General features: G+C 51.4%; 8 protein-coding genes and 5 non-coding genes across 24 annotated transcripts; 1 reads left to right on the forward strand and 12 right to left on the reverse strand.

The window, feature by feature from the left end:
• Positions 1-4,181: 4,181 nt before the first annotated feature.
• Positions 4,182-31,374, reverse strand: PRR12 (proline rich 12). The gene is made up of 14 exons (XM_077845068.1): positions 30,819-31,374; positions 29,165-29,277; positions 27,991-28,152; positions 24,590-27,906; positions 23,409-24,075; positions 20,928-21,343; positions 13,507-13,623; positions 13,117-13,250; positions 12,360-12,832; positions 7,348-7,473; positions 7,153-7,250; positions 5,638-5,784; positions 5,422-5,517; positions 4,182-5,149 (listed from the first exon to the last, which is right to left on the reverse strand). The coding sequence occupies exons 1-14, from the start codon at positions 30,902-30,904 to the stop codon at positions 5,003-5,005; spliced, it is 6,099 nt and encodes a 2,032-aa protein (XP_077701194.1). The 5' UTR covers positions 30,905-31,374; the 3' UTR covers positions 4,182-5,002.
• A 199-nt stretch (positions 31,375-31,573) lies between these two features.
• PRRG2 (proline rich and Gla domain 2) lies at positions 31,574-39,519 on the reverse strand. Of its 2 annotated transcripts, XM_077845227.1 has the most exons (8): positions 39,432-39,519; positions 38,053-38,275; positions 36,205-36,302; positions 35,841-36,016; positions 35,656-35,695; positions 33,463-33,598; positions 32,473-32,625; positions 31,574-32,167 (listed from the first exon to the last, which is right to left on the reverse strand). In XM_077845227.1, exons 3-8 carry the CDS (start codon positions 36,287-36,289, stop codon positions 32,149-32,151), a joined length of 609 nt encoding a protein of 202 aa, XP_077701353.1. In that variant the 5' UTR covers positions 36,290-36,302; positions 38,053-38,275; positions 39,432-39,519; the 3' UTR covers positions 31,574-32,148. The 2 variants fall into 2 exon arrangements, with proteins under 2 accessions (XP_077701353.1, XP_077701345.1); XM_077845219.1 differs by lacking the exons at positions 38,053-38,275; positions 39,432-39,519 and adding an exon at positions 37,234-37,384.
• Positions 38,053-58,460, forward strand: NOSIP (nitric oxide synthase interacting protein). Its single transcript, XM_077845207.1, has 9 exons — positions 38,053-38,208; positions 52,085-52,155; positions 52,728-52,833; positions 53,882-53,963; positions 55,505-55,664; positions 55,755-55,873; positions 56,029-56,216; positions 56,338-56,446; positions 56,607-58,460. The coding sequence occupies exons 2-9, from the start codon at positions 52,086-52,088 to the stop codon at positions 56,676-56,678; spliced, it is 906 nt and encodes a 301-aa protein (XP_077701333.1). The 5' UTR covers positions 38,053-38,208; position 52,085; the 3' UTR covers positions 56,679-58,460.
• An 8,038-nt stretch (positions 58,461-66,498) lies between these two features.
• On the reverse strand, positions 66,499-82,129 carry RCN3 (reticulocalbin 3). Its single transcript, XM_077845268.1, has 7 exons — positions 81,959-82,129; positions 81,290-81,537; positions 78,913-79,115; positions 77,052-77,224; positions 72,451-72,511; positions 67,322-67,521; positions 66,499-67,074 (listed from the first exon to the last, which is right to left on the reverse strand). The coding sequence occupies exons 2-7, from the start codon at positions 81,529-81,531 to the stop codon at positions 66,967-66,969; spliced, it is 987 nt and encodes a 328-aa protein (XP_077701394.1). The 5' UTR covers positions 81,532-81,537; positions 81,959-82,129; the 3' UTR covers positions 66,499-66,966.
• A 735-nt stretch (positions 82,130-82,864) lies between these two features.
• FCGRT (Fc gamma receptor and transporter) lies at positions 82,865-91,509 on the reverse strand. 3 transcript variants are annotated; one of them, XM_077845247.1, is made up of 7 exons: positions 91,471-91,509; positions 90,374-90,457; positions 89,463-89,714; positions 89,100-89,375; positions 84,180-84,449; positions 83,463-83,579; positions 82,865-83,186 (listed from the first exon to the last, which is right to left on the reverse strand). In XM_077845247.1, the coding sequence occupies exons 2-7, from the start codon at positions 90,441-90,443 to the stop codon at positions 83,107-83,109; spliced, it is 1,065 nt and encodes a 354-aa protein (XP_077701373.1). In that variant the 5' UTR covers positions 90,444-90,457; positions 91,471-91,509; the 3' UTR covers positions 82,865-83,106. The 3 variants fall into 3 exon arrangements, with proteins under 3 accessions (XP_077701373.1, XP_077701363.1, XP_077701383.1); XM_077845237.1 differs by having other exon boundaries at positions 89,463-89,717; XM_077845257.1 differs by lacking the exon at positions 89,100-89,375 and having other exon boundaries at positions 89,463-89,717.
• An 8,852-nt stretch (positions 91,510-100,361) lies between these two features.
• RPS11 (ribosomal protein S11) lies at positions 100,362-103,171 on the reverse strand. 2 transcript variants are annotated; one of them, XM_077845421.1, is made up of 5 exons: positions 102,937-103,171; positions 102,110-102,241; positions 101,829-101,904; positions 101,390-101,519; positions 100,362-100,576 (listed from the first exon to the last, which is right to left on the reverse strand). In XM_077845421.1, the coding sequence occupies exons 1-5, from the start codon at positions 102,949-102,951 to the stop codon at positions 100,453-100,455; spliced, it is 477 nt and encodes a 158-aa protein (XP_077701547.1). In that variant the 5' UTR covers positions 102,952-103,171; the 3' UTR covers positions 100,362-100,452. The 2 variants fall into 2 exon arrangements, with proteins under 2 accessions (XP_077701547.1, XP_077701555.1); XM_077845429.1 differs by lacking the exon at positions 102,937-103,171 and adding an exon at positions 102,373-102,393.
• On the reverse strand, positions 101,625-101,710 carry LOC144289487 (small nucleolar RNA SNORD35). The gene has a single exon (XR_013357359.1). It is a non-coding gene; the product is annotated as a small nucleolar RNA SNORD35 (small nucleolar RNA).
• Positions 103,172-110,349: 7,178 nt separating the features above from the next.
• RPL13A (ribosomal protein L13a) lies at positions 110,350-113,906 on the reverse strand. Of its 3 annotated transcripts, none has more exons than XM_077845404.1 (9): positions 113,852-113,906; positions 112,668-112,975; positions 112,332-112,404; positions 111,888-111,953; positions 111,590-111,691; positions 111,296-111,381; positions 111,058-111,117; positions 110,662-110,784; positions 110,350-110,462 (listed from the first exon to the last, which is right to left on the reverse strand). In XM_077845404.1, the coding sequence occupies exons 5-9, from the start codon at positions 111,660-111,662 to the stop codon at positions 110,376-110,378; spliced, it is 429 nt and encodes a 142-aa protein (XP_077701530.1). In that variant the 5' UTR covers positions 111,663-111,691; positions 111,888-111,953; positions 112,332-112,404; positions 112,668-112,975; positions 113,852-113,906; the 3' UTR covers positions 110,350-110,375. The 3 variants fall into 3 exon arrangements, with proteins under 3 accessions (XP_077701530.1, XP_077701540.1, XP_077701523.1); XM_077845414.1 differs by having other exon boundaries at positions 112,869-112,975; positions 113,852-113,872; XM_077845397.1 differs by lacking the exon at positions 112,668-112,975.
• Positions 110,911-110,997, reverse strand: LOC144289481 (small nucleolar RNA SNORD35). The gene has a single exon (XR_013357356.1). It is a non-coding gene; the product is annotated as a small nucleolar RNA SNORD35 (small nucleolar RNA).
• LOC144289464 (small nucleolar RNA SNORD34) lies at positions 111,186-111,258 on the reverse strand. The gene has a single exon (XR_013357349.1). It is a non-coding gene; the product is annotated as a small nucleolar RNA SNORD34 (small nucleolar RNA).
• LOC144289447 (small nucleolar RNA Z195/SNORD33/SNORD32 family) lies at positions 111,466-111,550 on the reverse strand. Its single transcript, XR_013357335.1, has one exon. It is a non-coding gene; the product is annotated as a small nucleolar RNA Z195/SNORD33/SNORD32 family (small nucleolar RNA).
• LOC144289451 (small nucleolar RNA Z195/SNORD33/SNORD32 family) lies at positions 112,202-112,285 on the reverse strand. The gene has a single exon (XR_013357338.1). It is a non-coding gene; the product is annotated as a small nucleolar RNA Z195/SNORD33/SNORD32 family (small nucleolar RNA).
• A 1,012-nt stretch (positions 113,907-114,918) lies between the features above and the next one.
• Positions 114,919-125,278, reverse strand: FLT3LG (fms related receptor tyrosine kinase 3 ligand). 6 transcript variants are annotated; one of them, XM_077845346.1, is made up of 8 exons: positions 125,019-125,278; positions 124,639-124,705; positions 123,772-123,882; positions 123,431-123,508; positions 123,070-123,213; positions 122,558-122,696; positions 118,662-118,846; positions 114,919-115,154 (listed from the first exon to the last, which is right to left on the reverse strand). In XM_077845346.1, the coding sequence occupies exons 2-8, from the start codon at positions 124,669-124,671 to the stop codon at positions 114,936-114,938; spliced, it is 909 nt and encodes a 302-aa protein (XP_077701472.1). In that variant the 5' UTR covers positions 124,672-124,705; positions 125,019-125,278; the 3' UTR covers positions 114,919-114,935. The 6 variants fall into 6 exon arrangements, with proteins under 6 accessions (XP_077701472.1, XP_077701482.1, XP_077701500.1 ...); XM_077845356.1 differs by having other exon boundaries at positions 124,939-125,019; XM_077845374.1 differs by lacking the exon at positions 125,019-125,278 and adding an exon at positions 124,934-125,008 and having other exon boundaries at positions 122,558-122,642.
• Between the last annotated feature and the right edge of the window lie 4,107 nt (positions 125,279-129,385).

Genomic DNA, 129,385 nt, shown 5'->3' on the forward strand with positions numbered 1-129,385 from the left:
GTTCTAGAAGTCTCCAGGATCTTGGAAACGGGCCCATGCTATAGCCCCTGCCTGCCCCTTCTCACTTCCAATATGTATTGAAGACAGACCTTTTGGCTACAGGAGGGAGAAGGGACAGGTGGGCGGAATGGTGTTAAGCAGGTGGCTGGCAAGTTCCCATTTCCAGAAAATTCTCAATTGGGCTGACATCTGAGTCCAAACCCTTAATCCAACTCGTGGCCAGTGTAGACACATTCCGTCTGAACCTCTCCCCTGGCAGAGGGTGGAGTCATCCTATGGCCACCCCAAATAGTTGCTAACTCGCTTGTCTGGAAACCCTTGGAGTCCCCCATGTTCAACCCAGGAACCCCAATTCTGCAATCTGCTAACCTGGAAGGCTGGTGCCAGACTGGGAGACCACCGCTCGCCCATCTCCCAAGCCTGACAGGCATCCCTGAACCCCAACACCTAGTCAACACAGCAGGTCAAAAAGTTCAGCCTCAGTCCCCATGCCCTGGCATTTTGATCTGCACCCATTACTGTCACCAATTGATCTATCTTCCTACTCCCACATCTGCTACATTTGGGCAAAAATCTGTGGGCCCCTGGACCCAAACTGACCCATCCCCTCACCCACCACAGAACCCACTTCCTGATTCAAGGGTAAGTGATGGCCCTGGCAGCAGTTCTGCCAACTTCAGTCAAGTGCCTCTGTTTTCTCAGCTGTAAAACGGGGGTGATCACAGAGCTACTTCCGAGAGGCCTTTAGCAAGAGATCTGCACCCAGAAGACAAACAGCATTTGCAATATACTAAGCACTCTCTATCAGTGACCGAGGCCCCACTGTTCTCCTCCTGCCCCAGAACCATGAATGTCCCTCTGTATTCCAGATTAGAACAATGATTAGCTAAATATCCCTTTCCGGGTTTCATTATCACAGAATCCTTGGCCTGTATTCAATCTTCCGTCCTGGGAATAAGCGTGGCTCCAACGTTTTGTGCTCCCCATTCACTCCCTCTGCTCACTTGGGGCCCAACCCCTGCAGGAGAGGGAGTGGGAGGAGGTTGGGTTCTACCACTTTCCAGACAAAGTCTGACATCTCCACCTAACCCCAGCCGGAGGTGAGGCACTCTCAGGGGTCAGTGGAGTCCCAAGCCAAGGTCTCTCTCCCTGGGTCCCCCTGGCAACGCTGCTCTGGCAGAAGGCCTGTCTTTTTTGCACTGTCTCTCCGGGCCAAGTTCTTGGCTGGGACACCCCACTTAAGGACAAATATGCACTTTGCAGAGGTGATGAAAGCTACTGCTTACCCTCAGGAAAAGGCACACGTACAAACCCACACAACTTGGCAGGCCATTTTTGGATGGTTTGCGATCACCACCTACCCAGAGCTCATCAGAGAGCGGTGTAGGGGGCTGGCGTGGCCTACTTGGCATCTCCCTAGGTCCATGGGCACCTCTCTCTGGTTCCTGCTCTCCTCGAGGCTCTGGTGGGCCCTGTCAACGATTCAAAGTCCCTCAGGGTTTTGAGGGTTCTCTTTATCCATCTTTGCCACTCTCTCCTCCTTCTGCCACCTCTTGGACCTCCAATAAGCCTCTTGGGGTATCTTGCTATGGCTAACAGGCACTAAAAGCCAGACAGTGCTAAGTGCTTCAAACATTTGGTGTTCCTGCATGTCGACAAAAGCCCATCTTACAAATGACAAAGCTGAGGATATGGGCTGGTATCCAACCCACCTGCTTAGTGCTAGAGTGGAGATTCAAGTTTGGGCAGTTGGATTCCAAAATCCACCACCAGGTTACCTGGTCCCCAAAGGGAGGATACTGCCCTGCCGCCCACCTTCTGAACAAGCCACCCACATGCTATAGAAGAGCTCCTATCTGAGGCAACACTGATGGTGAAAACTTTGGCTACAATTTGACATACCAGAACTTTGAACGTGCCAGAACTTTGAACATGTCACTGCCTCTGAGGCTGCATCCCAATGTGCTACAGGCCATGGTTCAAGGATACCAATGGTTCATCCTTGCCCCTCTGAACTCCCATTAATTTTAAAAGCCTATCATCCATCATTGACTCTCCCATGAAGATCCTTAAATGTTACTATAAAGCCAGAGCTCTAGAGTCATTAACACTGGTGTTGGTCCAGACAACATCCAAGGTTATAGGACAATGGGGGCTCTTCCTCAATTTCACCAGGAAGAGAATCTACCTAGAATTCTGATGGTCTACCCTTAAATCTCACACTGGGTCAGTACGTACTGACCAACCATCATCAGTGCCGAAGCCAGGGTTCTAGAATACCAATAGTCCATTTTTTATAACACTCCGGTCTCTAGAATGACAACAGCTTAATCACTGCCTACACGTTGGGTTGCAGTTGACCTCCAGATTGTCACTTCTTACTTTACAACACTGCTCCGCAAATGTGAGTGTGCATTAGAATCTTCCTGGATTTTGCTCAAAAGTGGGTTCTGACTCAGCACATTGGAGACTCAGCCCAGAGTCTACATTTCTACAAGCTCTTGCAGAGGGGTGGGGGTAAGCAATGGACAGAACTCCCAAGGGCAGCAACCCTGGGGCACATTCTGAGCAGCACCAAGTTTGAGAACACAGGAATTCACCCACAGCCCCATGTGCTGGCCTCTCAACTGCTAGTCTGCACATGACCTCGTAGTTTCAGGGTTCAAAACCACAAGTGATCCACACTTGAGTCTACATTAGGCAGCCAAGAAAAAGCTGGTCAACTCCCTGACACCTGCCACAGCCTGTACCAGTTTAAAAACATCCACAAACGGTCTGCCTTTGGCTCAGGGAGTGATCCTGGAGCCCCAGGATCGAGTCCCACGTCGGGCTCCCTGCATGGGACCTGCTTCTCCCTCTGCCTGTGTCTCTGTCTCTGTCTCTCTCTCTGGGTCTCTCATGAATAAATAAATGAAATCTTAAAAATAAATAAATAGATCCACAAATTCCTTTGCTTTTCCCTCCTAGAAGCACAGCTAAATCCCCCTTTGAATGGGTACTGGGTTTAATGACTCCCTTACAATGAAAAGTATGTAGGAGGCAATTGTATGTTAGGACATAAAATTCTTGTGACTTCTTGCTCTCTCCCTGGGACCACTTGCTCTGGGGGAAGCCAGATGTCATGTCCTGGGGACACACAAGCTGCCCCATGGTTAGACCCACATAGCAAGGAACTGAGGACTCCAGCCCACAGCCAATCAGCACCCTTTAAAAAAGCCACTTTAGGGTGCCTGGGTAGTTCAGTCTGATAAGTGCATTTGGCTCAGGTCATGATCCCAGGGTCCTGGAATCGAGCCCCCAATCTAGATCCCTGCTTAGCGGGGAGTCTGCTTCTCCCTCTCCCTCTGCCCTGCTCATGCTTGCTCTTTCAAAAAAAAAAAAAAAAATATATATATATATATAGGACGCCTGGTGGCTCAGGGGTTGAGCATCTGCCTTTGGCTCAGGGTATGATCCCGGATCCTGGGATAGAGACCTGCATCAGGTCTCTGTAGGGAGCCTGCTTCTCCCTCTGCCTGTGTCTCTGATCCTCTCTCTGTGCCTCTCATGAATAAATATTTAAAAAATAATAATAAATAAATAAATACATATATACATACATACAATCTTGGGGCACCTGGGTGGCTCGGTGGTTAAGCACCTGCCTTTGGCTCAAGCCATGATCCTGGGGTCCTGGGATTGAGTCCTACATCAGGCTCCCTGCATGGAGCCTGCTTCTCCCTCTACCTATGTCTCTGCCTCTCTCTGTCTCTCTCATGAATCACTAAATAAAATATTTAAAAAATAATAATAAAATAAATAAATATAATCTTTTAAAAAACCACAAAAAACAAACCTAAGCCACCTTGAAAGTAGATCCTATAACCCCAGTCAGTCCCTGGAGGACTGCTGCTCTGGCAGACTTGAGTGTACCCTCACAACAGACCCTGGATGGTACCACCCAGCTGACCTGCTCCCCAATTCTTGATCCTCAGAAACCATAGGATAAACAATTCTTGTTGTAAGTCACTACATTCGAGGGTGGACTCATTTTACACGGCAAGACGTAACGGAAACAACCACCCTTGCCCAGCCACTTCTAGGGCCCCAGAGAGGCCATGTCCCGGTTCCAGACATGCTGTGCCTGTGCCACCCCTCTACCCACCCAGACGCCGCAGGACAGAGGCACTCCAGCCGGCCGATAAAGTGTTTGCTGTTGGGTTTTCGTTTGGCTGGTTGTGTGTACACAGTGTATACAAGTTGAGTTGTACAGAAGCCCAAGAAAGAGCAAGAGACAGAGGGTGGTCGGGAGGTAGGAGCAGAGGGGTTAGAGAGAGAGGGGCAGGGGAGAGGAGACGGATAAAAAATAGAACCACATCCAGACGACAAGGGGATAGGACGGTGGGGGGCAGACACAGACGATCGCAGTAGAAAAGGAGCGGGAGGGCCAAAGGGAGGGGACCCCCTCCACCTCCCCAGCCCCCCGCCCCAGGTATGTACAATAAATAAGATTAAAAATAATTAACAAGATGCGTCTTCCCCCCTCCCACCCGATGCCGAATGCCCTGGGGAGGGAATGGCCTTTAGCAAAGATCTTGGCCTGTGAGGGGGGGGTTGGGGGAGAGGGGGTCCCCCAGCTCTCTGAAGCCACCCCACCCCCCTCAACCATACATAGACTTTTCCTATACATTATGTACAAGGTGGAGGGGGCGGGGCTGTGGCCGTGGAGGGGGGATCAGGGCGAGATGGGGAGGGAAACCGTTACTAAATAGACATTTATACATATATATAAATAATTTCTCTGTACACCGGACAGGGGGAGGCTGGGGAGGGAGTGGAAGGAGCGTGGGAGAGGGAAGGAGTCGAACTTTGAACCCTGCCCTGTGGGGGCAGCATGGACACACCCTGACCAATGACCCCCCCCCTTCCCTGGCGACAGGGGCCTAGGGGTTAGCTCCTGAGGACACAGTTCTGTCCCAATTCTCCATTCATGGAAGCGGTGGCTCCCCCAGGCTGGGAAGGGTCACCCGCAGCGGCTGTGGGCCTGTGCTTGGGCCAGCAGGTCGCTGAAGGAGTCGAAGAGCTGTTCCAGCCATGGCTGGTTCCGCATGCACTGCTGGACCACCTCCTCCTGACCCAGGTCCTCAGCACCGCCCTCGATGGCCAGGGTCTGCAGGGCAGTAAACAGAGCTGGGGCAAGTGGCTACCAGGGCCTGGGGAGTCTAGGGATCAATATTCCAGGGAAAGGGGGCTGGGAGCTAAACTCTTGGGTCTGGGGGAGGAGGAGGCTGTGGGCCTGGGCTCCTGAGTGTGAGAGAGGAAAGGCTGCGGGGACTGGACCCTTGCTTTGAGGGAGGAGGTGCTACGGGCTCGGGCCCCTGGGTCCAGGGCAGAGCTTGTGGGGCGGAGTCCCAGGGTGACGCGTGCTACAGATGGGCTTACCTGGTCCCGGCAGCGCAGGAAAGTGTGGTACTTATAGTGGTGGAGTGAGTGGTAGAGCGTGTAGTATCCTGACTTGTCCAGCTCAACTTTGAACTCCTGGACAGATGGAGCAGAAAAGCCTCACCCCACTGACCAGCATAGGGCAGCCCTCCCCTACCCCTATCGCTCCCCACCCCACCCCCGTTGCCCACACAGTTCGCCCATTCCCGGCCCCACCTGGGCTCGGACCACACTCCTCTTGAGCTTGCTGAGCGTCTTGCGGTTGTAGGGTTCCCCAGCTGGCCGCAGCCGCACAGCCCCCTCCTCAGGGGAGCCCTCCCCACTCTGCTCCACTTGTAGCTGGGGGAACGTGTGCAGGGCGTCCTGTGGGAAGACGACCGGTCAGTGGGACGTCCCCCTGGACCCACACACTCCAAATCCACCACTCAGTTCTCAGATTACCAAATGATCAGATACCTCAGTTTCCCTCAGGCTACAAATCAGGAGATACTTGGGAATCTCAGACTCAGGCAGAGGAGCCTCGGACTGTCTCATGACCCCTATAATATGCTTTGTGACTCAGCCCAAGATTCTCAGAGAGCCCTAATATTCCACCCAGGATTCTCAGCCCCAGCTTAATATCCTATTCAAAACTTTGAAAGATAGCCTAAAATCCAGAATCCCCAGTGCCAGGCTGACAATCTCAGAATTCTAAACCATCCCATAATTTCTCAGATTCATTTTGATATTCTTTTTTTCTCTCTCTCTTTTTTTTTAGATTTTATTTATTTATGAGAGACATGGAGAGAGAGACAGAGACAGAGAGAGAGAGGCAGAGGCAGAGAGAGAAGCAGTCTCTCTCTGAGAGAGAAGCAGGCTCCATGCAGGGAGCCGGACACAGGACTCAATACCAAGCCTCCAGGATCAGGCCCCGGGCCAAAGGCAGTGCTAAACCGCTGAGCCACTGGGGCTGCCCTCATCCTGATAGTCTACTACAGAAATGTGAACCCTAGGATGACATCCCACCCAGACCTCTCAGAAACAGACTCAACTCTCAATCCCTGAATTCTCAGTTATCCCAACATCTCACCCAGAGTTCTAGAACCAGATGGATATTTTATCCCACGTTGTCTGAGAGACTAACATCCCACCAAGAATTTTCTGAGTCAGCCTAAAATCCATCCCGGAATTCCCAGAGCCAGACCAAAATCCATCTGGAAACTTTAAGCCTAGACTCACATTCCATCCCAGAATTCTGTTGCCCTCACACTCTATCTTCTAATTCTCAGCACCACACAACGGTCCCCATCAGAATTTTCAAAGCTGCCCAAATATTCCATTCCAGAATCCTGGGCCATTCCAGAAAGGAAATTTTACGGATGACTTAATACTGAAGCCTGAGATGTTAAAAAGCCCATTCTACGACAGGGAAGCCATCAGAATCCGCTTGCCCCTGCCCCCCAGCAAGGCCTCATCCAGCTATTTTCTGTAAACTTGTGCTCCGTAAACTCTGCTGGACCTTCCTAGCTGCCCCCCCACCCCCGAGACCTCTCCACATCCACCAAATCCCTTCCATGTAGGTGTGCAAGGGTGCTAGGAATCAACTTTGCTCCTGGCCAAGCCCAATCCTTCCAATGGTTGCCCCCTCCAGGGCCTGATGCTCTGAGAGGACCTCCCTGGCTGACTTATACCCATCTCTCCCATCTCTGACCACTGGGCCCCAGACCCCTCCAACCCAGACCCCACAAGCACCTGCAGGGCTGGGCTCAGCGACAGCCGCTTCAGGACTTTCTTCTTGTGCTCATTCAGGAGGCCGTCAATCTTCCGCATGGGTGGCAGGTACAGCTCGTCTGAAAGACCAGGAGGGGCATCAGAAGAGCTGAAGCCCTGCAATGCATGGGGGCCAAGGAGGAGTAGGGGACCTTCCTCCCCCAGGCCTCAGCTCACCATGTGTGTCCTCCAGGGCCTGGATCATGTCTGGGTCGAGAGCTGTGCTCACCAACATCTCCACATAGCTCCGGTACATCTCCCGCATCGCCCGGGTCTTCAGCAGACGCCCGGGTACCGCCCGCTCTGGGGGGAGAGATGGGACATGAGCTCATTATTCCAAGTCCATCTGAGTGAACGGGTGGCAGATGGTGTTCTAAGTACCAGGGCTGGAGAGAAATCGCTGCTCAGGGAGCTCTGAGTCCACAGGAGAAGACCAACAAGTACCAACGCGATATGCTGTAATGGTGGAGTCACAGGCATTGATTGTAATGAGTTTGGCCTGGCAATCCAGGGGAGGCTGGTTCAAGGTCACACAAGAGCTAAGTCTTAACTGATAGGAAAGAGCATTCCGGGCCAGTGAACCTCACGTTTGACTAGTTCAGTGTAGCTTCAGTAAAGTCTAAAGAAGCAGCATAATTGGTTTCCAAACCAGTGAATCCACTCAGAGAGAGCAGATCACAAAGAGCAAGACTGAGGGAGGAGGTGGAAGGTGAGAGGTGAGACTGCACAGGTCCATGTAGGTCAGACCACACAAAGCCTCCAACATGAGGTGGAGAGGACGGGGGCTTTTGCGGTGGGTACCAGGGAGCCATGGGAGAGCTATGAGGAGGAAAGGAGCAAGGGTTAAGTGTAAAAAGATGCCTCTGAGACTATGTAGGGGACGGATCAGGAGGAGGATACCAGAGGCCAGTGTAATGGACCACAATAGGAAAGGATAAGGATGGGGGTGCCTGGGCCTCTCAGTTGGTTAAGCATCTGGCTCCAGTTTAGGTTCATTTAGGTCCTGGGATCTAGCCTTGAGTCAGGCTCCCTGCTAACTTCCTCTCCCTCTGCCTGCCGCCCCCCCGGTTGTGCGCAATCTCTGTCAAAGAAATAAATAAATCTTGGGGATGCCTGGGTGGCTCAGTCGGTTCAGTGTCAGCCTTCGGTTCAGCGTCAGCCTTCGGTCCAGGTCATGACCTCAGGCTCCTGCAATACAGCCCCACATCAGGCTCCCTGCTCAGCAGGGAGTCTGCCTCTCCTCCTCCCTCTACCTCTCCCCTCTGCTTGCTCTCTCTCTCTCTCTCTCTCTCAAATAAATAAAAAATATCTTTAAAAATAAAAAATAAAAAAAATAAAAAATAAATAAAAATAAATAAAAAATAAAAATAAATAAAAATAAATAAAAAATAGGGCAGCCCCAGTGGCCCAGCAGTTTAGCGCCTGCCTTTGGCCCAGGGCGTGATCCTGAGGCCCTGGGATCGGGTCCCAGGTCGGGCTCCCTGCATGGAGCCTGCTTCTCCCTCTGCCTGTGTCTCTGCCTCTCTCTCTCTCTGTCATGAATGAATAAATAAGATCTTTAAAAAAATAATTAATTAATTAAAAATAAATAAATCTTAAAAAAAAAAAAAAGGATAAGGAAGTAGCAGGACCATAAGGGACAGGATCCAGAGATCGACGAGCAGGAAGATAGGAAGGCCAGTGTCTGACAGGGACTGCGGGAAAGAGCAGAGAGTTGGGGACAGTCAGGGCATGGGGAGGGCGCAGAGCCGGGGACTTCTCAGCTGTGGAGATGAGGGAGCAAAGAGACCTAGAGATCTGGTCTGCTAACTGAGTAGTCAGTGGGGCTGGCCCTGAGGTAGGGAAAGTAGGACAAGGAACTCAGTGGGATCTAGAGCGAGGGCTAGGGGAAAGAAACTAGTGAGGCTCACTGGGAAGCTGAGACTGCCAAGTGAGAGGTGAAGCCACAAGGCCAAGGTCAGGACATGAGGGACACTCACACAAAACCCAAGAAGGAGCATCAGGGAGAAAAGAGAAGCAGAACAGCCATGAACGGCCCTAAAACATCCCCTAGGAAGAGGCCTGAGAAATATCCATTTGACTTATCCTCACAGAGGGTCCTTGGTGACAGCCATTTGCAGGGGCCAGAGTGACCACTTGTCAGTGGCAATCACACCCCACCAGGCCTTGGCCCAAACCCTCCTATGGCTCATGTCTGGCTCAGGGTAAAATTCTTCCAGTGGGACCACAAAGCCCCAGGCCTCTTGTCCCTCCAAGATCTGGTCCTGTTCTTCCTCTGCCCTCACTTCTCACCCTCTCCTCTTACTCACTTGCTCCAGCCACTGGCCTCCTTCCTGATCCCCAGACACACCCAGCCTGGAATGTTCTCTCTCCCAGTCACCCAACCCCAACCCTGTTGCACTCAGATCTCTGCTCCAGTGTCATTTCCAGAAGCCTTCCCCAAATCCCCCACCCCCTGAAAACATCACCCTCTATACCACCTGGACCCTCTTCACCAGAAATGCTTTTTCTTAACTGCATTTAAGACTGGCCAGCCTTACGCTGATAATTTTTCACATTGTTTTGTGTTCTTGTTACATAACATGTTTATCTGATAGACTCCCCCAGCTAGACTGTAAGCTCCCATGAGGATACATATTTTTGCTTATTCTGTTCACTGCTGGAACCTCGTTCATGGCATGAAGTAGGTACTCAATAAATATGTACTGAAAGGGCTCACAGAGCCAAATGGGAGCAGACAAGAGGAAGAGAGAGGAAGGTCACTACAACGTCTCTCTAGAACTTCTATCATGAATAAAAGAAAGGAGAAAGCATCAGCTTCTGGCACATGGAGGGTCACTGCTCTCAGACAACCAAAAGGGTTAGTTCTGAGGGCTCCTGGGCTGAATGAAGGCTTTAGGACATCCAGGCATGAGTCATGCTCATCCTGCCCTAGAAGAGCTCCTGGTTGAATGGGCTGAGGGCAGACAGTCTCAGACCCATATTGACCCTTGGTAGGGTAACTGCTCCCATAAGAAGATGGGGTTCAGGGACACCTAGGTGGCTCAGTAGTTGAGCATCTGCCTTTGGCTCAGGGGGTGATCCCCACCCAGAGATTGAGTTCCATATCCGGCTTCTCGCAGGGAGCCTGCTTATCCCTCTGCCTATGTCTCTGCCTCTCTGTCTCTCATGAATAAAAATATTTATTTATTCATGAGAGACAGAGAGAGAGAGAGAGAGAGAGAGGCAGAGACACAGGCAGAGGGAGAAGCAGGCTCCACACAGGGAGCCCGATGTGGGACTCGATTCTGGGTCTCAAGGATCAGGCCCTGGGCTGAAGGCGGCGCCAAACCGCTAAGCCACCCGGGCTGCCCAATAAATAAAATCTTAAAAAAAAAAAAAAAAAAACAATGTGGTCTATCCACAAAGTGGGATATTATTCAGCCAAAACAAAGGAAGGAGGCCCTGATACATCTCACATGGATGAACCTAAAATATGTTATGCTAAGTGAAAGAAGCCAATCACAAAAGACTATATGTTGTATGATTCACTTACTCATAGTGTCCAAAACAGGTAAATCCAGAGATTGTAAATGACAGGTCACTTAGGGCTGGGGGGAGGGGAGTATGGGGAGTGATACCCAATGGATGATACATGTTTTTTTCTTTTTTGATACATGGTTTCTTTTTGGGGTATTGAAGTGTTCTAAAATTGACTGCCAAAGTGGACAGATAAGTCTAGGACTCTACTAAAAGCCACTGATGGGATGCCTGGGTGGCCCAGCGGTTTAGCGCCGCCTTCGGCCCAAGGCATGATCCTGGAAACCCCGGATCGAGTCCCACATCGGGCTCCCTGTGTGGAGCCTGCCTCTCCCTCTGCCTGCGTCTCTGTCTCTCTCTCTCTCTGTGTCTCTCATGAATAAATAAAAGTATTTTTTAAAAATTAATTAATTAAAAAGCCACTGAATTTTATGTTGTAAGCAGGTGAACTACACAGCATGTTAATTAAACTTAACTTTGTAAATCACTTAAGAAATAGAAAAAGAGGGATCCCTGGGTGGCGCAGCGGTTTGGCGCCTGCCTTTGGCCCAGGGCGAGATCCTGGAGACCCGGGATCGAATCTCACGTCAGGCTCCCGGTGCATGGAGCCTGCTTCTTTCTCCCTCTGCCTGTGTCTCTGCCTCTCTCTCTCTCTCACTGTGTGCCTATCATAAAAAAAAAAAAAAAAAGAAAGAAATAGAAAAAGAAAATTGAGGGCCAGAGAAGGAAAGACCTGCAAATCTGGGCCTTTCTAGACCTGCCTTTAACGGTTTCCATCTGGCCTGATTTAGCATCTGCCTGCCCAGTTAAAAGACTACATTTCCCAGGCTCCCTTGCAGCCAGGTGTGGTCAAGTGACCAAGTTATGTTCAATGGGACAGGAGAGACAGGATATGGGCTACTCCCAGACCTGGCGACTTAAAAGAAAGGTCCAGCCATTCCCTGGTCCCTGAGTCCCTTCCCACTGGACTCAGGGACTGCGGCTTTGGGCCTGCTGGGCTGCTTCGGACCAGGTGCTTGAGGACAGCACGCTGGGGGAAGACAGAGCAACAAGAAGAAAGAAACCTGGGACCCTGGACAACCTGGAGAAGATGCTCTTATTTCTAGGAAACCACTACTTACACTTACATTAGGGCTTTGATGGAAAGAGAACTCTCTTGCTCTCATTTGACTGCCTTCATGCTTAGTCCCCATTAAAAGAGCTACCCCTGGGGCACCTGGGTGGCTCAGTCAGTTGGGAGCCCGGCTCTCCACTTCAGCTGGAGTCATGATCCCAGGGTCTCAGCGTTGTGAGATGGTGCCCATGCTCAGGGGGGAGTCTACTTTTCCCCTCCCTCTGCCCCTCCCCACTGTTCATGTTCCCTTTCTCTCTCTCAATTAAGTAAAATCTTTTTAAAAAGAATTAAAAAAATAAGAAATAACAGCATCTACTCTGTAGCCCTGCTATAAACATTACACAAGTTAATTTGGGTAAAGAACTTAGAGAAGATGCCCACCCCAGCTAGGGCCATATGATTGACAGTATTATTATTTTAATTTACCAATTTTGGTTGCTATCTCACCAACACTGCCTGGAAGCCTGTGGACTGCACTTACCCACACCTCCTCCTGATGCCCCGGGTTCCCTTCCCCATGCTTCCCCACCTGCCCTGTGGTTGCCCAGAGCCTCACCATCCTCGCTGGGTGCTCCTGGGGATGACTCTGAGTCCGAGGAGCTACCAGGTGGGCCCCCGCCTGCCGAGGCATTGCCTGCAGCCTCCTTCAGCCACTTCTTCCTCTTCTTGGGGGGCGGCTCAGCCTTCACCTTGGTGGGCCGGGCCTTGGGCAGCCGGGAGGTGGCAGGCTGTCCCGCAGTGAGGCTCCGCTCAGGCCGAGTCTGCCGCCCACCTGCGCTCCGCTCACCCCGCAGTGGCCGCTCCCCACGGGTCACCCGCTCCTTCTCCTTCTCCTTGTCGACAGGCCGCGGTGGAGATGGCTTCTCAGGAGCAGGGGGCTCGGGCACAGCTGTCTCGGGTGTCTGCTCTGGGGGCTTCTCACTTATTGTCTTATCGGGAGTCTCTGGCTTAGGAGGTGGTGCCGGGGCCTTGGGAGGAGGTGCAGAGCTGCCCCCAGCAGACGCGGGGCCCTTGGCCTGCCCGGAGCGTCTGGAAGGGGACACAGGAGGGACAGCAAGCAGTCAGCAGCCCTAAGAAGCCCACCTTCTCCTCCTGAGATCCCCATCTAGCCCACAGCTCTGAGCACAGAACCAGCCTGACTTCCTGCCCTTTGTTTCTGCTGAGTGTCTGTCTCCCCCAGCCCCAGACCTGGGTCTTTCTGTTCCCCACACCCTGTGTCCGCTCTGCGGGCTTCTACTTTGTCTCTGGAAGGTTCCAGCCCCCTCTGTGCCTGTTCACCCTGCACACCACCTGCCCCACAGCCCCCACAGTACCTGACAGGCACTGGGGGCCGGTGCCAGGGTTTCCGAGCACAGACCCTCACATAATCCTTCTTGTTGACGTTTTCCAGGAACTTTACATAAAGGCGCTGATACCGGTTTTTCGCATCCCCAAAGTACCCCAAATACTATGGAGAGAAAGAGGTACGTGAGGAATACCTTCATCCATTGCAGCCAGGCAGGCTGATAGATACCTAAGATTCCCCTCCAACCCCACCCCGACCCCGGACAGCAGCTGCCAGAGCCTGCTGGATGTGGAAACCCCCTTCTGGATGCCCCCTAGACTAGGGGTGAATCACAGCCATGCATGATGGGGGACCCTGGGCTTTTGGCCACCACTCCCTCTAGGCTTCCCCCAGTCCTCATGACTCCCTGCAGGCTTACGTTACTGGTAGCACAAAACTGCCGCTGCCCGTCCTTGATCTCTGGAGTGAATTTCTGCAGCAGGGCTTTCTGCACTCGCCAGATGGGTGGGGGCTCCCGCCCCGTCTGCAATGCCAGCTGAAGAGGGGTGCAGTGAGGCCAGCAAGGTCAGCCCTCATTCCTGCCCTTCCCGCCCCCAATTCCAGATCCGAGGTCCCCCTTTCTCTATCCTCTTAGAGAAAAGGGCATTCTCACGAACAAATATCAATGAATACTGGCAGGCACATATCTTCTGGCCCTATGGTGTTCTCAGTCCCAGGGAGGCCGCTGGCATCTGGCCATGTCCTCCCGTGGCTTACCCAATGCTCTCAAACAAGCCGTGTGTTCTTGTGCTACCAAGTTTTAGTTATCACAACTTTACGGCACCAGGCCTCTGTGGTGATTTAAAGTAATGACAGCTCCTGAGCACCCAGCCACCATTTTCCAGATACTGCGCTGGACCCCAGGGACAGTGGGGACAGTGGTGAATGAGATTGACATCGCCTTGGCCAAGGTCTCTGTTACAGAGACAAGACAGACAAGCAAATAAAACAGGGTGAGGTTGTGGCTTGTGCCAAGAATAGGCAGGTGACAATTTATCCGAGACCACTTATTTCATCTACCTCTCTACAACTAGGCTTGCACAGTAATATGAGGCTCCCCCATCTCCATTCCAACACTCAGATAACCTCCCCACCCTGAGAGACTTGTGTGACCCCCAGCTGGACACTGGAAACTGAAGGATATGGGACAGACCCCACGTCTAATCTGGGGAGCAAGGGGAGTAGCAGGAGAGCCAGACACGGCACAATGACATCCCAGGTAATGGGCACACTAACAGCAGACCCCCAGACACTACCGAAGCCTCAAAGAAGGACCTCAGATGCAATCTGAATCCAAGAATGCTTCCTAGAAGACGTGACATCTGAGTAAGTCCTGGAAGGACAATGTCTTCTGTGAGGGGGCTAAGGAATGACAAAGGACAACACAGTAAATCGTGTGATGGGCATCTGGGTGGCTCAGTCAGATGAGCATCCTGGTTTTGGCTCAGATCATGATCTCTGAGTCATGAAATCACGCCCCACATCGGGCTCAACACTCAGTGCAGGGCAGCCCCAGTGGTGCAGCGGTTTAGCGCCGCCTGCAGCCCAGGGCGTGATCTGGAGACCCTGGATTGAGTCCCACGTCAGGCTCTCTGCATGGAGCCTGCTTCTCCCTCTGTGTCTCTGCCTCTCTCTCTCTCTGCATCTCTATGAATAAATAAATAAAATCTTTAAAAATAAAACAAAACAGTGCAGAGTTGGCTTATCCCTCCCTCTGCTCTTCCTCCCACTCCCCCATGCAGTCTCTCTCTCATGAATGAATGAATGAATAAATGAATGAATTAAATCTTAAAAACAAAAAAGATGCAGCAAGAAATGTGTACCAGGTATTGTGATAACCTACAGGTGAATGAAAGTTACTCCTGGCATTCAAGGAAATTACATTCAAGTGATAAACAGGATTCAGATGACAATTCCAATTGACTGGTCATGGTTGAACACCAGGCTCAGCAGGAGAAGTGCAGAGATCAATTAATGATGTCTGCCACTGGCAGCAGCTGTAACCCTGGGGTCTGTGTGCCAACTATCCACTGCCTACTCTTAGTTTGGGTTAGTTGTTTTCACATCCACAATTTTCTCTGTGTCCCTCAGATCAATGAGGGGAGTGAAAAGAAGGGATTACAATAACCTGATGACAATGAGGTCTAAAAAGGTTCCTGGTTTACGTTTCAAGAGGCAGGATGAGACAGTGTTGCAGGTGCCCTGGCCCCAAGTCCTTTCCTCCAGGCCACCATACAGTTCCCAGTCCTCCCTCCTGGTGACCTTAGGGAGCCAGGTCAGAGGCCCAAGGATTGAGAAATTCCTTTCAGACCACATCCTGCTCTGCTCCGAAACCTTCCAAGGCCCCTAGTACAGACTCTACAGTCTGACACAGTGAGACTTTGCCTCAGTTTCCTTTCTCTTCTCCTGCCCCTGCCCGGCAGGCCATCCAGACCCCTCCTAGTTCAGCAGATAAACCCCAGACTTTCTGATCCCTGGGTTTTTGCATTTGCAGTGCTGCCTCCCCACAAAGCGGGTGCTTTTTTTCCATCTCAATGTTACTATGACCTTCCCCATTCTAGTCTCAGAAGCCTGTGAGAAAGCCATCAGAGTAACTCTCCCAGCCAGGGGAGACCAACTCCACCCCTGTCTCCTCCCACTACCCAATTGGCCTCCTCTAAGGAACTGGCAGATTCTCTAGCTGTACTCAGGCCCCTTGGCTCACCACATCCCAACTGAATTTGGTGGTTTTCCCAAAACCACTCTTCCTCCCTGCAGTCATCAGGCCCAACCTCTGGCATCATCCTTGTCTGATCTCCAACCAGGGCCAGTTAGTCCTCAGGCTGTCCCTCCCGCCTCTCCTGTCAATCATATCCTTGGCCACACCCACTCCCCCTCACTAGGGAAGCTAAGCCACCCACAGGCCCTGCCCCATGGAAGCCACAGCTGATTGGAGGAGATATGACCAGACAGCCAATCAACAGGCAAATCATTAATCCCATCTTGGCCCCAAATGCTGAGCTGGACCAATCAGATTCTCTTCTGGGAATTTGAATTCTTGAGAACCAGAGACCAAGGGCAGTTAAGCAGCAGGATGTGAATGAGCTAGAAGCACTTAGTGGGATAGTAGTAAGAAAACTTTGGGGCACCTGGGTGGCTCAGTCGTTAAGCATTTGACTCTTGATCTTAGCTCAGGTCTTGATCTCAGGGTTGTGAGTTCAAGCCCTGCGTTGGGCTACATGCTGGGTATGGAGCCTACTTTAAAAAAAAAAAAAAAGCTTCATGGTCCATTAACCCAGGAGGAAGTCAGTACCACAGGACTGCAGTGGTAGACTGCAATCAGGCCTAGACACCTCCCCAGCCACCTCCCTGCTGGCCAGGGGCCCAAGCAGCTGCCAGCTTTCTGCCTTGAAAGAGGACTTTCAAGCAGGCGCCCATTGATCTCACCCCAGCATGACCTGGCACCTGCTCATCTTCCCAGACTCAGTGCTCACCATCCAGCCACTCAACCTCTTGAATCCCTACACATCACAAGTACACCGTGTTTTTGTTCACAACACAAACGTTGCACGATGTTCCCTCCACCTGAACTGCCCTCCCTCTACTTTTCTCCACCCAACAACCTCTTACACACTACATCCTGCTAAATCTTTCACATCTCCAAGAACTGGGAGTTAATATTATATGTCCCATTTTATAGGTGAGGAAGCTGAAGCAGAGAGGAGACTAGCCTTGTGCTAATTCGGCTGCCTTGAATATGTTCCATGAGTATAAAATAAATATACACAGAATTTCAAAGACTTGATATGCAAAGAATGTAAAACATCTCATTAGCTTTTTCTTGTTGATTACATGCTCAAATGACTGTTTCAAATAAGCTGTGTTAAAGAAAATACACTGCTGTAGCTAATCTCCCCCATTTTTAAACTTTTTTAATTCTCTATTCTTTTGGTCTTTTAAGAAGTCTCCACGCCCAATGTGGGGCTTGAACTCAGGACCCTGAGATCAAGAGTTGTGTCTCTACCAACTGAGCCAGCCAGGCGCCTCTGACTTTTTAAACACGGATACAAGAAAGTTCAAAATGATGTATACAGCTCATGATGTTTCTATTTAGCTACCACTGTTCTAGAACCAACTATGACCTGTTGCCCATTTTCACAGATCTATAAGCTAAGAACAGTTCCTAATTTTTAAAGGATTATAAAAACAAAGCAAGAATATGTAGCAGAGACCCTGTGACCAGTAAAGCTTAAAATATTGACTAGCCGGCCCTTAAAAGAAAAAAATTCACAAGTTTTGCAGAGATGAACAACCAAAGCAATGCTTATAGGACACCCACTATGTGCCACCCAAGGTTCCTCGGAGCACTCAACAAGCTTTAATGTCTGGATCCTCCTGTTACCTGAGGGAGGTACTAATATGATCACCCCTATTTTGTAAATAAGGAAATTCAATGATCAGGAAGGGTCGACACCAGCCCAGAAACAGCAGGGATTTAATCCAGTCAGGTTAACGCCAAAACTGGGCTCTTGGTAACAATGCCACCAGCCTGCCCTGACCCCAAGCACACAAATGAGTCTTCAATGTGTACAGGAGCAATTCAGGCCTGGGGCTGTGTTTTCCCCCCATTGTAATACATACTCGTGTTGTATTTTAAGCATCTGAGTCCTTGCCCCGGCCTTGTGCCAGCTGGGAGGTGGTGTCAGATGGCTGTGGCTCCAATCCCAGTTCAGCACCCACCAGCCGAGTGAGTCCCTCTCTCTGGACGTGAATTTCCTCATCTGTAAAAGCCCTGTTCTTTTAGCCCAGTGCTGGATGCCCAGCCACATCTGCCACTTCCATTGTCAATGTTTGATAGAATGTACACAGAGACGAACCCTTGGATGGTTCACCGGTTGAGCATCTGCATTTGGCTCAGGTCATGATCCGGGGTCCTGGGATCGAGTCCCGCATCCCTCCCTCATAGAAGGGAGCCTACTTCTCCCTCTGCCTATGTCTCTGACTCTCTCTCTCTGTCTCTCAAAATAAATAAATAAAATCTTTTTTTTTTTTTTTTTTTTTTAAAGAATGTATAGAGAAAGGCTAAATCTGGTGCCTAGAGCCCAGGATCCTGGGGCCAACAGGTCCTGAGCCATGAAAGTCTAGGAAGGCTACTTTAGCTTTCTGCACCTCAGTTTCCTTCCCAGTAAAACGGGAAGAGTAATCCCTATCACTAAAGGTGATTATAAAGATAAAATTTAGGGATGCCTGAGTGGTTCAGTTGGTTAAGCCTCTGCCTTCCGCTCATGTCATGATTGCGGGGTCCTGGGATTAAGCTACACGTTGGGCTTCCAGCTCAGCAGGGAGCCCGCTTCTCCTTCTCCCTCTACACCTCCCCGCCACCGCTCTCTCTCTACTTACATGAGAGTGCGTACCGGTGTATGCTCATGCTTTCTCTTTCTCAAATAAATAAAATCTTACAAGAAATAAATAAAAACTTGGAGACAGCAGTGAATGTTGCACAACAATGCGAATAAGCTTAATGCCACTGAATGATACATTTAAAAATGGTCAGAATGATAAATTTCAGGGTGTGTAAAGGGTTACTACAATTAAAATAAAAAAAGGAGGGGAGCACCTGGGTGGCTCGATTGGTAGGGCATGCGACTCTCTTTTTTTTCTTTCTTTTTTTAAAGATTTTATTTATTTATTCATGAGAGACACAGAGAGAGAGAGAGAGGCAGAGACACAGGCAGAGGGAGAAGCAGGCTCCATGCAGGGAGCCCGACACAAGACTCAATCCAGGACCCCAGGATCATGCCCTGAGCCAACCACTGAGCCACCCAGGTGTCCCTAAATTTTTTTAAATTAATTTTAAAAAGTTAAGAATGACAGAAAGAAAGAAAGAAAGAAAGAAAGAAAGAAAGAAAGAAAGAAAGAAGAAGAAAAGAAAAGAAAAGAAAAGAAAAGAAAAGAAAAGAAAAGAAAAGAAAAGAAAAGATCAAACTCAATTCTGACTGTGATGTGTCCCAAATCCTGTCTTGGGGAGTTGGAAGCTGTTCTTATCGTTGCTGTTCATTCAATATCTTCCTCTCTCGTCCCAGTTGATGATACAGCCTCAGAAGTCACAAAGTTAAAATGAAACAACGTGGGACGCAAGAGTGGTACAATCAGTTAAGCGTCTGACTTTTAGTTTTGGCTCAGGTCATGATCTCAGGGTCGTGTGATTGAGCCTGGCATCAATGCTGAGCACAGAGCCTACTTGAGATTTTTTTCCTCACTCTCCCTCTGCCCCTCACTGCTGTGCACTCTCTCTCCCACTCTCTCTAAAATAAAGACTTTTTCCCCTGTCTCCCTCCAAAAAGGAAATAATGTACACAAGATATACTATGGGAGTGAGAAGGACCATTAGGGATACAGAAGGAGGGACCAGGGAGTCTTGTGATTGCTGTGTGGGGTATTTGGAACATGTCTATTCACCCTAGCATTTCACTTTGTAATTCCCTAATATACCTTTTACCAGTGTTCTTTTGGGTGAAGCAACCACCATGTGAAAAAAATGACAAGGTATGGATAACAATACATGATGTCTGGAACTGGTAGGGTAAGGCAGGGGGCAGAATGTGCCAGAACAACGAAGCAGGACTAGCCACAGAGGTGATGATGGTGGAAGCTAAGTAATGGATACAGTCCTATTATTCTATTTGCTCTGCTTTTTCTACAATAAGACAGCGATTAAACATCACATAGTAAAAGACACATTAAGTTCATGTCACAGAACATACCAAGTAACAAAGCATAACAACAGTTGTTAACCTTATAATTATCCATCTCATGATACCTCCATCTGAAGAAACAATACCCCAAAATAAATTAAACATGATAATGTATTTCAAGGGCCAAACATGTTCCTGGCCCACAGTCAATACCCAATCCACAACCATGACTAATATAAAGAAAGGCCCTAGTCTTTGGTGTCACCATAAAGGTGACAATGGCTTGCCAACCTACCATGCACTCGCTCAGCTTTGTGTTTTGGGAGACGCACCTGATGACACCTACCCCTGTGCTATGCTATTAATCCTCTGATCCAAATCTATCTGTCCAATGAACCAAGTACAGCAGAGGTCAGCAAACTTTTTCTGTAATGGAGCAGATCAGATTTTTGGGTTGGTGGGTCAGCTAGGCTCTGCCTAAATTACCTCACTCTGCCATCGCATGGGAAAAGCAGCCCTAGAAGATTTTAAATGCATGGGCATGAATTGTGTGCCAATAAAACTTTATTTATAAAAATAGTGCCTGGATTCAGCCCAGGAAGGCCACAATTTGCCAACCCTTGGAGTAGAGAGTAACTGGATGCAAAGAATGGGCTGATCTGCAAAAAGAGTTTAAGATGTGGCCTGATAGTCTCAAATCCTTGGCTACTAAATTTCCAGATTATGCGTGTGTACGTGTATCCACAGATACATTTTAACAATGTTTCACGTTTCACCATTATTCCATATACTGCAAAGTAGTCTCCTTCTCTTGGCTGGTGGGCTTAAATTACAAGCTTCACTGCAACCAGCACCTGCCTTGTTCTTTACTGGAACCCCAGCACCCAGAATATCTGTAATACACGCCAGCAATGCAGTTTTCTTACAGGACCTACCCCCGCCCCCCAATCTCTGAGCCTCGCGCATGCTCTGCACGTTCCAGCCCCATCAGCCTGCGAACTCAGGAGGGGTTCCTCTGCCAGCACCGGGCCTCCATCAGATGGAGCACCTGATGGCAGGTGCTCCATCACCCGCCCCCCTCGGCCGCCACGGGGTCCCGGTTTCAGACTGGGCGCAGAGGACTCACCTTGAGCGAAGGGATGTCTTCGGCGCGGATGACGAACTCGTCTCGCTCCCGGAAGATGCCCTCCCCGCCGCTCTCGCCAGCCTCCTCGTCGGTCTCCCCGCACACCGCCGCCGTTTCCTGCTTCTTGGCCAGGTGCAGGGGCCGGGCGTCGGGCGGCTCCGGCTCCTCGGGGGACGGGGCTGCGGGCTCCTCGGGCACGACGGCGGGGGCGGGGGCGGTGGTAGCCGCCGGGGGTGGCGGTGGGGCCGGAGGCGAGGGCAGGGGCGGTGGGGCTGGCGGTGAGCTGGGGACCGGGGCCACCAGCGGAGGCGGCGAGGGCAGGGCTGGCGGAGGGGGTGGCGGGGGCGGTGGTAGCGGCTGTGGCGTCGGGGCAGGGGGCGGCGAGGGTGGTGGCTTCTCCTCCAGCAGCGGGGGCTCTGGCGAGGGTGGGGGGAAGCGAGAGGGACGTCAGGGCAGACCCCACAGTGAGGTCCCCGAGGCCCCAAGGTTTGCGGCCAATGTCAATCAGTGTCTGCTCCCAGCCTTTTCGGGCTCCTCTCTTCTCCAGGGCCCCAACATAGTCCTCTTACTGTTCTGCACCCCCGCATCCCTTTGGATCAACCAGAGTTGTTTTCCTTCAACTCACACCCCAACACCCATCTGTGCTTCCAATGCCGCTCAGTCCCTTCTTACTCTTCTGCTGTTGCACTTGGTCCTATCAAAGTTCATGTCTGACCCTGATCACCTGTCCCATCCCCTCCCCCCCCCTTTTTTTTGAAAAATTTTAAAGTAATCTCTACACCCAACGTGGGATGTGAACCTACAAACCCCTAGATCAAGAGTAGCATGCTCCACGGACTGAGCCAGCCAGGCTCTGTAGCCTTCCCAGACTTTTCATACCTACTTTTGTCCCCAGACAGCCACAGGAAGCCCACGTTCCATTAACTTCTTTCTCCAATGTCCTAATAAGCCTCCCTACCCAGATATGGTGCTCTGCCCTCCCCATCTTTTCCTCACCTCTACATACTGTCCCCTTCTGTCCCTTACTGTGGTCTAATACCATGACTTGATGTCCCTCCATCAAAATCAGTTGTCCCTCATCCCACCACATCCTTCAACGTGTCCCACCCCAGTCTATCTCCTCCTTGTCGCCCCAAGTCCCTCCAAAGCTCCCTGCCCTGCCCTGGCTCCTAGTCTCTGAGTGCCATTCACCATTCCTAGCACCTCTTCTCCTGTCCCTTTCTATGCCAATAGCCCCTCAACTCACCCAAAACCCTTCTGCTGCGTCAACGTCCCTCCCTGAGACCCCTTCCCAGCTCCAGTGGTAATTCTGAGTCCCTGTAACCTGGAAACCTGTGCCTGATGTCCAGTTTAGTCCCAGAACACCTCCTAGATGCTTCAAAGCCCTTGCTGACTCTCCCCTCCAATTTTTATCTTCCCTCCCAATTCCCCAATCATTCCCTCTGCGCCTCTACCTCCCCATTTCCTGCTCAGGGGTCTTGTCCTCCTCCATCCAAGATCTTCCCTGCCCTTTCCTTCAACCACTCTCTACTCTAGGCTTCATTTATGTCCTCTGCTTCCCATAAACTCCCCATGGGTTTTATTAACATGCCCCTCTAACGTCTTAAAGTACCTCCTAACTTCTAAAACTGCTTCTTCTCCACCCCAGTGTTTTTAGCTATGAGCCTTACTGACCCTTCCAAGGTCCTTATACCCAATGCTCGCTCCCATTTCAGCAAATCCTGATACTCTGTTCAGAAGCCCCCAGCATTTCTTACTGCTGCCCTGACGCCTCCCTTCAGCTCGCACCCTCTGGCTTCCTTGCTCCCCATTTTCCACTTTCTACAATCTCCTAGAAGTCCTCTCCATTCCCTAGAACATCTTGGAGCCCTTAAGCCCCCTCATTAACTGCCTCAAACACCCTTCTCCTAATCGATGCCTCTATTCCATGCCCATCAAAGAACATTAAGGTTTGTCCAAAGGCTCTCTCAGGACAGCATCCAGACCCTGCTGTACCCCCAGCCTTTCCCTTCTACCACCACAAAAGACCCCTACTAATTAATGTTCCAGTCTCTCTTTAAACTATCCTCCTCCCCAAGTCTCTCCCTACAGCCCCCAATACATCTTTTTGCCATTTACCATACCTCTCTCAACCCTAGCTCATTCTCAGGCCCCATATCACCTGCTGGTTTTACAGGCTCTCTCAGCACCATGTCATCCACCTGTCCCCATCACTTAACCTGCTCTGTCTCTCAGCATTCTCCAGATCCCACCTCAGGGCACCTTAGCCCACTTAGCATCTGTGGGCAAATTAGAAAATGATGCCTTTCTCAAAATACTTGTTTGCCCTCAATTGGCAAATTACCTTTGTAAACACAAAACAACTTCATCTACAACGTGAATGATGCCTCTTAAACAAAGCACAACCTGCACAACTGTACCCAGCAGCCTCAATAACAGTAAAGCCCCAGCCTGGCCCCAAAGTGTCTTCCCAGAGCTCACCGGGTGTGCCATTGCTGCTGGCACTAGGGAGCCCCGGGAGAGGGGGGGGGCCTGGCACCACAGCTTCAGTTGCCAAGGAGGGCACATCTGGGGTGGAAGTGTCCTTAGGCCCGGCGAGGGGTGGGTCGTCAAGCGCAGAGATGGCTGAGGAGATGCTCTCCTGCAGGTCCCGGTTCTTGGCCACGGAGTCTTCTTCATCCGAGGAGAAGGACGGCAGCGTCTCCAGGTTGCGTTTCAGCTCCTCATCCAGCCGCTTGCAGGGCGAAGGGCAGCCCAGCCCAAGCCCCTCGCTCTCAGCCGCCTCCAGCGCACCTCCCAGCCCAAAGGCTCCAGCAGGAGGCGGGTGTGGCACAGTGGGGGCGGCAGGAGGCTGCGGCTGCAGGCCCCGGGCTGGCACTGAGGGCGGCACGCTCTTGGGGGGGCTGAGTGGGGGTGTCAGGCCGGCCTGGTAGAGTGGTGGATGACGCTTGCCTGACTTGAGGAAGTCCAGGAAGGAGGCCATGAAGCCGGACTTCATCTCTGGCTGCTTCTCCTCCACCTCCTTGATCTTGGCCTCGATCTTCTCCCGTGTCAGGCTGGAGTCCAGGCTGTTGTGGTCAGTGCCAGAGACGGCATCGCCGGATGAGGCTCCCAGGCCCTCGCCGGCCTTCGGCACGGACAGCTTGATCTAGATGTTGGGGCAGAAGGGAGTCAGGATCCACTACAGTGGGGTCCCCGAGTCCCCTCCCTGCTCAGAGCCAGAGCACAGGACCCAAACCCTTACTTAAGACCTAGGTCAAATTCACACTTTCAGCCTGTGGAGCCCCACAATTTGAGCCGACAGACCCCTTCCCTTACGTTCCAGCAGGATAGGACTGGAATTCCTCCCTCAGCACTCACTGATCCTTCTGCTTCCAGCCCAGGAATTCAGCCTCCAGACTCTCCTCCCACAAAACCCACGAATCCAGAAACCCGCAATCGCTAGTCATTTAAGACCTAGAACCTAAGGCCCAAGCTCCAAAACCCTTTGCCTCCCTCTAAAACCCCGAAGTCTCAATTCTCAGAGCTCTCCAATGGCAGGAGCCTGGAATCTCCTCAAAGTTTCAGGAATATAAACCACAGCCCCCACTGCACCCAAGGAGTGTGGCCCCAGGCCTTTGCTATCTCTAAATTTTAGCCACCCCGACCCCAATCCCCCTCACCTTAAGTGGTTTCAGGGGCTCCAGCCGTGTGCCCCCTGCCTCCTCAGGCTTTCTGCCCCGGCCCCGGCCCCGGCCCCGAGGCTTCTTGGCCCCATCAGCGGGCGTGGAGGCTGAGGCTGGCCCTGCAGTGGTAGGGACCTCCAGAGGGCGGATCCGGGGCCTCCCCCGGGGCCGGGGTGGGCCATCACGCTTAGCCTTTGTGGGCTTGCGGCCACGGCGCCTGGGGCCATCAGGGCCTGGGTTGGGTGGACAGAAGTCGATGTCACCCAGGGGTGAGAGGGCTGGGCGGGAGCGACAGCTGGACACCAGGTCAGGCAGGCGCCGAGGGTTGAGGCGGATGTCAGCGGGCACATCGGCCTTGTCCTCATCCGCCTCAAACTCGTACTCCTGAGCATACAGCTTCTTGGGTGTCTGGAAGGGTGGGTCACGGCGCCGTAGTAGGTGGAAAGAGGACGTCTTGAGCAGCTTCTTTGGCTTGGTAGAGCAGAAGATGGGCGAGGTCAGGCCTCCCTTGGGCTCTGAGGCAGGTGGCGGCGGCGGAGGGGGTGGAGGGGGCGGAGGGGCCGCCTGGTGTGGCCCACTCTGGATCAGGCCCAGAGGCTCGGCATTGACTGTGGAGGGCAGCTCAGGTGGTTTGTTGGGGTCCAGGCCCAGGCCTGGCGTCTCAGGCCCAGCTCCAGATGCCCGACTGGGGCAGTAGGGCCCATAGGGGTCATAGGCAGGGGGGCCTGGAGGCGGCCCAGTACCCGCCTTGGGATCACCCTCGTCCTCGGGTGGCCCTGCCTTGCCATAGTCATCCGCTGCACCACCGCCAAACATCTCCTCCATGGTGGGAAAGAAGCTGCGCTCCTCATCTTGGAGCAAGGAGTCAGGAAAACAGATGGACGTGAGTGGCACAAAGCGGGGAGCCTTGGTGCCCTGCGGGCTGGGGCTGCGATAGGCACCTGAGGGATCCTTGCCCTCGGTATTAGGTGGGCCTACGCCAGTGTCACCAGGCCCCGGGGGCAGCGGTTCCAGGGCCCCAAGCAATTCCTGCATGGCTCCTGGTGGCTCCAGACTCTCCTCAGGTCGCAGGCGGGGGCTGGGGGCACCAGGCTCCAGGCCATGGCTTCGGAGGTGGGCCTCAAGCTGGAGGGGCATGGGTGGCGGGGGTGGGGGCGGTGGCGGTGGCGGCTGGGGGGCCCCGTCACGGGTAGCTGGCTCAAGGAGATGAACACCAACTTTGGGGGCACTGGGAGAGGGGCTGGGGGCGTGGCTGAGGACTGAGGGGAGCAATTGTGGGGGAGGAGGAGGAGGCAGCACCAGTGGGAGGTCAGGGCCCCCAGCCTCCAGGAGGAGGCTGTGGGGTGTGGGCTGGGCAGGCTGAGCTGTGGGAGGTGGGGGTGGTGGGCTCTTTTGGAGAAAGGCCCCCAGCTCCTTGGCACCTGCCCCATAGTGGACAACTGAGGTGGCCAGCCCCTCTGGGGTCTCACCGCCCCGTTCTGGCCCCTTCTTCTTCTCCTTCAGCCTCCCCAGGCCCAGCTCCAGGGCTGCTGTGGCACCCTCATCGAGGCTGGCACTAGTACGGATGACACTCTGCAGGTGATACCTCTGGGGGTCTTCCTTGGCCAGCTCATAGGGTGTGCCCGGTGGTCCCCCGGCCCCACCACTACCCCCAAGTCCCTTGGAGGCATCCGTTGCCCCATCTTCACCCACCAGGCCGTCTGCCCCTGAGGTCCGCGGGGGGCTAGGTGCCTGCAGGAGATGCTGGATGAGGAATTCCTCATCTTCTGTGCGCTCGGCAGGAGGCCCTCCAGGGCCAGCCAGCAGCTCCGAGCCATCCCCTTTGCCTTTGTAGCCACCTGCTCCGGCTGTGTAGCTGCCGGCTCCCGGAGGCGCCAGGAATGGGGCTGAGGCCAGGACGGAACTCAGGTACTTGCCAGGGGCTCCTGGAGAGCCGACTCCAGGCGGGCGGCCGGGGGCAGGCGGTGACTGAAGTGGGCGGATGATGTGAGAAGGGCTGGCCTCTCCACCACCCCCCAGTGAGCTGGGCCCCCAGCCACCGCCATGACCCGAGAGCGCTGGGGAATGGCCAGTACTGTAGCTGAGCGAGGGGCTGGCTGTGGGCAGCCCCTGGGAGTGGGCAGCTGGCCCTGGGTATGGCTCACCCTGAACCCCATACAGCTGCCCCTGCAGCTGATCCGGGGAGTAGCTCTGACACGTGGCTAGGCCAGGAGGCGGCGGACCACTGGGAGGCTGTGGGGGCCCCCCTGAGTAGCTAGGGCCTTTGCTCAAGTCCTGTGCTTGACCCCCTCCAAACCCTTGCCCGTAGGCCTGGGGTCCTAGAAGCCCTTGGGGCTGACCAGGGGAATAGGCTTGGCCCCCTGCCCCACCAGCCCCAGAGGCCTTCCCAGTGGCATAGGCTGCTGCCGGCCCACCCAGACTCTGGCATTTGGGTGTGGCAGTTGAACGGGGTGGTGGGGGCCTGTTGGCACCGCCCGCAGCTGCTCCATAACCGCCTTTGCCCGTCTTGTAACCGGGCGACTGAATGATGGGACGGTAACCTCCACCACCACCCCCTGCTCCACCTCCTCCAGCAGCCTCAGGGCCCGCAGCCCGGCCCGATGCCCCAGCCGTAGCCCCACTGGGCCCAGCCTTGCTAGGCTCACCAGCACCGGGGGAGGGCTCCCCACCGCCCAGGGGGCTGCAGGCCAGGTTAGCCCTGTGGCCCATGGAGGGATAGCTGCCTCCACAGCTCAGGTAGTGCTGGAGGGCATGGGCTGGTGGCGGAGGCGGTGGGGGCTGGGCACTGGCTGGCCGCTGGTAGTGCTTGATGACGGTGTCCTGGCGGGGCAGGGCCCGTTCGGGCGGCGGGGGGCCTGGGGCAGCACCCGAGAAGTTGTACAGCTGTGGGGAGGACTGTTCGGCAGCGGCGGCAGCAGCGGAAGAGGAAGCCAGCAGATTGAACTGAGTCGGGAGGTGGCGGGGAGGTGGAGGGGGGTCTGGGGGGCCGGGGCGGTAAGGAGGGGTCTGGGCCGGACCAAGACCTGCGGGCCCCAGGACACCGCCCCCCGCCAGGCGCTCGAAGCCCAGCGAGGATGGCACCGTGGGTGCCTGTGAGGGCTTCAGGTGCAACACGTCATGAGGGGACAGGAGCCCATTAGCTGGGGGACTGAACGGGGGGTCTTGGAGGCTGAGGGATGAGGGTACTGGGAAGGGGCGGCTGCCGAAGGAAGCCGGGTGCTGGTAGGCTGACAGGGCAGAGGAGGATGGAAAGGTGCTGGAACCCGGCAGGGCGCCTGAAATGAAGAGCTCCGTGGGGCCTGGCGTGTGCATGGCTGGGGATGATGAAAAAGACCATAGGTCAGGGTGGACTACATGCCAGCCCCACCCTGGTCCTTCTGGGCCGACACTGGGCTTACCTGTTTGCCAGGAAGGACTGCGGAACTGGGAGAGGAGAGAGGAGGCAGAGGGGCCAGGCTGGGGGCCCCGGGACTCCAGGGCTGAGATGAGGTTCATGACGGAGGCGTCTGGCCCTGCTGACCCTGCGTGGTGGAGGCCAGTGTCGAATAGTCCAGAGAGGCCTGGCCAAGGACAAGGGGGTAGAGTCAGCTAAGTGGGCTGTCAGGCACAGTTGAAAGGGAAAAGGAAGAGGTCAAAAGCAAGTTGGGTCAGGGCAAAGAAGTAAAGGGGGGAGATTCAAAGAGGATAAAGTGAACACAGCCAAGCTAAGGAAACAGGGCCGAGGACAATGAGGGAAAAGGCAGCCAAGAAGCAGGATGAAGTGCACTCCAATAGTAAAGGAGCCCAGGAGAGGAAAGGTAGGCAGAGAAATACAAAAAAACAGAATCGAAGGAAGTGGGTGCAACAGGACAGAGTTCTTATGGGGGGCGGGGGAGACACAAAAGGATGTGGGCAATTCTAGTAAGGAAGGGGAAAGGATGGGGTAACCGGGGCCGCTTAGAAGGACCCGTGGACAGGCAGAAAGGGGTTGAGTCAAAGAAGGAGGATCCAGGGAGGGGGGAAAAATTAAAAATTGTAAGGAGAAAAGGAAAGGAGCCACTCAGGAAAGTTAAAGATCAAATGGGACAATATAATCTTGCAGGCTCACCCAGGAAGAAGGGAACCAATCAGAAGCGAAAGAGGTAAGGACTACAGGGGTTAAGAACTGATGGGGAGGGTAAATCTAGGGGAAAAAGGGGGGGGGGGTCCAAAGACTTACAACCAATCAGCAAAAAAGGAATCAGGAAGAACGAATTCAGAGACCCAAGGAGCCAAGAGGATGGGCAAACCCAGAGGGAAAGGATTGGGGTGGGATAGATAGGAGGAAAAGCCTGGAAGAGAAGGTGGGATTTGGGGGCTGAGGGGGACGGGGCCAATTGGAGAGAAAGAGGCGGGGCCAGAGACAAGGGTGGACGAATCCAGCGTGAAATTGAGCAGGGACCAGCAGCCTCAGAGGCAGCCAATCAGAGGAGAGGCAGCAAGGGGCGGGACAAGACGCAGGGCACGGCCAATTAGGAGGGGTGGAACTTTCAGGAGCCAACCAGCTGCCTCGGAGGGAGGGCCAGCCCAGACGGGGCAGGACGGGGGCCGTACCTGCCGGGTGGTGGTTGGTGGCATAGCTTTGCAGTGGGTGGGGGGCCGCGTAGGCCTGGCGGTGTAAGATGTCGGTCTCGGGGTGCGAGGTCCTGGAGCTGCCATAGACCAAGCTAGGGGGAAGGGAGAGATGTTAGGGTGTCCTCCGAAGCTACCCTAGGAGAAGGGAACTCAGCAAATCCCCCGGGGTGTTGGGGGTAAATCTTCCAGCTGACTGGGGGTTATCCTAAGGAACTTTGGACCCTAAAGGAAAGAAGGCAAGGCAATCGGGGTACCCAACGAAAAGAGCAATGAAACATTCCCCACTCGAGTCCCCCATGAATAGAGCCAGAGAGTCTCACGTTTACAAACAGCCAAGCACAGCGACGAGACAAACAAGAGGGTGAAGAGTCAGAGGAAGTGCCTCAAGTTTAAATTGTGAAAGGTATGGACCTCCTACCGAGCCCACCCCCTGCCCCAGGACACAAGGCCCTAGGGTCAACCTGAGAGGTGCATAAGGACGCCCACTCTACTGCAGACACGTGGGAACACATGGCCCTGAACCTCACAGAGTGGTGCAAACTGAGTTTGGAGCAGGAGATAGGCTGTTCCCCAAACTGCTGGGATGGGGGTTGGGGAAGGGATAGGACTAAGGGAAAGTACCAGGTACAAGTGCGAACATGAACAACGTCCATCCCCTGGGGTTGAGGTTCAAATGCATGGGCCCTCGCAAAGCCAGGTATGTGTGCAAACGACTATCCAGCTCACCCGTGGGGAAGGAAACATACAGAGCGGTAAGTCCCAAATGGAAAATCCTAACACATGTGGGGTCATGCCCAGCCAAGGTGGGAAACCCAGGGGGCGGGGGAGGGGTAGGGGACAGGTGAAGAGTGAGGGCAGGACATAAACAGCAAGAAAGGGGTTGATTCGCAGGTGAGCAGTCTACCAACTAAACACGAACAGGGCCCACGCTCACACACACAACCACACACCAGGGAAACATCTGAATCTTCCCTTGCAACGGCCCCAATTCATGGCTCGGACTCAAGAGGTCAAGTACTCCACTCCCCGCCATCAGCTAGGATTCTCTGCCTTTGGGGGTGGGGGAGCTAAAGGGGGTGTGTCTCAGATTCCAGGACCCCCCCCTTACACACACAGAACCCCAGCTTGGGAAGGGGGCGGGGCCCCGTGCCCACTCTGCGCGCGGAATTTCGGGGGGGGGGCCGAGTTGCGCGGCCTCGCGCAGTCCCGGAACAATAGGACGGGAGGGGGGGTGCCCCCCAGGTCTGCGTTCTAATTCTCCTTTCCATCCCACCTTTGCAAGAGCGGAGCCCCCGGCGCAGGGACGAGGGATCAGCAAGCCGGGAATCCAAGGATGGGGGGAAATCCAGGCCTTGCTTCGCCAGTCCCTCCCACCTTCCCAGGGCCTTTCCGTCCGAAATTGTTTTGCACCCCCATTTTCCCGCTGCATCTCTCCCTTTGCATGCCGGAGCTGGCTTTGGCGGAGTTTGCAATTTGCAAACTGGGGCGGCGGCGTTGTTGCAAACCGAGGAAGGCCGCTCCCTTGCAAGCCGGCGGGGAGTTTGCGATGCACGCGTCGCCAGGCGGGCCAGGCCCGGGCCGGCTGGGCCCCCACCCCTTGGCCCCTTCCTCCAGGCCACCCTCGGCTCCTTACCTAGCTTTCGCTGACCTCTCGTAACTCCATCCCGCCCCGGCGCCGAGCGGGTCCCCGAAGCCGGCGCTGGGGTAGTTCCTGTCCATGAATTGGCCGCGGTGGAAATTGGGGGGAGGGGGAGGGAGGGAGGGAGGGAGGGGGCGCGCGCGCGCTCTCCTCCACCGCCGCTCCCTCCGCTGCTGCTTTTTTTTCCCCTCTCTCTCTCTCTCTCTCTCTCTTTTTCTTTGCAGCCGCCGAAAGGCCCGGGAAGGCCCCGGGCTGGGGAGGGAGGGGGCAGGGGCGGAGGGGCGGGCAAGGGAGGGGGTGCAGCCGCCGAGCCAAGGAGGGGGGAAGGGGGGTTCCCCCTGGAGGGAAAGGGGGGTAGGAGGGACCCCGCTGTCTCCGCCTTTGCCCCGGCGCTTGCAAGAGAGAAGGGAGGGCGCGCGCTCAGGAGGGGGCGTCCCGGGCGGCCCCGGGGTGGGTGCGGGCGCTGGGTGCTCGCTCTCTCGCCGCCGCCGCCGCCGCCTCCTCCTCCTCTGCGCTCACGGTGCAGCCATCTTTGCACAAGGCGGCTGGGGGAGGGGGGAGGGGAAGGGGGGGCGGGCGGCGGGGTGTCTGGCTGCGCTCCGCTTCCTCCCACAATCCCGTGCAAATGCAAAAAAAAAAAAAAGAGAGAGAGAGAGAGATACAGAGCGCTAGCAGGGCCTGGGGGTGTAGGGCGCAGCGTTTGTACAGAAAGCCAACTCCGCCGCGCGCAGATGCGCCCGGGAATGCAATTCAGTTCATTTTATTTTTATTTTTTTGCGTTGTTTCACTTTGTGTCTCTTTTACAAAGGATTTTCATTTACGAGAGGAGCTCAACTCCCGTCTCCCGGTGCAATGAGAGCTCGCCCCCGAAAAGCACGCTTGCAAATGTGCCCCCCACCCTTTCCCTGGGTTGCAGGGCGCCCGAGAGCGTACGAAAACATATGTGTGCATAAGCAGGGCCCTGCGTGTGCGTGGCCCGTGGCACTGAAGGGAGATGGCCTTGTCACACCTGCTCATTCACGCGAGTGGGTATACCCAACCTATGCGTTGGGGTCCGAGTTTCCACGCACGCCTACCCTGGGGGCTGGCGGGTACCCCCACAGTCAAAGCGTGGGGGGGCCCGCGAGTAGCCGGGACGAGGGAACACGTTGGCGGGGGATATGCTTGCGTCCGTATTCGGCGGAAACACGTGTGCCAGGGTAGGCCTCGGGCAGGACGACCCCCTTACTCCCACCACTCCCCGAGCTCAGCTATGTAGTTTAAGAGTCCTGGGGGCTCTGGAATCCGCTGTGAGTCTGGGGAACCTCGGCTCCGAAGCAGCTCCTCAGCGAGGCCTCCTGAGGCTGCAAGGGGAGGGGCACAGCCGGGAGTCAAAGACCCGGCTGTTTTTCCCCCCTCAAGCAAGACCACTCCGACCCGCCCGCGGGCGTCTCAGCCAATCGCAGACCCTCTGAGCCCAAGACCCACCCTCCCGTTAGGCTCCACACAGACAACACTGGGCCACGCCCCCAGACAATTGCATAGGGCCCCGCCCCCACGCTCCAAGCCCTGCCCCGGATAATAAGCTCAAAATTCCAAGTCCCGCCCCCTGAGCCTACGCCCCTCCTTCCTCTGTGCCCCACCTCCGGGTAGAAGCCCAGCCCAGTACCTGCTGTAGGGGGGCGGAGGTGCGTCGTGCACCCCAGAGGCCGCCAGCGCCTGCTCGTAGGTGGGGAGGCCTGGGGGTGGAGGTGGGGGTGGAGGCAGGGGCGTCGGCGGGGCTAGATCACCCAGGGGACTCAGGGGGTTAATGAGCTCAGCCCTGGGGACAGAAAGTACAGTGTTAGCGGTGGAAACCTACAGGATGGAGCGACTTGGGAGAAGGCGGGAAGACTTAGGGACACAGACTCCGAGGGTGGCAGATGGACACGAGTGGAAGGGAGAAAGACCGGGGGGAAAGAGGGTCACCTGCAGCCAGACCCTCCACACAGAAAAGCACCCCAGCATCCCAGTGGACACACAGGGATGGACACACAGACACCAACTGCTGAGACATAGTCTTATTCACAGACACACATGCCTTCCTAGATACAGGGAGCAGTGGAGAAAAAGCCAGCACTGCAGAGAGGCAGACACAGAAACAGACGGAACACAGAGATATGCCAGGTCACTCAAGGGCCACTTGTACCAAGAAACCCCGGACCCACCATACTTGCAAGACTGACCCTCAAGCACTTTCTTAGACCCACAGAGAAAGACAAGTCTAGACAACTCAGAAGGTGCACACACGTGCTACAGCCTGTCAGATGGAAACTGACATATTACACGTACCCAGGGACCATACGCTACAGCCTCACCAGATACAACAGAGTGATGATTATACAGGAACCTGGGACTGTGGAGATGGGCAGCAGATACTGATTGGGCTCCTACAGTGTGCCAGGTACTGAGCAGAGCCAGGTACTAATCGTCCACACACAGTCTCACAGACCAACTGGCCACGTGGTCGTCTCCTCAGATCCTTAGGCAGTACCCACCTGTCTCCTTAGGTCCTTGCCTCATCTCCTTAGGTCCACCCTTCCTCCTTCCTCTATTCATCCCACTTTCCAGCTCCCCCACCACCACCACCCAGGGCCCCTTCTCTCTGAATCCCCCTTACTCTTGGGGACAGGGCTGCTGGCCTCCACCCCGTCGGCAATGCAGATACCAAAAGGCTCCCAAGCTGGCCAGGACAATGAGCAGGATGCCAGATGTCAGCCCCACAGCCAGGCCTGCTACGTCCACTCGTCCACGCCCTGGGGGGGGGGGGCGGGGGGAGGTACTCTGTCAGAGGCTGTCACTCCCCACCACACACAACCCTATGCCTTCCCCCCTGAGGGAAGAGTATAGGCCAAGAACCAAAGTAGAACTGGGACCACTTCCTAGGTGTGTGACTCCAGGCAACTCCACACACTCATTTCTCTAAGCCTCCATTTACTGCTCTGTAAAATGGTAACGATGACTCCCCCCAATGGTTGTGAAAACTCATTGAGATCAAACACATATAGGGTCTGGTAGTTCATCTGAGACAAAAATATGGCAGTTGTATCCCTACGGTGATAGAGGACCCTTCCTGAACACAGTGTGGCTCATCCCTCTTGAGCAAAATCCATCTGCTAAGAGGTCGGTGGACACACTGAAGGTAAGATAGGGAACTCAGATGGGCAATTTCAGGGCCCCCCCAACCGAGCATTACCAGATTTAGCAAATAATAATATATGAACCCACTTAAATATGAATTTTAAACATACAATTAATATTTTTAGTGTAAGAATGTCCCTTGGAGTATTTAGAATATACTTACACTAAAAAACTTATTTATGTGTGGGACGCCTGGGTGGCTCAGTGGTTGAGCATCTGCCTTTGGCTCAGGGCATGATCCCGGAGTCCCAGGATAGAGTTCTGCGTCAAGCTCCCAGCAGGGAGCCTGCTTCTCCCTCTGCCTATGTCCCTGCCTCTCTTTCTGTGTCTCTCATGAATAAATAAAATAAAATAAAAAACTTATTCGTGTATATTTGAAATTCAAATTTAACTGGTTGGAGGGGTCCCTGTGTTTTATCTGGCAACCTCCCCCCTCTGGACTATAGTCCCTTTGCCAACCAGGCTACTGAGGGACGAGAGCTCAACTCTGAAGGAAGAGTAGAATCTGCAGGAAGGTTTTTTAATTGACCAGAAAGCTGTGAAAAATTCATTTATCAATGCAGGAATTTTGGGGCCTCCAGCCCCCCTCCCCAGTAACACATTTTTGAGCATCTAGAACTCAGGTGGACCCTTTGCCAGGACCCTAGGCGCTTAGCAATCTTTTAGCTTTGTGAGGCCTTCCTGGGTCTTGCCACTGGGGAGATTTCCCTTAGCGCTGGGTCATGCAGTTTCCTCAAACAGCAAACCCCAGGCTTTTAACCCCCTGAGCAAAGAGCACACAGAGAAGGCAGGCCCTCGGGTTCTGACATGTTTCAGGTGGATTCAAGGAGCTACCAAGCCTCTCTAGGCCTGCAGTGAGGTAGTTACCTCCCCTAGCAACCAGGCTCCAATGTGAGGCCTCTAGCCCAGACCTAGGGCTTGTTGCTAAGGGCATCCCCCCCTAGCAACCAGGCTGCGAGGGGGTGGGGCATCTGCTACAGGGAGGGGGCTCCTCCCTGGGCAGTGGGCCTTGGGTCCTTAGCCTGGCTAGGTGTGGTTGCTAGGGAGGCCGCCTTGGTAACCAGGCCAAGGCCGGGATGGGGCTGTGGGGGAGGGGAAGCCAGCCAGGTATTGAGTGCTGGGGGCCTCCTTGGTCTGGCATGGCCAGGCCTGGTTGCTAAGGAGCAGTCCCCCCTTAGCAACAAGACTACAGCCATGGTGGGGCCTTAGAACTCACAGAAAGGGTTGGGGCTGGGCAGCCTGGTCAGGTGAGGATACAGAGGCTTCCACCACCTTGGCCTGGCCTGGCCAGGCGCTGTTGATGGGGAGCAGTCCCTCTAGCAACTAAGCTACAGAAGGGGCTGGGACTCTGGACTCCAAAGCGGGGACTGGGGCAGGGGGCTCAGGTAGGTCAGCCTGATAGGCCCCAGAGCTGTAACCGCCACCCCCCCACACACACACAGGCACTTCCTCCTTCCTAAGGACATGAAACCTCCTCCCAAAAAGTTGTGGTGGGTTCCTCAGGAAGGGGCTCTAGTCTCAAAGGAGGGGACTCTTTTAATAACTAACCACCTCCAGGAGCATGGAGTTAATTTGAAGGAGGCAAATTTGGGACAGGGGATGTTGGTTCAACCTGCAGAGGAAGGGGCTGCCTTAGCTGCATGGGACAAAAGGGGACCCCCACCCCACTCACCTCCTTTGCCATTGTAGATGTAGCTCTCCCAAAAGCGCTCCTTGAAGAGAGAGTAGAACAGGTGGAATGGCAGCACATCAACTGGGAGATTCCTCACCCCTACAGCAGACCGCCCTCATTTCTGAGACCCAGGGTAGAGGGAATTGTGTGGGCCAGGACATCCCAGGGCCTGGAGAGGCTCTCACTGTCAGAGTATTGTCCTCGAAATACTCCCGCGCCTCCTCCCAGGAACACCGCTCCTCACGACACTCCCGTTCCAGATTCCCTGGTGTGAGCAGTTCCAGGTCCCAGTGATTGGCTCGTGGAATCCGGCTACGGCTTCCTAGAAAGCTCTGGGCCTCCGGGGAGTCCAGGAAGACTTCTGCGCCCAAAGGACACGGAGGACAGGAAGAAAAAATGGAGAGTCTCTAAGACTGGGGACATGCAGGAACCTGATGGGATGGAAAAGGATGGAGTCCTGGGGAGGGAGGGGACTAGCAGCAAGAGTTCTGGAGTCAGGGAAAGGTGGAGGTCTGTGTCTGGACACCAGCTCTCCCCCCAAGTGCTCACCTTGGTCTTTCTCCTCACCAGGCGAGGTGTCCAAGCAAGTGGTCAATCCTAGATATAGCAGCAGCAGAAAGGGGTACCCCCTCATATTTTATGAACACCTGAAACCATGAGTGGGAGAGACAGCAAGCGCCTCAGCCCCTGGGGAAGGAGGCAAGGTCACCCGGACTGGACTCTGTGGTCCATGATAACAATCATAGCTGACACTCATGTCGCCTGTATTCTGAGCCAGGTAGTTAGACTACTGTTTAAGGTAGTTTACCATATCAACTCAGTTTAATTTTCACAGCAGTGCTATTATTATCCCTATGTCTCCATTTTACAGTTGAGGAATGTGAGGCACAGAGAAGGAAAAGACTTGCCCAAGGTCATACAATTTGCACAATTCAGAAGCAGGATTTGAGTGAAGCAGGATTTGAGTGAAAGTGGTGTGCCTCAGGGATCCCTGGGTGGTGCAGCAGTTTAGCGCCTGCCTTTGGCCCAGGGCGCGATCCTGGAGACCCGGGATCGAATCCCACGTCGGGCTCCTGGTGCATGGAGCCTGCTTCTCCCTCTGCCTGTGTCTCTGCCTCTCTCTCTCTCTCCCCCACCCCCCGTGTGACTATCATAAATAAATAAAAATTAAAAAAAAAAAGGAAAGAAAGTAGTGTGCCTCCAGAGCCAGGAGCTTCTCTTTTTCTCTACCCTGTCTGCAGCACCCAGCACGAATCTTGGCACATAGTAGGTGCTCATAAATATGTTCATCAGTGATCAGGATTCCTTTCTTCCTGGTAATGTCCACCTATACCTGCCTCTCCTATACCTGCCTCTCCCTATGCCCATTGCCACATCCACCCACTGAGATCAAAGATTACAGTAGAAGGAAGGGCAGGAGAGGCAAACAGCCTATATTCTTGGGTCCAGGGGGAGAAGAGAGTGGAGGTCCTGGACTCCTGGTGTTGGGGGACCCAAATGGCTGAGTCCCAGAGGGGCAGGGAGCCAGGAGGCCAGGGTCCCCAAGCCAGACTCTGGCCCCAGGGGACATTCACTTACCTGCCCAGACTTGTGAGCACTTTCCCTTCCTCTGTAATCGGGGCTTCCTTTGCCAGCTGCGGCCAGCTGTTAATGGGGGGGGAGGGGGGCAGGGGAGAGGGGAGGGGAGAGGAAGGAGGGGTGCCCCTCTCCCGGTAATGAAGATGATCCCGGCCTCTGGCAGAGGGGCGGGGTTTGTGATTACCTGCCCTGGGCGGGACTCAGGTAAGGGACAAAGTATTTAAAGGGACCTTAGTATGAAGGGCCTAAGGTCTCTGGGCCTTGTAGGGAAGCCAGGGTCTCCGACACCAGACACCGACACCGCGGAGGCACCCAGGGGATTGGATATGCACCTGTTCCCTTGTTTGCCTCCCAAGGATGGAAGCTTCCCTGGGTGAGCCAGCAAAATGAATGTCTCCAGATAGCTAGATATCTAAAAACTGGCAGGAAATGTATGCCGTGGTCCCTGGGGATAGGTGGACGATGCTGTAGTAAATTCCTGTTTCCTGATGTGATCTAAAGGTCTTTCACTTCTGATTTCTCAATTGCTCTGCTTATGAACTGGGGACAGAAGTGTCCCTTCTCAATTGTTTCTCAACATGGAGCAAGTGATTGATATACTTGGGGAAGTGAGCTTCCCAATCTCTAGATGATGTGGTTAAGTCCTCGAATTCGGACTTGGAGAGACGCAAAGCCTCGGCATAAGCAAGAACTCTCCCGCCCGGGGAGATGCCTAGCGTATACTAAGCGTGTCCCATATTCGCGCCAGTTGCACCAACCGGAACCTTCAGGCTGCTACTCACGTTTCCGGAGGGAGGGAGAGAAGAAGGGAGGACTTACCAAGTCAGGCGAAGTATCTCGGCAGCTAGGGGCAGCTCTACTTCCGGTCTTTTCCGCCGGGCGGAAGTGGGCGAAGCGGAGAGGAAAAACAGCCCTCCTTTCCGGTGTAGGGGCACAGTTGAAGAGGCGACGAAGGAACGAGGAGTCGTTTGTAAGGTGAGTCCTGGGCGGTGGCGGGATGGATTACTGAGATCGCTTTCCCGCAGGCTAGACTCCTGGGGTCCTGAGGGAGACAGGCACAGGGTTTCGAATTCCCGACTCCCTGTCAATCATTAATAGAGCACTCCATGCGCCCCAAGTTTGAAGCTGAACTACGTCTCCCAGCATCCTCTGTAGATAGCCCCGCCTCTCCGGCAGTTTTCTTGAGAGTTGATATTGCACTGTAGAGGGCGGCGGGACCGGGTGGGGGTCCCAGGGGAAGGAGAGACTGAGACTCTTGGGAGGAAGGGGGTCTAGGGAGTGGGAGTTGAGGAAGAAGGACCCCCCCTTCCTGCCTCAGTTTCCCAGACTGTGACAGGGAGGGCGGAGGAGATTGTGCGCCGCCCACCGCCGCCTTCTCTGCACCTTTTTTGACAGCCCATTGCACCTGGGAGTTGGTGTAGGGTTTTTCCTCGGTGGAGCTTTGAGGTCGGGCTGGTCTAGGTTCTCATCCCGATGCTGCTGTTGAGTCGGTGTGAACTTGGGCCTCGAAAGGTTTTACTTTACTGTTTTATTGTGAAAACGTTCAAACTTGGGGGCGCCTGGGTGGCTAAGTGATTGAGCATCTGCCTTTGGCGCAGGTCGTGATCCCAGGGTCCTGGGATAGAGTCCCGCATCAGGCTCCCTACAGGGAGCTTGTTTCTCCCTCTGCCTATGTCTCTGCCTCTCTGTCTCTCCCGTGAATAAATAAATAAAATCCTTTTTTTTTTTAAATAAATAAAATCCTTAAAAAAAAGTTTAAACCTAACATAAAAGTTAAGGAATAATATAAGAATCCCTATCACCTAGAATTACCAATTATTAATATTTTTGCCATACTGGCTTGGCATATTTTAATTAAATAAATACATAAGGCAAATCCTACCCATCGTGACATTTCATCCCTAAAAATTTAGGACGCATGTGTAAAAAACAAGAGATATTATCTTAACGTGACCGCATTACCATTATCATGCTTTACAAAAGCGATTGTAATTCTAGGATAGTACCTATTACTTGGTATAATCAAATCTTGCATGTCAAAAATGCCTTTAAAAGAAAGTTTGATTTGTTTGAATCAGAATCCAGTCAAGTCATTGCTGTTATGTATCTTAAATTCCTCCTAATTTAGAACAGTCTCCTCCACCCACCCTTTATTCTTCTTGGCATAATTGATTTATTAAAGAAACTGGATTACTTACTCTGTTGATCATCCTCTCTGGGTTTGAATTTGTCTTTTTGTTTCCTTGTAATCTCATTTCAGTTATGCCTCCGTGCCAAGGGTCAACAGGCGAAACCCAAATCCTGCTGACTTCCTTCTTTCGAAAAAAAAAAAATCAGATTTATTTATGTTTATTTATATAGTTCACCCATTTAAAGTCTACAGTTCAGAGGTGCCTAGCTGGCTCAGTTGGAGGAGTATGCAGAGCTTGATCTTGGGGTCATGAGTTCAAGCCCCGTGTTGGATGTAGAGACTACTTAAAAATATAATCTTTTTTTTTTTAAGATTTTATTTATTTATTCATGAGAGACACAGAGAGAGGCAGAGACACAGGCAGAGGGAGAAGCAGGCTCCATGCAGGGAGCCCGAGGTGGGACTCGATCCTGGGACTCCAGGATCACACCCTGGGCCATAGGCAGGCACTAAACCGCTGAGCCACCCAGGCATCCCCATAATCTTTAAAAAATAATAAAGAAATAGGAGTGCTTGAGTGGTTTACTCAATTAAGCCTCTGCATTTGGCTCAGGTCATGATCCCAGGGTCTTGGGATAGAGCCCCACATTGGGCTCCCTGCCTGGTGGGGAGTCTGCTTCTCCTTCTCCCTCCCCCCTGCTCATGCTCTCTCTTTCTCAAATAAATAAAATCTTTAATAATAAAAAGAGATGCCTGAGTGGCTTCTCCCTCTGCCTGTGTCTCTGCCTGTCTCTGTGTCTCTCATGAATAAATAAATAAAATCTTTAAAAAAAATAAATAATAATAATAAAATAGGGGCAGTTGGGTGGCTCACTTGGTTGAGCAATTGACTCTTGGGTTTCAGTTCGGGCCCTGATCTCAGGGTTATGGGGTTGAGCCCTGCATTGGGCTCTGTGCTTAGTCTGGAGTTGGCTTGGGACTCTCTGCCCCTGCTCCCTGCTGTCTCTCTCAAGTAAGTAAACCTTTAAATAATAATAATGATTCATAAATAAATAATAAAGTATACAACTCAGTGAGGTTTTTAAAAATTATTTTATTTTATTTTAAAGATTTTATTTATTTATTCACAATAGACATAGAGAGAGAGACAGAGACACAGGCAGAGGGAGAAGCAGGCTCCATGCCGGGAGCCCGAAGCGAGACTCGATCCCAGGACTCCAGGATCGCGCCCTGGGCCAAAGGCAGGCTCCAAACCACCAAGCCACCCAGGGGTCCCCTCTCAGTGAGGTTTTGTTGTTTTTGGTTTTTGATTTTTAAGTAGATTCCACACCCACTGTGGGGCTCCAACTCAATACCCAGAGATCAAGAGTTGGATGCTCTACTGACTGAGCCAGCCAGGCACCCCTCAGTGGTCTTTGGTATATACACAGAGTTGTGCAACCATCACCACAGTCGGTTCTAGAATATTTTCGTCACTCTGGAAAGAAACCCAGTACCCATTTGCTATCACTCCCCACTCTCATCTCCACTCCGGCACTAATACCCACTACTATATTTTGTGTCTCTCTCTTGTTTTTTTTTAAAGATTTTATTTATTTATTCGTGAGAGACAGAGAGAGAGGCAGAGACACAGGCAAAGGGAGAAGCAGGCTCCATGCAGGGAGCCTGACGTGGTACTCGATCCCAGGTCTCCAGGATCAGTCCTGGGCTGAAGGTGGCGCTAAACTGCTGAGCCATCTGGGCTGCCCTATATTTTGTGTCTCTATGGGTATATCTAATCTGGGCATTTCACATAAACCAAGTTTTTTGTTTGTTGTTTGTTTGTTTGTTTGTTTGTTTTTTTAACTGGCTTCTTTCACTTAGCATAATGGGTTTTTTTTGTTTTTTAATATTTTATTTATTCATGAGAGACATAGAGAAAGAGGCAAAGACCTAGGCAGAGGGAGAAGCAGGCTCCCTTCAGGGAGCCAGATACGGAACTCTGTCCCAGGACCCTGGGATCAGGACATGAGTCAAAGGCAGATGCTCAACCACTAAGCCACCCAGGCGCCCCTAGCAAAATGTTTCATTTTGTAGCATGTAGCAGTACTTCATTCTTTTTGTGGCTGCATAATATTCTTTTGTCTGAGGTATACCATAGTTTGTTCAGCCATTCATCAGTTGATGGGCACTTGGGTTGTTTCCACTTTTTGGCTATTCTAAATGCTACAAACATTTGTTTCTAAGTTTTTGTGAGGACATATTTTCATTTCTGTTGGAAAAGATCAGACGATAACTCTGTATGGGAGTTCTTGAGGAACTGCCAGACTTTGCCAAAGTGGCTGCCCCAGCATCCATTCCTGCTGTTCATGCATCAGGGTTCCAATTTATCCACCCTTGTAGTTCTCCCTCGACTTTTGTTTGTTTTTGGTTTTGGTTTTGTTTTTGTAGTGAGAGAGCACATGAGGGGAGGGGCAGAAGGAGAGGGAGAATCCTTTTTTTTTTTTTTTAATTTTTTTTAAATTTTTTAAAAAATTTATTTATGATAGTCACACAGGGAGAGAGAGAGAGAGGCAGAGACATAGGCAGAAGGAGAAGCAGGCTCCATGCACCGGGAGCCTGACGTGGGATTTGATCCTGGATCTCCAGGATCGCGCCCTGGGCCAAAAACAGGCGCCAAACCGCTGCGCCACCCAGGGATCCCGGAGAGGGAGAATCCTAATCAGGCTCCATGCACATGGAGTCTGACACAGGGCTGGATCCCAGTACCCTGAGATCAGGACCCAAGCCCAGGACCCAAGCCAAAACCAAGAGTCGGACACTTAACCGACTAACCCACCTAGGTGCCCTGACCTTTTTGTTTGTAATCATCCTACTGGGCGTGAACTGGTATCTCATTGTGGTTTTTCGGTTGCATTTCCTTAATAATTAATGACGTGGAACATTTTTTCATGTGCTTATTGGCTATTTGTCAGACGTCATTGGAGAAATGTCTATTCTGATCCTTTACCTAGTTTTATTTTAATTTTTTTTATTTTTTATTTTTTTAAATTTATTTATGATAGAGAGAGAAAGAGAGAGAGAGAGAGGCAGAGACATAGGCAGAGGGAGAAGCAGGCTTCATGCACCGGGAGCCTGATGTGGGATTTGAACCTGGGTCTCCAGGATCGTGCCCTGGGCCAAAGGCAGGCGCCAAAATGCTGCGCCACCCAGGGATCCCTTAATTAATTTTTTTAAAGGTTTTATCTATTTATTTAACAGAACAGGAACAGGGGGGAGAGGGAGAGGGAGAAGCAGGCTCCCTGCTCAGCTGGGAGCCCAACATGAGGCTTGATCCCAGGACCCTGAGATCATGACCTGAGCTGAAGGCAGATGCTTAACCGATTGAACCACCCAGGAGCCCTCATTTATTTTTAGTATTATTTTTAATTTATTTATTCATGATAGACATGGCGGGGGGGCAGAGACACAGGCAGAGGGAGAAACAGGCTCCATGCCAGGAGCCCGACGCGGGACTCGATCCTGGGACTCCAGGATCGCGCCCTGGGCCAAAGGCAGGCGCTAAACCACTGAACCACCGAGGGATCCCCCCAGGAGCCCCCATTTATTTAAAGGTTTTATTTTTTTAAGTAATCTTCACACCCAACACTCAGCTCAGACTCAGAACCCCGAGGTCAAGAGTCACATACTCTACCCACTGAGCCAGCCAGGCACCCCTCTTCACCCATCTTTAAACTGGGTTATTTGTCTTTTTATTACTGAGATGTAAGTTTTTGGTATATTCTAGATACAATTCCCTTATCAGACATATGATTGCAATTCCCACTTGTTTTTGTGTAGCCTGCAAACTAAGCATGGTTTTAACAGGGGCACCTGGGTGGCATCTTGCCTTTGGCTCAGGTCATGATCCTGGGGTCCCGGGATCAGGTCCCTATGGGGAGCCTGCTTCTCCCTCTGCCTGTGTTTTTGCCTCTCTCTGTGTGTCTCTCATGAATAAATAAATAAAATATTTTTTTAAAAGAAAGCTTTTAACATTTTTGAACAACTAGAAAAAAATCAAAAGGAAAATAATATTTTGTAACCCATGATAATTTATGCAATTCAGATGTCTTGTGTCCATAAGGGAACTTCTATTGGAACACAGCAATGCCTATTCATTTACACATATCCATGGCTGCTCTTGCCATACAAGAGCAGAGTTGAGTAGTTGTGACTGGGCCCTGTCAGCCACAAAGTCAAAAATCTTTACTGTCTGAGCCTTTTTGGTCATTTCCTACTACATCCTTTGAATTTCCTGGAATCAGAGAATTAAATCTCAAGCCTTGATGAGATTTAGGTTCAGCTATTTTGGCATGACTATTTTAGAGCTAGTAGCTTCACGTTGCCTAACGCTGGGTTGTCCTGCCCGCTTTCAACAGGACATGAGACGGGATATGGTTGATGAGATTGATCAGGGGCTTCAAGTGGTGTTTATGGGCTGAATGTGCACCTCCCCCCCGCCTCCCTTCCCTTTATATGTTGAAACCCTGGCCACCAACGTGACTATTTGGAGATAGGCCATTCTGGATTTAATTAAGGTTAAATGAGGTTGTAAGAGTGGAGTCCTACCCCATGGGGTTGGTGTTTTTACCAGAGGAGATGCCAGAGAGCATACTCTTTGACCCGGGAAAACAGCAAGAAGGTGGCTAGCTATCTGTAAGCCAGGAGTAGAGTCCTCACCAGAATCTGACCATGCAAGCGCCCTGATCTTGGACTTCCAACCTCCAGAACTATAAATGTCTCCGGAAAACAAATGTCTGTTGTTTGAGCCAGCCTGCTTGTGATATTTTGTTTTGGCAGCCCTAGCTGACTAATAAGAGGTAGGAAGAGCCCCAACCTCCAGTGTTATATTTTTCTCTTTTCTGCTACGGGGTGTTAGTGCCCTGCGATATTACAGTTTCTTCAACCTTTCTCTGAATGGCATCTCCCCTTCCCGAATCAACTATGTCATCAATGGATGCAAAATGGTTTTGCAACTCTTTTTTTTTTTAAGTGATCCGTATACCCAGCATGGGGCTCAAACTCATAACCCCCCAGATCAAGTGTTGCATGCTCTAACCACTGAGCCTGCCAGGCACCCCTGGTTTTCTTCCCTTCCTTTCCTTTCCTTTCTTTTCTTCTTTCTCCTCTCCTCTCCTCTCCTCTCCTCTCCTCTCCTCTCCTCTCCTCTCCTCTCCTCTCCTCTTTTCTTTCCTTTTCTTTCCTTTTCTTTCCTTTTCTTTCCTTTTCTTTCCTTTTCTTTTCTTTCCTTTTCTTTCCTTTTCTTTCTTTTCTTTTCTTTCTAGGCTTCATCCCCGGCACAGAGCCCAAACCCACCACCCTGAGATCAAGAGTCAGCAGCAGCTAACTGATCCTCTCATGACATATCCGAGCCCACCCAGGTGCCAGACAGTTCTGGGACCCAGACTAGGGTCTTTCCTGGGCCCATCCATCCAGGGGCTCCTAGCCTGGAGTGGAAAATCCTGAGAAGTGGCCGCTATATTGGAGGTAACTCAGGGCATTATCAGAGTACAAGGATCACCTCATTCAGCCTAGAGAGACAGGCTTCCCATGGGAGTGGATTCCTGGATGGAGCCTAGAAGGAAAAAGAGGGCAGAATTTCCAGGGGGAGAGCAAGGCACACACTAGCTGTCTCACTGTTCGCTCAGAGTCAAGCACAGTTCCTCAGGCTGATGGTGAAGGCCACAGACTCAGATGCCTGGGTTAGACCTCTGCTGCAGGATGTTGGGCACCTTCTCTATGCCAGTTTCCTTGTTTGTAGCAACCATTTGTGTGTGGTTGTGGGATTCAGTGAACTCAATATGTGTAAAATGCTTCAGACAGGGCTAGGTTCATCAGACCTCTTAAACATCAGCCTTGTTTTGATGGGGGGGTGGCTTTTTTTTTTTAACAGCCATTATTAATAGAGTGTCTCAAATGTACACTTTGGCTCTTAGGGAACTCTCTCTGTACTGCTTACATCATGTCCTGTTTCTGTCTTTAATTTCCTTGAATGTACTTAGTCCCTTGGTTTTCCTTTAACACAAAAGCTTCTGTACCCCCAGAATGGCCTGGCATGCACCATTTTCAGGAGAGAGGTGGGTAGCATTCTCTAGGTTCTCGAAGGGATCTCTGGTCCCACCAAAAGGTGAGGTACCACTGGTTCAGGATTCAAGCAAACCAACTGCAGAAAAAGACAGTCGGGAGAGAATCAGTAGTTTGAACAGCAGACGATAGTAGATGTTACGAAATCATTCACTTGATGGCATCGTGGTCATGGTTTTATAAAGTCCCATCTTGTCGCGGTGCTGTTTGAGCTGGAGCCCCTAGTCCCAAGAGGCTGTGGAGCGCTTTGAGAAGTGGCTAGTTTGACTGAGAGACTGACTTTTCTAATTCTTTCATTTTAATTAATTTTTTAAAAAGATTTTAGGTGGGATGCTTGGGTGGCTCAGCAGTTGAGCGTCTGCCTTTCACTTAGGGCATGTTCCTGGAGTCCCAGGATCAAGTCCCACATCAGGCTCCCTGCATGGAACCTGCTTCTCCCTCTGCCTATGTCTCTGCCTCTCTTTCTCTGTGTGTCTCTTATGAATAAATAAATAAAATCTAAAAAAAAAAAAAAAAAAAAGATTTTAAGTGTGTATTTGTTGGGGGGTGGGGAGACGGAGAAGCAGACTCTCCACTGAGCAAGGAGCCCACGGGGCTTGACCCCCAGGATCCATGAGATCATGACCTGAGCTGAAGGCAGCCAACCAACTGACTGAACCCCCAGGCACTCCTCCTTTTAATTAATTTAAATTTAGGCACCAATACTTGATTCGGTTATTGGAAAACTTTTCTCAGAACAAATGGGGTATATAAATGTACCTTTGCAGTGGTATATCACAAAACCTAAAGCATCTCCAGTGAAAATTTCATGTCTGAATTGAAATGGGTTGAAAGAGGAAAATACACTCTGGATTTTGAAGCCTTCATACAAAAAAGGAATGGATTGGCCTATGTTCTCAGGTAGTAACTTTCCTGGGAGGACTCACAGTTGCCATGTGGTTAAGAGGGCAGTTCCACACCCTGCTTGCCTGGGTTTGAACCCTGGCTCTTGTGGTTCCTAGCTGGGGAGTTCTGGGAGCCTGTTTTCTCCTCTGTAAAGTAGGTTGACAATATGTGGCTCTTGTTTTGGATGTTTCCTCCCTGAAACGCTAGTGACATCAGATGGCAATAGTTCTATTTTTTTTTTAAGATTTTATTTATTTATTCATGAGAGAGACACACACAGAGAGAGAGGAGGGCAGAGACACAGGCAGAGGGAGAAACGGGCCCCATGCAGGGAACCCGATGCGGGACTTGATCCCGGGGCCCCAGGATCATGCCCTGGGCCGAAGGCAGGCACTAAACCACTGAGCCACCCAGGGATCCCCAATAGTTCTATTTTGTGTTTTGAAATTGGCCTTGGGATGCCTGGGTGGCCCAGTGGTTGAGCATCTGTCTGCCTTCGGCTCAAGTCGTGATCTGGGGTCCTGGGAACGAGTCCTGCGACTCGTTCAGGCTCCCCACAGGGAGCCTGCTTCTCCCTCTGCCTATGTCTCTGCCTCTCTCTCTGTCTCTTATGAATAAATAAATAAAGTCTTGAAAGAAAGAAAGAAAAGAGAAAGAAAGAAGGAAGGAAGGAAGGAAGGAAGGAAGGAAGGAAGAAGAAAGAAAGAAAAGAAAAAAGAAAAGAAAGAAATTGGCCTTAAAAAAAAAAAAAAAAAGAAAGAAAGAAATTGGCCTTAATGAGGAGACAATACAGTATGGTGGGTGAAAGCTCAACTTCCAGAGAAATCCTGGCACTGCCACCTGCCAGCCCTTCAACACTTGGCCAGCAGTTCTTAAACTCTTTGGTCTCAGTTTCTTAAAAGTTACTGTGGATTCTGAAGAACTTTCATTTATGTGAATCCTACCTATCAATATTTGCTGCATCAGAAATTAAGACTGATGCTAAAAAGGGTTTTACTAAGATATAATTCACATAATACAAATTTCATCCATTTAAAATAATGTGTTCGTGGGGCACCAGGCTGGCTCAGATGCCTGAGTGTGCGATTCTTGATCTTGGGGTAGTGGGTTTGAGCCCCACAATGGGTGTAGAGATTACTTAAAAATAAGAATCTTTTTAAAAAATGTAAAGTAGTATATTCACTATTTTGTGCAATCATCACCATTTACTGATTCCAGAACATTTTCATCTCACCAAAAAGAAACCTTGTACCCATCAGCAGTTACTCATCATTTCCCCTGCTCCCAGCGTATGGCAACCACCAATCCACTTTTGTCTCTATGGATTTGCCTATTCTGACATTTCGTATACATGTGATCCTATAATATATGGCCTTTTATGCCAAATTTCTTTCACTTAGCATAATAAAACAGTTTTTGTTTTGTTTTTGTTTTATTCATGAGAGACACTGATTGAGAGGCAGAGACATAGGCAGAGGGAGAAGCAAGCTCCCCATTGAGCAGGGAGCCTGATGTGGGGCTTGATCCCAGGACCCTGAGATCATTCCCTGAGCTGAAGCTAGATGCCTAACCGACTGAACCACCCAGGCGCCCCTGCTCTGTTCTTTTAATTTTTTAAAAGATTTTATTTATTTATTCATGAGTGACACAGAGGGAGGCAGAGACATATGCAGAGGGAGAAGCAGGCTCCCTGTGGGGAGTCTGATGTGGGACTCAGTCCCAGAATCCCAGGATCATGACCTGAGCCAAAGGCAGACACTCAACCACTGAGCCACTCAGTCCCCCCCAAATAGTTTTTTTTAAGTAGGCTCCACACCCAACATGGGGCTTGAACCTAAGACCCCAAGATTAAGAGTTGCATACTATCCCAACTGAGCCAGCCAGATGCCCCTAAAATGTTTAAAACCCAAGGATGCGCAAGCACACATTGAGTCAGCGGTCAGAGCAATGACATCTTCTCGTGTCACACAGTCTCTGGAAGACTCCACTGTACACTTCGGAGAGAATAAGAGTAACAAAGGCAAACACATTTTAGTAATATTGTGGAAATGGTTTGTGGCTGCCCTGAAAGCTTTTTAGAGAACCCCCCTAGGGTCCCCAGACCTGACTTTGAGGACCACTGCCCTAGGCAGCAACTTCACTTCCAAGTGTCAATTTGCCCATCTGCAAAATGGAGATGGTGACAGGACAGATCTCAGAGAGTGGTTGAGGTTGGACAGTCGATGAGATGGGGGCGCAGAGTTGGTATGGGGTCAGGGATCAAACTGCTCTGTGGGATTTTTCCCATTATTGCCTGGCTAAGTTTAAAAAAAAAAAAATGCTCCTTCTGTAGCTTCTCTGCTCACTCTTGGAGGGAAAATGTCCCTGGCCAAGAAGCCAAAGAGTGCAGAAACCCCTGTTGTTGGCCACAAGACAAGCAGCCCGGTGCCAAATACCACAGAGGGTCAAGGCAGTTGACAACTAAGAATAGAGTGGAGAATTTGTCTAGGAGGAGGTCAGTGCGACCTTCATGTGTGGCAGCTGGGGGGCTGGGGCGGAAGCCAGAGGGCCGGGGGAGGAGGGGGTGGCAGGTGAGCCAGGGGAGACAGCAGGTGCTGGACATCTGCTCAAAAGCTTGGGGGTTGAGGGAAAGTTGGAGGACATTCCGTGGGTCAAGTTAGGCTGTTCAGAAAGGTTAGCTTCTGTGAGCAGCACAGCGGCCACCGCCGGGGTGAAGTGTCCTGGGTCTTGACTGGGGTGGTGGTCAAAGGCATATACATTTGTCAAAATGCACCAAACTGCATCCTTAAGGTCTGCATCTAGTCTGTCAATGTACCTAGGAGACCAAAAATCAGCTTTTGAGGGAAGACGCCAGTAGGGGGAGAACGAGATCCGTGGCTCAAGAGATAGGCATTTCAATTCTGAATGGGAAAGAAGGTTCTCGCTTAGGCAGCACATATACTGAATGGGAAAGGAAAGTTGCGGAAGATGACCAGAAGAGGGGAATAAAGACAAAGTTGCTTTTTACATTTTGGGGAGCCTTTGGTTGCGCCCCACCCCCACTTCAGCCTTCTGAATCTTTCTTGCAGCCACAGAGCCAGAGAGAATATTTCCCAAACACTCCCCATGTGCCATGAGGCTCCAGGCAGAACTCATTCAGTTCTCACAGCAATCCAATTCTGTCAACTAGATCCCGTGGTTATGTTTTGCCAAATCAGACCAAGGCTCTGAGAAAGGAAATGGCCAGCCTAGGGTCACACAGCCAGTGCAGGGCCAAGCCTGGACTCAAGCCCAGGCTAAAGGTCATCTTGCCCAATCCTTGATCCCTGTAACCTACAGCCCCCTCCTATATCTCCAGCCCCTGGTCAGTCCCCACCTCACACATGGGCAACCACTCTAGTATGCACAGTGCATACCCTCTTGTTTGTATGAACTTTTAAAAAAATGTACCATCTTGGGGCACCTTGGTGGCTCAGTGGTTGAGCATCTACCTTTGTCTCAGGGCCTGATCCCGGAGTCCTGGGATGGAGTCCCACATGGGCCTCCCTGTAGGGACCCTGCTTTTCCCTCTGCCTGTGTCTGCCCCTCTCTCTGTGTCTCTCATGAATAAATAAATAAAATCTTTATTTATTAAACCTTTATTAATAATAAAATAAAATATTTATTTATAAAACCCAGGCATCCCCCTAAATAAAATCTTAAAAAAATATAAAAAAAAAAAAATATATATATATATATGGGGCAGCCCGGGTGGCTCAGTGGTTTAGCGCCGCCTTAAGCCCAGGGCCTGATCCTGGAGACCTGGGATTGAGTCCCATGTCAGGCTCCCTGCAGGGAGCCTGCTTCTCCCTCTGCCTGTGTCTCTGCCTCTCTCTCTCTCTCTCTCTCTCTCTCTCTCTCTCTTTTTCTGTATCTCTCATGAATAAATAAATAAAATTAAAAAAAATATATGTACCATCTTGGGCACAAATAGATTGGTTAGCGATCCTGTTTCATTTCTTCCCCTTTTCTCCCCTTACTTTCTATACCCAGTATTGTGTTAACATCTACCTGTGATGCCTTGCACACATCTAGCGAGTTGCATCTCACAGCTGGGTAGTCTCCAGGTTAGGCCATTACCACCCATTCTCCCAGGAAGGGACATCCAGGTGCCTTTGACTCCCCTCTGGAATAACTAACCCACTGTGGACATCCCTGGGTATGTTCCCTTGGGGATGTCTCTAAGTATGTCTTTGGGGCACATCACCCAAGTGCAGAATCACCTGCGCTTATTTTGCTAAACTTCCATGAGCTTGTGTTCCAAGAGCCTGACCCTAGCTACTCCCCGCTGAGATGCCCAAGGATCCTGTGATTGACCACGTGTCCTCCCCAAGCCCTGGTCTTACCCAGCTTTCAAATTTTCTCCCACCAGCCTGATGATAGGTATCAAGTGCTGTCTTTTTTTTTTTTAAGATTTTATTTATTTGAGAGAGAGATAGCAAGAGAGAGCATGAGCAGAGAAGAGAGAAAGAAGCAGGCTCCTGCTGAGCAGGGAGCCAGATATGGGGTTCAGTCCCAGGACCCTGAGATCATGACCTGAGCCAAAGGCAGACGCTTAACCCACTGAGCCACCCAGGCACCTATCGAGTGCTATCTTACTATTGTTTCCACCTGAGGAGAATTTTGAATGTCTCTCTTTTTTTTTTTTCTTAAGATTTTATTTATTTATTCATGAGAGACGGAGAGAGAGGCAGAGACACAGGCAGAGGGAGAAGCAGGCTCCAGGCAGGGAGCCCGACGTGGGACTCAATCCCGGGACTCCAGGATCAGGCCCTGGGCTGAAGGCGGCACTAAACCACTGAACCACCCAGGCTGCCCTTGAATGTCTCTCCACACTCACCTTAGTCTTTGAGCTGCTGCTTCTATAGATTGCCTCTTCTTCACATCTTTTGCTCCCTTTCTTGTCTGGGTAGCTAGGTTTTCTTCTTGTTGATTGGCCAGTGTTCTGTGTACAGTTAGTTCTGCTAGAATGCTCGTTTCAAAAACACGAATTTATTCCAGTGCCATTGATAAACATTAGGCAACACTTCCACCATGATGTGGATTTCACTTCGCCTACGGATGATTTCACCCACCCAGGAGATAGAGTAGGTGAACCCAAAGAACTGCACTCAGTTGCCATGAGCCGGTAGGTACACACATGTGCACACACCCCGAGCAGAACATCTCCAAAACCCCCACTTCCCCCCTGTGCACAGCATTCCTCACCTGCTGCTAGAATTTTCTTGGATTTCAGTTAACCCTCCTTCTACCATCTCAGAGTAACTCACAGGGTATACCCATTCCAAGGCCTGCTTCCACAAACAAAGCATAGATCTTTCTTCAAAGTGAAAAAGTCAGGACACCTGGGTGGCTCAGTGGTTGAGCATCTGCCTTTGGCTCAGGGCATGATCCTGGGGTCCTGGGATCAAGTTCTGCATCAGGCTCCCCTCAGGGAGCCTGCTTCTCCCTCTGCCTATGTCTCTGCCTCTCTATCTCTCATGAATAAGTAAATAAAATGTTTTTTAAAAGGTCAAAAAACTTGCAAAGTAAAAAAACTTCATTTTTGGAGTGTATGGGTGTTGCTTTCCCACTCCATGTTGTAAGACCGTCCTCCCCTGACCCACCCCCAGTTTCTGTATCTGGGGCGGGTAGGGGCAGACCAGCTCCAAGGGCCCGTCTTTCCTGTGGACTCCCCCCCACCACAGCCCTGCAACTGTTCCCTCCTTCCCTCAGGATGACACGACATGGCAAGAATTGCACGGCAGGGGCCGTCTATACCTACCACGAGAAGAAGAAGGACACAGGTATTGGGTTTGGCAGGGGAACAGGTGTATCTTGAAGTCACCATCCCCTTGGACCTCTGGTTGTGCCTTCTGGGCATGTCTCTCCCCTCTCCCCCTGCCTTGCTCTGACTGATGGTCCTGACCTTATGGGGAAGAGCCTGCGCAATCCCACACGCTCCCACCCCTGCAATGGGCACTTCTGTATGTGAACTCATCCAAGACTCCCAACTACCCACTGAGGAAGGAATCACATTGTCACGGCCACATTCCAGAGGCAGAAACTGAGGCCCAGAGTCCATACAGGCCCATGAGTGGTTTGGGGGGGGCGGGGTGGTAGAGGGGAGTCAGCGGTGAGCCTCTCTACCCAGCTGCCTCAGTGACAGGGCCTGTCACTTACCCTCTGGATTAACACCTTCCTGTGGGTCATGCCCCTGCTCCTAACACAGACACGCAGCCCAAGCTCTTGACTCCCTGTTTCTTTGAGTTCCCCACCACCACCACCACCCCCAAGTTCTCTCTGTGCCTTTCTCTTTGGGTTTGGCAAGGGGCACATCTCCTGTCCCCCCATCACCTCTGTCTGTCTCCATCCCCAGCGGCCTCAGGCTATGGGACCCAGAACATTCGACTGAGCCGGGATGCCGTCAAGGACTTCGATTGCTGCTGCCTCTCTCTGCAGCCCTGCCATGATCCTGTCGTCACGTGAGCTGGGGAGCCGCATGGAGGGCGCTGCATGCAGGGGTGGGGCGTCTGGACAAGCTCCTTAACCTCTCAGAGCCTGTGTGCTCAGCTGAGACATGGGCGTCATCCTAATGTGTTCCATGGGGTGTGGAAAAGGATAGAGAGTAGGGCCCTCAGAACATGGCTGGGCGCATAATAACAGCTCGTGTGTGGAGCGCTTACCATTACCTGCCTCACGGCCTGGCAGAGGCTTCAGCGAGAATGGATGTAAAGTGCTTAGTCCAGTGACTGGATATGGGCTTAGTTTACGGGTACATTTTGCAGAGAGTGATGAGAGCAGACTGTGGTTAAGGGTCCCTGAGGCCACCTTTGTGTTGAGGGGTTCATTAGAAGGATGCATAGAACTCGGAGAGTTGGTTCTAGTCCGTAACAGCTTGTTCCACTACGAAGGTGGAGGTTAAGTCAGCAAGGGGAGAAGACACGTGGGGCAGAGTCCAGGAGGGAATAGGAGCGAGCTTCCAGTTGTTCTCTCCTGATAGAATCACACGGACAGCGCTGGTCTCCCCACAACGTGTGACAACACGCAGGAGTGTTGCTCACCAGGGAAGCCCACCCGAGCCCCAGTGTCTAGGGATTATATTAGAGGCTGGTCCTGGAGGCGTGGCTGACCTCCATGGGGCTGACCTGGTCTTCAATCCCTCCAGAGATCTATCTGAGACCACACAGCCTAAGCCCTCACCCTGTCCCAGGTGAACTAAGATACTTTTATCAATCAGCACAATCCAGGGGCTTAGTTCCCTCCTGGATGCTGGTCAAGAGCCAGTCCTCTGGAATGTGCAGGGGTTGGATCACCTGGGCCTGCTGAGTTACCCCTTGCCTGCACAAGGTCCCCCCCCCCCCCCCACTCCACACACACACCAGAGCAGATTATAAAGCCAGAAGAGTGAAAATGGTTTGGCTCACATCAGGGAGCCACACTTGAGCACTGAATGGCCTGTTGTCTGCAAGACGCTTTAGTGGGTGCCCAGGGTAGGGAGCTGACACTTCTCAACCCGTCCTGTCCTTACAGCCCAGATGGCTACCTGTATGAGCGTGAGGCAATCCTAGAGTATATCTTGCACCAGAAGAAGGAGATCGCCCGGCAGATGAAGGTGATGGGGATGGGGGTTTGGGGGCGCAGGCAGGGCAGGTGGCTTTGATGTTGATCTCACAAGCACGGCCACTCTAGGCTTCCCAGCTGAGTTCCTTTTCCCTCTGGGCCTTTGCTAGCACTGTTCCCTCTGTCGCGTGCACTGTCCCCTCCCACTTCTGGCTAAACCCTCCTCTAGACTTCAGCCCAGGCATTGCCTCCACTGACCTCCTGCTAGTCCAGAGACCCCAGGGATCTGCCCCTTGTCACCTCTTGTCTTGACATTTGTCATTGTTATGATTCTGCATGTGGCCAACTCATGCCCACTAGACAGCAGGCCCCAGGGGCAGGGAACAAAACTCTTAACCACCCCATGGCCCTAGGCTCTCCATGAATATATGTTGAATTAATGATGTCTCCTCACCTCTCTGGGCCTCGGTTTCATTGGCTCTAAAATGTGCTGACACCGGGACGCCTGGGTGGCCCAGCAATTCAGTGTCTGCCTTTGGCTCAGGGAGTGTTTCTGGGGTCCTGGGATTGAGTCCCGCATCAGGTTCCTGCATGGAGCCTGCTTCTCCCTCTGCCTATGTCTCTGCCCTCTCTCTGTGTCTCTCATGAATAAATAAATAAAATCTTTAAAAATAAATAAAAATAAAATAAATAAAATGGGCGGACAGGGCCAAATCAGCTGCAGGGCATGTGGGAGATTCTCCCAGTGCAGGATTCTTGAGGCATTTATGTGGAGCCACGTCCACTCTTCATGGGTGAACTCATTTCATGGATAGGAAGGACACCCTTTATCATCGTGTTTGAGGTACAGCTGGCCCCCCTCCCTCCCTTTTCCTGCCAGGCTTCCCAGCATTCCGGAAACTCACTGAGGGTGAGATTCTCATAGAGCTTTCTGTCTAGAGCAAGTGGCTTCCCCAGTGTCCATGACCTCTGCATGGTCTAGTGGCTGCCTGGGTGCTTACTCTCCTGGAACTTGCCTGAGAATGGGACAGAGGATCTACACACAGTACATATGCTGTAAAATATAACATGGCCCACAGATACGTTTATTGAGCACTTACTATGTGTCAGGTATGTGTCAAGGTTTTAAGCGTTTCCAAAAATCATCCCGTATAACCCAGTGAACCTTTGAGGTAGGTCACCATCGTTAGCCAGTTTTACAGATGAAGAAACAGGCCAGGAGAAGTCACAGCTTACTGGAAGCCACAGAGCTCATCATTGACAGAGACAAGGTTTATGTCTGGGCGTCTGTCTCCTGCCAAGCTGCTGGCCACTCTGCTGGAGTGGAGAAGCCACTGAGTCCCAAACCAGCTAAATGAGAAGTGACCTTCGTGCCCTGCAATAGGGGAAGGGACCAGCAAGGACAGCAGAGCCACACCATGGATCACAGCAGATTAAAGCATCACACACTGGCAGCCACTAGCCTCTATGAGCAGTGCCGGGATGGTCCCCTTTGTAGACCTCAGTTTACCCACCTGTGAAATGGGAAGAGCCACCCTCAGAGTCACAACCCACAGAGAGATGCATGGTCCACTTTTTTCTGGCTGTCCACAGGCCTATGAGAAGCAGCGTGGTGCCCGGCGTGAGGAGCAGAAAGAGCTGCAGCGGGCTGCGGCCCAGGACCAGGTACGGGGCTTTCTGGAGAAGGAGGCAGCCATCGTGAGCCGGCCCCTCAACCCATTCACATCGAAGGCCGCCTCTGGGACGACCTCAGGTGAGGAGAGGCAGACTTGGAAGTGAGTGGGGTTCCTGCGGGGCCGGGCGCCTTCCTGGGCATGGCATCTACACCCCTTTCCCCCTGCAGATGATGCCCAACCTGGGTCCAGTGCAGGCCCTACGGGCAAGGACAAGGATAAAGCACTGCCCAGCTTCTGGATCCCGTCGCTGACCCCCGAGGCCAAGGCCACCAAGCTGGAGAAGCCTGTGAGCATCCCCAGCACTCTGTGCCCACTAGGACCCAGAGGGCCAGAGTTCTCCAGGATCCTGAGCGCCCCCTTTCCTGCCTGGGACGCCCCAATCCTCCCTACACCTGGCCCCAGCCTGGCCTGCTAACCCTGCCTCCCTTCTGCCCATCGCAGTCTCGCACCGTGACCTGCCCCATGTCCGGGAAGCCATTGCGTATGTCGGACCTGACACCTGTGCGCTTCACGCCGCTCGACAGCTCTGTGGACCGCGTGGGGCTCATCACACGCAGTGAGCGCTACGTGTGTGCCGTGACCCGCGACAGCTTGAGCAACGCCACGCCTTGCGCGGTGCTGCGGCCCTCGTGAGTCACCTGGAGAGGATCCAGGGCTGGTGGGGCCAGGCAGGGCTGGGTGGGGTGGGGCTACCTTCATCAGGGCGGGGTCTCTGATCCGTGGCCCCTCCCACCCTCACCTTCACTGTAGTGGGGCTGTGGTCACCATGGAATGCGTGGAGAAGCTGATTCGGAAAGACATGGTAGACCCGGTAAACGGGGAGAAGCTGACAGACCGCGACATCATCGTGCTGCAGCGGGTGAGCACTGACCCATGCCCAGGCCTCGCTCTCAAGGCCCCGCCCCTGCTGCATGCCCCGTCCCTCCTGGCTCCGCCCTCTCCGGAGAGGCCTGCCTCCTCCGCGCCCCGCCCCCGCGGCCCGACCTGCCTCCATGGTGGCCTTGTTCCCACCTCCCCAGGGCGGCACAGGCTTCGCGGGCTCCGGCGTGAAGCTGCAGGCTGAAAAGTCGAGGCCGGTGATGCAGGCCTGAGCGCACGGAAGACCAAATAAACAGGCTTGGACTCACTGGCCTTGTGGTCCCTTCATTGGCTGCGCCAGAGCCCTGGGGCCACCCAGGTTGCCCTCCACCTGTACCTGCTGCAGCGACTGGAATCGGAAGGCGTGGGCTTATTATGTAGAGAGTAAAATCCGAACTGAATGCACACTGGCAGCGTTAACGTTGGGCCAGAAGCCGAAATCTGAAGCGCGACCACAGGAAGGCACCACTTTAACAGGCTAAGTAGAAACCCCCTCGCATCTTTTTGAGTTATGCCAGATTCGATGTCCCGGAATACCTCTCTAAAAGTAAAGTGTGGTAAAACACCCAACGGAAACAAAATGCGGTGAGAGCCAGCAGCTGCCACCCAGTCTAGAGAAGGCAGTCAGGAGCCCTCCTCCCTGACACCTGACTGCCGGGAGGCCAAGAGCAAGAAGAAAGTCCTTGTCCAATGGCTTGCATAGACTGCTGGAGGGGACACAGTACCTGGCAGGTGTGAGGAGCAGAGCCTGCAGGGACAAGGAGGCTGCAGAGCCTGGGGTCTGGGGGGCCTGCCTGCATTTGTCTTGGAGCACAGGGGCAGCTTTTAAAAGCTTTGTATGTCATGACCACTGGCTCACAATAGCAGCCCTGGACGGTGTGCAAAGTAGCATACAGAGCTGGGGTAAGATCAGAAAGATAAAGACTTAACATTCCTGTCTCCCCAAGGGATACCTAGGTTCTGCCCTCCCAGGTCTTCCTCCCAGGTTCACTCCACGGAACATACTGTTCTGTTCAGTGAACAATCTCTACCTTTTCACTTCTCTAAAACTAAGAGGTCTCATCTAATGCCCAGACCTGATTCAAAGAACGAGGAAGTATGCTTCACTGCTCTTCTTCGGTGGAGCCCCTGTCTGGTGCAGGACGTAGTAGTACATCTGGCTTCAGAGAAAGGTTGTAGCAAGGGGTGGACAGTCTCATCGTTGCACCCTGGAGAGCCCCTGGAACCCAGAATTTGCTCCCCTATATACTTCTAGAACCTTCCTTTTTTTTTTTAATTTTTATTTATTTATGATAGTCACAGAGAGAGAGAGAGAGAGGCAGAGACATAGGCAGAGGGAGAAGCAGGCTCCATGCACCGGGAGCCCGACGTGGGATTCGATCCCGGGTCTCCAGGATCGCGCCCTGGGCCAAAGGCAGGCGCCAAACCACTGCGCCACCCAGGGATCCCTAGAACCTTCCTTTTGTTCTGAAGAGCTCTCACACCTGATTCTTGGGACCCCAATCCCTGGGAACTGGCCCAGTGGCAGCTGGCATTCAAGGAGCCCTTGCCCTCCAGGCCTGTCCATCTATAATCCTCTTGAGTCCTGGCCACAATCCCGGGAGAAGGATGCTTGTACCCACTTCACAGAACAGCTCACTGAGTCTGAGAAAACACACTTGCCCAAAGTCACTACTCAAAGCTGTAGCAGAAAGCCAAGTTCACCTAGAAGTTAACCACCTCCAGAGACCTCCCCACCCCCAGTCCTGCCCTTCCTTCCATTATCTGTACCTCTCCTCCCACAGGTATTCCCACATTATCACCTCATAGACCTCTCCCCCTTAGCAAACTCCACGTAGAGTGTTTCAGGTCACCCCTTGATCCCTAGAATGCCCCCAATCTTCAGCCCCTTTCTCAAGAGTCTACAACCACCCCTGGGTCCTTCCCGATCTCTCCCAGCCCACTCCAGGACTCCAGTCTTGTTCATGTTTGTTCAGAACACCCCCCCCCCCAATAAACGCTTCAAGGATTCACAATCTTGCACCTTTATTCCCACAAGGAACCTAAATCCCACGATTCACGGGCCCTTCGAGACACGCTGTGTGGGGAGCTGGCGGGGTGCATATCAACGTCCCCGCTCCAAAGAGAGTAGTTTCCTTTGAGGTTTCAAAGGCGACAAGGAGAGGAAACAAGAGTCTAACCACAGCTTCAGCTACAGCAGCAGAAGGGAGCAAAGGAAGTGGAAACAAACCTTGCCTTTTCTCCACAGAGGTTCCGTAGATACTGATCTAAAGCTGAGCCAGAAAGAGGCAACACAGGGCTTAGCTCCAGCAGGGTGTGCCTGCAGGGGCTCCAGCCTCAACTGGCTCCCAGAGAGCACATGGAAAACTGCACTTTTTTTTTACCCCTCTTGAGAGGGAGAGACAGGCAGGTGGCAGGGGGCAAGGAACAGAGGGAGAGGGGAAGAGAGAATCTTAAGCTCCAACCCTGGGCACCATGCAGGGCTCCATCTCGTAATCCTGAGGTCATGACTGATCCAAAATCAAGAGTCCGACGCTTAATCCAAGCCACCCAGGTGTTCCTGCTATTCTTAAGGTTTTTAAATAGGGAAGTTTATTCTGGAAAGGGAAGACTCTACAGCAGGGAGCAAATCCTTGGTGAGGGATGGATGGGTGGATAAGGAAGGACAGGAGAGCAAGAGACTTTAGGGAGGGGCAGCAGAACTGTGTCTTGAAAAAAAAAAAAAAAAAAAAGAACTGTGTCTTGATTGCAGAGGTGGTTATATGACTGATTCATCAAAATTCACAGAATTGTAACCAAAAAGTGGACTTTATGGGAGTTAAATTTAAATTTTTTATTTTTTTTTAAAGATTTTTATACTTATTTGAGAGAGAGAGAGAGTATGAACAGAGCAGGGAAAGGCAGAGGGAGAAGAAGACTTAACCTCTGAGCAGGGAGCCCAATATGGGGCTTGATCCCAGGACCCTGAGATCATAACCTGAGCTGAAGGCAGACATTCAACCGACTGAGCCACCTAGGTGCCCCAAATTTTTAAAAAATCTTAAAAGGATTTCATGTGAGTAGTTTCCATTTCTCTCTTAAAAATTCAACTTAGTAGGGCACCTGGGTGGCTCAGTCGATTGAGCATTGATTTCAGTTCAGATCATAATAGGGTTGAGGGATCATGCCTGGGCCCTGCATTTGGTTCCTTGTGTGGCAGGTGATGGGGAGTCCGCTTGAGATTCTCTCTCCCTCTCCCTCCCCGCACCTCTCTCAAATCTTTTTTTTTTTTAAGATTTTATTTATTAGAGAGTACACAAGTGGGGGAGGGGCAGAGGGAGAAGCAGACCTACCTCTGAACAGGATGCCCAATGTGGGGCTCCATCCCAGGACCCTGAGATCATGACTTGAGCTGAAGGCAGACACTTAAGTGACTGAGCCACCCAGGTGCCCCTCAAGTAAATCTTAAAAAAAAAAAAAAAAAAAAAAAAGAAAAAGAAAACTGAAAACCTGTCCATGCAAAAACTTCTATGGGCCAAAGAGTAGAAACAACACAATGTCCATCAAGTGATGAAATGGATAAATAAAAATGCATGTTCATACAGCGGAATATTATTCAGTCATAAAGATAAGGAAGTGCTGATACCTGCTACCAGGTGGACAAACTTTGAAAACTAGTATGCTAAGTAAAAACTGAGACAAGGGGGCGCCTGGAGGGCTCAGTGGGTTAAGCGTCTGCCTTCAGCTCAGGTCATGATCCCAGGGTACTGGGATTGAGTCCCATGTCTGGCTGCCTGCTCAGCGGGGAGCCTGCTTCTCTGTCTCTCTCTGCTGCTCCCCCTGTTTGTTCTTGTTCTCTCTCTTTCCCTCTCTCTCTCTCTCTCTCTCTCCCCCTCCCCCCATAATGTCTTAAAAAAAAAAAAAAAACGCCAGACACAAAAGGTCACATACTATACAATCCCTATTACATAAAATGTCTAGAATAAGCAAATTCATCAGACAGGAAGGAAATTTGTGGTTGCCAGGGGCTGAGGGGAGGGAATAGGGAGTGAATAATGAAAAGGTCCTGGTTTACTAGGGGTCGGGGGAGTGGAAATGTTCTGGAATCAATGGTGATGGACACCCCACTGTGTAAGTCAGTGAATTTTGCACTTCAAAGTGTTTATTTTATAGTACGTGAGTTGATGTTTCGGATTTTTTTTTAAGAGGAAGCGTGCACACTGGAGAGCGGGGTGGGGGGGGGTGGCGGCAGAGGGAGAGAAAAATCTCAAGCAGGCTCCACACCCACCATGTTGCCCAACATGGGCCTTGATCTGAGGACCCTGAGATCACAACACAAGCCAAAACCCAGAGTCAGATGCTTAACTGACTAAGCCACCCAGCTGCCTCCCCAATTTTTTTTTATTTTTTATTTTATTTTTTTAATTTTTATTTATTTATGATAGTCACACAAAGAGAGAGAGAGATGCAGAGACACAGGCAGAAGGAGAAGCAGGCTCCAGCACTGGGAGCCCGACGTGGGATTCGATCCCGGGTCTCCAGGATCGCGCCCTGGCCCAAAGGCAGGCGCTAAACCACTGCGCCACCCAGGGATCCCCCCAATTTTTTTTTATTTATTTTTTTATTTTTTTATTTATGATAGTCACAGAGAGAGAGAGAGAGGCAGAGACACAGGCAGAGGGAGAAGCAGGATCCATGCACCGGGAGCCCGACGTGGGATTCGATTCCGGGTCTCCAGGATCGCGCCCTGGGCCAAAGGCAGGCGCCAAACCGCTGCGCCACCCAGGGATCCCTCCCCAATTTTTTTCTTAATCAGATCTGACATGGGGGCACCTAGATGGCTCAGTCAGTTAAGCATCTGCTCAAGTGATGATCTCAGAATCCTAGATCCAGCCCTGCATCTGGCTCCCTGCTCAGTCAGTGGTCTGCTTCTCTCTCCGGCTCCCACTCCTCACTGCTCCTCCTGCTCACTTTCTAATAAATAAAATATTAAAAAAAAAAAAAAGCTCTGACATCATCAGAGACCCCACCTAGTTACTTCTCCCCAGCCTGGCTCTCAAAAGCATGTGGATTTAATGCACATCGATCTGGAGGTGTGAGGTGCATTTCTGGAGGTGTCACCATTGAAAGAATGGAAAGCAGAAGAGTTCAGAAGTTCTTCTGTGAGTATTGGTGATGATGTGAAGAAACTAGACCTCTTTTTTTTTTCTTTTACCACACTGTTAGGTGTGGATACTGGAGCAGTAATTAGGCGATATCTGGTAAAAGCTAAAGATATGCAGGCCCCATGGCCCCGTGATCTCAGTCCACGGACCCACACACCCAACAGACACACAAACATGCTCAAGAAAACACAGATGGCAGTCCTCACAGTCTGGGGCATCTGGCCGGCCCAGGCCCACGAGCACATGACTCTTGATTTCATGGGTTCGAGCCTCACTTTGGGTGTAGAGATTACTCATTCATGAGAGACACAGAGAGAGAGAAGCAGAGACACAGGCAGAGGGAGAAGCAGGCTCCATGCAGGGGACTTGATCCATGATCTCCAGGATCATGCCCTGGGCTGAAGGTGGCGCTAAACCGCTGAGCCACTGGGCTGCCCCAAAGATACAATCTTTAAAAAAAAAAAAGGAAAAAAAAAAAAAAAGAATGTTCGCAGCAGCTCTGTCTCTAATGCCTGTAGCTGGGAATGACCCAAAAGCTTATCAACAGCAGAACAGATGAACTGTGCGCCATGTACAGTGGAGTGAGAAGGAAGAAACCATCTGCCCAGTACAGGAGTCCATGCAGCATGATTCCACTTCTCTAAAGTCAAGTGGCAAAACTATGCTGTTTGAAATCAGCATAGTGGTTCTCAGGACACCTGGGTGGCTCAGCACTTGGGCGGCTGCCTTCAGCTCAGGTCATGGTCTCGGGATCCGGGATTGAGTCCTGCATCGGACTCCTGTGGGGGGGCCTGCTTCTCCCTCTGCCGTGTCTCTGCCTCTCTCTGTCTCTCATGAATAAATAAATAAAATCCTTAATATAAAAAGATTTATCTATTTATTCATGAGCGGCAGAGACACAGGCAGAGGGAGAAGCAGGCTCCATGCAGGGAGCCTGATGTGGGACTTGATCCCAGAACTCCAGGATCACGCCCTGAAACAAAGGCAGACGCTCAACCGCTGAGCCACCCAGGCGTCCCTAGATAAATCTTAAAAAAAAAAAGGGCGGGGAGATAGTGGTTCTCTGGGGAGGCCACAGTCTGGGTCCTGCTAGGAACTGACCAGATAATATTTGGTTTCTTGACCTGAATACCAGCTACCAATGCATGTGCGCAGCTTGTGAAAATTCATTACACCAAGCACTTGAGTTGTGTGCATGTTATGTGTTTTATACTCCCATAAAATTTACCGAAATTCACAGCAATAACAAAGAGGTGTGCTTGGCAATTTGGCAACGCCTACCAAATTCATAAATCCCACTTCTAGGAATTTATCTGCAATTAAACTCCTAGAAAATTACAGGCATGCTAGAGCCTTCTGTACAACATCGTTTAGAAAAGACTGGAAATATCCTCAATGTTGGTAAATGGAGAACTAGTTGAATCTTACTGGAATGTTTTTTTTTTTTAATTTTTATTTATTTATGATAGTCACACACACAGAGAGAGAGAGAGGCAGAGACACAGGCAGAGGGAGAAGCAGGCTCCATGCACCAGGAGCCCGACGTGGGACTCGATCCCCGGTCTCCAGGATCGCACCCTGGGCCAAAGGCAGGCGCTAAACCGCTGTGCCACCCAGGGATCCCACTGGACTGATTTGAATAGTCTTCAAGATATATTCTTGGGGCCCCCAGCTGGCTCAGTCGGAAGAACATGTGACTTGATCTCAGGGTCATGAGTTTGAGTCCCATGTTGGGGGCAGAGGTTACTTAGGTATAAATATACATTCTTAGTTACCTCAATACAAAATAAATTATAGGGACACCTGGGTAGCTCAGTAGTTGAGCGTCTGCATTTGGCTCAGGTCATGATCTCAGGGTCTTGGGATCGAGTCCCCAATCCCTGCAGGGAGGCTGCTTCACCCTCTGCCTGTTTCTGCCTCTGTGTCTCTCATGAATAAATAAATAAAACCTTAAAAAATCAGGATTCTGACTAAAAAAATTGTTACATGAAACAAAGGTAAAAAATATTGTTAGTCATCTGGTATTCTTCCTATTAAAAACAAAAACAGTTTGTACACATTTGCCTAGATCTATGCAAATTCTCCCTGGAAAAAAACACTGGCTGCCTGTGAGGAGGCGAACTTGGTGGAAGAAGGATTCGTTCTTAGCATATAACATCCTGCACATTTAGAATTTTGTATCCTATGAGTATATTGCCAGAACTTAAAAATAAACAAAATGTGCAAAAGACAAAAAAACAAAATAGGGAGAGGCACTAATGGTGACAAGATGCCGGACTGCTGTCATAAGCTGTTCCATACAACTAATTTGTTGCTGTGTATATTACTTTGATTTCTAAAAGTGTTTTAACTAACTATAATTTAAACAAAAATTTGAAAAGAAGAAAAAAATTAAAATTCGTAATGTTTTCAAACATGCAGCCCCCAGAGATCTACAAATTTATCCTTTCATAAACCAGTTCTCCACATCCAGCCACTAGGGGGCAGTATATAACCATAACTAAAAGCTTGGATTCACACATACTTGGGTTTTCTTTTTTTTTTTTTTTTTTTTTTCACACTTGGGTTTTCAAATTCCAATCCCATCATAGGTAACCATGATAAACTCTGGATAAAACAGAAAACAATTACCTAAAGGCACTAGAAAGTGAACAAAAGCAGCCAGAAACTGGAGGGAAGTTGATAATAAAACAGGAAAGGGTGGGACGCCTGGGTGGCTCACTGGTTGAGCACCTGCCTTTGGCTCAGAGCATGATCCTGTGATTCCAGAACTGAGTCCCACATTGGGTTTTGTGCAGGGAGCCTGCTTCTCCCTCTGCCTGTGTCTCTGCCTCTCTCTGTGTCTCTCATGAATAAATAAATAAAATCTCTAAAAAAAATAAATGAATTTAGCAAGTTCACAGGATACAAGGTTAATATACAGAAATAATTGTATCTTATTTTGTAGAGGCAAGAAATTGGAACATTAAATTTAAAAATAACTTCACTGGGGCAGCGTGGGTGGCTCAGCGGTTTAGCGCCACCTTCAGCCCAGGGTGTGATCCTGGAGACCCAGGATCCAGTCCCACATTGGGCTCCCTGCACGGAGCCTGCTTCTCCCTCTGCCTGTGTCTGTGCCTCTCTCTGTGTCTCTCATGAATAAATAAAATCTTCAAAAGAAATTCACTTACCATACCATAAAAGCCAGAAAATACTTAGAGAGAAATTTGATAAAACAGATTTAAGACCTTTACTCTGACAGCTACAAAACACTGCTGAGAGAATGCCAACATTTGTATCTCTAGAGAAATATACTATGTTCATGGATTGGAAAAATATATTCTTAAGATGCCAGTTCTCCCCACATTGGTCTATAGGTTTACAGTCTCACCCTGGATTACTTCCAGCTCTTTCATCAAGAAAAAAAACAAAAATCACCAAATATAGGGGATTTATGACTTGATTTATATTTTCTTTTCTATTTTAGTTGTTTATGATTTTTTTCACTAATAGGCTTTATTTCTAGAGTAGTTTTGGGTTTACAGAAAAAGAAAAGAGGGAGAGAGTTCCCATGTATACCCCCTTTATCCCACCTCTAGATTCTCCTCTTATTAGCATCTTGCTTAATGTTGTACTTTGTTATTATTAGTAAGCCAACATTTTTTTTGTTCAGAGGAAGAGAGATGGGGGATGGGCAAATGGAGAGGGAGAGAATCTCAAGCAAGCTCCATGCCCAGCACAGAGCCCAACCTGGGGCTTGGTCTCGTGACCCCAAAATCATGACCTGAACTGAAATCAACAGTCATACACTTAACCCACTGAGCTACCCAAGTGCCCCAATACATTATGATTAACTAAAGTTCATAAATACATTAGGTTTCACTCTTTTGGGGGTACATTCTAGGGCTTTTGATAAAAGTATGATGACGTTTACCCAGAATTACTGTATCATACAGAATCATTTCATTGCCTTAAAAATCAGGGGAATATATATTTATTTTTTAAGTAGGCTCCACACCCAGCATGGGGTCCAACATGTGGCTTGAACTCATGATCCTGAGATTAAGACCTGAGCTGAGGTTAAGTCAGATGCTCAACTGACTGAGCCACCCAGGCGCCCTCAGGAGAATATGTTGAAAGGGTTTGGGTTTTTTAGGTTTTGTGTTGTTTTGTTTGTTTTTTGCAGGTTTTATTTGACACAGAGAGAGTGCTAGAGAGCACAAGCAGGGGAGCAGTAGAAGGAGAGAGAGAAGCAAACTCCCTACTGAGCAGAGAGCCCAATATGGGGCTCAATCCCAGGACCCCAGGATCATGACCTAAGCTGGAGGCAGACGCTTAACCAACAGAGCCACCCAAGCTCCCTTCTAGAGGAAAATTTAATGAGTAGGTCTCATGGGGCTGCAGAAGGGCCCATAATATCCTGTCCTTCTGTCCCAACTCAGCAGCAAGGTGGCTCACATCTACTCCTCTCCTTAAGACCCTGTATGACCTAATCTCGGTCACCTCCCTTCCTCTCTCACTTGCTGACTCCATTCCAGCCACACTGGCCTCCTGGTTGATCTGCGCACACACACGGGGCACACTCTGGCTTCAGAGCCCTTTGCTGTTCCTTCTGCCCTCTGGCTCTCCCTCCAGGCCTCCCCAGGGCTTACTTCCTCATTCTGCTCACCAGTAAGGCCCCTCCTGGCCACTCAACGGAGCACTGCCATCCTGTGCTTTCCAGAGGGCAGAGCCGTCTGTCTGGCTTGTTCCCCGCTGAGTCCGGTTGCCTAGTTTTATTGTCTCCAGGAATGCCCTCAAATCCTGCCAACCCCCTTAACCCCCTCTTCGAATGTCTGAACCCTGCAGTCCACAGACCCTCCATCCCCAGCCACAGCCCCCAATTCCTCCCCAAGGCCCCTGTCGCCCCCTTAGAGACACAGAGACGAGGCCCCAGCACTGGAGTTTATTGCCTCCCTGGCAGAGAGGAGGCATCCTGGGGGCAGGGCCGGGGGGCAGGCGAGTCTGAGGCCAGTGAGGGGGGGTGTTTCTCTGCTGTGTGATCTGAGGCTCAGATTTGGAGCTGGGGTGCTCAGTGGAGGCTCTTGGAGGCTGAGCTTAGTATTGGGGGGAGCCCTGGGCTGGGCTGGATGATTCTGCCAATGAGAAACAGATGTTCACTTACCCTTTGGGTCTCTGAGCCTCCTGAGGGTGGGGTGGGAAGGGCTGGGGGTGCTGCAGTATCTTGGAGAAGTTGACCTGCTGTGTCCCTGAGAGCTCGGGCAGAGGGACACAGGGTGGATAGAGGTGTCCACATGCTACAGGTCCAGATGGGGAGGGGGGCCTGGCCACGGGGGCCCCTCCTTGGGTCACCCTGTGGGGCTACAAGGCTCGTAGTGGGCGCCCTGGGGCCTGGGGCTCAGAGCTCATCATGGTGACGTGTCAGGTCCTCGCCGTAGTTGGTGGCCTGGCTGCCCACGAACATGTTCCAGTTACTCAGGATCTCGGCCTTGCTCAAACGCCCATCCTGGAGGGAGGGTCACAGGTCAGCAGGGGGGACAAGGGGCCCTGCCTGTGACACTCCTCTCTGAACCTCTCCAGCCCACGGCTTTCTGGGTCCCTGTCCCCTACCTTTCCTCCACTCCCTCCCTGGGTCTCTCTATTCCTCTTTTAATCCCTGCCCTAACAGGCCCCCTCCCCCCCAATCCCTACCCCCATCCTGGGTCTGGGGGGCCCAGGTCTGGGCATTTCTGCACAGCAGCCCCCTGGGGCACCTTGTCCGTGTCGCTCTCGTGTAGCAGGTGGTTGGCCTCCACCAGCGGCTGGTCCTGGGCCGGGGGTAGCACCCAGTGGCCCACCTCGCTGCCGTCCAGCCGCCCATCCTTGTTCAGATCGCGGAAGTCCCGGAATTGCTCCCGCTCGGTCTGGACCCAGGCCGGCTCCTCCTCCCCGGGCTCGGCTGAATACAGATCCGCTGGGCCAGGCAAGAAGGGGCGACGTCAGGCAGTTCTGGTGGGCACCCCGGGGCTCTGTCCCTGCCCTGACGCCTCCCAATCCCAGACCCCATCCCAGACCCCAGAACCCCGGGTTGCCCCCTTTGCTTTCTCTCTCGCCTCGGTTCCCTCTTCTGTTTGAATGGGATTGATAGTGACACCGGACTGACAGGTGATCGCCCTGCCACAAGGAAAATTACTTGACTGATGGATCATTTCCTCAACTAGCTGTCAGTCAGTTGGCCTGATAACACATAGGAAATGCTGCGTGTCCCTTGTTGTGCAGTGCACACAGTCACACCCCAACCCTTAGAACAGCTCACCCCACTTTAAGAACTGTGTGCTGGGCAGTACAGAGGGCCCGTGATGTTGATGAGCACTGGGTCTTATACTATATGTTGGCAAATTGAATTTAAATTTTTTTAAAGATTTTACTTTTTATTTATTCATGAGAGACACAGAGAGAGGCAGAGACACAGGCAGAGAGAGACCAGGCTCCCCGCAGGGAGCCTGATGTGCGACTTGATCCCAGCACCCCAGGATTACGCCCTGAGCCAAAGGCAGACACTCAACCACTGAGCCACCCAGGTGACCCTGAACTTAAATTAAAAAAAAAAATCGGGGTGCCTGGGTTGTTTGGTTGGTTGGGCAGCTGCCCTTGGCTCAGGGCGTGATCTGGAGTCCCCCAGATCCAGATCTAGCCCCGCATCCAGCTGCCTGCTCAGTGGGGAGTCTGCTTCTCTCTCTGACCCTCATGGCTCTCATGCGCTTGCTCTCTCTCTCTCTCTCTCTCTCTCTCATGCTCTCTCAAATAAAGAAAATCTTTTAAAATTTTTAAAATTTTTAAATAAATAAATAAATAACTTCACTCAGGATTGTTGGAGCCTCTCATTTGTTTTTTTTTTTTTATTTTTATTTATTTATGATAGTCACAGAGAGAGAGAGAGGCGCAGAGACACAGGCAGAGGGAGAAGCAGGCTCCATGCACCGGGAGCCCGACGTGGGATTCGATCTCGGGTCTCCAGGATCGCGCCCTGGGCCAAAGGCAGGCGCCAAACCGCTGCGCCACCCAGGGATCCCAGGAGCCTCTCATTTGTTTCAGTTACTTGTAAACATTTGAAAAACTCTTCCCCTAACCTTGCCGCTAGGGGCTGTCTGGGAGAAAGCAGCCCACAGATGGGTTTGGAAGACATTACCACCCAATAAAAAGTATGAAGGTCTCTATACCAGATCCAAGACCATGATAAGTACAGAATGCCTTCCTCTCCTCAGGGACCAGGCCAGGCAGCTGTCACGAGGATGTCACCAAAGACAGAGCAGGTGCTGGACACTCAGTAAGCTTTCCAGAACAGTGAGTGCAGAGCACCCCCCCCTTTTTTTTAGTGGTTCTAAGTCATATTTTCTTCCAGGAAGTGATGGCAACAGTAGACGGGAGCTGTCGTAGGTTTTTTTAACTTGTGGAGAAAAACTTACAAAGATTCAAAACGTAAGCTTAAAAAATAAAAACAAAAAATAAGGGGTGTCTGGCTGGCTCTGTTGGAAGAGCATTTGACTCTTTGTTTTTGTTGTTGTTGTTTTTTTTAATATATTTTTTTAATTTTTTTTTATTTATTTATGATAGTTACAGAGAGAGAGAGAGGCAGAGACACAGGCAGAGGGAGAAGCAGGCTCCATGCACCGGGAGCCCGATGTGGGATTCGATCCTGGGTCTCCAGGATCACGCCCTGGGCCAAAGGTAGGCGCCAAACCGCTGCGCCACCCAGGGATTCCTTTGTTGTTGTTTTTTAAAGATTTTATCTATTCATGAGAAACACAGAGAGAGAGAGAGAGGCAGAGACATAGGAAGAGGGAGAAGCGGGCTCCCTGCGGGGAAAAGCAGAAAGACACTCAGCCACTGAGCCACCCAGGTATCCTAGCATTTGACTCTTGATTGAAGGGTGGGGTGGTAGTTGTGTGTTTGAGCTCTATGTTGGAAGGAGAGATAACTTAAATAAATAAATAAAAATTTAAAGATTTAAATAAATAAATGAGCTTTAAACAATTTTTAAATTGTGGTAAAAAGCACATAACATAAAGCCACCATTAGTGGCATTTAGAATCTTCACAGTGTTCGCAGCAACCACATCCACCCAGAACATTTCCATCCCCCCAAAGGGAGACCCTTTTCCCATTAAGAAGCAACTCCCTGGGCAGCCCGGTGGCTCAGCGGTTTAGCGCCGCCTTCAGTTCAGGTCATGATCCTGGAGTCCCAGGATAGAGTCCTGCATCTGGCTCCCCGCAGGGAGCCTGCTTCTCCCTCTGCCTGTGTCTCTGCCTCTCTCTCTGTGTCTCTCATGAATAAATAAAACCTTTTTTAAAAAAATTAAAGAAGTGACTCCTTTCTGCATCCCCCCCACTTCAGCCCCTAGCAATTAGTAATCTAATTCCTGTCTCTTATGAATCTTCCTATCCTGAATATTTCATATAAATGGAGTCATACAAGAATATCATGACCCCTTTGGCTGGCTTCTTTTACTTGGCTTAGTGTTTTTATTTTTTTGTTAAAGTGTAGCTGACACACAATGTTACATTCATTTCAGGTGTGGGACCTGGTGACTTAGCATACTGTTTTGAAGATTTACCCACATTGTAGCCTGTGTGAGTACTTCCTCCCTTTTTATGGCTCAATAACTTCTACCACCTTCCCCTTTAGCAGTCATCGGCTACAGGCATCATGGTTGACTAGATGTTATTCTATCTCTTGGCTGCTCTACTACCATTGCCTTTAAAGGTAAGGAAGCCAAGGCTGAGAAAGGTCAAGGAACTCATTTCCGGGCCCATGGCTGGAAGGTGGCAGGTGGGAAGCACGCAGGCTCCAGAGTGAGCAGAATGCACCTTGAACACAATGCACCCCCACCCCTCCCACCTTCCCTGACACACCACCTGTCCCCCAGCCTGGGTGAGGGCCCAAGGTGCCCCTTCCATTCTCCTGACTCATGCTCTTCCATCTACCATTCAACAGATGTCAAATTACGTTTTCTTGGGGAACCCTGGGGTCCCACCTGCATCTGTTTCTCTAGACCCCTTAGAGGGAAGGGAAGCAGCCTAGAGGTCAGGGTGGGACCCTGGACTGTCACCCTGCTCCACCCCAGACAGGTAACTGGGTCCCTCTGGGCCTCAGCTTCCTCATCTGTAAAATGGGGTAATAATACCCATCTTAGGGCACCTGGGTGGCTCAGTAGTTGAGCGTCTGCCTTTGGCTCAGGTTGTAATCTCAGGGTCCTGGGATTGAGTTCCACATGGGCTCCCTGCGGGGAGCCTGCTTCTCCCTCTACCTGTGTCTCTGCCTCTCTGTATGTCTCTCATGAATAAATAAATAAAATCATTAAAAAAATAGCCATCTTGTAGGACTGATACCCATCTTGTCGGGTTAAAAGTTGTTAACCACTCAGAACAGTCTAGCATGTGGTACGTGACATTGCGCCATTTGTTGGTGATGATGCCTGAATTCTTTCTTACAAAAAAAAAAAAAAGACTTCTATCTTCTATCTTCCTCACTGATGTAAAAAAGATAAATTATGCTCAAATAAAAATGTCTTGCCTGAGGGTTTGTTCCATAAAAACATGCTATGGAAAAATGTTTTCAGGGGTGCCTGAGTGGCTCAGCTGGTTGGGCATCTGCCTTCGGCCCAGGTCATGATCTCAGGGTCCTGGGGTTGAGCCCCGTGTATGCCTCCCTGCTCAGCGAGAACTCTGCTTCTTCCTCACCTCCCTCCTTGTGCTCTCTCTCTCTCTTTCACTATCTCTGTCTCTCTGTCTCTCTCTCACAAATAAAATAAAAAAGAAAGAAAAGAAAAGAAAAAAGAAAAGAAAAGAAAAGAAAAGAAAGAGAGAGAGAGAGGAAGGAAGGAAGGAAGGAAGGAAGGAAGGAAGGAAGGAAGGAAGGAAGGAAGGAAGGGAGGGAGGGAGGGAGGAAGGAGAAAGAAAGAAAGAAAGAAAGAAAGAAAGAAAGAAAGAAAGAAAGAAAAAAATGTTTTCAAACTTGTAAAAATATCCATATTTAACAGCTTTCTCCTCAACTATATTCTTTACCCCCTGGGCAGTCCGGCTGGCTCAGCAGTTTAGCGCTGCCTTCAGCCCAGAGCCTGATCCTAGAGACCTGGGATCGAGTCCCACGTCAGGCTCCCTGCATGGACCCTGCTTCTCCCTCTGCCTGTGTCTCTGCCTCTCTCTCTCTCTCTCCCCCTCTCTTTCTCTCTGTCTCTCATGAATAAATAAATAAAAAAACTTAAAAAAAAAGTTATTTACCCCTGAAGGCAGGGGTAGAGGCATGGCCAAGAGGAAATTTGGGCGTGTCACAAGCCTCCCCCACCAAATTCTGAGTAACAGGAGACACAGCCTTTGCTGTGCAAAGGCAGGCTCAAGACAAGCTCCTTGATTTCTAAATTTTAATTAATGCAGCCGCTGAGGCCCGATTTTTTAGATACTCCAGACCCTCCCAGGAAGGAACCTGGTCTATGATATCTGCTGTATCCTCAACCATGAACATGCAATAGGTGCTCAATACATGTTTCCTGGTCTCAGCACACCATGAGTGCTTAACAAATGCTTTTTTGGGTCTGGCACACAGGAGGTACTGGATAAATGTTTCCTGGGCCTGGCACATAGTAGGTGCTTGGTAAAGATTTGCTAGACCCAACAAATATATGTACTCGATAAATGTTTGCTGGGCCTGACAGACGGTGGGTAATGGATAAATACTTTTAGGGCTCAGCAAACAGTAGGTGCTCCATTAATGTTTGGTGGCTACATGAACTCAAGCAATGCCCCTGCCCCCACTTTAGGATGGCCATTGGTCTCTTATGGGTGTATACATTGGGCTGTTTGGGGGAGGACAGGCGTCCTCAGGAAGGGGATCAGGTCTCACTCACCGATGTACTCATCCACTTGGACGTAACCATCCTTGTTCTTGTCCAGATCCTCCAGGGTTTCCTGGGGAAAGACAGGCATTGGTGCTGGCTCCTGAGGAAGCCTGGCCCTCTGGGATTGGGATGTGAGGTTCCCTCTGGGAATCTGGCTCTGGCTCAACTGTGTGACCAGGCTTGGGAGCAGTCTCAATGGGGTCAACCTGTCCTGTGGTGGGGGTAGGGGTTGGGTGGCTTTCTGGGGTGTGTAATGGGCCCCTATTTAGTGCATGGGGGCCAGGGAACCCAGATGTCCTGTGATGCACAGGCTGCTTCCACAGAAAGAGACCTGTCCTGCATCCCTACTTTTCTCACACCCCACAGCAAACACTCTCCAAGGGCAGAAGCCTCTTCCCATTGAGCAGAACCCAGACCCCAGCTCCATTTTGCATATGAGCATGACATACTTGGTGGACCATTGTGACACACACAATACCTCCGCTCATGGTTCTCTCTCCACTTCTTGAGCAAATAGCTTCTGTTTCCCACTTTTATGCTCAAACTCACTCACTTTAAGATGGTGTAGGGCCTGACACTCCACTACGCCTTCTTTGGAAAGAAAGCTCCAACATTTTAGGGTTGCCAGAAAAAAATATAGGATGCTCACTCACATCCAACTTTCAGATGAACAACTAATATTTCTGGTTTTTTTTTAAAGATTTTATTTATTTATTCATGAGAGACACAGAGAGAGGCAGAGACACAGGCAGAGGGAGGAGAAACAGGCTCCATGCAGGAGCCTGATGTGGGACCTGATCTCGGAACTCCAGGATCACGTTCTGAGCCAAAGGCAGATGCTCAACCTCTGAGCCACCCAGGCATCCCCTAGTAATTGTTTAGCATAAGTATGGCCCCACACGAAATTTAGAACATACTTATACTATAGGACAAAGTTCATTTGAGTTTCAGAGAATTTCTTAACATGAGTATGTCCCAAATACTGTGTGAGATATATAAAATTTATTTTTTATATTTTTATTTTTTATATTATTTGTTATAAATTCAAGTACAATTGAATGCCTTTTGTTATTTGATAAATCTGGTAACTCTACAACACTAACATATTGAAATTCCTGGTTTTTTGTTTTTTGTTGTTGTTGTTGTTGTTGTTAAAGATTTTATTTGTTTATTAGAGAGAGAGCAAGCAGGGGGAGAGTGACACGCAGACTCCACGCTGAGCACAGAGCCCAACATGGGGCTCAGTCTCACAACCCTGAGATCATGACCTGAGCTGAAATCAAGAGTCAGACGCCTAACCAACTGAGCCACCCAGAAGCCCAAAAATTCGTTCTTTTAAGTAACTTTCTTTTTTTTTTTAAGTAGGCTCCATGTCCAATGTATGACTTGAATGCATGACCCTGAGATCAAGAGTCACATACTCTACTGACTGAGCCACCCAGACAGACACCCCTATAAGTGATTTTCCCTTAGTTTCCGCTTTATACAAGATAGTCGGGGCAAATAGTAATGTTTTGAAATCCTGTGTGTGGGGAGATTACACTGGATATCCATGAATGTGAAAGAGGACAGCAGAGTTTAGACAAGGGCTTGGCAAACTTTTCCCATAAAGGGCCAGAGGAAACAGATCTGGTTTTGGGTGCTGTAGAGTCTCTGTTGAACTGACTCAACTCTCTGTGGTTGTGGCACATGAAAGCTTAAGGGTGTGGCCACACTACAATAAAATTTTATTTGCAAAAACAAGCTGTGGGCTGCAGGTTAGTTTTCTGACCCCTGGTGCGGGCCATGGATTCAACTGCTTGCTGGGCTTCAAATCCAGGCTGCGCCACTTCACCTCCAGGTCATCTCACGCTAGTCACCTCACCTCTCTATGCCTAGGTGTCTGCCTATGTAAAATGAAGAGCAGAGCCCACTCCCATAGGGTTGCCATGATGATTCAATCAAGCTAATGCCTAGGTAAGGGTGTTACCACGATGCCCCTGCCACAGAGGGCACATTCAATCAGAATCTGTTAAATAGGGATCCCCGGGTGACGCAGCGGTTTGGCGCCTGCCTTTGGCCCAGGGCGCGATCCTGGAGACCCGGGATCGAATCCCACGTCGGGCTCCCGGTGCATGGAGCCTGCTTCTCCCTCTGCCTCTCTCTCTCTCTCTCTCTCTCTGTGACTATCATAAATAAATTAAAAAAAAAAAAAAGAACCTGTTAAATATTCTCACTGCCTGGCTGGCTCAATCAGTAGAGCACACAACTCTTGATCTCAGGGTTGCAAGTTCGAACCTCACATTGGATGCAGAGATCAATTAAAATTTCTTTTTAAGATTTTATTTATTTATTAATGAAAAACACAGAGAGAGACACACACACCGGTAGAAGGAGAAGTAGGCTCCATGCAGGGAGCCTGATGCGGGACTCAATCCCAGGACCTCGGGATCACGACCTGAGCCAAAGGCAGATAGATGCTCAAACACGAGCCACGCAGGCGCCCTTAAAGTCTGTTTAAATTTATTTAAAAAATAAAATCTTAAAAAAAAAAATCTTGGGCACCTGGGTGGCTCAGTCGGTTAACCATCTGCCTTCGGCTCAGGTCATGATCTCAGGGTCCTGTGATCGAGTCCCGCATCAGGCTCCCTACTCAGTGGGGAGTCTGCTTCTCCCTCTCCTGCTCCCCCTGGTTGTGCTTTCTCTGTCAAATAAAATCTTAAAAAAAAAAAAAAAATCTCAACTCAGGAGAGTAAAGAGGCAGTACGACATTATCTGCTACAAAGAGGGACATAGGGCCTTGTAGGATGGGGAGTCTAGTTGGTTCAAGGAGGCTGGGTTAACAACATCTCTCCTCCGTAGATCATAGTCATCTCTAGAACCAGCTGGAAACCCCACCTCAAAGGTGAACACACCAAGTCAGTAAAATGCCTTAGAGATATCTAAAACAAAACAAAATATCCAAAACAATTGCAAATGAACATCCCAGTGGAGCCAGTGATTTCACTGCTAGAAGTTTTATCCTGTAGCTATATTGACGTGTGTGTATAAAGTGACACAATGAACATTTACCACCAGTCAATTTTGCAGTTTTACATGTACTAACTTATCTAAGCCCTATAACCAGCCTTGATGTAGGGATAATTATCAGTACCACCATTTTACAGATGAGGAACAGATCCAGAGAGGTTAAATAACTTGCCTAAGGTCACAAAGCCAGGAAGCTGCAGGGCTGGGATTTGAACCCAGGCCTTCTGGCCTGAGAGCCCTTGATCCTAACAGGCTTGCCACAGACCCTCAAACCCACTCTGGAAATGGAGCCATACGAAAGGGGTTACCTGTGGGGACGGGGTTGGGGGATAGGACTGATGAGATGAGGAGGGCAGAGGATTATCCACCTTTTTTTGCATCCTTTGGGCATTTAAACACATCAATATGTAGCCATTTTAGATGTACATATAATTACACTTATAAAATAATTTGCAAAGAGGTACCTGGGTGGCTCAGTTGGTTAAGCATCTGCCTTCGGCTCAGGTCATGAACCCAGGATCCTGGATTGAACCCCACATCGGGCTCCCAGTTCATCAGGAGTCTGCTTCTCCCTCTCCCTCACTGCTCCCACTTCTTGTGCTCTCTCTCTCTCAAAATAATTAAATAAAATCTTTAAAAAAAATTATTTGCAAAAAGTTAGGCATGGTAGAAATGGATATAAATCCTTCTACTAAGAGTGAACCCTAATGTGCGCTGTGGACTTTGGGGTAGTGAAGATGTGTCATTGTAGGTCTATCCATTGTAACAAGTGTCCCACTCTGGTGGGGGATGTTGATGTGGGGGAGGCTTGTAAGTGTGGGGGCAGAGGGGAATATGGAAAATCTGTGGACTTTTTGCCCAGTGTTGCTGTGAACCTAAAACTGCTCTAAAAATCAAGCTCTGGGGTGCCTGGCTGGCTCAGTCAGCAAAGAAAGTGACTCTTGATCTCAGAGTTGTGAGTTCAAGCCTTACCTTGGATGTGGAGACTACTTAAAAATAAAATCTTTAGGGATCCCTGGGTGGCGCAGCAGTTTAGCGCCTGCCTTTGGCCCAGGGCGCGATCCTGGAGACCCCGGATCGAATCCCACGTCAGGCTCCCGGTGCATGGAGCCTGCTTCTCCCTCTGCCTGTGTCTCTGCCTCTCTCTCTCTCTCTCTGTCTCTCATGAATAAATAAATAAAATCATAAAAAAAAGGAATTGGTGAAAAAAATTATACTGGAATAAGAAGACAGAGGCCAGCAGAAATGGCCTCAGAGTAGATACTCCATGTATGGGGTTGAGATAGGGTTTGGCCAGGATTGGGGTTCCCCAAGGCATTTCTGGGGGATGTGTTTTCAGGCTGGCACCCCAACTCCAAATGGGAGCACAGGAAGGGTAAGGCAGGACCAAGAGTGATCAGACAATGGGAGGTCAGCTGTTGGGCAAAGGAGAGGTTACCCTCCACTGATCTGTTTGCAGGCTGGGTTCCCTGGGGAAGGTGCTGGAGGATCAGGAGACTGGATCCCCCAAGGTAAGCACTGGAAGGTGGCCCTGACATCAGAAGCCCAGGTCCAAGGAGGAGGTGGGAAGTGGAGAGCAGGCCCCTCGGGCCCTCACTCACAGCTATCACGATGTCCCGCATGTGCGGGAACTCTTCTGGGTGCAAGAAAGCTGTCAGCTCTTCCCGAGTGGCCATGGAGTCCCCGTCCTGGTCCGCCACCCGGAACCGCCGCTCATCCCGAGCCAGCATCTTCTTGTAGGTCTCAGCATCCTCCACATCGTGAAATTCTTCACCTGCGGAAGGGGGGATCTTGGTCAGGTGTGCTTTCATGGTGGGAACACCAAGCAGGTTGAGGGAAAAGATAACAAAGGACCCAACTCAGTAAAGTCAGGGCAGGAAGGCCTCCCCAGAACTAGTAATAATATATATTCATTGTATATATTAGCAACCTTGTCCTGAGAGTTTATTAAATGCTAAGCTCTTTATGTACAGAATTGCATTTGATTATCACAAAATGCAAGTCAAGAGTGTTCTTTTATTTATTCTCACTTTATGAAGGAAAAAACGGATTCCCACAGACAGGAAATAACTGGCCCAAAGTCATGCAGCCAGGAATGGTGAACTCTGAGTTGACACGGGCCTTTTGGGCCTCAAGATCCCCTCTGGTGCAGTAAGTTATATAGACTCAGGTTATAGGACAGGTTTCTGTCAACAAAGAAAACAGTATGAGCAGAATGTGGAGGTCTGAATAGCTCACTGAGTTCAGGGAAACTATAGGAGATCCATATGGCTGGCCGGAAAATGCAGAAAAAGAAAGCCAGAGCTGATTAACTGAGAGTCTCCTCTGGAGGTACTGGGGAGCCATGAAGCCATGAGCAGGGGTGGAAAGACCCCTCTGGGGATATATGAGGGACAGGCTGGAGGAGGGGTGTGGAGGGAGGGTTTAGGAGGAAGAGAACAAGAACTGCGGAGGGTTGCAGGGCTAGGGCATGAGAATAGACAGGAGGGAATGCAGTTAGGAGATGGAGTAAATGGATTTGGGGTTCTCAGGAGGAGAGATCAGAGATCAATGGTCAGGAAGACAGAGCATGGGAGGTAGATGTCCCTGGTCAAGGATCCCCCAGCTGTGGTTATAGAGGTCGTGGACGCCAGAGTGAGAAGCCAGAGATCAGGGACTGGGAGTTTCAGGGTGATGGGGTACTAGAAGTGGGTAGACTTTGATCAAGAGTTGGAGGTTAAAAAAAAAAAAAAAAAGAGTTGGAGGTAGAGGGACGCCTGGGTGGCTCAGCGGTTAAGTACCTGCCTTTGGCTCAGGGTATGATCTCACTGTCCCGGGATCGAGTCCCACATCAGGCTCCCTGCATGGAGCCTGCTTCTCCCTCTGCCTGTATCTCTGCCTCTCTCTCCGTGTCTCTCATGAATAAATAAGTAAAATCTTAAAAAAAAAAAAAAAAAAAAAGAGGGATCCCTGGGTGGCGCAGCGGTTTGGCGCCTGCCTTTGGCCCAGAACGCAATCCTGGAGACCCAGGATCGAATCCCACGTCGGGCTCCCGGTGCATGGAGCCTGCTTCTCCCTCTGCCTGTGTCTCTGCCTCTCTGTCTCTCTGTGTGTGTGTGTGTGTGTGACTATCATAAGTAAATAAAAAAAAATTAAAAAAAAAAGAGTTGGAGTAGAAGGTTAGGGATTCTTTTTTTTTTTTAAGATTTTATTTATTTATTCATGAGAGACACACAGAGGCAGAGACATAGGCAGAGGGAGAAGCAGGCTCCCCGCGGGGAGCCCGATGTGGGACTCGATCCGAGGACTCCAGAATCACAACCTGAGCCAGAGGTAGATGCTCAACCACTGAACCACCCAGGCGCCCCAAAGGTTAGGGATTCTGTTTCATAGGATAAAGCTTCTCAGGATAAGGCTGTCAAAAAGGTCAGGGTCACCACGTGTGTGTTTTGAGGGAAGCAGGAGCAGGGTCTCGCCGCATACCCGGCGCGTAGTGGCCATAGGTGGCGTTGCGCAGCTCCTCCCAACCCACACGGCCGTCGCGGTCCGTGTCGTACGTGTTCCAGGCGGCGCTCACCGAGTCGCGGATGTGCCGCTGCTGCGTGTGCGAGATCCAAGCGCGGAGCTCGGCCAGCGACACCCAGCCGTCGCCATCCCCCGCGCGGTCCATGCGGTCCACGATGCGCCTGCGAGTCGGGGCGGGGCACAGTCAGTCCCGGACCCCGCCCACCCAGAGACCCGCCTCCGTCCAGGCCCCACCCCTCCTGCGGGAATCACGCCCCCACTCAAGACACACCCCCATATAGGGTAGAAATCACCGGTCCCGGGGCCGCCCTCACACTGAGGGGAGACCCCCGTCAACCCCGGGGTCGCGCCCAGCGCAGGGCTCTGCCCCCTCAGTCCACACCCAGTGGGTCCCTGGCGGGCGCTGCGGTCCTCCACACGCCCTGGTTGGGGGAAGGACCTACGACAATCCAGGGCCACACTCTCCACTCTGACTCCACCCCTCGACCCTTACTAGCTCCATCTCGTTTGTCCGAGTTGAGGTGGGGACAGGGAGGAGGTGTTACACCGCGCCCCTCGCCCGCAGGCCCCCTATCCCAAGACTCTCTGAACTCTGGTGGTCACCGCCGCACACACCCCGGCCAGTCTCCCAGGCAAGTCTTCACCCCGCCCCCCGCCCCGCCTGCCTGGCTGCGCGGGCGATTTCAGGGCCCGCCCCCTCCAGCCCCACCCTATGCTGCGTCCCGCCCCTTTCCCCTACTTTTTCCAGACTGTCTCGGGCTTTGCCCTACGGCCATCACCCGCAACCCCGCGGGCCTGGCTTCCACACTCCCCTCCCCATGCGCCGGCCGGATCCTGTGCACCTTGTCGTCGCCTACGAAGTCCCTGAAGGCCCTTCCTCTGCACCCTCTCTCTGGACGCCCCTGTCTGCTCCCAGGCCCCCTCCCCACTCCCCCGACCACTCCCCGCCACCGGTTTGGGTCCTTACCCAACCACTCACAGAACCCTCTAGGTCATAGTCCTTAAGCCCCCAACCCAGTTCCCAGGGTCAACTCTGAGGTGGCCCTGCCCAGGTCGCTGCCCTGTCCCGTGCCAGGCTCTCTCTACTCTGATGGGTAGCCGGAGTCCCTGGACTCACACCCTAGCCTGAGGTTCAAGTTGTTAAGAGAGTGGGCTCCACAGCCAGATATTCTGGGTTCAAATCGTGCCACCTCCTCTTGCTGGCTCTATGACCTGGACAAGTCACTTAAAAAACAACAACAACAAAACAAACAAACAAACACAAAGGGGTGGCTCAGCGGTTTAGCACCGCCTTCAGCCCAGGGTGTGATCCTGGAGACCCTGGATCGAGTCCCGCGTTAGGCTCCCTGCATGGAGCCTGCTTCTCCCTCTGCCTGTCTCTCTCTCTCTCTCTCTCTCTCTCTCTGCATCTCTCATGAATAAATAAATAAAATCTGAAAAAAAGAGAAAGCAAACATTTTTAAAAAACCGTGCCTCAGGGCGCGATCCTGGAGACCCGGGATCGAATCCCACATTGGGCTCCTGATGCATGGAGCCTGCTTCTCCCTCTGCCTGTGTCTCTGCCTCTCTCTCTCTGTGACTATCATAAATAAATAAAAATTATTAAAAAAACAAAAACAAACAAACAAAAAACCGTGCCTCAGTTTACTCCTCCGTAAAATGGAGGATAAATAACAGAACCTACCCTGCAGCATGGTTGTAGGGATTAAATAAATTAACCCTTGTAAAGCACTTAGAACAATGCCAGGCATTGTAGCGATCTTATGCCAAATGCATTAGCCAATCACTCTGCCTTTCCTCCTCCTTCCCTCTTTTGCCCAGTGCCATCTGTGCACAAACTCTGACCCAGCAGACCCTGTTACCATCACTCTCTCCACTCCGATCTAATCAGCGTTGTCTCCTGTCTCCCATCTGGACTACTGCAGTTGCTTTCTCACTGGCTCCCTGCTTCTTGTTCCCTATAGCCTGTTCCCCAAAAGGCAATGAGAAGGATTCTGTTGAAACCTAAGCCAGCTCACATCCTCCCTCTGCTTAGAGCCCTCCCATGGCTCTGGCCTCCCTAAGAGAAACGCTAAAACGCCCTGACTTCTTTGTTTCTTCTCTATCACCTTCCACCTTCTCCTCTTCACTCACTAGGTTGCAGCCACAGGAATCTCACTGTTCCTCAAATATCAGGCCTGCTCCTGCCTCAGGGCCTTTGCACTTACAGTTCCCTCCACCTGTAATGCTATTTCCCCATATATCCACATGGGTCGAATTTTACCTTCTCACTGAGGCCTCCCCTCCCCTCCCTGTTTAAAATTACAACCCTGATCCTCCTCTCCGTCTCTCCTACCCCAGTCGCGCTCGGCTTTCCTCTGGGCTGAGCTGGTCGAATTCTTTGGCCACTTCCCGTCCCAGGAAAGCCTCATGGTCGTACTGGAAGTTCCCGTGGGCATCATCGTGAGGGGCCTCGCTCAGGGGGGCCGTCTGGTGCACCCTGCCCTGGCCATGAGGGCCTGCGTCAGGGGATGGCTTGCCCTGGGTCCCGCGTCTGAGCAGCAACAGCAGCAGCAGAAGGGATGGTCGCCACATCATCGGTCCCTAGGGAGCGGTGGAGGTTAGGAGTTAGGGGTCACGGGAAAAAGAATAGAGAGAGGATGGGAGAATGGGGGTGGGAGGCGGAGAGACCTAAGACAAAACAGAAAGACAGTTGGCTGCAAAGTTTAGGGCTCAAGAGCCGGGGATGGGAAAAGGGGGGGCGAGCTTCTCAGAGGCAAAGCCAGAGGTAAGGGACTGGGAAGCTCCTGAGAGTCCCAGACGGGTCCCAGAGCCTCTAGTGGAGGGGGGTGGGGGTTCAAGCGGGAGACGTGGCACACTTCCCACGCAAAGTATGGGGCGGGGTCGTGGCCAGAGAGCAAATGCAGGTCCCCCAGGCTTATTTGCAGCCCGGACCCAATTTATCGACCCGACAGAACCCGAGCCGTCCTCCCGGGACAAGCCACCCGCCCTGGCCTCCCTTTACCAGTTTATCCAGCTTCACTTCGCTCTACATAGGCGGCTCTACGTTCTCCGAAAAAGATGCCCAATTTGGCGGCGGTCCAGCTAGGCCCCGCCTCCAGCGGCGCAGAGGCCCCGCCCCCAGCCAATGAGCGCTCAAGAGGACCCCCAGGGGGCGGGGCCGGTGACCTCCGGGCGGGCGGCGGGCTCCCCACGCCACGTCCACAGAGAAGAGCGCGGCCCCCGAGGTTCGGCCCGCCCCTTCCCCCGGTAGGCGGGTGGGCGGCCCCGGAGAGCCGCGGATGCCAGAACTACAACTCCCGGCAGGCATCCGAGCGCCCTGCAGACCACCGACCACCTCCAGCAGTTGTGTTTCCGAAGCGTCTTGGGAGGTGTTTTGGGTGTTGTTTTTTTTTTGGAGGGGGGAGATTTTTTTTTTCTAAGTTTATTTATTTAAGTAATCTCAAAAAATAATAATAATAATAAGTAATCTCTACACCGAAGGTGGAGCTGGAGCTCAGGACCCCAAGATCAAGAGTCGCATGCTTTTCTGACTGAGCCAGCCAGGCAGCCGGGGAGGTGTATTTTTATCTTTCTCTTTGTCAGCATGGTTTTAAGAAAGACGGGAACCAAGGGCCAGGCATCTCCTTCCCTCAAGGGAACAGTGCTTCTCTTCCGCTCCACCCAAGGAGTCAGTTCAGACTCCAGCCAGGAATTCCTCAAAATGCGTGGCACAATGTAGGCATTTGGTAAATATCTGTGAAGCTTACGAATGAAAAAGACGGGACTTGGTATATAAAACTGGCATATTCCCAGACGGCAATATGTTAGCCTCTGGAGAGATCTGAAGCTCAGGATTTAGCTATTCCTTCCCCCCACTTGTTGTCCTACTGCCCCCTGCCTAAAAGTTGAAATGATAAGAACACAATAATTTGGGCCCAAACTCGTGTTTTATATGTGGAGGTGGAAAAGAGCCATGATCATCAGGAGGGGAAACTGAGGCAGACCACAGGAGAAATCCAGAAGGTCATTGGGCCCAGGACTCTTTCCGGAGGCTCAGAAATACCAGGATTCCAGGAGGTCTCACAGCATGAAAGGAGCCTGACTACATTAGCTGATAGTAGCCAGGATAGGGGATGATCATCAGGCAGCTGCTGAGAATGCATTTATATCCTAAGAGTCAGCATCCTTGGGCACGCCAGGAGTGGGCAGGAGGGCCCCTACATCATCCCCACGGAGAGACATCCAAGGGGCTGAGGAAAGAGGAAGGGGGTGGGTCATCAGAATCTGAAGTCCTCTGGGCTCCTGACTGCCTCTCCCCCACACGTGTCTCCATGAGAGGTCCTGTCTTTCCCCGTCTCTGTCCTACTCCAAGGCTTCTGTCCCCTTCTGAGTCTCTGTTTCATCCCTCCAGTCCTCCACCTCTCTGCATCTCTGTCCTTTTCTGGTCTGGATGTGCCGCCCACCCCCAGGTCTGTGTCTCCCTCTCTTTGCAGGTTTCCAGTTCTTTCCCTCTTCCTGCTCCGCACCTGGCAGCCCCTTTCTCATCCTCCTCCACAGCAGAGCTCCTCCCACAGCCACTGCCGTGAGCAGCAAGAAGCCAATGACGATTCCAACCACTGGCACCGAGGATTTGGCTGGTGATTCTGCAGCCAGAGAATGATGTGAGATGCTGAAGGGACTGCCCAGCCCATCTGAGTCAGGGCAGGAGACTGGGGGTGGTCAGTCCCTCCCAGCCTCAGAGATTCCCAAGATCAGGTTCTGGGGAATGGGTGGGGGGCAGAGGGAAAGCCCATCAGCAGATGTTCTGGGTCTGTGCAGAATGCCCCCATGTTGCTTAGAAGAACCAGCCACAGCAAGATGAGTCTCAGTCACACTAGCCAAGGGACCTGTAGCAGCAGGGTGCAAGGTATTCTGACTCCGGAGAGGAAGGGCGGGCACAGAGCAGTAGGTCAGATTGCAGGGGACTGGCTAGCTGAGCCATTCAGTGGTCAGTCTTAGTGACAACCGGCAGCAGCAGACAACGAATGATCAGAATAGTAGCAGCAGCAGCAGGGAAAGTGGTGAAATTTAGGGAGGACTTTCCACAGTTAATGGTTGGTCAGACTCAATGAGGCTGGCAGCAGCAGGATGGAAGGCAGGCAGACTCAAGGAGGACCAGCAGCAGTGGGGTGGAAGGTGGTCAGACCCAAGAAGGATGAAAGGCAACCAGAAACGGGGGATGTCATCACTCAGCGGGACCTCACCCAGCTCCACAGTGAGGGGCTGTGGCAGCCCTGCATGCTGCACCAGGCAGCGGTAGTGGTGCTCGTCGCCACTTTTGACTGTCAGTGAAGACCAGGCATGGAAGGAGCCGTCGCCATTGGGGCCAAAGTCCCCTTCACCAGAGCCAGCTGCCAGGCCATTCCGGAGGAATCGTAGTTGTAGCTCCGGTGGGTAGAAGGAGAAGGCACTGCAGGTGAGCACAGAAAAGCCAGGGCTGCCGGGTCGGGCCTTCAGGCGCATGGAGGGTGGCTCTGCAGACAAACAGGCAGACAGACCTGAGCCCCAAGCCCATGAACCCCTAGGGTCAGATCTAGTGAAGGCCAGATATGGACATACAGAAGCCTCCATTCCTTCCACTATACCCAGTAGTTCCCACCATGTGCCCTACACTGTGCTGAGCCTGCAGAATATAGTAGGAAATGTAAAGGGACTGACCTAAGGGGATAGAGACCCCACCAATCTACAGTGACGGTATCCACCTCTCACCCATTCCTTCCTACAGCAGACACATACGGGGCATCAGTAACCACGTGCCAGACACCCTTCTAGGCACACAGCAGTGAACAAGACAGAAGTCCCTGTCTTCAAGAAGCCCAAGTTCTAACAAGGGGAGAGAGACCACTATCAGTGTCCAAATAAATAAAAAAGAAATAGACTGTGAAAGTGTTGTGAGGAGGTAAATAAGACAGACCCTATTGTTAAAAGACGGTAGGCAGGGATCCCTGGGTGGCGCAGCGGCTTAGCGCCTGCCTTTGGCCCAGGGCGCAATCCTGGAGACCCGGGATCAAATCCCATGTCGGGCTCCCGGCGCATGGAGCCTGCTTCTCCCTCTGCCTGTGTCTCTGCCTCTCTCTCTCTCTTTCTCTGTGACTATCATAAATAAATAAACATTAAAAAAAAAAAAGACGGTAGGCAGATAGTATGAAAAATATAGCAGTGCATCTGAAATTTAAATGAACTGGACAAATGCCTGGGAGATGCAGCCTTCCAAAACTGACACAAGAAATAAAAAATTGGAGTAGTCCTATAGTGATTTAACAATTTAAAAAAAAAAAAAAAAAAAAAAAAAAAAAAAAACAATTTTAATCCATGATTTTAAATTTTTCGACAAGTAAAAGTCCAGGTCCAGGTGACATCATTCATTGTGAATTATTTAAAAAAAAAATTTTTTTTTGGGGGGGGGTGGGAAAAAATTTAAAAATTAAAAAAAAAAAAGCAAAACTGGGGCACCTGGGTGGCTCAAGCAGTTAAGTGTCTGCCTTCAGGTCAGGTCATAATCTCTAGGTCCTGGGATCGAACCCCACATTGGTCTCCCTGCTTAGCATAGAGCCTGCTTCTTTCTCTCTTTCCCTCTGCCTGCCACACCTCCTGCTTGTGCTCTCTCTGTCAAATAAATAAAACCTTAAAAAACAACAACAACAACAACAAAGAGCAGATCTACATCTAATTTGGGGGGGGGGAATGTGGGATCCATCTACTTCGGATCTCCAGTGGAGGAGAGAGGATGGTGGTCTTGCAAGAAATGATGCTGCATCAACTGGAGATCCATGAAGGACAAAGGAACATTGAACCCTTACCTCACACCATTACATACAATTTTTTTTTTAAGATTTTATTTTATTTTTTTTAATTTTTATTTATTTATGATAGTCACAGGGAGAGAGAGAGAGAGAGAGAGAGAGAGGCAGAGACACAGGTAGAGGGAGAAGCAGGCTCCATACACCGGGAGCCCGACGTGGGATTCGATCCCGGGTCTCCAGGATCGCGCCCTGGGCCAAAGACAGTCGCCAAACCGCTGCGCCACCCAGGGATCCCACATTACATACAATTAACTCAAGATGGATCACACAGTTATATACGAAAGCTACTTATCAACCAAGCTTCTAGAAGACATAAAATAATACCTTCATAGCTTTGAAAGAGGAAAGATTTCCTAAAGAGCACACACACATAAGAGCTATACATAAAATATGGATGAATTGATGTTCATTAAAATTAAGAACTTTTGTTCAGGGATGCCTGGGTGGCTTAGCAGTTGAGAGTCCGCCTTCAGCTCAGGGTGTGACCCTGGAGGCCAGGGATCGAGTCCCACATCAGGCTCCCTGCATAGAGCCTGCTTCTGCCTCTGCCTGTGTCTCTGCCTGTGTGTGTGTGTCTCTCATGAATAAAAAATTAAAATATATATATTTTTAAATGCAGCTTAAAAATGGGCAAATCAGGAGATCCCTGGGTGGCTCAGCGGTTTGGCGCCTGCCTTTGGCCCAGGGCACGATCCTGGAGTCCCGGGATCGAGTCCCGCTTCAGGCTCCCAGCATGGAGCCTGCTTCTCCCTCTGCCTGTGTCTCTGCCTCTCTCTCTCTCTCTCTATGTCTATCATGAATAAATAAATCTTAAAAAAAAAATAGGCACGGGCAGCCCTGGTGGCGCAGTGGTTTAGCGCCGCCTGCAGCCCAGGGTTTGATCCTGGGGACACTGGATAGAGTCCCACATCGGGCTCTCTGCATGGAGCTTGCTTCTCCCTCTGCCTGTGCCTCTGCCTCTCTCTCTGTGTGTGTCTCTATGAATAAATAAATAAAATCTTTAAAAATAAATAAATTTAAAAAATAAAAAATAAAAATAAAAATAAATAAATAAATAAATAAATACATTTTTTAAATGGGCAAATCACTCAATCACTCCAAAAGAGTGAATGTTCAACTGGCCAATAATATGTAAATGTACTCACCATCACTAGTCATCAACTCATTTATCTTATTTTTTTTAATTTTTACTTATTTATGATAGTCACACAGAGAGAGAGAGAGAAAGGCAGAGACAGAGACATAGGCAGAGGGAGAAGCAGGCTCCATGCATGGGGAGCCCGACGTGGGATTTGATCCCGGGTCTCCAGGATCACGCCCTGGGCCAAAGGCAGGCGCTAAACCGCTGCGCCACCCAGGGATCCCCCTGATTTTTTTTTTTAAGATTTATTTATTCATTTCAGAGAGAGCTCGAGCCTGAGCCCAAGGGGCAGAGGGAGAGAGAGAATCTCAAGCAGACTCCATGCTGAGCTGAGAGCCTGACACAGGGCTCAGTCCCACAACCCTGAGATCATGAACTAAGTCAAAACCTAGAGTCAGACACCTAACTGGCTGCACCACCCAGGTGCCCCTCTGATTTTTTTTTCTTTTTAAGATTTATTTATTTGAGAGGAATCCCTGGGTGGTTCAGTGGTTTAGCACCTGCCTTCCACCCAGGGTGTGATCCTGGAGTCCCAGGATCGAGTCCCATATCAGACTCCCTGCACGGAGCCTGCTTCTCCCTCTGCCTATGTCTCTGCCTCTGTGTGCGTGTCTCTCATGAATAAATAAATAAAAATCTTTAAAAATATATATATTTATTTGAGAGAGAGAGAGATAAAGAGTGGGAGGGGAGGGGCATAGAGAGAGGGAGAGAGAATATCCCAAGCAGACTCCCTTCTGAGCATGGAGCCTGACGCTGGGCTCAATCCTATGACCCTGAAATCCCGACCCAATTCTCACTTATCATCAGAGAAATGAAAAACGCATCACAGTAAGATACCAGCACACACCCGTCAGAATGGTTAAAATGAAGGCAGGCAGGGATATCTGGGTGGTTCAGCAGTTTGGTGCCTGCCTTAGGCCCAGGGCATGATCCTGGGGACCCAGGATCGAGTCCCACGTCAGCCTCCCTGCATGGAGCCTGCTTTCTCCCTCTGCCTATGTCTCTGCCTCTCTGTGTCTCTCATGAAAAAATAAATAAAATCTTTATTTTTTTTAAAGATTTATTTATTTATTTATTTATTATTTATGATAGACACAGAGAGAGAGACAGACCACTGAGCCACACAGGGATCCCCTAAATAAAATCTTAAAAAAAATTCAAGGCAGATAATATCAAATTCTGGCAAGTCTGTGGAGCAGCTGGAGTTCTCCTACACAGCTGGTGGGATTATGAAATGGGTTCAACCCCTTTGAGAAAAGCCTCTAGCACTACCTACTAAAACTAATCTGGTGCCTACACTACAATATACAAAGCAGCACACGGTCACAGTCATCTGAAGTTCAAAATTGGGCAATGGCATGGTGATAAAAATCAGGTCACTTGTTAACCTTGGGAAGTATGGAATGGGACACAAGGAAGTCTTGTGGGGTGCTGGAAATGTTCTAGATCTTGACACGCAGGTTTATGGGCCTCCATTAAACTTAACTGAGCCATGTATTTTAGATAGGTGAGTTACAGCTCAATAAAAAAGAAAAAACAAAGACACCATAGTGAATGAATGGACAAAGCAATGGCATGGGAGACAGTAATGGGGGTGGTATGGGGACGCACTGTAGCCAGGGTGATCAAGGAGGACCCTGCTGAAGACACGGACCTAGGTCTGACATCCTAGGTCAAACCTAAAGCATGAGAAGGACCCAGTCATGCCAGGATCCCAAGGAAGAGAACTGCAAGCAGAGGGCACAGCAGGTGCAAAAGCCCTAAGGAGGAAAAGAACCTGACATGTGGAGGAAGGTCAAAGAAAATCTCCCTGGCTGTGACACCAGAGGAACTGATGGAGGATGGCAGAGGTAGAGAAATGGGAGGGCCAGTATGGTTCAGCAAACGCTGGGTGAGCCCATCGGGCCGAGTGAAGCAGGCAGAGGAGAGGGCCAGAGGCCACTGGTACTCGGGCCTCCAGGCCCAGAACGAGGAACATGAGCTATGTCCAGAGGTCTCTAAGAGCCAGGGGAGGGCTGTGTGTGGGAGGGGAGTGGGGACAGCTCTGGGGACATGTTGGGGAGGAGTCGGGGCCAGGAGCCCGGGGAAGAGGCTGGGGGAAGAAGATGAGGCCTATAGTGGGGGTGTGGGGATGGAAAGCTCCCTGGAGATCAGGGAATCTTCTGAAGGTTGCTCACCCTTCCACTCCAGGTTTCCACGGCCCCTCTCCAGATGGCCCAGCAGCCGCTGGGGGCAGGAGTAGAGCAGGAAGGTCCTCTCCTTGCTGACTGCCCCAGCCTGCTGCATCCACCTCTTACTGACCGTCTCGGTCTCGGGCCAGTCCCCATTCCAGGTGCCCAGCTTGGGGTCGAAAGTCATGAAATCCTCGCCGTTCAGCGCAAACTTGGCCACAGGCACTGAGGTGTTGTCGGGGCCCAACTCGCAGCCCAGCAGGCCCTGCAGGGTGTAGGGTCCTGGGGTGCCCACATACAGGTAAGCAGGGCCCAGGAGCAGCAGCCCCGCACCCTCCCTGCTCAGACCCAGGGGTCAGGGGATCTTACCTCCATCCCCCAAGGCTTTGAGAGCTTCCAGGAAGAGCCCCTCCTTGGTCCTCAGGTCTGTGGTCTCTTTCTCCCAATACCAGGACACCTGGTTTTCCCAGACCCAAGCCCCATACGGCTCGGCCTGGGCCCGCAGGTTATTGTAGCTCAGATACTGCTGGGGACCCAGCCAGCCGGAGGCCCAGAAGGCAGGAGTCCCAGGAGGAGGAGCGGACACAGCGGTGAGGTGGTACAGGAGGGAGAGATGGCTGTCTGCTGGAGGAAGACAGGTGAAGAGGGCGGGGGCCTAGACTGGGAGCAGGACAGATGCCCTGAAAGAGGAAAGACTCAACCCCAGGGAGAAAGGACAGACCCCTTGGGGCACATGTGTGGCTCAGTGGCTGAACATCTGCCTCTGGCTCAGGCCTTGATCCCAGAGTCCTGGAATCGGGTCCCGCATCGGGCTTCCTGCAGGGAGCCTGCTTCTCCTTCTGCCTGTCTCTCTCTCTCTCTCTCTCTCTCTCTGTGTGTGTCTCGCATGAATAAATAAAAAAGAAAGAAAGAAAGAAAGAAAGAAAGAAAAGAAAAGAAAGAAAAGAAAAGAAAAAAAGAAAGAAAAGAAAAGAAAAGAAAAGAAAAGAAAAGAAAAGAAAAGAAAAGAAAAGAAAAGAAAAGAAAAGGAGATCCAGAAGTGGGGACAGACCCAGAGAGAGGAGGACAGACCCCGGGCGGGGGGGGGGGGGGTGACAGTCCCCCGGACAGAAGCGAACAGGTGGCCCGCAGACACAGCCACCGAGGGAGGAAGAAGAGCGACAGAGCGACGCTCCGGGAAGGCGTCGTGCCCGCCCACAGTGAACCCTCCGATTTCGCTTCCCTCGCCCCTTCCCGGCCGCCGGCGCCTCCCTCCCCGCCGCCCGCCGCGGGCCCCTCACCTGCGCGCAGGGTCGGCAGCAGGAAAAGCAGGAAACCGAGCCCCCAGGACCGAGGCCGAGGGACCCCCATCCTGAGCGGGAGACCTGGGGCGGGAGGGGGCGCGTGAGTGCTCCGACCCCCGCCCCGCCCCCTCCTCCCGCAGCGCCCGAGGGGCTCGGCCAGCACGCGCGCCCGCCTGGGGGCCCCGGGGCTCCGCGACTCAGGCTGGCCTCCCTGCCTCCTCCTCCGCGAACTTTCACCCCTTCATTTGGTCCTTTTGGGTTAATTAATTACAGAGCCTGGATAGGCTGAGAGTCCTGTCTCCGAGCTCCGCCCCGTCTCTTCCTCCTCCCTCAGACCCTGGATTCCGAGCCCCAGCCCCTCCTCCCTCAGACCCGGGAGTCCCTGCCCCCCAGCCCCCTGCAACTTCAAACCCAGGAGTCCTCACCTCCAGCCCCCTCCACCCTCAGACCCAGAGGTCCTGCCCCCAGCCGCCTCCTCTCTCAGACTCAGGGATCCGGACCTCCAGCCCTCCTCCCTCAGACCCTGGAGTCGTGGACCCCCAGCCCCATCCTTTCTGAGACCCAGGGGTCCGGGCCCCAGTCCTCTCCTTCCCCAGAGCCAGGAGTCCAGGCCCCCAGGCCCCTCCTCCCTCAGACCCAAGAGTCCAAGCCTCCAGCCCCCTCCTCCCTCAAGACCAGAAGTGGGAACCCCCAGCCCTCTCCTTCCCCAGAGCCAGGAGTCCAGGGCCTCCAGCCCCTCCTCCCTCAGACCCAGGAGTCCAGGCCCCTAGTGTCTTCTCCCTCAGAGCCGAGAATCCCGCCCCCAAACCCTCAGATCCAAGAGCCCTGGCCCCCTCCTCCCTCAGACCCAAGAGTCCAAGCCCTCAGCCCCCTCCTGCCTCAAGACCAGAAGTGGGAGCCCATAGCCTCCTCCTCCCTCAGACCCAGGAGTCCAGGCCCCTAGTCTCTCCTCCCAAGAGCAGAGAATCCTGCCCCCACCCCCTCAGATCTGAGAGCCCCGACCCAGCGTGTAGGACCCCAGACCTCTCCTCCCTCAGACCCAGAAGCCCAGAACCCTGCCCGTCCTCCCTCAGCTGGGGCCCAGCTCTGCTCACCACAGCGAAGTTCCCTTCCCTCCTGCAGCCCTAGCTGGCTCCGAAGTTCCCTTCCCTCCTGCAGCCCTAGCTGGCTCCCGTGACTGGAGACCCCAGTTCCTCTCTCACATCCTGTCCGGAGACTGCTCCCTGACTTCGGGAATATCCAACCCCGCCCCCCAGCTGCAGGGCACACCCCAGGCCCAGCGCCCAGCCTCCTGGAGTATTTGTTTCACACTGGGTCTTGAAACTTTTTTCTTTGTTTCTTTTCTTTTCTTTTTTTCTTTTCTTTTCTTTTTTTTTTTTTTTTGCCTCTTTCTCCGTTGCTCCCTGTTTTCCGATTTTGAGGTGTCAGCCACCCAGCGAATTCATGACAGAGTTGAGAGCCCAACACTATGGGAGTCCAAACTTTGAAGGTTTCAGTGGGTCCCCTGCTTTACTTCATTATGCAACGTTCCCCACCCCGCACCCCTTCACCAGCCCTTGCTACAGGGAAAGTTCTCCAGACACCTCTAAATTTCCTCCTTGGGACCCGTTCCCTAAGTGTGTCCCTTCCACTTCTTTAGTGTCTCCTGATATGGCCTTAATAACACGGTCCCAGGATATATTGCTCTCAGGCTTAGAGGCCCCCTCGAGTCCCCCCCAGCCCACACTGTGGCTACAATGCCTCCATTATGCTGGAATGTTGTGCACCGCCCGTATATTCATATATAGAAAGGAGACTTATTTTAAGCAATCGGCTCACGTGATTTAGGCCTAGCGAGCCTAAAATTTGATAGGGGTGGCTGGCCGGCTGGGAACTAGGTAAAGTGTTGCAGGTCAAGTCCCAGAGCAGCAAGCCGGAGAATCTGGGGGAGCTGCTCTTGCAGATGGAGTCCCAAGGCGATCTGCTGGCAGAGCTCGCTCTCCCTTGAGTGGAGGTCAGTTGTTTTTTTTCTTCTGGTCAGGCCTCCAACTGCTGGGCAGTAGCCCACCCACACTCTGGAGGGCAGCGTGCTCTACCCCAAGCCCACTGATTTCAGCGTAAATCTCATCCCAGCCCACCCTCGTGGAAATATCCCGAGTGATGTTTGACCCACCATTTGGGGCCTGGGGCCCCACCCCGCCAAGTAGACACCTGAAAGTAACCGCACATGGTAAATCTGTGTTCAACTTAGTGAGGAAACTGTATTTGTTTTCCTTTCTCTCCCTGGTCCTGCTAGAATATCCACTGAGGGGACGCCTAGGTGGTTCAGTGGTTGAGCGTCTGCCTTCGGCTCAGGGTGTGATCCTGGGGTCCCAGGATCGAGTCCCACATCGGGCTCCCTGCATGGAGCCTGCTTCTCCCTCTGCCTGTCTCTGCCTCTCTCTGTGTGTGTCTCTCATGAATAAATAAATAAATAAATAAATAAATAAATAAATAAATAAAATCTTAAAAAAATAGAATATTCACTGAGATCCATCCTGAGGGCCTGTCTTTCTCTCTCTTTTTTTAAGATTTTATTTATTTATTCATGAGAGACAGAGAGAGAGAGGCAGAGACACAGGCAGAGGGAGAAGCAGGCTCCATGCAGGGAGCCCAACGTGGGACTCAATCCCGGGACCCCAGGATCAGGCCCTGGGCTGAAGGCAGCGCTAAACCTCTGAGCCACCCAGGTTGCCCTGAGGGCCTGTCTCTAATGATGCTGGAGGATCCTGCTCTTACGTCCCATGAGTCCTCTTCTAACACCCTTGGTTCTGTCCTAAAATACTCTGAGGAACCCACCTGGGACATACCCAGCTGTCCCTTCTGTGTCCCTAGGGATCTGGCTATGTCTCTATGGGACCATTCCATCAGCCCCGGAGACTCTTATTCTAAAGTCCTTAGGACTGGGTCACCCAAGTGGCTCAGCCAGTTGAGCGTCTGCCATCCCAGGGTCCTGGGATCGAGCCCCACATAGATCTCCCCACTCAGCAGGAAGCCCACTCCCGCTATCTCTGTCTCTCTCTCAAATAAATAAATAAAATCTTAAAAAAATTTATTTTAAACAAAATCCTCAGGACAGTACTGTGACGTTCCTTGGATCTGGGAATAAAATGTCCAATGTCTTGTGACAGTGTCCTATTCAGGACCCTGCTTTACTTTTCCTTGGAGCTTGTACACCATACCCCTGGGGTCGTTGCTCTGCCCTACTATAAGATGCCCCAGGACTCATCTAAATGCTCCCTGAGCCCTACCCTAATGCCCCCATAGTCCCACTCTGAGGTCTGTTGGACTATGAAGGTAGTCTCCAGTTCCCATGGTGGTGCCAGCACCCTGCTGCCTCACCCCTAGGACCTTATCACACAGCTCACAGCTGTGCTGCAATAACTAGCTTCCCTGGTGTCTTGCAAGACTGTCACCAGAGGCCCCTACTTGGTCCTGGGTCTCTGATAACTCATATTCCCACCCCCATACTCCTTGGGTCCCCTGATAGAATCCTGAGGCCTGGCAATAACATCTTCAACAGCTTCGGCTAATCTCTCTCTCTCTCTCTCTCTCTCTCTCTCTCAGTCTGCTACCACACTCCTGGGATCCTGCTAAACCAGTCCTGAGCCCTCCCCCTGCCGTGACTACTGCTGGATTGCCACAGAGGGGCCTCAGCCCCAGGCCCTTCTCTCTGCTACAACATTCCTGCTAGCAACCAACCTCCTGCATTTCTCAGGGACTTGCTATCAGGCCCTTCCCATGTCCCCTCACCAGTTAGACTTTTGCTCCCTCGCCCAGGAGGCAACCACCTTCCAGATACCGGGGACCCAGTATAAGGGGCCCTGAGGTCTTGTGAAATGGCACTGTGTCTCTCCTGTAGGTACCCTGGGTCCTACTGGACTGGTTAAGACGTTCCACCCCCCTCCCTACCCCCGGATTCTTCTCTATAGCCCAAGACCCTAAATACTGCCACTAGAGCTCTGGGGACAACCCTTTGGCTTTCTGCCATGGTGCTCCTGGGACTCTAGGGCACTGTCCCTGGGGCTTGTTCATTATGTTTACATCTTGCCCAGCTGTCCTTCAGCTCCTTCTCTACCCTACTCTGTTTCTCTGTCTCCTCTGGGTGTTCTAGGTCCTGCTACAATGTCCCATCAATGGTCACTGCCACACTTCTCAGGACCCTATTCTAATATGCACTGGGTCCCACCAAAAAGGTTTTTGGTTCCAGATAAAATGTCCCCAGGACCTACATGCTCTCCCCTGAGGCCTCAGGAAGTCCTCTGGATCCTGCTACAATGGGTACTCATGTGGCTTTGACAGTCATCAGAAGGACAACAGGGTGACCCCTCTAAATTCTCAGAGTCCTGCCAGGGTCCTTTTAGAATGTTTCCTAGCTCTACCATGAAGTCTTTAGGGTCCCACACAACATTCCAAGGTGCTAGTCTGTGTGCCCAAGAACCATCAGAGTGTCGCCCATGTAACACAGGCTTTTCTCCAAGTGTCCAGGTTGCTGTTTTGGGGACCACCCACTGCAGCCCCGATCACCACACTGGTTTCCTACTGCTGCTGTACTGAATAATCACAAACTTGGAAGCTTAAAATGACACAAATTTTTGATCTGGTTCTGGAAGTCAGGCATCTAACATGGTCCACGGTGCTGGTTCTTTCTTGAGGCTTGAGAAGAGAATCTGTTTCTATGCTTTTTCCAGCTTCTAGAAGCTGCCTGTGCTCTTCAGCTCCAGGCCCCTTCTTCCAGCCTCAAAGCCAGCATCTTCTCTCCTTTCTGACCTCTGTGTGTGTATGCAGCCATCCATCCATCCATCCATCCATCCATCCTCACATCTCCTTCTGACTCTGACCTTCCCACCTCCCTCTTTTTTTTTTTTTTTAAATTAATTTTGATTAAACTTGAGAACTAATGCCTTTCTTGGCCCGCTGGGGGAGCAAACCCACAAGGTTGGTGTTGTCAGTGTCACGGTTTACCCAATTGACCAGCCACTCAGTCCCCACCTCCCTCTTCTCAGTACTCTCAGGATTGCATTGGTCCCCTGGATAATCCTAGATCATCTCCCCATCTCAGAATTCTGAATTGAATCGCATCTGCAAAGTCCTTTTTATCATATGAAGTAACATATTTGCAGGTTTTGGGGGATTAGGGCATTAACCTTTGGGGGGACCATTATCCAGCCTACCGCAGTCAGGAAGGATGCCCTTCTTGTCCCTATCAGAATATCCCCCTTCGGAGCCACCGCTGAGCCACCCAGGGATCCCTCAAACAGAGCATTGAACTCAGAATGGGTCCATTCTGAACCAGGGCTTCAACCTCATGGGGAGCTGGTCCATGAAGCTACCTTGGCCCTGGGGACTGTGCACTATAAACGCCCTGGTGTCTTGGGCCACCTGGGTGGCTCAGTGGTTGAGCATCGGCCTTCAGCTCAGGGTGTGATCCCGGGTCTGGGGATCAAGTCCCACATCAGGCTCCTTGCAGGAAGCCTGATTCTTCCTCTGCCTATGTCCTTGCCTCTCTCTATGTGTCTCTCATAAATAAATAAATAAATAATTTAAAACAACAACAACAAAAAAACCCGCCCTGGTGTCTTAACCTCTGCCCCTCCCCTCTGCACCTGGACCGTGGTGCCCCCTACTGACTCCAGGAGGTAATAATCACACCTGAGTTCAAAACCCAATCCTGCCCCTTCCAGGCCGGCTGGACTTTGAGCCTTGGTTTCCTTATCTATAAAATGGGAATAATAATTGTGCCAAACTCAGAGGAGAGGATTCAGCGAGTCAAGGGTTTGGCATGGGGCACATGGTAGGGCATAATAGTAACACTTGTTCCTCTTAATGTTCCCTCCACTCCCAGCTGCTGTTAGGGTCCTGGGCATCTCAAACACCAGGCCCTGAATCTGTCTTGCTCACTCTTGCATTCCCAGGGGCCAGCACAGTAGATATTGGTAGAATGAACAACAGCAACAATGTATGATCCTGGGCTGGTTTGATGTGCCCCTAAAACTCTTCTAGAACGGCTCTGATGTCCTGTTAGAACGTTCTAGCAGAATCTATACTGTAGGCTTCTGTAATAATATGTAATAGAACTGGGACCTACTAGAATGTTAGATCCCAGGAATTTCCCATAATGGGCTCAGGGCAGTGCCAAAATATGGCAGCAGGGCTGCTCAAACACACATGGAAGCTACTACAATTCAAGTTCCCTAGAATCAACTGACAGACCTCCAGACTGGACCAGTTAAATGAATTTAGGTGCTTGCTACTGGAGGTCCTGCTATAATAGAATACCTTGGGGGCTGCAACAATGACTGCCAGTGTAGCTATAGAATATTCCAGTGGCCTGCTATAATCGGTGCAGGGCCATGATACCTTGTGATACCACCAAGAGTTGCCCTCTTTTCATGTAATAGGCCTGACCCCTGCTGTCATCATAAATCAAGGACCCTGCTATGAAACTGTGCCTGCAGCTAATTTCCCTGAGAAAAATGCAATGCCACTGGGACCTCCTATTAGAGGCATGCAACAGAATATTCTAGAAGCATGCTAAAATAGATTCAAAGTCCCATGCCAGCCCACCAGGGCTTGCTGTAATAGATGCAAGTTCCACAACCATATATTGAATACCTCTAGGGGCCCTTGGCAAGACTCTTGTCCTTGGGACTTCCTGATGGGACCCAGGGCCTCCTACACTAAGCTACCTCAAGGCTTCTCTAACAGGTTCAGGGCTCTGGAAAAATTAACTTCCATCAGGAATATTATTTACTAGAATTAGTAATTGAGTTACTACTCCATTAACACATGTAACCATTGTTCATCCTCCCACGGGGGAAATGAGGCAAACCCATTTTACAGATTATAAGGCTCTGTGGTTGGGGTGGGGCGGGTGAAGGGGTGGTCACCTGCCAATAAGCAGCAGAGCTAGAAATCAAAAGAGTCTGTGGTCATAATGCTTCCATTTGGGAGATATCTGCTCATGGTCACTGCTTCTGGTTATTCCAGAACTTGAGACCTGGGAGTCATTCCTGCCCTCTGAGAATGCGGGGATTTAGCTTTGATTCATTTACTGTGATAAACATATATGGAGAGCTTACAACATGTCCGCATGCTAGGGATGCAGAGCTCACATTCCAGCGGCCCCCAGGTTAGCAAACATGCAATGTCACACAGGTTTCTACAATAAACTTACAAATATGCAAGAAATGGGCTTCGTCTGTCTCTGTAGGGCAATAAAGCTGGGAAGGGCAGTTGGGAGGACAGGAGGTTTTGCCAGATGTAAAGAGGCTGGTGGGGACGCCTGGGTGGCCTGGCAGTTGAGTGTCTGCCTTTGGCTCAGGGCGTGATCCTGGGGTCCTGGGATCAAGTCCCGCATCGGGCTCCCCAGAGGGAGCCTGCTTCTCCCTGTGCCTATGTCTCTGCCTTCTCTCTGTATGTCTCTAATGAATAAATAAAATCTTACAAAAAAAAAAAAAAAAGGCAGCCCCGGTGTCCCAGCAGTTTGGTGTCTGCCTTCAGCCCAGGGCATGACCCTGGAGACCCGGATCGAGTCCCATGTCGGGCTCCCTGCATGGAGCTTGCTTCTCCCTTTGCTTGTGTCTCTGCCTCTCTCTCTCTGTGCCTCTCATGAATAAATAAATAAAATCTTAAAAAAAAAAAAAAACAAAAAACAGAAAAACAGGAACAAGAGGCTGGTGAGCATTATAACCTAAGGAAATGAAGGAGGGAGCCAGGTGGACACCTGAGCTGAGAGCTGCCAGGCAGTGGGCAGGGCCAGTGCGAAGGCTCAGAAGAGGGAGCAGGTCTGGTGGGCGCTGGCAGGTTGAGGAAGGGGGAGTGGTGGGCAGAGGGCAGAAGACAAGCAGAGCTTGTGATGGACGTAGGAATGGTCTCTGGCTGTCACCGTACTCTAAAAGGTGACAGTGGTCACCTCCCTCCAGGCACAAGTGGTGTGGACCTAGGGTATTTCTCCTTGGTCTTTGCCACTTGACCCACTGGGCCCAGCAGAGGTGTACCCCAACACACACCAGGGAGGTGCCCCACCCATGACTAGGTAACCTAACAGTGGGGTGCCAAGGAGACACCCCAACAACTGCTGGGAGCGAACAGGGGAGCTGGGCTGCTGTTGTCAACATGGCAGCCCCACCCCAAACGGAAACACCTGTGGTGGGGGGGCCTCCGGGAGCAGCCTCAGAACCCTTTCTGGGTCCCAGTCCCCTCCCTCAGGCTCTCTGCCCTCCAGCACCGGGTGGGGCAGGCTCACAGGTTGAAACTCCGGGGCGGTGCCCCTTCAGACCCGTCCCTGCTCCTTCCTGGCCTCTTTGATGCGGCCCCACTTCCTCCGACAGGAACCCCCGCCCTCCCCAGGTCTGGGTCAAAAGGAGTCGCTGAGTCCGTCCGGAGTCGGCACGTCCCCTGGAGGCAGCAGCTCCTCTCTCCTCTCGGCCCTGTCTCCCAACCCTTGTACCAGTGCTGTGCCTCAGTCCCTGGTACAGGCATGGGGGGCAGGGACCTGGGGACCCCCAGCAGCACCGGCCCCGAAGGGTGAGGTGAAGCCAGCAAGTACCTCCGTCTCTGCCTGCTGTGACTCGGGTGAGGGTCTCTCTCGATTCTAAAAGCCATTGCCCTCCCCCCCACCCTCCGCTGGCCTATCATCTCGGAACTTGATTTCATTCTCAAGGTCCATTGTTCTCAGAAATCTGCCAGTCTGTCACTACCTGTGGTCTCCGACCTTTTCCAGAGTCCAGCTGAGCCCTCTGTTCTTATCTCTGAAAGGGATGCTCAAGGTCCTGCCTCCTCCTTCCCAGGTTTTCTCCAACAGAAAGCCTTCCACTTTTAGGGTCAATCTCTTGCCCTTCCTCACATTTTCCTCTGACATTCAGGGTCACTGGCCCGGTCACAAAGCTTTTCCCCAGAATTTCTTTGCCCGACCCTGTCCCCACTCCTCTCTGCTTCCAAGGCTGGGAAGTCTCACTTCCAGGGTCTTCCTAACCTACTTCTGAGCAGCCTGCAATCAGGTGCTACAGAGGTGGGTCCCAGGCTGGCTCCAGCTTGGCTTCACTATGTGACGTGCCTTCAAAGCCAATTTCCTTGGATTTTCAGGCAAAGGAAACCACTAGAGCTCAGCTCCTCACGGACGGGAGAACCTGTCCCCTCAGATGGGTTTGCCAAGCAGACTGGTGCTTGCTCAGGAAGGGGAAGGGGTGGGGGTGTGTGCTGGGGCTGGAGAGGCTGGCTGTCTGGCTTCCCTGGTGCACTCCTCCACTGTCAGGGGAGACAGGAAAGCCCAGGTTGAAGATTAAGACCCCACCAGACAGCACAGAACCCTGCAAGCCCATTCAGTGCCCCTAGCTGGGCTGAGATGGCTGCTTCTCCTTCACCCTCCCAAGGAGGCAAGAAGGCTTACACCAGAGTTGAGAGAGAGAACGCAGGAGCCTACGCCCTCACTCACTTCCTCCCCAGAGACTGGGGGAGTTGAGGGCATGCCCCAACACCAGGTAGAAGGGCTTACTTATTCTGACACCAAGATGTGACGTGGATCAAAAGGAGACCCAAAGAAGGAGCAGTGTCTTAATACAGGTTCCTATCTTCAGAGATGAAAAGACAGAAAGGAGGCAGCACCCAGCCAGCCCCACCCTTATATGGGGGTCCAGAGGATGAAAGAAAACCCCATCTTTTGCATCAACCCCATTCAACTCCCAGAAATAATCCCTCTAGCAAAGGGATGCCTGGGTGGCTCAGCGATTGAACATCTGCCTTCAGCTCAAGGAGTGATCCCTGGTTCAGGGTGGAGTCCTGATCCCACATCGGGTTTCCCCCGAGGAGCCTGCTTCTCCTTCTGCCTCTGTCTCATGAATAAATAAATGAGATCTTAAAAAAAAAAAAAAAAAAAAATTCCCTCTAGCAAAAGTACAGGTACACTGGGCCAAGCCCAAATCTGGGAAAATAGTTTTTGAGACCTGGAAGTCAGGGGTGTAGACAGTTTTATTTTCTTCAGGGGTGTAGACAGTTTTATTTTCTTCAGGGGTGTAGACAGTTTTATTTTCTTCAGGGGTGTAGACAGAAGTCTTGCCTCAAAACTTCTGGAACTGCTTCTTCGTGCCAGCAGCTTTTGTGACTTTGAGCACGTTGAAACGCACAGTCTTGCTCAAAGGGCGGCACTCACCCACTGTGACAATGTCGCCGATCTGGACATCCCTGTGGAGTTGGGCAGAGGCTGTCACAGGCTGGACTGTCCCACGCAGGCCACTAAAGGCTGAGGCCTCTGCTTTGGCTCCACTAAACCCTACCCACGCTCCACTTTCCACTTCCACCTGCCATCCCCTCCCTGGGTCGTTATTTATTGGACACAAACTCTGTGCAAGATATCAAACTCAAAGCTCTACAGAGGATACTCCAGCCCCTTTGGCGACTTCTCAGGGTAGAAGCCCTCCCTCAGGGATCCCTGGTGGCTCAGTGGTTTAGCATCTGCCTTTGACCCAGGGTGTGATCCTGGAGTCTTGGAATTGAGTTCTGCATCGGGCTCCCTGCGTGGAGCCTGCTTCTCCCTCTGCTTTTCTCATGTATAAATAAATAATCTTTTTTTTTTAATTTTTTATTATTTATTTATGATAGGCACACAGTGAGAGAGAGAGGCAGAGACACAGGCAGAGGGAGAAGCAGGCTCCATGCACGGGGAGCCCGACGTGGGACTCGATCCTGGGTCTCCAGGATCGCGCCCTGGGCCAAAGGCAGGCGCTAAACCGCTGCGCCACCCAGGGATCCCAATAAATAAAAAATCTTAATAAAAGAAACCCTCTCTCAATCCTCTCCACTTTACACGGACTGGAGGCTCCTGAGAATTATCTGCTTGGTCACACCAGTCTCCTCACACTGTCTCCCAATAGTTTACTACCCACACAGCAGCCAGAGAGCCCTGTCAACCCAAGCCAGGTTCCATGGCCCCTCAGACCCGGGGACAGACCACTTCTTTCCCCTTGGCCTGGGAACCTGAGGGCCCACCATATTCACCTGAAGCAAGGAGACAAGTGCACCGACATGTTCTTGTGGCGTTTCTCAAAGCGGTTGTACTTTCGGATGTAGTGGAGGTAGTCTCGGCGGATGACAATAGTCCTCTGCATCTTCATTTTGGTCACCACACCTGGGGAGAAGGCATGGATTGCAGGTCAGCCCCTGGGGAAGGGGAGTCTTGGGCACTTCCAGAGCATGCTGGGAATTGGGAGCTGCCAAGGAGGGATCCCAAGCCCCGCTGACATCAGCTGTGCCAAGTGGTTTTTTCAGCAGTGCCCGCGGTGGGCATCTGAAGACCATCGTGAAAAGACATCATCTGCCAGTGCCCTCTGGACCCAGAAAGCTGCCAACTCCCCCTCACCCAGGAATCTGAGCATCCCCAGTCCATCCTCCCTCAGACCCAAAAATCTGAACCCAAGCTCCCAGAGCCTTCACTCACCAGACAAAATCCGCCCTCGGATGGAGACATTGCCAGTAAAGGGGCATTTCTTGTCAATATAGGTGCCCTCAATGGCCTGAGTAAGGGAGAAAAAGGAGTGAGCCCTGAACAAGCTGTTCCTGAAACCACCGCGGGGGTGGTGGTGCTCAGGGACAGGAACTACAATTCCCATCAGCCCCAGGATCAGTCACTCAGATGCCAGCAGGGTAACCCGGTCTGGGCACACGTGTGCTGGGGTACAGGGGTCTCCTTCCTTCCCAGAATACCGTCCCCCCCCATACCTCCTTGGGCGTCTTGAAGCCCAGACCGATGTTTTTGTAGTACCGCGGGAGCTTCTCCTTGCCAGTTTCTCCAAGTAGGACCCTCTTCTTATTTTGAAAGATGGTTGGCTGCTTTTGGTAGGCACGCTCGGTCTAGGTGGACAAGGAGGAAGCTGGTGAGCTTGGGGCGGGCAACCTGGCCTGGAAACCTTCCCAGAAACCCCGACCCCATCCTCTCCAGCATTTGGTCCCCAAACGGCAGCCTCCCGAGCCTGGATAATTACCATCTAAAACACTCCCTGAAATTGAGCGGAGTCCGAATTATGAGCCAGAATTACTTCAGCATTTGTGCACCCAAATACGTCCCATCACCTGCAGAAGTCATTCCTTAAAACCCAGGCACAATCACTCCTCTAACCTGGACACCTTACAGCAATGCTTCTTCTCCAAGCCATAAGGACACCCCCCCCCCAGAATTCTCTCCTTACGTAACGTAGGCGACTTCAGAAATAAATACCAAACCCGGGGCTCCCTGGATTAGCCCTTAGGGCTCCGTTCTAACAGGATTAACTCGATGGCCCAAGGCCTCCAGAAAAACCACCCCGTAAACCTTGAGTTTTAAGAAAATAACTCCTAAGAGGTTTGAGCCTCCACTAAGGGGAGCCCCCGGGATTTAGGAGGCGCTAACCTAGTTTAATTCAAACACACGCGCTCCCGCATTAAGGCCTGGGGTGTCTAGGCTGCCTGGGATTAACCCCACGCTGGGGCTCGGGCGTCCTTCTCTCCCGGACGCGCCCCTGAGGCCGGGGGTGGGTCCCGAAGCATCCGCGCCGGCCCCGAGCACGAACCTGAATGTCTGCCATCTTCCCGGCCGCCTGGAAAAAGGAAAGCCGGAAGGGCGTCCGGGTTTCCTTATCGACTGCACAGGGGCAAGGGAGGAAGTGACGAAAGGGGGCGGGAGCGCGGTTTGGAGCCTCGGGCGCGACTGTGATAAACGTGCGGCCCAAACTCCGCACTCGATTCGGAGACTAAGCGGACGCCGCACAGGATGAAGGGTCGCGGGTCGGGAGCCCGCGACCCGCCGACACCCTCTGGAGAAAGTCAAGCCGTGAACGCGCTGGGTCCGTTAGTAAACGTTGGGAAGGCGAGGCCAGCGTTATCGCGAGAATTATAGGAAGGCGGGCATCTTTCGGTGGAGTGAAGATCACGTGGGGGTAGGGGGACCGCGTGGCTGTGTTTCTGCGGAATCCAAAAGGGATGTGGTGGCGGCCATCTTTTTGCGGGGCGGCCTTTCGGAAGGTCTTAGGAGCATGAGCAATGGCGCCGCCATATTTGTGAGGGGCCGGCATTGACCCTGAGTTTTTTTCAAGTTTAATGAAGTTTGTTGTCCTTTATGCCCTGTTTCAGCCCCAATGGTTTAGTGAAAAAACAAAAAAACCCTTCTGCTGGCTTTCTGTCTGTAACAGCACCGTCCAGTAGAACTTCCCTCAATGATAGAATGTTTTATATCTGAGCCATCAGACACGGATGCAGCTGGCACTGGAAATGCGCATGAGACAGGACCTGAATTTTTAACTTTGTTTAGTGTTTTTTTTTTTTTTTTTAAGATTTTATTTATTCATGAGACACGGAGAGAAAGAGGCAGAGACACAGGCAGAGGGAGAAGCAGGCTCCTGAAGGCGGTGCTAAACCGCTGAGGCCCCCGGGCTGCCTTCTGTTTAACGTTATTAGATTTAACTGGGACGCCTGGGTGGAGGTTGAGCGTCAGCCTTGACCTCAGGTCATGATCCCAGGGTCTTGGGATGGAGTCCCGCATAGAGCTCCCCGCAGGGACCCTGCTTCTCCCTCTGCTCGTGTCTTTGCCTCTCTGTGTCTCTCATGAATAAATAAATAAAATCTCTTCCCCCCCCAAAAAAAAAGGTTTGTTTGTTTGTTTATAGATTCAACTGATAAAGAATTGCTATCAAAGTGTCCAAATGCTCCCTCTCGATTTGTGTACTTATCCTGTAGCATGGGGCACTGGTGCACAGACCACATTTAAAGGGCCTTACTCAGGGGAACCTGGGTAGCTCAGTGGTTGAACGTCCACCTTGGGCTCAGGGCATCATCTCGGGTCCTGGGATCGAGTTCCGCAGCCTACTTCTTCCCCTGCTTATGTGTCTGCCTCTCTCTGTGTGTCTCTCATGAATAAGTAAATTAAAAAAAATTTTTTAAAGGGGCCTTACTCGCTCCCAGCATGGAGCCTGCTTCTCCCTATGCCTGTGTCTCTGCCTCTCTCTCTCTCTCTCTCTCTCTCTCTCTTTGTGTGTGTCTCAATAAATAAAAATAAAATATTTTTAAAAAAAGATTAAAAAGAGGCCTTACTCTTTTGTGATGCAGCTCTGTGTTACATTTTTTAAAAGATTTTATTTAAAGATTAAAATTAAAGAGTTAGATCACAGAAGGAGTGAGAGGGAGACTGACACACTGCTAAGCAGGGAGCCTGATGTGGGGCTGGATCCAAGGACCCTGAGGTCATGACCCCAGCGGAAGGCAGATGCTTAACTCACTGAGCCTCCCTTGTGCCCCTATTTTACATTCTTACATCTGAATGCATCTCCTCTCCTCCTTCTTTGCGGCTTCTAAAACATGTAGATTTTTCTGGCCTTGGGACCTTTCAACTTGTGGTTCCCTCAATTATTTATTCAGAGCCTACTCTCAGGCTCCCATGGAAACTGCCCCCCAGGATCCACACTGTGACCCACTATTAAGAGCGTGAGGTTTCCTTCATAGCTCTGCTAGCTGGCTGGATTTAACATGCCGGTGTATTCTTACTTACCCTGTTTCCGTTTCTCCGCTAGAGTGAAGGCAGGATTTTTTTTTTAAGATTTAATTAATTAATTATTCATTCATTTATGAGAGACACAGAGAATAGAGGCAGAGACACAGGCAGAGGGAGAAGTAGGCTCCACACAGGGAGCACGATGTGGGACTCGATCTGGGACTCCAGGACCATGCCCCGAGCCAAAGGCAGGCGCTCAACCACTGAGCCACCCAGGCATCCCATGAAGGCAGGAATTTGTATCTGCTTTCTCTCCAGGGCTTCTGGCAGCTGTCATGTAAGTGCCCAATTTCTTCTAATTGACTAAATAACCAAATAAATGAACAGAGGATTAGGATATACCAAAATGTCTATCCTTACAGGCAGCTCTATAAATCAAGCCATAGCCCCACCATGGAATACTATGCAAGTGGTTAATGGACGTTAGGTAGATCTTTTTTTTTTTTTTTTTTTTTTTTTTAGGTAGATCAATTGATCAATGAAAAGATTGCAGGCCATATTTCATTTTTAAATTTGCAATTAGTGGGGCGCCTGGGTGGCTCAGTCGGTGAAACACCTGTCTTCAGCTCTGGTCATGATCCTGGGATCCTAGGATCCAGCCCCACATTGGGCTCCCTGCTTGGGGCGAGAACCTGCTTCTCCCTCTCCCTCTGCCTGCCTCTCCCCTGCTTGTGTTCTCTCTCTGTCAAATAAATAAATTCTTTAAAAATATATGTTTTTTGTAGTTAGTTCTGAATAGGTATTTCATGCCCAAGGTGCAAAATTCAAAAAGTACTAAAGTGAATAGACCTCCCTCCTGCTCTTCTCCCCAGACACCCACACCCAATATTACCTCTCCAGAAGCCACTGCTGTCATCCTGTTAGTTTCCAATGTGTCCTTCACACTATATTACCTTTGGTAGAATTTGTGCGTGGACAAAGCAAATTGTGGAACAGAAGGCATAATACGACCCATTTATTCAAAAAATATTGATTGATTGGTACACCTGGGTGGCTCAGTGGTTGAGCACCTGCCTTGGGCTCAGGGAGTGATCCCAGAGTCGTGGGATTGAGTCCCGCATTGGGCTCCCTGCATGAAACTGCTTCTCCCTCTCTGTATCTCTGCCTCTCTATCTCTCTGTGTCTCTTATGAATGAATGAATGAATGAATAAATAAATAAATAAATAAATAAATAAATAAATAAATAAAATCTTTAAAAAAAATTTATTGACAATCTGTAGGATGACTGCCTTTTTTTTTTTTTTTTTTTTTTTTTTATGATAGTCACACAGAGAGAGAGAGAGAGGCAGAGACACAGGCAGAGGGAGAAGCAGGCTCCATGCACCGGGAGCCCGACGTGGGATTCGATCCCGGGTCTCCAGGATCGCGCCCTGGGCCAAAGGCAGGCACCAAACCGCTGTGCCACCCAGGGATCCCCTTTTTATTTATTTATTTAGGATGACTGCCTTTTTAAAAAATTTCCTTACATGATGTAATTGTGGACTGTATCCTTGTAGGTATCACAGACTTTATTATTCAGTAATGTTGCCAATAGTTACACGTGGTTATTTAAATTCAAATTGTGTGACAGGGTATAGTTCAGTGAGACAGTCCATGTTTGGCTTTTAGGAATCCCTGAGTTTAAGCCCTGGCGTTTCCAACCACTGGCTCTTCTTTCTTTTCTTTTCTTAAGATCTTTTATTTATTCATTCATAAGAGACACAGAGAGGCAGAGACCTAGGCAGAGGGAGAAGCAGGCTCCCTGTGGGGAGCCCGATGCAGGACTCTATCCCAGGACCTTGGGATCATGACCTGAGGCAAAGGCAGTGCGAAACCACTGAGCCACCTAGGGATCCCCGGAATGAAACATTTTTAATTGTAGTTGCATCAGTCGCTTTGGGAGTAGTGTTAAGAGGGAAGGAGTTTTCATTTTTCTGTTTTAAAACCTTCTATGTCTCCCCCCACCCCACTGACCTTGTAGTAGCTTTATTTTGAAGAAAAAAGTAATTTCTGGAGTTTTTGAACGACTTGGTAAGGATTTATGGTATTTAGTTTAAAAAAAAAAAGAAAAAGAAAACAAAAACAGCAGGCCCCACATTTGTTATTTGGAATGTGTGCTATGTACAAAGATGACTTAGAAAAAACCCTGGAAGGAAATGTATGACACTCCCCTAGTGGTTTGCATCTCCAGGTGGTGAGATTAGGTGTTATTTCCTCTCTGTTTTTTAAAATGCTCAGTATTTTGCAAATTGCTCAGAATAGCTGGTGAGATTTTGATGATAAGGGAAAAGCAAAACAAAATACATATTGCTTCACCGTGAAGGGTGGGGCCAGTTTGGAGATATTTAGGTCCACAGCTTTTTTTTTTTAATATTTATTTATTTATTTATTCGTTCATTCACTCATAAGAGACACAGCAGAGACATAGGCAGGGGGAGAAGTGGGGGTTGATCCCAGGACCCCAGGATCACGACCTGAGCTGAAGGCAAACACTCAACCACTGAGCCACCCAGGTGTCCCTAGGTCCACAACTTTTAATGACCACAACCCACAGTCCAGATCAAGAGCCACATGCTCTTCTGACTGAACCATCCAGGCACCCTCTTCCTCTTGCTTTCTAATTCAACTTTCTCCTTTCCTTCCTGCAATACACTGATTTTTTTCTTTTCATTTCTACTCAATTTCGTTATAATTTTAAGGCTGGTTACAACCCACCACATTGATTTTCTGCCCTGCAGTGTCAGAGTACGCAAGCCCTGGTTGACCTGGAGAAGCTCATGCTCCCATATGCACTCTGATGCCTAGCAAAGTAAGACCCTCCCTTGTGCCCGCCCATGGACCAGGGTGGGAAGAGGTGCTAAAATCCCTGGAGGATGAGGCAGAGATGGGCCAGGCATACCTGGTCACTGGGAGGGTGGTTCGGTGGTGGGCAGTTGGGTAAGGCGCAAGGTGGAGCTTTGAAAATGTTCCTGCTAACGATCAGAGGCTCTATGAGTCTCCATATTTGCCCTCCAGGAAGGGTTAAGGGGGTGCCCAGAGATTTTATTTGCATCGTCTAATGGTGAACAATGTTGAACACCTTCTCATGTGCTGATTGGCCATTTGTGGATCTTCTTTGGTGAACTATTTCTTCAAAATCTTGCCCAGTCTTTACTTGGTTTTCCTTATTGTGGAGTTTTTTTTTTTTTTTTTTTAAGATTTTATTTATTTATTCATGAAAGACAGAAAGAGGCAGACATAGGCAGAGGGAGAAGCAGGCTCCATGCAGGGAGCCCGATGTAGGACTTGATCCCGGTACTCCAGGATCATGCCCTAGCTGAAGGCAGATGCGCCCAACCACTAAGCCACCCAGGCATCCATCCATATTGTGGAGTTTTGAGAATATTTTGTTTTTTGTTTTTAATATACCCAGGAAACAAGTTCTTCAAAAGAGGTAGTCCTTGCAAATATTTCCTCAGTCTGTGGTTTGTTTTTGAAGTGGGAAGTTTTTACGTGTTTGTAAAGCTGAATTTATCTTTTTGAGGGATTGTGCTTTGGGTGGGACTATATTATGCTGCTTTAACAGGCAGTTTTGTTAGATTTTAAGTGTTTAATTTTAGCTGCTTCTGGAGGCAGCTCCTGTGGTAGAGAGGGAGCCCCAGAAGGGGTTAAGATAGCACCCATTTATTAATGGATTCTCAGAGAAAACATGTCACCATGGTATCTTGGACACTTTGGGGAAATGAATGACAGAACATGTGAGTTGTAATTTGCCCCCTAAATGAAAGTGGAGGGTTTACCCTGGGTGGTTCAGCGGTTTAGTGCCTGCCTTTGGCCCAGGGCGTGACCCTGGAGTCCCAGGATCAAGTCCCACGTCGGGCTCCCAGCATGGAGCCTGCTTCTCCCTCTGCCTGTGTCTCTACCTCTCTATGCCTATCATAAATATATAAATCTTAAAAAAAAAAAAGTGGAATGCCCTGTGAATTACAGTCAAATATGTATCACATTCAACTAGGTTTTTTTTTTTTTTTTGCATCGTTAGACATTTGAATACTTAACTCCTAAATTAGAAATTTCCAAGTATTGAGACCCCTGGGTTGCTCAGTGGTTGAGTGCCTTCAGCTCAGGGTCCTGGGTTGGGAGTCCCACATCCGGCTCCCTGCATGGAGCCTGCTTCTCCATGTCTCTCATGAATAAGTAAAATCTTAAAATTTCCAAGTATTATTACCCACTAATCCCAAGGTCAGCACAGAACAGGTGACTAGGGAAGCTTGGTATCTGCTCAAAGCTCTTCAGCCTTCCAGATCGAATTATTGTAATTTTAGGGGCGCCTGGGTGGCCCAGTAGGTAAGCATGACTTGGATTTGGCTCAGGCCAGGTCAGGTTGTGAGATGGAGCCCCACCTTGTTTTCTATGCTGGGTGTGGAGCCTGCTTAAGACTCTCCATCTCCCTCCACCCCCTCCCAAATCTAGCTTTATAAAAGCTTTAGATCTCATATTCCTAGTTCCGTGGCTAATGCTAATTTCAATGTTTCCTGTCTCCTGAACCTCCTGCTGTGGCCCAAGACCAACCGCCAGTGATGAGACTGGTTTTAAGAGGACTATTTAGGGACGCCTGGGTGGCTCGGGGAGGGGGGTTGAGGAGAATTCCAATCCCAGGGAAGAGTCCCACATTGGCCCCTTGTAGAGAAACCTGCCTCTCAGGAATAAAATTATTTTTTTTTGTTGTTAGGAATAAAATTTTTAAAAAGTGACAATTTCATACTTTGCAGCTGAATTAGACAATCTGCTGGGCAACCACGATGGTTTTGAGAAATTCAACTACATAGGACTCAAAATTCCTTGGTAGGCAGAAGCTCTTCCATGAAGAATAGGTTATTATGCAACTGTTGTGGGAAGGACTCCAGCATGGCCAGTCCTATCCTCCCAGCCCCTTTTCTTGCTGAGGGCCTCACTCCCCTGGGCCTGCCTCCACAGCAGACACACACTGCAAGACGCCAAGTTTCTTTAAAAATAATTTATTAGGTTTGGATCACAGAATTACAGGGATAGCACAAGGGTAGAGCCTGTGACCCCTTGGCTGTTCCCCATCTACGGATCTGGAACTACCTCTGTACACCAGGCTTGGCCCCCAGCATCCTCACACCCTAACAGCTACAGAGTATAGCGCCTGACTGTGCATGACAAGTTTAAATACACCCCATTCTCAACGAAGGGCTCCCCTCCATTTTCCAGGTCTTTCTTGCTTACAGTGAAATGGCACTAATAACTCTCAGGAATGAGTCACAGGCACTTATGCCTCAGAACTCTTAAGAATTTTTTTTTTTTAACTTTTTAGAAGACCTTTCTTAACAGTAGTGACTAAAGCCTTGTGTTCCCAGTACTGTAAGCCCCAGGTTGCCTGAGGCATGAGGGCAGCAGCCCCTGGGAGTCCCCCATATCCTAGGGCGGCGATGGAGGAAGGGCAGGCCAGGCCAAGCATGATGAATAAGTCAATTTTATTGGGCTCAGACCAGGAGTCCATGGGTCTTGAGGACCTCTGTGTATTTGTCAATTTTCTTCTCCACATTCTTTTCGGCCTGTTTCCGTAGCCTCTGTGGGGTAAGAGAACAGACAATGGTCAATGGGTGTTGCCCAAGACCTTCCTCATCCTAGGTGCCCAATTCCACTCCCTGCCAAGTCGGGCCTCAGGCAGAGGCCTCTGGGGCTGAACAAAGTCCACTCTGTCCAGAGAGATCATCCTCAAGGCCCTGCCCAAGAACACGGTACCCTTTGGTTCCAGCCCATCCTCACCATAAGCTGTTTCTTCTTCCGATAATGGATCTTGGCCTTTTCCTTCCTCTTCTCCTCCAGGGTGGCTGTTACTGCCTGGTACTTCCAGCCAACTTCGTGAGCCAGGCGCCCCAGGTAAGCAAACTGTGTGGGAGGGGAGAAGAAAGTTCTAAGCCAAGTGGAGCCAGGGTGGCAAGCTGTCCTGGAGGACCCAAATTTTCTCAGCAGGTCTAAGCTAAAGATACAGCCACCCCAAGGGGCTCCCTGCTCCTGCTGGCATCAGCTGAGCCATTGGCATTATCGGCACTGCCCACTGTGGCATCCGCAGACCATCGTGAGAAAGAGCCATCATCTGCCAGTTTCAGGGACCTCACATTTGCCCCCTAGTCAGAGTACCCAGCCTAACCTGGAACTCACCTTTCGTGTAGGCTTCAGGCGTACCACCTTGAGGGCAGCTGGAACCACCATTCGCTTTTTCTGTTAGAGAAGGAGAGGAGCTTAAGAGCCCTGGAATAAGGGACAGACAGGGAAGAAGGCTGCTGGGACAGCGTCTCAGCCAATGCTGTTCTCATGAGGATCAAACAATGTAGGTACAACTGTGCAACATCATGGACGCCAGACACATGAATGCTGTACAGGAGGCTGTGGAGCTCACCTTGTCATAGGGTGGTGGGATCCCATCAAACACCTTGAGGCGGTCCAGGGCAGCCTGGCCTCGCTTGGTCTTGTGGGGCAGCATGCCTGTGGGTGGATGACCAACAGACTTGCTCAGTGGGGCTCATGAGGACCCTGCCCCCAACCCCACCCAACCCCACGGTCACAGTGGTGGCCTCAGATGGTAGTGCATGTGGAGTCATCTCATAGTCAGGAAACTCGAATACAAGTGGGAGAAGTCCTCATCACTGGCCACCCATCCCCTCGCCACCTGCAGTCCTCAGGCCCCGCTCACCTCTAACTGTCCGCCAAAAGATACGGCTGGGTGCTCGGAAGTGATAGGGGCCACGGGATGGGTTGGTGTTCATCCGCTTGCGGAGGAAGGCCAGGTACTTCACTGGGGAGAGAGAGGGTGTGAAACCTCAGCCCCCAGCCAAAGGCTAACTTCTTCCAACACACATCCATGCTCCCAAGGGCCTGTTCGGGAACGCAAATGAGCACTTCCCACCACCAGTGGGCTCGCTCCTGGAGCCGATGAAGACTGCGAATCTCCCAGGTCCACCCTCCAGCCCTCCTCCCAGGTCCTAACTTACACTTGTTTCTGTAGAAATTGCCAGAAATGTTGATGCCTTCACAGCGCACGACTACAACCTTCCGGCCTAGAGGAAAAGGAAAGTGCGAACAAAGGCTACAAGTGGCTCTACATATAAACTGGTTACCACCCACCTCCTGAAGACCCTGGAACATGGATCCTTCTGTGTGGAGCTGACCACAACGTACAAGAAAGCCAAGGCCTCTTGCAGGGGAACCTCTTGCCCCAAGAAGAACTTGATTTATGCTTATATTTACAGCCTGACTGAAAATTTGCCATCTCGAACTCCCAGACCCCAGGAGAGGGAGTAGCTAGTAGGTCTCAGAGCGGTGCATGGGGTTGATCTCATGGTCGTGAGACTCAAACGAAAGATGGTGATTGTTGCTCATCACTGACCGCTGGATGGGACCCATGCCCAGAGGAACCGTGGGCAGAGCAGACTTACCCAGAAGCACCTGTTTGGCCACAATGGCCGCCAGGCGGCCCAGGAGATGGCCTCGGCCATCGAGCACCAGGACCTGGTGGAAACAGGATGAAAAGGCTTAGATGCATCTTCAGCTTTGACTCCCCACCCAAAGCAACTAGTGCTGCTGGTTTGTCACCTTATCCCCCAGAGTGCCCTATCCACTAGCAGGCCTGAAAACCAGGACCCGAGGCCCACCGAACAGATGTGGCCAAGAAACCAAAGGTTGACTCACGATTTCCGTGAACAGATTTAAAACAAAGGCCTTTCCTCACATCTCAGCTGCCTAAAGGGCAGGAAGTCTTAAGCCCCAATTACATTCAAGGGTGAGAGGATGAGCTGGGATTTGAACAAAGGCTGGCAACAGTCTGTCCATTGATCCAGTCAGTGGGAGAGGCTCTGCAGAGTAGTCAGGAGCTGGTGCCAGATCTTATGTCGAATTTAGCTCAGCATCCCTGGGCGAACTTCTCAAAGTCAAATCCTTAGCTTCTTCACCACGAGTCAAGTCCCCACTCTTACCCAGTGCTTGTTATATACTTGTGATTGTTGGAAGGCAGAAGGATACAGAATCTAAAGCCAGACTTCCTGACAATGTGACTTTGGCTAAAAATCTCCAGCTTCCTCACCTGGAAGATGGGGATAACAATATCTGCCTCAGGAACATTATGGTATGTTAACCGTATTACACTAAATATAAACCCAATGGTGCCAGGCACAGTTGACTGCGCGAACACGTGTTCAGAGAACCTTACCACCTCTCCGGACTCCACAAACGTGCCTTTTCCTCCCCTTACCGCTCAGACTCATTACATAAATTCACATGGACACCCTTTCCGGAACCATCCTCGCTTTCATATTTAAAAAAATCAAGACAAGGAGTCCGCCGCTTCTGCGGTGTCTCTCAGGTGGCCATGGGCAGCGGAGCCTTTCATCAGTTCTCTGCTCAAGGAGCAACGAAAAGAGCAATTCGTTCCTGGACGTCCAGTAGGCAGGAACGCTCTGGACCCACCGCCTAGGACCTCCTACGAAAGCGTCCAGAGCTGCAGGCGGCGGGTGAGAACTCCCACGAGGGTGAGGGGACGCGCGCCTCGAGCAGGCTGGTAGCGCCCTCCATTTTGGCCAATCCTTGGCTTCTCACAGCCCAGGCGCTTTCCGCGTGCTTTCCGTCGCTAAGGACACACGGGCCCAATTCGGCCAAGGCCTGGCCGAGAGGAAGACAAACGAGCCCTACTTTTAAAGCAGCTTTCTATTTTGGGAGCCCCCATTATGCCCCTAAGAGAAAAGGGGTAATGCCGCATTTTAGCCATCCCCGGACAAAAAGAAGCCATCCTAGTTATCTCCTGTTTCCCCGTTGCAGATTCCTTAGGCCGAAAGCTTCTCCTTTCGTTCAATTATCGAATTTAGGTTTCACAACACACTTATGAGGGCAAAGAGGGCCCTACCCCATTCCGGCCTGGAACCCACCCGGCCCCACGCCTCCCCGGCCCGCGAAGAGCCCGCACCTGCCCCTCCGCCATCTTCGGCAGCCGCCTGGGAAAGGAGGAAGCCTCGGCGCAGGGTTTCTTATCCCTTGAAACAGGGGCGGAGGAAGTGACGCCGCATGGGCTGTACGGGCAGCTTTCCGTCTTTTCATTGGCTAGAGTGTTTTGCGCGTGCGCAAAGGGAGCCGCTAGAAGGCGGGTCGTCTTCTAACTGTCCAATCCGCGTCCAGTCCTTCTCGTCGGCTCTTAAGCAGCCATTGCTGTGCTGGGCGAGAGATCACGTGGGGTATGATGTGGCTCCGCTGGGACGGGACTGTCCAGCCTCGGCAGCCATATTTTTGAGGGGCTGCGAATCTCCGCGTTGGGGGCTTGGTCGGGTGTCTGCGGGGAGCGGAGGGAAGCGCCGTCACTCGCTGAAGCGACAGCAGGTTGCAGGGCACGCGGTGGCCCGCAGGGGGCCAGTGGGCTCTCTCTTCATCGCGCAGTCTAGGCTTAAAGGTCTGGATTCCAGTGGCTGTTCCGCCTCCCAGTGACTTGGCCGAACCCCACCCCCCCACCCCCCGGCCCCCGCCTGACCCTGTCTGGGCCTCAGTGTCCCCGTCTGTAAAACAGATGGAAATAGTTTGCCCTCTGAGCTCTAAGAGCGTACGAGGGAATGACTACCAGGCGGCTTCGAGGTTTTCGCTTCGGCTGCGTCCCTGGCCTCGGATGTCCTCCCCTCCAGCCCCACCTTCTGAAGCCTCAGACTGTCACAGTCCCAGTGCTTTCCTGCGGAGGAGTCCTCTCCTCCAGGGCGCCCCCCGGGATCTCAGGCTGCCGGGACGCGTACTCGCCGCGGGCTCCGAGGGCCTGTACTGCAGCCGCTGCACCGAGGCGCCCAGGGTCTTGTTCCCCTCAGATCCGGAGCCCCGGGCCGGCGGGTCCTGACTCCCCCCGACTGGGTCTCGGCGCTGCCGCGCACTGGTTCTGCACCCCAGGCGGCCTCAGAGAGCAGGGACTGAATGAAGCATTGCATTAACCGAAAAACCAGGATCCGCACCCAAACTGCCCCGTCCACATCCTGTCCCATCTACAGGCCTGGCGACAGCTGGTAGAAAAGGATGATTTATATACAATTTCTTGGGGGCAAGGACTTTGTACAGAGGGGGAGAGGTGGGGCTGGGGCTGGCTTTGGGGGCGTTGGGGGCGGGCGTTGCCTTGATCCTGGGGAGGGAGCGAGCGGGGCTGCGTGGTCGAGGAAGGGACCAGTCTCTAGCTGACTCCCTCCAGGTCCCAGCTCTGTGTCCTCGGGCAGATGGCTCCGCTCGCTGGGCCTCAGTGTCCTCTGTAAAACGGGATGAGAGATGTGTCTGTCTCAGTGGACTGTCTGGGGATCCGTGGACAGAAGAGAGGAAGGAGAGCACCAAGCTCAGTGCTCGGCACAGACTCAGTATTGAGAACAATTCCCTTTCCAGTGAGTGCCCACTGTGTGTTAGGGCATCACTGTCCAAGAGAACTAACTCTGCAAAGATGGAGACCTTGAGATCCCTGCGCTCCCACACAGCCGCAGAGCAGCCACGGTGAATGCCGAGTACTCCAAATGTGCCCAGTGCAACTGAGGAGCTGAGTTTTACATCTTACCTACTTTAAACTTAACTGGTAGTGTGTTTATTAGGAGAGCAGGAAAACCGAGTGGACAGAAGCAAGAACAGGACGAAAACTTTTCAGTGGATTACCTTTTCAAAAAAAATTGTAACAAAAATTATTGTACAAGGGAAGCCTGGGTGGCTCAGCAGTTGAGGGTCTGCCTTCAGCTCAGGGTGTGATCCTGGGGTCCTGTAGGGAGCCTGCTTCTCCCTTTGCCTGCATCTCTGCCTCTCTCTTGTGTGTCTCTCATGAATAAATAAATAAAATCTTTAAAAATTGTTTTGAAAAATTATTGTACAAAAACAAGTGCTAAAGTGAAAAATTATTTAAACTTAGAAACTGGGATCCCGGGCAGCCCCGGTGGCACAGTGGTTTAGTGCTGCCTGCAGCCTGGGATGTGATCCTGGAGACCCGGGATCGAGTCCCGCATCGGGCTCTCTGAATGAATAAATAAATAAATCTTAAAAAAAAAAAAAAAGTCTCTGTGTGACTATCATGAATAAATAAATAAAATCTTTAAAAATAAAGTAAACTTAGAAACTGATCCTGGGGCTGGGGGGGGGGGGCGCTGTCAGTTACCCCATCTGACTCTTAATTTTGGCTCAGGTCCTGATCTCAGGGTGAGGGGATCAAGTCCCCAGTCAATTTGATGGTAGAAGTGGAGACTGGTTAAGATTCTCTCTCACCATCTCCCTCTGTTCCCCCCTCCCTGCTCTTTATCAAAAAGAAAAGAGAAAAAAAGGAGAGGTGCATGGGTGGTTCAGTTGGTTAAGTGTCTGCCTTCAGGTCAGGTCATGATCCCATGGGCTCCCTGCTCAGTGGGGAGTCTGCTTCTCCCTTTCCCTCTGCTCCTCCCCCCATTTGAGGGTGCTCTGTCTTCTCTCAAATAATAAAATCTTTTTTTTTAATTTTTATTTATTTATGATAGTCACAGGGAGAGAGAGAGGCAGAGACACAGGCAGAGGGAGAAGCAGGCTCCATGCACCGGGAGCCCGATATGGGATTCGATCCCGGGTCTCCAGGATCGAGCCCTGGGCCAAAGGCAGACGCCAAACCGCTGTGCCACCCAGGGATCCCTCAAATAATAAAATCTTTAAAAAAATAGCAAAAACAACTTGTTTCTTTTTGGAAACTTGTTTTTTTTTTAAGATTTTTATTTTATTTACTCATGAGAGATACAGAGCGGGAGAGAGAGAGGCAGAGACACAGGCAGAGGGAGAAGCAGGCTCCATGTAGGGAGCCTGATGCGGGACTTGATCCCGGGACCCCAGGATCACGCCCTGGGCTGCAGGTGGCGCTAAACCGCTATGCCATCCGGGCTGCCCCTTTTTGGAAACTTGTTTGGAACAATTTGAGCAGGTGAATCTACTTTTTTGCAAATGTAAATTTCAAGAACTTTAAATATGTGGAGAAATTTTTTGTTTGTTTAAGTAGGCTTCACATCCACTGTAGAGCCCAGCGCAGATCAAACCCATGACCCTGAGATCAAGACCCGAGCTGAGAGCAAGAGTTGGACGCTTACCCAACTGAGCTATCTGGGTGCCCCTAGAAAGTTTTTTATTTTTTTAAGTAATCTCTGTGCCCAATGTGGGGCGTGAACTCACAGCCCTGAGATCAAGAGTCGCATGCTTTACTAACTGAGAGAACCAGGTGCCCCAATATTAGAAAGTTTTAAATTTTTTTTAAATTTTTTTTTTTAAATTTTTTTTTATTTATTTATTTATGATAGTCACAGAGAGAGAAAGAGAGAGAGAGGCAGAGACACAGGCAGAGGGAGAAGCAGGCTCCATGCACCGGGAGCCCGACGTGGGATTCGATCCCGGGTCTCCAGGATCGCGCCCTGGGCCAAAGGCAGGCGCCCAACCGCTGCGCCACCCAGGGATCCCTATTAGAAAGTTTTAAATGACGTGTGTGGCTTGTGTTCTATTCTGTTGGACAGCCTCACTTTAAGGCCTTTGCCTGCATCACTTAACCTCCAGACAACTCTATGGTAGGAAGACTATTATTAGAGTCTTTTATAAAGATAAGGAAACTGAGGCAGAAGAATGAAAAGCTTGGATGTCCCGAAGGCCCAGAATCAAATCTTGGTTCTGTCACTCATGTGCTGTATGACTTTTGGCAAATTATTTACCTCTTTGTGCTTTGGTTTCAGCCTCTATGAAATTTGATAATAATGGTACCAGCTTCTCAATTAAGTTAATTTGTAGAAAGCCCTAGCATAAGGCCTGTATCACTGAGGCCTTATATGTGTGAGCAATTACTGCAAAATATTTCTTGTAAGAACACTGGGCCCATCAAGAACCCAATAGGGCCTCCCCAACTTCCTCCCTCCTGGCCACCTGCCTCCTGCCTCCACACCTGTTCCCCTGACCTCCCCCCCAGTTCTTTCTTCCATCACTCACCTCCCCTGGCTCCCTGCTGCCCTGGGCAGGAAGTCCCAGCTCCCCTGCTTGGTGTTTGAGGCCTAGATCTTTCGCACCCACATTCACACCCTCCCCAGGCTCAATGAAGTTACTGGAACACCCAGAGCTTTTTCACACCTGGAGGGCTTTGCAAAGGTGGTCCTCTCCCCCTGCTTCAGGAGACTACTGTCTCCTGGCTTGCAGACTCCTATAGCCAAATGCCTCCCCTTGGCCCCCCTCATGCCCCCAGGTCCCCACTGAGCTCACCTTTTCTTAATCTCCATCCTCCCCCAGATTTCCCACTGGGCCAGACCCAGGGTCATCTGTGTCACTGGCCCAAGCCTGTCAGTCTCCAGCCCTGTCCTTTAAGATTTCGTTTTTAAGTAATCTCAACACCTAATGTGGAGCTCAAACTCACAACCAAGAGATCAAGAGTAATTTGCTCTATTGACTGAGCCAGCCAGGTGCCCTTCCAGCCCTGTCCTTGATCCCTGACCCCTGACTTTGTCGCCTCCTCGGCCTCCCTATGGTGCTCATCCTGGCTCTGACTCAGGCCTTGTCCTCTCTCCCTGGACCACCACCCAGCCTCCAGTCTGTCCCCTGTCATGGCCCCAGAGGGGTCTTCCTCATCCAGGGCAGACTTAGGTCCTCCCACCAAAGGATTCACCAGGATGAGTCAGTGCTGCACGAGCCACAGGGGCAGCCTGTCCTGGAGACTCGGGGGCGGAGGTCACCTGTGGCCACCACAGGGTCAAACCCACCCCCTCAGACTGCCCATCCCCTCTGTCTACCTGCTGACTCACCTGCTCCCCCGGGTAGGGTGACCTCCGCCGCCGCCTCCTTCGCCAATGCAGGCACCAGGCAGTGGACATCAGCAGGAGAGCCACGGGCAGCAGCAGCAGGAGGAGCAGCCGAGGTGCCTGAGGGGCTGGCAAGGCAGTGGCCTCCAGGGCCCCGGGGCTCCTTGGGGGCACCAATGTAGAGGAGTCTGAGGGGAGGAGAGAGGGTGGCCGGGTTACTGAGGAGATTGGTGAGGCCAGGGGAGAGGAGGAAACCCAAGCAGGCCTGGTGGAACCTGTGTGACCTCAGGTGGGCTGCTGGCCTCTCTGTGCCTCAGTCTCCTCATCCGTGAAATGGGGATAACCATTATTCCTACCGCATAAGGTGGTCACAAAAATTAAATACGTGACCACACAGACAGTCCTTAGAACAGTGTGGCATCTGGTAAGTTTGCCTTTTCTTTTAAATTTTTTTTGTAAAGATTTTACTTATTCATGAGAAACAGAGAGAGAGAGAGAGACAGAGGCAGAGACCCAAGCAGAGGGAGAAGCAGGCTCCATGCTGGGAGCCCGACGTGGGACTTGATCCCGGGTCTCCAGAATCATGCCCTGGGCTGAAAGTGGCACTAAACTGCTGGGCCACTGGAGCTGCCCTTTTTTAAGATTTATTTCAGAGAGAAAGCAAGCATGAGCAGGGGGAGGGGGAGAGGGAGAAAGAGGCACCCCACTGAGCAGGGAACCTGATGTGGAACTTGATCCAAGAACCCTGGAATCATGACCTGAGCTGAAGGCAGATGCCCAAACAACTGAGCCACTTGGGTGCCCTTGCCTTTTTTTTTTTTTTTTTTTTTTTTACAGTTGAACAAAGTTATTTCTAGTGCTTCTGTATCAATTTGTTTATTCCTCTTTTTCCTCCAGTGGGCTGTGGGCTTCACGTGGGCAACAGGAACTTTATCTGTCTTATTTATTGCCAGAACCCACCACTTGGTGCTTGTTACATAATTTTATAATAGCTTAATTTCATAAACTAAATATTTGACCAAATGAAAAATTGACAAGTGGACAGATAAAACAAAGATCCCTCCCAATCTCTGTTCCCTCTATACCCTCACCCAGCTGTCTCTTCCCCTCACTTGCTGGATTCCAGCCACATGAGCCTTTTCACTGTTCCTTAAACATGTAGGGACATGTTTCTGCCTCAGGGCCTTTGCACTGGCTGTTCTCATATTCCCAACCTTCAGTGACTCAAGCCATTCACCTCACACCATGACTCCCATCACCTGGTTGTAATCTGCCTGCATAGGACTCATTACACTCAGATATTTTTTCCTGTTAATTATTTGCTAATACGTTTGTTCCTCAATCAGCTCCACATGTGCAAGCACTTGGTCTTGTTCTGAGCCCTGTCACCAAAGCCAGGCACCAAGGAGATGGCTAATAAAATGTGGTCAAATGAATCGTCATCATAAATGTAAGTACAAATGACAAGTGAAGCTTAAAATAGATGGCAAAATGATCGGAAGTGTGGGGAGAAAGTGAGAAAATCAGAGTGGGAGGTTTTAAGTATCCCTTTCAGGGGCACCTGGCTCAGTCAGTGGCACATGCGATTCTTCATCTCAGGGTTGTGAATTCAAGCCCTACATTGGGGATAGGATTACATTAAAAAAAATAGAATCTGGGGATCCCTGGGTGGCTCAGCGGTTTGGCGCCTGCCTTTGGCCCAGGGCCTGATTCTGGAGACCCGGGACGAGTCCCGCATCGGGCTCCCGGCATGGAGACTGCTTCTCTCTCTGCCTGTGTCTCTGCCTCTCTTTTTTTCTCTATCATGAATTAAAAAAAAAAAAAATTGGGATCCCTGGGTGGCGCAGCAGTTTGGCACCTGCCTTTGGCCCAGGGCGCGATCCTGGAGACCTGGGATCGAATCCCACGTTGGGCTCCCTGCATGGAACCTGCTTCTCCCTCTGCCTGTGTCTCTGCTTCTCTCTCTCTCTCTGTGTGACTATCATGAATAAATAAATAAAATCTTTAAAATAAAAAATAAAAATAAATTAAAGAAAAATAGAATCAAATCAAAGATACAATATTAGCTATGTGTTCAAACAGTGCTATTTAAGAGACGTTTGGCTAAATAAAAATGTATGATTTCAATGATTAATTATGAAGAGTGATTATAAAATGATTAAGTCCAATAACATCATCATAAAGAACAGATTCGTGGTTGCCAGGGGCTAGGGATGGGAATTATTACAAAGGGATCCAGTAAAGTATTTTGATTGTGGTGGTTGATTGCAAGAAGCCACACATGTGATAACACTGCAAAAACACACATACACTTTTAGGAAGGGAACTGTGGGGCAGCCCCGGTGGCTCAGCAGTTTAGCACTGCCTTCAGCCCAGGGAATGATCCTGGAGATCTGGGATCAAGTCCCACATGGGGCTCCTTGCATGGAACCTGCTTCTCCCTCTGCCTCTCTCATGAATAAATAAAATCTTAAAAAAAAAAAAAAAGAAAAGGGAACTGTGTTCCTCAAAATTCCTATGTTGAAATCCTAACCCCCAGTACCTTGGAATGAGACCTTATTGGGAGATAGGGTATATATACAGATAATCAAGTTAAAATGAGGTCATCAGGGCACTTCCTTTGTCCCATAGGACTGGTGACCTTATAAAAAGGGGAAATCCAGATGTGAAGGTGTGCTCAGAGGGAGAACACCCTGTGAACGTGAGAATGGCCATCAACAAGCCAAGGAGAGAAGCCTGGAACAGAATCTTCCCTCAGAGGCCTCAGAAGGAGCCAATGCTACCCACACATTGATTTCAGACTCCTGGCCTCCAGAACTGTGAAACAAACACTTCTGTTCAGATCATTCAGTTTGTGGTACTTTGTTAGGGGAGCCCTAACAAACTAACATACACACAAGTGCACGCGAGTGTGCCCACATAACTTGTAAAATGTGCATAAACCCTGTGGATTATATGCATGGACTGCGACCCATGTCATATTTCTGGTTTTGCTATCGTGCTGTAAGCAACACTAAGCAAAATGTAACCCTGGGGCTGGGGAGGGCTGGGGAAAGGGTGTCCGGGACCTCCTCATACGTTTCTTTGTACCCTCCTTTGTTTTGTTTTGTTTATTTTTAAAGATTTTATTTATTTATTTATTCGTGAGAGACCCAGAGAGAGAGAGAGGCAGAGACACAGGCAGAGAGAGAAGCAGGCTCCATGCAGGGAGCCAGATGTGGGACTCGATCCCAGGACTCCAGGATCATGCCCTGGGCTGAAGGTGGCGCTAAACCGCTGAGCCATCCCGGCTGCCCCACATAAATAAAATCTTTAAAAATAAATACAACTAAAACAACCAATCATTTGCTACCAAAAATAATGAACGTTAAAATTCCAGGGGAGGGATCCCTGGGTGGCGCAGCGGTTTGGCGCCTGCCTTTGGCCCAGGGCGCGATCCTGGAGACCCGGGATCGAATCCCACATCGGGCTCCCGGTGCATGGAGCCTGCTTCTCCCTCTGCCTGTGTCTCTGCCTCTCTCTCTCTCTCTATGATGACTATCATAAATAAAAAAAAAAAAATAAAAAAAAAAAAATTCCAGGGGAAAAAAAAGTGAATTTACCTAAAAAAAAAAAAAAAAAAAAAAACAACTTGACTACTAGAATATTTCCACTCAAGCACGTGGCTGTCATTATGTTTCTATCTGACAGGGCTGTCTCGGAGAAGCAGGCAGCAATTACCCTTGCCCAAGATGGGTAAACTGAGGCCTAAACTTAAGAGGAACCTGCCCAAAGCCACACAGCCAGAGGGAGCAGGGCGGGTCTGGGATGGCCTGAGCAGAGGGCGTGAGGGGCTGTGAGCTAGGGAAGGTAGGGGTGAGCGGGGTGGGGGTTGGGGGCCCAGGGAGTGGGGCTTTTACCGGGCTGACACTGCAGCTCCAGGCACCCGGAGAAATTCCTGCGGGTGATCCAGGGCTTCAGGGCGGCCAGCTGCTGGGAGGTGTCCTGCAGGAGGTGGGAGATGTTGGTCTGGACGAAGCGAAGACAGCTGGGGAGGGGCTGGGGGCAGGGGAGGGAGATGTCACCAGGGCATCACCCCCGCTGTCTGCTCAGGCCAGGGCCTTCCCTGCCTGGCCACGCCTACAGGGTCCCCTGGGCGGGGGGGGGGGGGGGGGGGGGGGGGGGGGGGGGCTGGGTCTCAGAAGGGAGGACCTCTTTGTGGTGTCCAGCTAGGAAATACACTCAGAATTGGTGCACTGGGCCCAGGATCCCAACGCCACCCCCCACCCCACCCCCACCACCTGCGGGACCGGGTTAGAGCACCTCCCTCGGGTTGCTAGCCAAAAGAAATCTCCAGTAATGTCCAGCAGAGCTTCAGGCCCTAAGGAAGGCAACCCGCTCCCCTAGCCTGTCCCCCAAGTCCAGGGCTGACCTGGAAGGCACAGAAGGTGACAAAGTGTATCTCCGTGTTGACAGCCTCCAGCAGGATTTGCATTTGGGATCCAGCCACAGCCTGGAGCCGCACCATCCAGCGCTGGGCCAGGACCAGGCGCCAGAACGCCCCGCAGAGCTCGTCCTGGGAGAGAGACCGCCCAGCTCAGTAGGGGTGGGGAGAAGGGGGCAAGGGAGGTGCCAGCAGAGAGGACTGTGAGCTTGGACTGGTGGGGCTGGGAAGGTGAGGGGCTGGGGCTAGGAGTCCCACAGCCCCGGGGGGAGGCCGGGCCCCCTGAGGGGTGGTGTGCTAGAGTCTCTCCTTTCCACCTCTGCCCCAGCCTCTCCCATCTGTGACTCACGTCCTGCAGGTTGGAGGCGACAGTGACTGGATAGTCCTGAAGCAGGTAATCAGACTGCGGGAGAAAACAGGGTGAGGCCTGGCCGAAGACAGGAGAAAACACAACTATGGAGACCCAGGGAGTGAGGGACAGGGACCCAGGGGGAAGGGGACAGGGACCCAGGGAGTGAGGGACAGGGAGCGGACCGGGGTGGTGGTGGTGGTGGGGACAGGCACCCAGAAGGGGGCCCAGGGAGCCGCACAGACGGACACGGAGCCAGGGGAGCTCGGTCCCCGCGCCAGGACCCGGGCCTCGGGGAGGCTGTCGGGGAGGCTGTCGGGGAGGCTGGGACCGGGCCTCACCAGCTTGCGGATGGGGACCGCGAAGGTGGAGGAGATGGGGCTGTGGCTGAAGGAGCAGTCGGGGGTCCCGCGGAGGCCGGGGCTGAGCAGCAGCAGCAGCAACAGGGAGGCCTGCGGGGTGGGGGCGCCCCCTGTTGGCTCCGCACGCGGTCCTCACCTGCCCCCTCCGCCCTCTCCAGGTCTCTTCCCTCCCGTCCCGGCTCGGCCCCCGCCGCTTCCTCCCCGGTTCCTCCCCGGTTCCCTCTCTGCCTTCGTGCCGCCCGTCCCCGCCTGCTCTCAGCACCGGCCGGCGGCGCCCGGGCTCCCGGGTCGGCTCCCGGTTCTGCTCACCTCGGCGCGCCCGGCTCCCTCCGCCGCCCACCTGGCCCTCTCGGTCCCTGTGTCCGCTTTGGCCCCCGCCCGCCGCCGGGGCCTGCCTTCCCCACGTGTACCCACCCGCCTCCGTTCCTTTCCCCCACTCCTGCCCATGACCCCACCCCTGCCCATGTCCCCCCTGCCCATGTCCCTCACTCCTGTGCATGTCCCCATCCCTGCCCATGTCCCCCACTCCTGTGCATGTCCCCACCCCTGCCCGTGTCCCCCGCTCCTGCCCGTGTCCTTCATCCCTGTGCACGTCCTCCACTCCTGTCCATCTCTCCCTCACTTCTGTCCATGCCCCCCCCGCCCCTGCCCATGTCCCTCACCCCTGCCCCCTGCGCATGTCCTCCACTCCTGTCCATGTCCCGGTCCTCTGCCCATGTCCCCACCCCTGCCCATCTCTCCCTCCCCCCTGCGCACGTCCCCCACCTCTGTCCGTCTGCTCTCTCAGCTCTGCCCAGCTCGGTAGCGCTCTGCCTGTCCCCCGCCTTGTCCCCCGGGTATACGCACAGTTGGGCTCCAGGCTGGCGCCAGCACTATCATCTCGGCCGGAGGCCCCTCATGCCTATGGTCAGATCTTGGAAGGGACAGAAGAGGGAGTCTCAGACCCCCACACCCCAGCCCCTTCCTCACCCGCCCCTTCACCTCCCCACCCCTCCCCTGACTCCTTGATGTGGCTAAGTTTCCGCCTCCTACTCCCTCGGGCTTCCTGCGTGAGCCCCAGTTACGGTGAAAACGCATCTCCCCTTCTAAGAACCCCGACGTCCGGTCCCCGGAACCCTCCCCAGGCCAGGGACCCAGCGACCTGACCCCCATCCCTCCTCCCTCGGCCAGGAGGGGGACCCCAGCCCCGCCCCTCGGGGACCCGGAGTCCGTTTCTCCGCACGCACCAGGCTTGCCCCAGCTGGGCGTGGAAGGGGCCAGGCCGGGTGACAGCCGGAGATCGAAAGCGAAAGGAAATTTTGGGGGGCGATAGAGAGCTGGGGTGGATCTGGCTGAGGCATGGGGCGCCACCTGGTGGTGACAGGTGGCGGCTCACGCGGCTGAGGGCGCCTCCGCGGGACTCGCTCCCCAGAGCAATGAGGCGAGTCGAGGCTGGGACACAGGCGAGTGGGGGGCTGCCTTCAGCTGGAAGGGGGCCAGCCTGGGGCCCTTCCTCCTCGCCTCCAACAGGGAAGGCCGGTCCGAGATGCACACGGGAGCCAGGAGGAGGAGGGCTGTGCTTTGGCCGGGGCGGAATGGGATCTGGAAAAGGAGAGACAGACTGGCGCTGGGGTGGGGGGGCAGGTGACAGGTACATAGAGAGCCAACCGAGGACACCCCCACCCCCAGCTGGGTTCATTGACCCCCCCCTGCTGCTGCCTTTGTTGCTGCGGCTCTGCCCTGGCCTCCGGGACTGCTCCTTCGGGCACAGCCCCACCTCCGCCTTGGATGTGTGGGCAAAGCTAGCTTCTGGGGGGCTCCGGGGTTCCTTGGTGTATCTGCATAACTCCATCCCTGCTTCTGTCTTCACTTGGCTTTCTTCTCTAGAAGCGTCTCTCCTCTTGATGTCACTTGTCATTAGATGTGGGGCCAACTTGGATAACCCAGGACAACCTTAGCTCAAGGTCCTTAACTTAATTATATCTGCAAGGACTGTTTTTCCAAATAAGGTCACATTCATAGGTTCCAGGGGTGAGATGTGGATATATCTCTCGGGGGACCACCATTCAAACCAGTACAGTTCCTGCCAGGCTGTTTCCCACCTCTGGGCCTTTGCACATGCTGTCCCTTCTGCTGCAGATGCTCTCCAGCCACATAAGAGCCTCATGGTCCTTTCAAGATTCAGTGCAGGGGCGCTTGGGTGGCTCAGTCGGTTAAGTGTCTGCCTTTGGTTTAGGTCATGACTTCAGAGTCCTGGGATCGAGCCCTGCATTGGGCTCGCTGCTTATTGGGGAACCTGCTTCTTCCTCTGTGCCTCCACTCTGCTTGTGCTCTCTCTCTCTTTCAAATACATAAATAAGATCTTAAAAAAAAAAAAAAAAAAGATTCAGGGCAGCCTGGGTGGCTTGGCGGTTTAGCACTGCCTTCAGCCCAGGGCCTGATTCTGGAGACCCAGGATCGAGTCCCACATTGGGCTCCCTGCATGGAGCCTGCTTCTCCCTCTGCCTGTGTCTCTGCCTCTCTCTATGTGTCTCTCTTTAATAAATCTTTTTTAAAAATTAAAATAAAGCTTCAGTCCAATCATCACTCATCATCAGGGAAATGCAGATCAAAAGCACAATGGGGGGACAGCCCAGGTGGCTCAGCATTTTAGCACCACCTTCAGCCCAGTGCCTGATCCTGGGGTCCAGTCTCAAGTCAGGCTCCCAGCATGGAGCCTGCTTCTCCCTCTGCCTTTGTCTGCCTCTCTCTCTCTCTCTCTCTCTGTTTCTCATGAATAAATAAATAAAATCTTTAAAAAAACCCAGTGAGATATTACCTCACACACAAGTTAGGATGGCCGTCGTCAAAATGACAGAAGTGGGGATGCCTGGGTGGCTCAGCGGTTGAGCATCCCCCCCCCCTTTTTCTAAAGATTTTATTTATTTATGCATTAGAGGCATATAGGCAGAGACACAGGCAGAGGGAGAAGCAGGCTCCATGCAGGGAGCCCAACATGGGACTCGATCCCGGGTTTCCAGGATCACGCCCTGGGCCGAAGGCGGTGCCAAACCGCCGAGCCACCCAGGCTGCCGGAGCATCTCCCTTTGGCTCAGGACGTGATCCCAGAGTTCTGGTATCGAGTCCTACATCGGGCTCCTGCAGGGAGCCTGCTTCTCCCTCTGCCTGTGTCTCTGCCTCTCTCTGTGTCTCTCATGAATAAATAAATAAAATCTTTAAAAAATGATAGAAAAAAATAAAAAAAATATGATAGAAGTGTTGGTGAGCATGTGGGGAGAAGGGAACCCTGGGTACTGCTGCTGGGAAGGTAGGTTGGTGCAGCTAATGTGGAAAACAGTATGAAGTTTCCTCCAAAAAATACAAAAATCAGAGACCTACCCTATGATGCAGCAATCTCACTCTTGGGTATCTATCCCAAGGTAAGGAAATCAGTCTCAAAGAGTTTTCTGCACTCATATGTTCACTGCAGCAAAATAAGACCTAACTGCTAATAGATGAACAGAAAAAGAAAATGTGATATTTACACACAATAGAATATCATTCAGCCATAACAAGGAAATCCTGTTGTTTGTAACAACGTAGCAACATGTGGAGGACATAATGCTAAGTGAAATAAGCCAGACAGAGAAAGACACATACTGTAGGGTATCACTTATACATGGAATCTAAAAAAAGTAGACTCATAGAGCCAGAGTAGAGTAGTAGTTGCTAGAGGTTGTGTGTGTGTGTGTATGTGTGTGTGTGAAACGGGGAGATTGGGGTAAAAAAACACAAAGTTGGGGCACCTGAGTGGCTCAGTGGTTGAGTGTCTGCCTTTGGCTCAGGCTGTGATCCCGGGGTCCTGGGATGGAGTCCTGCAGGCTCCCTGCAGGGAGCCTGCTTCTCTCTCTTCCTGTGTCTCTGCCTCTCTGCTTCTCTCATGAATAAATAAATAAAGTCTTTTAAAAAAGCACAAAGTTTCAGTTATGAGTACATTCTGAGGATTTAATATATAGCATGGTGACTATAATGATACTGTATTGGGGTGCCTGGGTGGCTCAGTTGGTTAAGCATCCAACTCTTCATTCTGGCTCAGGTCATGATTTCAGAGTTGTGGGATCGAGCCCGGTATTGGGCTCTGCACTGGGCGTGGAGCCTGCTTGGGATTCTCTCTCTCCCTCTCTCTGCCTCCTGCTCCCACTCTCTCTCTCTCAAAAAATAAAGAAGATTCTCTAAACAAAACAATCAATACTGTATTGTATATTTGAAATTCCCTAGGAGAGAAGCTTATCTTTGTTTTGCTTTTGGATATATGTGAATTTTGTTTCCAGTTTGATTGAACTAAGAGAGTGGATATTAAGTGTTCTCATGAGGCACAAAAAGGTAACCTTGTGAAGGGATGGATGTGTTCACTAACTTAATTGTGGTAACTATTTTACAATGTACAGGTATATTAAGTCATCACGTTGTATACACTTAAAAAGCATGTTGTACAACTGAAATATGTATACTCTTTGTCAATCATACCTCAATAAAGCTGGAAAAAACCCTCAACACACATGGCATCTTCCTTGGGAAGGTGGCTGCCACCCCTCTTACCCTCCCTCACACACACTTGTGGGTAGAGTGCCATCTCTGGGTGCTCCAAGTGCCCCAAGCTTCCTCTATTATAGTACATGTCACCTTAGGTTATGTCTGTGTCTTCCACCCAGAGCTAAACCTACCTCTCCTCTGCTCACACACGTTCTGTGGCTCCCTATTGCCCTTAGGACAAATTTCCAGCCTTTCTGCCACCCTGTCCACTTTATCTAATCCCCATCCCCTACCCCCCCCCCAAAACCCTTAATAAGATCCTCAATCCTCAGCTCCAAATCCAGCCTGGCACGAGGCCTCCTCTAGGTCCCCCAAGTGTCCCCTCCATAGTTGCACAGATTACGGGTCTCCCCAGTACAGGCTGGGGGCTTGCTGCATTGCTGAGTCTGACCATTCTCTGGGCCTCCAGCTTTGCCCTTCTAGGGCCAGGCACGCAAGAGGACTCAGGGGATATGTCTCATTGCATCAGGCCTGGCAAGTGTTACTTCTAGCTCTGGCTGGGTCACTGTGGGAGCTTGGCCAGCTCCTTATCCTCACTAAGCCTCAATCTCTTCAACCCCAAAATGGGGGCTGAGGTGGCAAATGAGAAACTATAAGGTCCTTCTACATCTGCGCTTCTTTGAATCTCTTGCTTGGTCCACACCATCCGCTGGCCCTCCTTTCCTGCAAGAGTCTGAGACCCCACCCTGTGGAGTTCAGGCATTGGTCGCATGACTCGCTTTGGCCAATGAAAGAAGAGTGGAAGTGACAAAAGTCACTTCTGGGTGAGGATTACCGGGTCAGGGAGCAGAACTCTAATGGCCGAAGCCACATGGAGATGGGGTTCCCGTCAGCCCTGTGTGGCCCTGATGAACAGATGGCCCCTGCCACCCCCTGATGGGCAGGTAGTGGGAGCAAGAAATGAACTTTGTGATTGTCGACCACAAGAGGTGTGGTCTTTGTTACTGCAGCAAAGAATGACCCATCCTGTTATACAGTCCATCTCTGCCCCTTGCCCTCCGCACCTCACCTCCTGTTCATCCTGCCTTTTTTTTTTTTTAAA

Source organism: Canis aureus, chromosome 1, assembly GCF_053574225.1.
Source record: "Canis aureus isolate CA01 chromosome 1, VMU_Caureus_v.1.0, whole genome shotgun sequence".
NCBI classification, from domain to species: Eukaryota; Metazoa; Chordata; class Mammalia; order Carnivora; family Canidae; genus Canis; species Canis aureus.

Coding starts and splice junctions, on each gene's coding strand:
- FCGRT (XM_077845237.1), bottom strand. CDS start 90,443: ATGGGGGTCCCTCGGCCTCGGTCCTGGGGGCTCGGTTTCCTGCTTTTC. Junction 89,376..89,462: donor CAAAGCCTTGGGGGATGGAG/GTAAGATCCCCT, acceptor TGGGCACCCCAG/GACCCTACACCCTGCAGGGC. Junction 83,580..84,179: donor GCCCCTCACTGTGGAGCTGG/GTGAGGTCCCGC, acceptor CTCTGGCTGCAG/AATCACCAGCCAAATCCTCG.
- RCN3 (XM_077845268.1), bottom strand. CDS start 81,531: ATGATGTGGCGACCATCCCTTCTGCTGCTGCTGTTGCTGCTCAGACGC. Junction 79,116..81,289: donor GAAAGCCGAGCGCGACTGGG/GTAGGAGAGACG, acceptor CCCGACTCGCAG/GCGCATCGTGGACCGCATGG. Junction 72,512..77,051: donor TGCGGGACATCGTGATAGCT/GTGAGTGAGGGC, acceptor GTCTTTCCCCAG/GAAACCCTGGAGGATCTGGA.
- RPS11 (XM_077845421.1), bottom strand. Junction 101,520..101,828: donor CCGAGGGCGGATTTTGTCTG/GTGAGTGAAGGC, acceptor CCTTCTCCCCAG/GTGTGGTGACCAAAATGAAG. Junction 100,577..101,389: donor CACTTGTCTCCTTGCTTCAG/GTGAATATGGTG, acceptor CCAACTCCACAG/GGATGTCCAGATCGGCGACA.
- PRRG2 (XM_077845227.1), bottom strand. CDS start 36,289: ATGAGGGGGTACCCCTTTCTGCTGCTGCTATATCTAGGATTGACCACT. Junction 36,017..36,204: donor TGGTGAGGAGAAAGACCAAG/GTGAGCACTTGG, acceptor CTTTGGGCGCAG/AAGTCTTCCTGGACTCCCCG. Junction 35,696..35,840: donor TCGAGGACAATACTCTGACA/GTGAGAGCCTCT, acceptor TCTCTCTTCAAG/GAGCGCTTTTGGGAGAGCTA.
- NOSIP (XM_077845207.1), top strand. CDS start 52,086: ATGACACGACATGGCAAGAATTGCACGGCAGGGGCCGTCTATACCTAC. Junction 52,156..52,727: donor CGAGAAGAAGAAGGACACAG/GTATTGGGTTTG, acceptor CTCCATCCCCAG/CGGCCTCAGGCTATGGGACC. Junction 52,834..53,881: donor TGCCATGATCCTGTCGTCAC/GTGAGCTGGGGA, acceptor CTGTCCTTACAG/CCCAGATGGCTACCTGTATG.
- PRR12 (XM_077845068.1), bottom strand. CDS start 30,904: ATGGACAGGAACTACCCCAGCGCCGGCTTCGGGGACCCGCTCGGCGCC. Junction 27,907..27,990: donor CAGTCCTTCCTGGCAAACAG/GTAAGCCCAGTG, acceptor CATCATCCCCAG/CCATGCACACGCCAGGCCCC. Junction 5,150..5,421: donor TCCTGCGCTGCCGGGACCAG/GTAAGCCCATCT, acceptor ACTGCCCTGCAG/ACCCTGGCCATCGAGGGCGG.
- RPL13A (XM_077845397.1), bottom strand. Junction 110,785..111,057: donor GCCTGAAGCCTACACGAAAG/GTGAGTTCCAGG, acceptor CCTCCCACACAG/TTTGCTTACCTGGGGCGCCT. Junction 110,463..110,661: donor GGAAGAAGAAACAGCTTATG/GTGAGGATGGGC, acceptor CTTACCCCACAG/AGGCTACGGAAACAGGCCGA.
- FLT3LG (XM_077845384.1), bottom strand. Junction 123,214..123,430: donor TCGCCTCCAACCTGCAGGAC/GTGAGTCACAGA, acceptor TCTCTCTCCCAG/GACGAGCTCTGCGGGGCGTT. Junction 115,155..118,661: donor CACCCTACCCGGGGGAGCAG/GTGAGTCAGCAG, acceptor CCCGTTTTACAG/AGGACACTGAGGCCCAGCGA.